Below are 144,179 nucleotides of genomic sequence, written 5' to 3' on the forward strand. Positions count from 1 at the left end.
ACAGTCTGGCACCACATCATTCTACAGAAAAATTAGCAATGATCCCCACTGCAACATGAACTGGAGCTGGCTGGGTATTTGTTAGAGTTTTGGCATGTGTGGGTTGGGGGTTTTTGCTTTTATATAAATTAATTTAGAAATGGAATGCAGAGGTGCCTCTTTTATAGTGGGTCAGGTCAGAAAATGTTGATTTGCAGCTGTTGTGAGGGTTTAGGTGATAATGCTCCTCTTGCTTTTTCTGTAGCAGCCCATTTCTAGACCATGGACGTCTTCGCTAGTTTGAGGAATATATATCAGACACATATAAGTTTGTTTTCTGTATTTCAGACCTCCTTTTTTTCCTCTCCAGGCATCCTTATTGACAGACTAATAAATATTACAGCATCTCTTTCCCGTGGATGAGGAGGGCTGCAACTATCTGTTCAAATGCTCAGAATAATCCATTTTTTCACTGCACATAATAGGGGAGGGGAAGAAAAAGCATCATAAACCACGATGGGCAATCAGGCAGGGGAACAGCATGTACACAAAAGGCTTCGTAGCAGCTCTGGAATTACACCATGCCTGTTTCTGAAAGCTTTATTTGTCATTTCAGGATTTTGTATACCAGAGGATCCAGCTGCAGGCTTGAATCATTGTACTCCCATCAGGGCAGCTCACAGAAATTGTCTAGGAGGTAAATCGTGTACCAGCAGTGCAAGGTATATTGTTTTCCGTACGCCAGGTAAGAATGGGTTTGCTGAAAAAGGGGCGTTTCAAAACAACGTGCCCGTAGTTCTGGAAACGTTGAATCAGGTCTGAGGTTCTTGAGTCAAGAGCAATCTTCTGGTCTTCTCAAGCACCTAAATAATATCTCAGGATGCCACAGGCTCATCTCCCTTCCCAGAGGCAGCGTTGCCTTAGTCCTGTGCTGCAGTTTGGGACCAGACACAGGAAAGCCACACTAGATTTGCAGGCAGGATTTGCATCACTGATGTATTATGGCTGCAAAGCTTGATGCTCTAGGCAAGACCAAAGCAACAGTATTTAATAAAATCACTGCTTTTCCTCAAAAAAAAAAAAGCCCTCTCTTGCCTTTATTGCAGGAAAGTTACCCACTGACACGTGGAGCTTTGAGAGCACAGGGCATCAAGTGGATAAAACAGACAGGGGTAAAGGAGAAACGAGATACGGAATTAAATAATGGATTATAACACTTGTCTCTTGCCGGCAAGAATTTGGAAAATACGAGACAGGAAGGTGCCTAGCACAAGAAATACCATCAAAAAAGGCTCATGCGAGATTTTATTTTTATGAAGACATGCTCAAAAGGAAGACAAGCAAAGCATGGCTCTAAAACAAATATAATTTTTCACACTCAAAAAGATTAGTCTTGCTCAGTAGTCTACAGCTAAGTGGGAAGAGCTGGTTATTAGGTGACACTAGAAAAGAAATAGAACACTGCAGTCTTACAAAAAAAAAAATCGGAGGGATATCAGTTTCATATAAAGACAGAAGATTCTGAGGTCTGAGATGGGAGATTTACATCAAACTCACAGCCTAGTGAAATGTGTAGTTTAAGGCTAGATTGTAAGGGCTGTCAGAGACACAAAGCTGGAAAAGAGCCTGCTGAAAGAGGCCAGTAAGGATTCATCATTGCTGTAGATCACAACTGCAAATCCTGTCCAGAAAACCGCGGTGGACCGAGGAAGCAAATCCCAGCCCCTGGAACCAAGGATGCAGAGCCAGAATTGCAAGACCCAAGAAAAGATTTGCAAAGCCCAGAATATTTGCACAAAGGTTTTTCCATCCAGTGTGGAAGTATGCACGGGCTTCTGCAACTCTGCTGCGTTTACATGAACATGGTGAGGACCCACCGAAACATACCTTGAAAGAAACCCCAAAGGTCCACCCCTGCAGGGAGCAGATGGCCTCGGTACAAAGATGAGGAGGGGAACTGCTCGTGGGGATTTCTCCACAAGCCAAGGCACCCAGCGAGTGAAACGTCAGCGTGAGCATGAAGGTCTCTTATAAATTGAGCACTTCTGTGAGTGGGTAGATAGAGTTTCAATAAAAGGGTTGAAAAGAAATTGTAACCATGCTCATTGCTGAACTCAGCTATCACAGTGGGAAAATAATTTCTATCATAGATAGAAGCAAACTAGATGTCAGAGGAAAACAAAATATTGACGAGTTTGTTTCAAGTAACAAGTTCCTATTCCAAGGCTGAAAACATCTTAAGAGTCAGCGTTTGGCTTCATCTCCCCCAAATTTCAGGATGTCCAGTTTGGAAACCTGCATCTGCACTGCCTGTCCAGGGTCCCTTGCGGGTTAAGGGAGGAGAACAGGCACCTCTGGGATGCAGTTCATCTCAACTAGTTTAGAGATCTAGCTTAGATCTAGCTTAGGAGGAGATGAGTCATATCCTAGAAATGGGTATTTTTCTTCATTGGGTAAAAAGGGAGGCTTTACAACACGGGTATCTACCCATGAGCAGGTTGGTCACCATCATCTGAAAACAGGGTGGGATTCATCTTACCTTATGAATGAAAATTCATATCATAGGACAGGAGCTTGTGGAGAAAAAAAAATAAAGAGAAGCAGACCAAAAGGAGGGGAAAAAAAACCAAATAAGAGCCCAGTTCCCAGTGGTAGGTGAAGGCAATGCAGAAAGTGATAACTCTAAAGTAAAATGAAAAAAAAGACAGAATAAAAAAAAGCCCTAAGCTAATGTTTCTGAAGGAAGCCAGATTCACAGGCCAAGGCTGGCACAGGCCTGCTTATGCTGGGAAAATATATATCGATTTTGGATCATTGTTCTTAGAATCCAAAAATAGCATTATTAAAGATTACAAACCAGTAACCATGTGGTCTCCTGTCTAAAAGTCTATCTGCCAGTCATAGCATAACAACTACGGAAACAACAGATAACAAACCACAGCTTGAGTGTTACGAGTTTAAGTGTTTCAGAGGGAAAAAAAAATATTGTGAAGAAACTCCTCTGAGCTCAAAGCAATTTGGCTCAGTCTGGGATCTCCAGCTTATCTACCTCGTGGGAAGCAATGCCTACAGTCCCAGCCCAGCATACAAATGTATAACGAGGTGTTATTCTGGGTGCTGGGGAGCAATTCCACCCTCCTCATGCCTCCAAAGGGATTACTAGAGGGGACCAGACCTATAAGAGAAACAGGAAACCCTTCATCAGGTTCATCCAGAAAAAGGGAAGATGGCAGCTCTGGTTCTCCAAGCTGCAGAGCGAGGCCAGCTGGGCTCATTGCACCAGGGAGGGGACTGAGGGGGTCAGCACAGGGGCACTTGGGGTGCACAAGAGGAAGAAGGCCAGCGCCGAGCACAACCAAGTCCCATTGAAGTGGTTTTTCAATGCTATGCAAGTCCTTCCTTCCTTTAAGACAGTGAGGCTGAACTGCAGTGTCCCAGAGCAACCCAGTCAGAGCAGTTTTGCAAAAAGTAAGAGTTTGCAGCCACAGACAAGCAGATGATGCCTTTCTTCAGCTGGCAGGAATATTTTTTGATTTATCTCTTACACTAAGATACATTCAAGTCATTACCCCAGCCGGGTAACTGCTGCCCCCTCAGCCACCACCACCTACACATACTGCCTGTGTGAAGAAGCTGTTACCAACACCTGGACATCTCCACCCAACACTGTGGCTGTACCTCCGTGACCAAGCTGCCCAAGGGGACCAGGCTGGTCCCGCAGGGGCCAGTGCTGCTGAGGGGCTGAGCAGTCACTGCCAGAGCTACAGCCCTGTCTGGATGACCGTCAGCTCCTCTGTGTCCAGAGCACTGCAACCTCCAGGGTTTGCTGCAAGCTTGACATTCACGTTCGGAAACTGGGAATTTTTAGTCCTTGGCAAAGGCACAAGAGAGGATGGAGGAGGGAGAGGGGGATGGAGAAGAATTTGATGCTGTTCTGAGCGCAGTGAAAACTAGAGAAAGAAAAGATAATGCTGCAGAGGTAGAAAAGCTGATTTACAGCCGAGCTCGTTTCTAGAGTGGCAGCCACCAACATCTGCTAATGGCAGTAAAAGTCCTCCCACTTTGGCTACATATCAACTCCTGTATAAACTCATCCGAAGGCTGACAGGCATCCTGGATTGGCTGTTTCAGTACATTTTATTGCTTCAGCACTTGCAAAGGGAACGAATTTGTGTCCCCCTGGGGCTAAGAGCCACATGTAACCTGCAGCCTCACCTCTCACCAGGGTTTAAGACCCCCTGCATCCCTGGCTGACCTGCTGATGCTGCCCGAGGTCCCAATCCCAGCACCCACTTTCACAGCAGCTCTGCCAAGCCCCCGCTTCCCTGCCCAGGACAACACCGTGGCAGCCGACCTACCTTTTACCCGACCAGGGGCTCTGTTAGGAGGAGGGCTCCAGCTAACCAAGCCCAGGGCAGGCATCCCCTGGAGCTTGCAGCACCGGCTGAGCCACCCGGGGTGCTTCCAACAGGGCAGGGGAATAGCTATAACTTCTGCTAAAACTCCTCTGCAAAGTACTCAAGATGCTAATGGCTTTTAATTTTCCATGAATTTGCAAAGCAGTATCCTGCAAAGCTGCAGATGATTGTTCATGCTTCCTCACCTAGTCTAACATTTATTATATTTTTCAAACAGACATTAGTATTAATTTAATCTTGATTTTTTTCCTCCCCTGAAGCAGGCTATAATTAAATGTCCTTTTCCCATGATATTTGCTGGGATATAGTGAGGCCAGGGCATTTTTAAATACTCATTCAATATAACTAGCATTTCAATTAGTGTAAGTGCATGAAGTAAACAAAAAAACCCAGCCAAATCACTTGAACTCATACACATGGGACAGTTTGATTTTTTAATTGACTGGAATTTTTTATTTTTTCAAAGAAGTCCAACTGAGTTTCGGAAGTCCTAGCAAAGTATGTGTGTTAAAGCACGCTAAATTTCTTTTCATTTTCTCCACAGAGCTGTAATATATTTTCCTTTCCACAGCCGAAGCTTCATGTTGACACTTCTCTGTGCTGCAGCCCTTACTTGGGAAGATTTTCGTATAGAAAATTTCCTACTGAGCAACACTGTTTCACTGAACAAATCTACTTCTGTTTTGGTCCATCACATCAACGTGCCCGAGCGTGGATTGGCAAAGACATGTGTAATATTTTCAACAGCTTACCATTCCTCTTTAAAAGCAATCACAAAGACATAGGGTATTCTTCTCCTCATTCCTATTTTTCAGGGAATATCTCTAAAAAAAAAAAGCCTCCTTTGGGGGTTCACAGATCCCAGCTATCTACTGAAGAGGTGGTCACTAAAGCAAGAGTCACATCTTGCTGTATATTAGTGCAGCATCTCACACAACAGACCCCTGACCTTGCTTGGGGTGCTGGGCATGAGGAGGCAGTGCTATGCAGCAGCAACAGTCACTGAGCCTTTAATAAGTTGTCTCAAGTTACCATAAGAGAGATTAAGGAAAGGGACATTTACAGTTCTCTGTTAGAGAAAAAAAAAAGCAACAATCATTTTAATCCATCTCTCACAACTGTGGAAGAGGAAGAGCATCATCCCCATGCCATTTCTGTACCGCTGGCGACGGAAGCGGAGGGGCAGAGGGAGAGGATACCAGCCCACACACGGGCTAACAGGGGCTCCTGGAGAAGCAAAGTGGAAGGCTCGACTCTTCCAGCCTGATATAAAGGCACTTGTAACACAGCACACAGAGATGTCCTGCTTTGAGAAAGCTCCCCATGTCCCCGCGAGTACCTGCTGATCTCACAGCTCCGAGGGCAGTGCGTCTTGACCCTTCTGGCCTTGCTTCAGGAGCCACAGGGAGAAACGATGCACTGAAGGTGAAGAGACAGGCTTGGGAAAAAGCGGAATCCAAGCTTTCCCAGCAGAAAGCGGAGGCCTGGGGGCTTGCATGCTAAGAGGGGCACGTCCCCGAAGAGACAGCTCAAAAGCACATGCAGGAGGCTCCCGACATAGCTGCAGCAGCAGCGAGGAACGCTGCGTGCAGATACCTCACCCATGAGTAACCCAACCAGGCTGCAGTAAATTGGGCAGGTCTTTGGGCCCTAATTACCACCAAGACCTGGAGAAACATGGGGACAATGCTTAAGAAGAAACCCGGCATCGGTACCGCTCTCTCTCTTCCCAATAATACTGTTGCAACACCAAAATGAAGCATGATTACAAAAGCCAAGAGTACTTCTAAAAATAAAGGGAATACCAATAAATGCCTACATATGAAATGCAGCATTTTGTCTAACACTACCAACTGAACTAAACGCAGTGCTGCTCGCTCTGCCGTTCCCAGAATAAGCACGGTGCATCTCCAATTGATTTACCCTTATTACTCATTTTGTACCGGGGTTTGCAAATTCCTCTCCCAGCGCAGAACATAATTTTTCTCTGTTGCTGACGGACGGCAGCAGGCTGACTCCAATAAATCCCACTTGGTCAGAATCGAGTATCTACATAATCATTCCTCCTAACGGAGCGGCTGAAACACTGCCGGCATTGCATTAGCGGGAGGCAATTTCAGTAGTCGCATTTATCCTTCCGTTAGCCTCTTCCACAGATCCTAGAGCTTTCCCATTATTTCAGATGCTGGAGATGCTTTCCTCAACTTAGGTGCAGAGCAATCCTTCTCCAGGAAGAGAGGAGATTTGAATGCCATCACCTCTGGGTAGAAAGCCACCTTTAAGAAGGCTCAACCCAGAACCATCGGCTACTCCCGAAGGGAAGTGAGCATCCCGCTGCCCTTTTCCCATTTCAACTGATGGCACTTGGCTTGAGCTGGAACACAACAGACCCCTCGGTCAGGGTAAGATTTATGAGCAATTTAGCAACGTGTTTATTTTCGTGCAGTTGGTTACTACAGTTACTACACCGTGACAAGTGTCTTTAACGTGACACTAGGCTCTCTTCTGAGCCTGGCATTTCCTGCCCACCAAGTCTACCCAGGGGCTCTTATTAATTAATCCCTGGCCACGCTCAATATTTGCTGACAGGAGCCCCGACCAGGGATCTGCACTCCCTTTTCCTGGACACAGAGAACCTCATCTCCCCCTGCCTTTCTTTTTTTGATCAAACTTGCAGCAAGTGGGTACCAGAGATAAACAGTGGAGGAGGAGGAAGACGACAAGTTAAATGCCGAAGCCGACCTGCCTGGCATACTAATGAGGCTCCTCGGTGCGCTGCCACGCTAGCCAGCAGCAAACCATTTCCTCATCCCTCCCTACGGCAGCGGAGAGGCGGCACGGAAGAGCACTGCAGGGAAGGCAAACCTGTTAGCAGTGCCTCTTAGTTAAAGGCAACAGTCTAGAAAGCTCCTCACTGCAGGAGGGGGGCGGCACACCTGGCCCGCTGTGCCCCTCAGTATCCTTGGGAAGGGATATGGGGACTGGAGCCTCCCCCGTGCCCTTCCCAGAGGAGCCCAAACCCAGCTCCCCACCTCCTGAATCGGTTTTGCCTCGAGATCTTGGCGGCCCCCAGGCCTCGATAGGAAACCACATGTTTTTTTCTCAGGGACTTCTTTTACCACCTGGGGCCTCTTGCCTGGACTTTGCCAATTAGAGACAGAGTTGCAGAGACTGCAGAATTGCTCTCATTTTGTATTTCATTCTTTCAGTTAGATTAGTTCAGGGATCAGAAAATGAATGAGCTTAGCTCGAGTCCCACAAGCCTGCTTTTCCTCCAAGCAGCGAAGCACACTGCTCTGCTCACTAGATAAACATTTAATCACTTTCTGCACTCAGCATCCTCCCACCATGCTGGAAGATGGGCTCTTGCCAGGTTCACAGAATCACAGAATCACTAAGGTTGGAAAAGACCTGCAAGATCATCAAGTCCAACCTAAAAAACCAAAAAAACCAAACAAACAACAACAACAAAACCCAACCCACCCAACACCACACAGCACCATGCCCATCAAGCCACATCCCACAATGCCACATCCACACGCTCCTTGAATACCTCCAGGGAGGGTGACTCCACCACCTCCCTGGGCAGCCTGTTCCAATGTTTCACTACTCTCTCAGTAAAGAAATGTTTCCTAATATCCAGCCTGAACCTCAAACAGGCAGAGCCACCACACGCATACATTTATTTCCCATGCAAGTTGTGGCCGACCCGCAAGGACAGACACAAAGAGAGGAAATAGCCTTTTGTAAAAGAGAAATCTTGTAAATAGGATCAGGTTAAACAGGCTCACTGACTTCCAGAGCATCTTCAATGCAACTGTAAAACAAGAACCTACCTGATAACGTACCTATCAGACAATTTATGCCAGGAAACATAGGGGAAGGGAGATTCACTTCCACGTCATACCAGTGCCAAACACCATGGTTTTGAGAGGAGGGCAACAGGAATGATTTCAGTTCTGTAAAGTTCCCCTTTTCATGAGGACAGCAGAAAACTCATACTACTCAGTTTATCCAAGATGAGACTACGATATAGGTGACTTCTCATCTACAAGTACCAGGTTGGAAAGAAGTGGTTGATAATAGTCTTTAACGTAGCAGAAGGAGATGCAATGAGATATACCAAGCTAAAAAAAAAAAAAGATGCTGGGCAAATTAAGGCAGCAAAGGTAACTTACTATTGAAGCAACTTGCTTAGGGACCTTGTGAATTCATCGTTGCTTGAAGTCAAACCTGGGCATCTTTCCAAGACCTACGCTACAGCTCAAGAATAAATTACAGGTGTGACAGAGCTGATGTTCTGGAAGCACAGAGATATGATAAAGGCCGTGGAAACAGTCACATCAAGCAGAAGTCATTACGAATAAATTGGTATTCCTTACCTGATGGGAACTGCTGAAGTGTGTGGGAAAGGGGAGAAAGGGATAATTAGGGCAAGCTCCCACAATTGCCTGCATAGATGGCTTGTCCTCTTGAGATATCGCCTCCCAAAGAAAACAGCACCGTTTGGCTAAGGAGGCTGGATGGGGCCCTTGAGCTAAATATCAACTCTGATGGACTCGAAGGAACCGTCTTACTCTGGTACAAAATGCCAAACACATGCCTCACATGCGCCACCTGCTCCCACCGCCACCCTGCTAACCTGAGCAAATGTGGACTTGCTTTGTGGGAGCCTCTACAATCCTGCTGCCCCCGGCAGAGCTGGGGAGGTCAAGCGGATGTCCAACGCATGGAAATTGCCATGGTACATCAGAAGGCAGCTGCGGCTTTAAAACCCATCCCTAGGGAGACGTGAATGTGGGACAGAGACACTAGAAGACCTAGAGGAGTCCCCAGGGAGCCACAGAATAGCTGCAAGTATGGCCAACCTGCAGGTCTGAACAGGGTCTCGGTGCAGAAGTCATCAGACAGGTTCTGAGATGTTATAGGGCTATTAAAGTCTGAGTGGTGGGATAAGCCACACAAAACATGTCTGTGGGCCCTTCTGTCCTTCAAAACCTGTAAGAATTCATCCCACTTGATAATTTAGCACTAGATGCATGGGTCCTTCATGGCTTCCAACACAGCTTGTGCCTCCCCCTCTAATTATACTCATCTAGACTAGAGAAAACCCCCAAATAAATAATCTGTGATTCATAATTTATTCAAGCAGTTCCCAATCCTTTGCACTAGGTATTGCTTGGGTTGTCATCTGACAAGATTAATCGCTTTTTGGAGCCACTGGGAACACCTTCCCCATCCTTTCCTCCTCAGAGCTTTATTGGCTCTGGCAAAGTACAGGCTGGAGGTGCCACCTGGCACTCCTGGATTGAACACAGGCTGTCGAGAAACAGTTTGTGTAGAAAGACAACAAAACTCAAAGTTTCACAGCAATAAAGAACACGGCACATCTGTCACTCAGCTCTGCTAATGATTAATTCCCTTAGCCGCCTCGTTTCCAGGACTTCATCAAGAGCTAATTTCTAGCCCTACCACACAGCCTGGGCTGAAGCATCCACCTGTCCACCATCTCCTGCAGAAATAAATCCTGTTGGCTCAGGGCTCTGAGCTGCTCCCTGCGCCCGCAGCATAGCCTACACCCCGTGCCTCCTTTCCATCTGCTGAGGACTTGCACCGCTTCTCTCTGGCCCCTTGCTGTTCCTGCCATCGCCCTTCTGCAGCCTCGGCTTTGCCACTGAACAAGAGGTGGATTTTTTAACAGTAAATTTCAGTATCTCCGACTGGCTGGAGCAATCCGGACTTACACCAAGCTTCCCACAGAAAAGACCTTTTTTCCTACAAGGCAGGTAGGAGGGAGCAAAGAAGTAGTGCGAGGACACATCCACGCCCCTTCGTCCTGTAGGGTCTACAGATTCTTCCCAAGCTTCTGCTGTAGGTAATATTTAGGAGAGCAGCACACACGCACTGCCCAGCTTCTAGCCACATACACAGGGCTTCCAAAGGCTTCAGCAAGCATTAATCAAACACTATAGGACACACAGTTTTCACATGCTAATTTACTTAAATGACATGTTACTTTGTCTTCACAACCGAGACACCTAAATAGCTGAACAGAAGTCATAAACTGACTCTCATAGGAATAATTAGTATATGAAAAATAAACCAAGCTGAGCTAGAGCCTTCCAGGCAAGTGGCCCTTGGGGTCTGCCTACAAAACAACTAATTTAGAATCAAAATAGTCGCACGCTGAAGAAATTCGGACAGCGTTCTCCAAAGCTCCAACTATTCTAGGAAAATAACCTGTTGTAAAAGGCTGTTGTGAAGAACGGATCTTGTGATGTGCAGCCAGACCCAGCATGGAAAACAGACTAAAATGTTCATCCATTACTCAGGAATGGTCTTAGAGGTGGGACCATGGCAGAAGTCCCAAGCCCCACCTCCTCCACAGACTGCGACTGTGCTTCCACTACTCCCAACGTAGGTTCAAGGTACCTTTTGCTGATTTCTAGACGCCCATACTAGTCTGTAGCTGGAGCACAGCCCAGCAATCTTGTTGACGTGTATAATATCAAGACATTCTTCTTGTCCTCTCCATCTTTCCTCTGTCCTTTGATTATCCCTGGTTAGGAGTTACCAGAAAAACCTGCTATAAATACCATCATTGCCAAGGAGCAAGTCAACACCAAGGGCAAGACGCTTCTAGCATCGGAGAACTTAGGCTTTCAGAAAGCAATCCCACCCTGACATCCTTCTCCAGAAACTTCTTGCATCCAGCCAAGGACCCATTCCTCCAATCTGCTACTCAAACATGTGGCCTCAGCCTCTGCAATGTTCCTGCAACAGAGCCACACTCACAACCACACACAGCTCCTCAGGTCAGCCACCTTCCCACCAGCATCAACTGTTCATAGGACTGTTCGATACAAGTCAAAAATAACCCTTTGCTACTAGACCACATCTACAACAAACCTCTTGTACAACACCTTATTTGCGTGCACTGCCTAAAATGACATTCTGGGGCCTTTGGTAGCCATGTATCGCAAGGATTAGGAAATACCTTCCCTCCTTAGGTGTGTAATTTCTCCTCTACAACTGTGCAACATTAACTAAGGGTTTTACCTCCCAAACACCCACAGGTTGGCAATCTAAGCCCTAGCTGGACATTATTTTAGGACTTACTTATCCGTAGGAAGGACACGTCCTAACACTTCCCATCTGCAGACATCAATGCTTGCACACTGACATTACTACTCTCTACCCTGAGCTCACGAGTGAGTTAACGTTGACTTAATTCTGGCAGAAATTAACAGAAATTATAGTTTTGCTCCTCCTCCATCAGCAGGTTAATGACTCTCGGCAGTGCTGTGAGTCGCCCCAAGCAACCAGCAGTTGTTTGAAGCCTTTAGTAGGTTCTGAATTTTTAAACAAAGATGTATTCTCCTAAATGTTTACAGGGCATTAAGTAAACATTGAACTTTTTAGTAAAATGTAAAAACATTGAAAATCATCTCAATTACTCAGCTTTCATTTATACAGCACTATGACCTCTCCGTCCCAGGAGGCTGTAGAAACAAGACTGAGTTACTAAATGAAAAAATGCACCTTTACAAGAAAAACAGAGATGACTCCACTGCCTTTTGGCAATCTTCAGATGCAAGAACAGCAACAAAAATGATATAAACCCTCTTCACTTCATTTTACAGATTACTTTTTCTTTTCAGACCAGAGCAAAAGCAAAACATTGCAGAAGGACAGAAAACTGGACCACATCCAGGTTTGAAGGCACTGCCCTCTTGTTGACACATATTACTAGTGAAATCCTTGAGATTAACCAGTTTGATCCAGGAAATGACCATCTCCAGTGGACAAAGTAAAAAGCAAAGAGTTTCATGAATGCAACATAATTCCCTCCTCCAAGTCCTCAAAACAGGTTCCCTGACCAACGAGGAAGCAATTCAGAGGTGCTAGGTGCTCTCTCGAGTCGATAAAGCCTTGCTGAAATCTTGCTGCTTCTCACAGTGTGCTGACGCGTTCCTTCGCTAGCAAGCCACATCTTTCCTCGTCAAGCTTCTGCTTGGCCCTAGACACTAATGAGAAGCTGACAGGTCATCATTTAAAACTGCATTTGCTCTGATGTTATAAAGTTATTTACTATCCACCTGGTCCAATTCTTACTGCAGACTATGGAAAAGCACCTAACAAGGCATGGACTAGGCTCCCTACTATTTGTTTAATGCCCATAGCAGGGGCATCCTCATGCGGGGGACTTGCAGTTTAAAGCATTAATACAAAAATATCTTGGGAAATCCAGCAGAAGTTAGGGAGTCATGAGGAAATTTTATTTACATATATGTATATAAAAATTAAGTTTTCTCTTCTTATTTTAAGATATTTTCTCTGCAGCTTGATTGACGGCTGGCAGAAGAGGACTGAGTGTAGTTCAGATTATGGAGGCCCTAGGCAGCACACATTTGAGGGCAGTGAAGATGCAAGTCAGTTCACAGTTATTTATTATGGATCTGTTTTCTTGACACTGGATTCTGAACCACAAATCTGGAGCCCTGGGCAGATCCCAGTACTCACTGCTAACAATGCACAAAAATAAAACCAGGAGGAAGAGAAGTTATCCATCCATGCCTTTGGCTAAAGGCATTGTTCGTAACAAATGGCTTGACTAGTTTATCTTCCTTGTGTGCATAGCACAGTTCTCTTCTCTTAAATTATTTTTCTGCTGCTAAATCCCACTGTGGTTCTGGGTCACTCATTGAAAGTCAAACCAAGAAGCTGTTTGTGATGGGGCACAGACACAGGGTATTGTTTGCCTCCTGAGTACGGCATGGTGCTGAACGCAGGGCCTCCTGTGATTAATTGCAGAAACTGGAATCTTTATACAAATACTTTTAAAGGAGAATTTGATTAAGCTTAGAAGTTATCTTCTCAGAATATTTGTACCAGTGAGACTTGATCATGCAAGGAGGAGAGAACCAGCCATGCAGCAAAAGGGAATTAGCTTAAGTAGAACATCCAGTTAACTACTTTTCATTTTGGTTTTTTAACAGTTGTTTTGAGGGTTTTTTTTTTTAAGGGAGAACGTTAACAGCACAAGATACTGATCAGAGGTGCAAAGCTACTTTTGGCATCAGAAAAGCTGTCCCTAAAGTTGTACTGGAAAGGCCAAAAATGATAGGAAATACATAAGAATATAATTTTTGGCTTTAGTCAATGACAACAGTTCTACCCTAAGCTGTTTCTTCAAGAAAGATGGGACACAGGGCCCAAAAGAATGGAAGTTGGGTCCAATGAGGTTCCCCCCCCGCCAATGCGGGTACATTTCTAGAGTACTGAAAAGGTACCAAGTCAGAGGGGAGCGTTTGTTATCAGAGGCATATTTCAACAAGCAACTAAATTTGGGACCTGCAGGAGGACATACTTGTTTAGAAGCTCCAGAAGTTTTCAACTCTGTCCCAGATTTCCCACTATATCATCTTGTAGCAGGAAGCAGATTTAATCCTCCTTCACAAGGAAAGAGCACAGGACAGGAGCAAGGACCCTTCCTACAGGAAAGGAGGACAAGCAATTCAGTTATCAATGATGGAGACAAGCCTACATGCCATGCCATGCTGCAGTTTGGGGAAACTCAACATCCATCAGCTACTGAAATTAAACAGAATCCTTCAAGCCAATCTTTCCTATAGCGAACCCACTTCATCTTACATGAGGAAAAAGAAAATATGAGCCAACAGAAAATCCCCAAGCCAACACAGCAGAAATGTCCGGGAATCTGCTGGTGCTCCCATGAATGCCCTTCCCAAACCTCCCCACACCAGCAGCGAGGTCCTGGGCCTGGCACTGGGAGAACGAGCAGTTACTGCATCCCAGTGGCAAGTGCCCCGACTGCTGCAGGCTGTGGTCCAAGGCAGGCAAGGCGACAGGAGCAAGTCAAGGCTTCTTCAAATCAGCTTCTATACCCAGAATAGCACGTGCAAAATCCAGACCAGAGTGCCACAACACAACTACTACTTGGCCAAGGGCATCTCTCCTAGTCTCCCCCTATTCCAAAGCCATTTATCCCACCCCACAGGCAGCACACAGGGCATAGCCATGGACCGGACAGCTCCAGGGAGCCCTCCATTCCCAGTTCTCACCCACACAGCTGTCAGCCAGCAGCTTCATCCTGGTGCAAGCTCAGACTCAAAATCCACAGCCAACATGCTCTTACATGCTCGCAGCACCTCTCTTCATCTTTCATATCAGAGAGCTGCTCGGCCTCTGCAATGTGCTGGCTGGCCAGCTGCAGGCAGCCAGGTGCCCAGAACAGGGGAAGACTACAGATACAATCAGAGGTAGGTATATCACACAGAATCATTAAGGTTGGAAAAGACCTGCAAGATCATCAAGTCCAACCATCAACCCAACACCACCATGCCCACTAAACCATGTCCCACAATGCCTCCTCCACACGTTCCTTGAACACCTCCAGTGATGGTGACTCCACCACCTCCCTGGGCAGCCTGTTCCAGTGCTTCACCACTCTCTCAGTAAAGAAATTTTTCCTAATATCCAGCCTGAACCTCCCCTGGCGCAACTTGAGGCCATTTCCTCTTGTCCTGTCACTTGTCACTTGGGAGAAGAGACCAACACCCACCTCTCTGCAACCCCCTTTCAGGTAGTTGTAGAGAGTGATAAGGTCTCCCCTCAGCCTCCTCTTCTCCAGACTGAACAACCCCAGTTCCCTCAGCCGCTCCTCATAAGACTTGTGCTCCAGACCCCTCACCAGCTTTGTCACCCTTCTCTGGACACGCTCCAGCACCTTAACGTCCTTCTTGTAGTGAGGGGCCCAAAACTGAACACAGTATTTGAGGTGCGGCCTCACCAGCGCCAAGTACAGAGGCATGATCACCTCCCTACTCCTGCTGGCCACACTATTTCTGATACAGGCCAGGATGCTGTTGGCCTTCTTGGCCACCTGGGCACACTGCTGGCTCATCTTCAGCTGGCTGTCAATCAACACCCCCAGGTCCTTTTCTGCCAGGCAGCTTTCCAGTCACTCGTCCCCAAGCCTGTAGCATTGCCTGGGGTTGTTGTGACCCAAGTGCAGGACCCGGCACTTGGCCTTATTGAACCTCATTACAGCTGGCCTCGGCCCATCGATCCAGCCTGTCCAGATCCCTCTGCAGAGCCTTCCTACCCTCCAGCAGATCAACACTCCCGCCCAACCTGGTGTCATCTGCAAACTTGCTGAGGGAGCACTCAATCCCCTCATCCAGATCATCGATAAAGATATTAAACAAGACCGGCCCCAAAACTGAGCCCTGGGGGACTCCGCTTGTGACCGGCCGCCAACTGGATTTAACTCCATTCACTACGACTCTCTGGTGAGTAACTCCTGGAGCACCCCTCCACCAGCAGCTGTGGCCCTGCTGACAGTTAAAATCCCTGTGATTCAACACCACTGCTCTCCTGGAGGAAGAAAACCAGTAAGGGCGGTAAGGGTGGACCCAACTGGCAAACCAGAGCTTGCCCAGTACCCTTGTATACCAAGAAGCAGTGAGCCGGGAAGAATCTTCTGCCATATGGAATTCAGCTCAGTAACCATGGCACCTCCTTCGCATACTTTCAGAGTTTAGGATTAATGGAGATTTGTCCCCAAAACCTGGAAGAATCACCTCATTAAGGTTATGGACAGACTAAGATCCAGCCTCGTTTTTCTCCCATCAACACTGCCTTTAGCTTAACCTGTGGCCCCCAGGCTGCCGTTTACAGGGAACAGGCACAACCACCACCCCTTCTTCCACCTGCCCAAGCAAGCCAAGCTCACTGGGTGCCTTCCTTTCGTTTCCATCTGCTCAGGCAGACCTGTCTTCCAGGGGATGAACCAGGATTGTACACAATACCCCAGAGGAGCTTTTCAACGCATTGGTATGATGGCATCAATGTTTCCTCATCTAGCTGGGAGTACAATGCCCAGCGCTGCAGTGAGGGGTCTAGGTCCTTGCCCCTTCCTCGCATTAAGCCCAGGCAACCATGGCACTAGCATGGTTAATGCCCACCTTCCTAGAGCCCTAGGCTCTGTCTATAATCTGTGATAAGGAGAGAAATAAGCACTTTCAGGATGTAATACATTAGAACAGTTTTCAACATCTAATTTAGAATTAATATAATTACACCCTAGAAAAGCTTATTTCTCTCTAAGGTATTCTGGACAGCGAGCTCAGGCAGTGATATCCATATCCACTGATGAATCCTGCACCTTGTGATTGACTAGACAGGCACAAGTCTTTCTCTGGCAAACCCATTGCTCCCATTCTTCTATTTTATTAATTCACCTAATTCTCCCTTCCATCATGACTTATTCTAAACCTTGAATACACAAGGCAGTATCAAGTAGTCTGCAGCTGCCTAGATCTCCTATTCATCTTTTTCTTTTAGAAATCAGTTCAGTTTTGTCAGTCACATAGTATCTTCCATTTTAAAAGCTTATTCAGGTCTTGCTAAGCCATACAGCTTCATATGCTAGGCGTCAGACAAATTATATCTGCTCCCCCAAAGTGTGCGATTGGGGAAAAGCTCCTCCCAGCTCACATGTGCATGCTTTATTTCCATCATCCCACATACCTTCTCCTGTTCCAAACTACCTTAGAGAAAATTAAGCATCCATCCAGAATCAGAACAAACATCTCTACCTCTCCCTCACCAGCTCCACCTCCAGCTGGAAACAAACAGAAGTCAGCATGACATGTGTCAGTTTTTCCTCATACTCCCATTTCCTGATCTGCCCAGTATAAACACATTGGCTGATGAATGTTTTTCCCCATCTTACACGTCCCTGCCCTTTGCTGCCCTTGTTAGGCTGGGCCTGCAGCCTTCTTCCATGCAAACTTCTCCCCTTTCAGCAGGGGAAACTTCCAGGTGATTTCTCCATCTTTGATAGAAGTTCAGACCTCCTGTATGCTACTGTCCTCACGATCTCCCTTCTTGATGACTTCAGAAACTAGTTCCCTTAATATTTTACAGTAATTCTCTCCCTAGCCCTTCTGCAGCAAAAGCAAACAATTCCTCTACCACTGTCAGGAGGCCCTTCGCTGACTTTTGGGGGGCATTTTTTGTTTTGTTTGTTTTTACATACACACATATACTTTTTGTTTACTGTTTACTAAAAGCAAGACCAGAAATTACATTTGCTTTTATTAGTTCAAAGAAGATTTGTGTGGATAAGCCAGAGCACAGTTTAGAGGGGAATGAGATAATAGGCTTGATACCCAGTTCTTTCTGAAACATCACACTGTATCTTTCAGACTGGAAGTTGGTTTATGAAATAAAATCCATGCTTATACTGTTATTTCAGAAAGCTGATACTTGGGGATTAGATCAAGCAGACAAAGAGCACCAACACTGAACTATTCCATTTCAGTCTGAAGTCCAGCTCATATCACATCCTGCAAGGCAGCTCCTATCCTAAGGGAGAAGTGCTTAGTGCTGCTGTCTTGTTCATACGTCACAGCCTGCAGAGATGGGAAAGGCCTGGAAGACACATGCATGTGTTCTGGAAACTGTTTCCCCATATACACATATTCCCATTCTTAGTTAAGGTCCAAAGCTTAATTAAGGTCAGACCTTAAAGTCTAAACCACAGTAGCTGCTGGAGTGCTAATGCCTTAAGACTTCAACAGTGGAAGTTACCAAATACCAATTTGTTTATGTAGGAAACAGGCTATCAGGAACACCAAATACAGCATTTTAACTCCACTCAGCATTAATTCAACATTACATTCCCATTTACAAATACATACCATTACTAGGTAGAAATGTAGCACCTGTGTTTTTAAAAACAGTAGCATCACGACTACTTTACCTTTGCTTCTGGACTCCTCAGGAGACTCCTCAGGTATGTGTTTGGGCAGAGGAAGCCCCAGTTTCCTCACCTGCTTATACTCCCCGATTGAAAGGAGGGGAAGTTCCTTCTTTTTCACTAGTTTCTCTTTGTTTTACTTTGGGGTTGGGGGGGTACATGGGCAGGAAGGGCTGGTTGGTATCAAAGGTTAAGGGCTGAAAGATCTTATAGTCAAATGACTCCACTAAAAGAGTGGATCACTACCTTACAATACTGGTACTGTATTCTCCACCACCAGGAAAATTACAAAGATGCTTTCCAGTAAGGAAGCACCCTCAACTCTTAAAAATGCTGTCTCCGCTTCCAAAACCCCAAACCCACCTCCCTCCCCACCCCCCTTGCTTTACAATATAAAGGCATGAATAATTCCTGCGCTCCGTACACTACAGCATTGGAAACCACCACAGTATCTTGCACTGCTGGTACCCTACCTGTTGAATGTAACAAGGCAACACAAAGCAGTTTCTCCTAAATGCCCTGTAACGTCTTATTTGTGCTTCTGCATTTAGTGCTTAGTTGCAGCCAGCACGTGAAGACAGAAAATATTACCTTCCTGAAAACCCAGCGCAAAATTTCCTGCCATTTTGAGCATCTGTGATAGCAACACCTACACACTCCTTAGCTTCACGGGTAAGAGTCACCTTTTCCCATGTATTTTAAATGCATTTCTTTCACTGCAGGACAAAGATGACAATCTTGTTAAGTTGTACAACCAAGTGCTAGCCCTTTGCATGCAGCAGACAGCAGTTTTTTCTTCAGGTCCTTATTACAACAGCAATGACACTGTCAATTAGTCTCCATCCATACCCTACAAGCAAGACTCCGTCTCTACCCCACGCAAGACCAGGCAGCATCCCAGTCCCACCGCTTCCCAAACAGGAGCGCTGTCTGGCAACAGGGCTGTCCACTGGCTTAAGGCAATGCCTGTGCCAGCAGGACTGTGGAGGGCACAGCTGCACGGCCAGGGGAAGGAGTATGCCACCCCATCAAAAAAGGAGCAGCGGTCTCTCCAGAGCCACTGGCATGAATGGCAGCAGGCAGCTCCAGCTGGCAGCACCATACTACTGGCTGCTTGAGTTCCCCAAGAGACTGGGACTCTGCCCACTGACTCCAGCAGCAGTTCACCTGCGCTCCAACACCACCTACATGCAGACGATGCAATACAGGAAGGGGCAAGCCCTGGTCGGTTCTCCTGACCAAAATTTGAAAGGTAGGGGATCGATTACATTTCAGAACCACATTTTAACATCAGTAACATTTTACTACATATTTTATTACATCAATGGCTTGAAAAAATTTTATTTGATGTCAGCAAACATTGGAAATCATAGAAAAACAAATTATGTAGAATTTCACAAAGGAATTTACCCCACTATAATTCCTCATACAGTAAAATAATTCAAAATCAAATGTTACTTTTCAGTGGCTAAGCAATTTTATAATGCTATGAACATTCATCACAGTAAGTGTGCTGAATAATAGAAAACAGGCAAAAAAGACATTTAAAATATTACTTACAACAGCATTATTACAACATACTTTCTTTAAAACCCCAACGAGTATTTTATCACTTCAAAAGCTATACAGCATTTCCATTATATTTGCAAACTTAACCTTATACATCTTTTAAAATCTTGAAAAAACTTCTTTTAAGCAATCTATAAGCAGTTAACAAAATTGATAAAATCTACATAATGGAATACTATACACTCCAGTATAAATTTTATTTTAGGAGAATATGAATGTAAACACTCATTATTATACAACATGCATAGACTATACTGACCTTCCATCTTCTGAACTGTAACTTTCACTGCAATTGTGCTTTACTATCAACAGGAAAAGCTGCATTAATCCAGGGAGTGGCAGAAAGTATTTGCTTTAGGGGCATTGCACAAGATCACTAGATTTTGACTTGAAGACAAGCTGGAGCTAATAAAAATAATTTTTCTTTTTTTTGTAAAGAGTAAATATCAGGCCACTCATCGCTGAATGGGCTATGCATAATTTTATACAGATTTGAAAAAACGCATTATCAGAAAAATCTCCTACAATATTTTTGCGCTTCATTGACTTGGAGATTAATGTTCACAAATCCAGTGATCAAGTTAGTGTAATGCACTGTTTGGCTCATATTTGGTGTGCAAGAATACCAACAGCATATTAGCGATTTAGAGAATAAAAACTGAAATTTAAAGTGACAATGAGCATATTTTAATACATAATGTTTCAGATGTATTCGTACAGGAAAGAAAAATGTTTGTCAGGACATTGCTTTAAGATAATAAGAGTTTCACTCTTATATTAACTATTAAAAAAGTGTTCTAGTGGATATTTATGGGGTCTTCCTGGTTGCAAACTTGTAAAAATATATTAAGAATTCATTATCCCCATTGGTATTAAATATATCAAGACACAACCATTGTGGTTGCACTACCAGTTATGGCTACTATGGTCTTAAGCATCTGATTGTACATTGTTGCTATATTGTTAGAAGCACAACTGAGGCATGTATTTTTTTCCCTTGGTTATAAGATTATATTACAAAAATTGATCACTGTTTCAAACCAGTTAACACGAATATTCAAGTAACAAGGTTGTTTTAATGGATAAGCGAAAAAAGAAGTTACCTAGCACTTTACACAACTACATAAAAATTAAATAGAACACATGAAAATTGTTTATGCATATGCAATACACTTTTATATCTTTAAGATTTCTAAAACTAAAACTTAAACTATCATTTTCTTTAACGATACCATATTTTGCACAATAACTTATACTTAGGAGAAATAATTTCCCGTTTTCCACAAAATATATATAATTATGACATTCACATTGATAGTTTAAGAAACAAAATTTAAGTGAATATTCTATCTTATGCAGTTATCTTTGTGGACCCTTCTAAACAGAATGCAACCAGTTGATGTAGCTAATGCTTGACCCATTTAAAAAAGAAAGAGGGTCTTCCCCTAAACAAGACCAAACCATTTAAACTTTCAAAAGCTAAAATGATTTTATCGCATTTAAAAACATAGTTAAAGAGAATGTAAAAAACTAAACGTTTAAAATACAGTGCTATTATATTGTATGTATCAACTACAATAAGATAGCAGTCAACTGAAAGGTAATTAAACAACTTTTTTCTTCCTAATGTCATGAATTATACATGTTTCCCCCTACCCCTTGGGGATGAAGCCAAAACACAACTTTTCTGATCATAAGATGGACAGATTTGAGGGCAAAAACCGATGAAGAGTCCTCACAGGTAACTTAACTCACTAGCAGAAGCCTCTCCTGATGAGTTTCACCAGCTGGGATGGAAGCTCACACAACCCTCTCACACTGGCGAGGACCCCTCTCCATGCACTGGTACCAGCAGGAAGTTTAATACTAGAGTATTTCTAATGAGCAGCATTGCTTTACACCAGAGCTGTCAGCTGAATTCACAGTGCTATTTGCCCATCTTTAAACCTAATTCACACTGGCTAACTAGTGTCCTTTCCCACAAGAGGCTCCCAACTCCAGCTGGCACAGGACTGAAGGAACATCTGCAGGGCTACCATCAGAGCTGCCAATTCACATCAACAGCTGTAGAGACACTGCCACAAACTTGGGACTACAGGTTTCCAACACAGAGGATAGGGAATAGCTCCCTTCCATCCTCCTATGACCTCATAGGATCTCTCTGGAGCTACCAGAATGAAACTGCTCAGAAACAGCTGCAAAGTGGCTGAAACAGGCCCTATTTGGGCTCCACGCTCTAGCTTGCCCTAAGAGATGCCTATCTGCTCCTTCACTGTGTGCTGTTGCTTGATTTCCGATGTTGAATTACTTTCCTCACACAAGGCCCAAGGATGAGACCACCTCAGCAGTACATGAGGCTACCTCAACCTGCCTTTCCTTGGGTTGTGTCTACCCTACAGGAGGTGCAGTCACAGCTGGCTCTGTTAGCCAGCCAGCATTAGCCTACCTTGTTTAGGTACAGGGAACAGAGCCATCACAGCATACAACATGGCACAGCCCAGCAGCTCAAACATCAGCACCAAGTTCAGGGCTGGACTCCCGAGCTACAGCACCGCAGCTGCAGGCCAGGACATGGACTAGCTCATTTCAGGTTGTGTTAAGAGAGACTGGTGCCGTACATTGCTGTGTGCCATCTTGACTTGAACCCTCTGTAGAGGAAAAGAGGTCCTTTTTTCCACCTGCAAAGACACCTGGTGATTTCTTCTAACATCATTAAATTAACCATTTTTAAATGCTTTGTGACTAGTGTTATTTTGCAGCTTTCCACCGGACAAGAAGTAATACTGCTGCTTCTAGCTTCTCTGAACACTGTCTGCTCGGCAGTCAGCAACTACCTTGTTCAAGGTGCAAAGTCCTCATACAGGACTTTCAAGAACAGCTCCAGTTCAAGCCAGCTAGATAGGCCACAGTACAGGTCATCCAAGCAGAGGGCTGGGGATTTGAAAGCTGCATGCACCAAGTATTTGGAAAAGCACCTCTTAGATTTTAAATTGCATATTTTGGTTCAGAACATGAAAGCGATGTGTGATTCAGAAGGGTTAAAATGGCCAATGAAATTAACCCAGTTCTTCTCCATTAAACTTCTGAGACACCAAAACTACCTGAAGGTTGTATTTTGTGCTCCAACCCTCGTCCAGACTTCCAGTGGGAGTAGTTTGGTGTCTTTGGCAAACAGCGCTCTGAAGAGGAATGAGAGACACTGGGACAGAAAGTGACCTATGGTAGCCAAATGTAAAAAGGCACATATTCCAAAAGGAGAGGCACCAGAGAAAGTTGTTTTGACTTAATCCCACAGAGGATCAGGAAAAAGAAAGTTGTGTAGCACTCATTTAACAAGTTACAATGCAAATGCTGAATGCCAGGGGTTAAATAGCATATCAAACAGTTTCAGGTTACGTATTCCCTTTTGCACTAAATAAAAGCCATTAAAATATACAGGAATAAAATGCTCAATTAGGGAGCTTTCTATGAAGCAAGAACACACAAATACAGTGGAAAGAATTGCACAAACCAGAAGTGTAATGAGTTACATTTACAACCTTGGACTGACCAAACCTTAGAAATAACATTTCCTATCACTTTGCATTATTCAAGATTGCTTGTTAACATGCCCTGTCATTTCAGAACAAACCTGACACCACTGGCATGTGCACAGGTCTCTCCTTTATAGAAAGCTCGCTAGTAATAGTGTCATCGTAAGAATACACAGGAAGCGGAGACCACAAGGCCATGCAGCAATACGTGCTTATACCCTACGGACCAAGTATTATAAGAACTCCTAATGTGTAGAGTTACTGTGGGGCTGCTAAGGAGCTCCTTGTTTTGCAGGTTGGTCAAAATTTACAGACAGGTGTTACTGGTTCTAGAAATCCCCATGCTTAAGCAGGACATTGATGAAATGGAGAGCTGAGCTACCTGGGTGCTTTTGAAAGAAAGTAGAGGCAGTATGGAGGAATGAGGGGAGATTAAGGCAGATGTAGCAGAGGACTGGAAGCGTTTGCCTTTTTTTGGTAATAGCTGCTTGTCCACAGATATGATGCAGATGGCTGTCTGAGGTTTGCTAATACCTGATATCCTGGATAACACAGTAGTCAACACAAATTGTTCTAGGCTACAGCACCTTCTCACGAAGCAGATGCATATCTGACATCAAGAACAGAAGTAGCCTGGAGGGAAGGGGGAGGGAGGAGAAAAAGGAGACATTTAGTTTAAAAATGAATACACATAGGCTTTTTTGCATCTCCAAACTTCACCCCAGATCCACGGTACTGAAAGTGACAAAATGGACAACCCTGGCACATGGGAGGAATCGCAGCAGCTTCCCCTGTTCTGAGCCACACTGGGATTTTTTGGGAGTGTAAACATACCAAAATTAAGACTGGAGTTGAAGCTGCTTTATAATCAGCAGTCTCACCTCCCCCCTTCAAAAAAAAAGAAAAAAGGAACTGCGGCCACTTGCTATGAAAACACACTGAAGGGGAAAGCCCAGAGCAGTCAGAGGGCTGACGAACCTTTTACTAGGCTGGTGGCCAAGCAGACAAGGCATGCCAGGGGAGAAAGCACCCAAGGGACTTCAGTATTAGGCCAGCAAAGTCTTCTTGTGGCTACTGCTGACTGAGTCCACCTGACTTGACCAGTCGCCTGTGCAAGTGCTCCCAAGAGCAGGCACCAGCTGTACGGTACTTCGCAGCTCAGGAGGGACCAGGAACCCCCCTCCTAGCCTATGCAGATCACTTATGTGATAATCCCAATGACATTTCACTTTGCCCCCAGAACTGCTCAGACAGGCACCCAGTCAGCACTGTGCTTATGTTACCTCTGAAGGCAGGAGCACCACGTTTATAGCCAGCCTGAGAGGCAATGTCTGATGTGCTCAGAGAGCATGGTGGCCATTAGATGTCCACTATGCAACATCCTCGTGTCCCTTCCTTGGGCATTATTATAAAAAAGCTTCAGGCTTGGTAATTAAAATCCCCTCCATGCTGCCAGCACCTTCCTCCTCCCAGCCATGACACATCAGTTCCTACTGTCCAGAACAGGCTTCATCAAGAACCACAAGCCACAGGGTGCTAGTGTAAGGCACACATGGTATGTCACAGCTGGCAGCTCACTGCTACCCTGCCCAGCTCCTGCCCGCATCAGCCTGCTGTAGGCAGGCTCTGCCCTCATCCCTTACTGTACTGCAGGGCACAGTGAACTGCCCGACTTACAATAGCTGCCTTTTCTCTAGGCTTTGCAACTATTCCCACCAGCTTACTGTTTTGGTCTCCTTTCCACCACTCAGCACTTGCTCAGCCCCAGCCTGGGCACTTTCCAACACTAGTTTGCAGATCACGACTACTGCTCCACCAGTCATTTCATCAGACCTTGCTGTCATGCCTCCACTTTCCCTCCTCCTCCTCTGCTAACTTGTTTGGGATCCTCACTGCTCCAGTATCCACACACTTAGCCACATCAGCACACTCCAGTTCCTGCTGCACCCATTTTATTCCTATCTCAAGTGAGACTCTCCATTTTGACTGTAACTTTCAGGAGCAAGGGTGTATTTGAAGCCAGGAAGAATCTCAGAGGGCTCAGAGAAGAAAAGCTCTGCACTGCCAACAGATACAACTCTACAGGTCACAGGAAAAGGCAGTGACACAAGTCACCTGTCTTTCAAATGGATGGTTATGTACTATTACCATCACTTCCTTGCTGCACCTCTCAATTCTGGAAGAATGGGACAATTTCACTCACACCCTTCTGAAAAGGCAAGTTTTTTGAGTTTGGTTTTGTTCATCTTTCACACCTTTGGACCTAGTCCCCACATATAAGCATCTTTGAATAAAACATTATTAAGATTTGTGAAGCAATGAAATTCTACTGTCTGTCTGAACAGCAACGTACAAGTGAGCCAGCCATAATCAAGGCAACAAAAATACACACTGAGAAGTCTTTAGTCCATTTGAGACCAAAATTTGCTTTACGCTGTTGACTGTGCTTGTGTTTAGAAGATACAGCTTTTGTGCCAAGTTGTCTTATAAAATTAGGCCAAAGGGAGTCCTAGATCAGACATTTTTAACATGCAAACCTCTAGCAGGGTTTTCTTTTGCAAGACTGTGTTAATAATTACATTTTTGTAACTAACTTTCATATTTAGACATTCTACAGTCTCTTAGTTAACTTTAAGCACACATTGTCTTTGGAGAAGTATTAACTGTGAAGCTCCATCAAGGAGAGGCTGTTTCTAGAATTTCTGTCTTCACAGAAACTGCTGTAAAATCAAGGAAACTTTGCCTCTAGCTAATCCCAGAGTGAACAGTTTCACACACTCGCTTTTTTTATAGCTTTCTTCCCTTCCCCCAAGTGAAACCACTCCATCGTCAAAAATGAAAGAGCGAGCTTTGCCTCAGAAGACTGTATGGTCCCACAAAGCCAAAACTAGAACAGCTTGGAGAACTGAGTGCAGGGAAAACATCCAAGTCAGATAAAGACATACGTGGTTTCAGCAGCAAGAGGCATTAAAATGTCCATGTGCTGATGAAATACAGATACTGTCAGAGAGCTGCAAATTAACTGTCCTCTTTCCACTTTCATATATGTCTGGAATTTCCAGTTCCCAAAATCAGTACTGGAATCCGTATAGCCAGAGGAAGTGAAATATGCCTAGATAGAAGATTGTCAAAAATGGCTTTTGCAAAGAGTATATATACACACATCTATTTGAACTGAGCTCAGATTGGGAATTTTATGTGATTTTTAAATTGGATTTACCTCATCTTCCTCTTCGGACATTTTAGTGGAATTATCAGGGGATTTTACAGGCTTCTGGCTATTGGTTCCATTTGTTTCCTCTTTGCCATGCTCTGCCTCCCACTCCTGTAGAACTTCATCTATGTTGAAACGACGTCGATAATTTACAAAAAAGTTTTTCACTTGCACCACAGATTTGTTTCCAATCACATCAGAGATTGCCTGAAAGTCTCGGCCATATTTCCTGATTGCTAAAAGCAACAAAAACAAAAGCAATGTGTTATTTCCACAAATAGCACAAATCAGGCTCAAGTCACAGCACAAGGATCTGAAGCTGAATCTCTGTCAAGGTTTCAAGCCTTTCTCTGATTAATCCAGAAAAAAAAAGTCTAAATCGGGCAAGAGACAGTTAAGACTAGCCCTAGAGAAAAGATGAAAATCAGGTGTAGTAAAGATGGGCAGAGCCAAATCTAGAAGACCTGTGTAAATCTGCCTGTACTACTTGAGAACTTACACAGGCAAAGAGCCTAGCAGTGACTCCTGTAGAGTTTCACTTTCTGAAAGCTTGGACAAGCAGAGATTATTTGCAAACATTCATATGGTGCAATTTATACTGCCCGGGGAGGGGAAGGGGGGGTATGGTTTCCTCGGTCAATTCCATTCTTTGGGCATTAGTACACAGCAATGACAAAATCCTTCATTAGCCACTGAAGAGAAATACAGCTCTGAAATGCAGCAGAGTTTTGATTATCACCAACTGAAGTACAAATAGACTTGCAGTGCCATACCTTGCACAGCAAGAAGCTGCTCATCCGTGGTCCAACGTGCATTAAATTTCTGAACGACCTAGACATCAAAAAATTAGGTAACTTCATTTACATAAGCAACAACTTTCACTTGTACCTGAGCACATAAAAACCTCACAAGAACCCAACAAGGAACTAACTGTTAGTCAAACTATATAATTCCTTTTAGTAGCAACAATGTTTTCAACATTAAGAACTGCGTATGGCATCCATTCAGTTAACTGTGACATAGACTGTGCCTACAGTCATGGTAATACAAAAAGATAGGGAATGGTCTGAGCAGATAACTAAGAGCCACATTCTTCCAAAGCACCTACTTGTTTTTATCGCAGACACTCTCTGTAATCTTGGTCAAATTATTTCCAGTATGAGGTACCAGAGTTGGAAGGAAAAAAGCAAAAGCACCAAGTGCCAAGAGAAAGATGGGCCATTAACATCCTCCCCCTTCATTTCTCAGTATTTAGAGCAAAGCAACTACCTCTTTCACACGGGCATATGGATACAACACTGACAAAACATGATATATCTGGGATACCTGTACTTCTGTTAGAAACTACTTTCACGTGTTAAACACTGCTCTTACTTTCTCCTCACCTCGTATTTCTATCACCCAACAGTGAATATGGTAATGGCCTTGATTCACACTGACAACTAATAGGCCATTGGTCCTAGTTTACTGGCAACGTGAATAGCCCTGGTATGCAAACAGATTAGCATTTATCTCCAAAATAAACAAGGGTCAGAAAATGATCCTACCTCTGGAAGTCTGTATTGTTCTATACCACCTTCAAGTTTTTCTTTGAGTGCGCTGTTTGTCTGTTTGATATTCTGAATCTGAAAAGAAAGTTTCATCCCTTTATACAAGTATTAAAAAAATATCTTTGGACAAGCCTTCTAGCAGCCCCAGCAGGAACCCCACAAGCTCAGCATTCCAGTTTTTCTCACAACCTCCCTTTTCCAAAAAGAAGCTCTGTTATATTGGAATAAAAGAAAGCAGGAGCAGCTGGCACATCAGGAAATCCCATTTAATTTATTCTATCCTGTCTGCAAGTTATTTGGATCAAGAACTACCCCAACTTCCAGGTCTGTATAAAGCCCAGCATAAGAAGAAAGGCCCTGTTCACAGTTAGTAGTGAATTAAACACTGCTAGAGAGCCCTGCTTCTCCTAGAGTGCCAAGAAAAAGGCTTCAGGCCAAAATACCAATTCTATTAAGTTTCATAAGAGCTTGCACCAGATGTCTGCTTTAAAAACACTTAAAATGTTCAGATCTAGGAAACAGACTCATGTAGTAAACCTGTCTTTACTAACAGGTATCTGGAAAAAATTTTTTTAAAAGGCAGATCCATCAGGGAAGCAAAAGGTACACAGGAAAGTTTGTATGATGCCTGCCTAAGAAAGACTAAAAGAAACATATCTCTGTTCCAAAAGTACCCTACGAAAAGGCAAAGGAAACTGCTGCAGATGGAAAACAGATACTGCTGAAACTAATGTCATCTGAGAGAAGTTCATAGTTAAAACGTAAGGAACTCTAAACTGCAAGAAGCACGAAGGAACCTTTGTTGGCACTTAAAATCAGCGCTAGGGACTTTTCCTTGCTTCCCTTTAGGTATAAAGTAGGCTTGTCCTAGAACTAAAACATAAGACACATAAAACACAGAGCTGCATTAGTTTATAGCACAAGGCTAGCAGCTTGTCAATTAAACCACATAATGATGTGCATCATCACTGTCAAGCTACAAATTCCTGCTAACTTTGCAGGCTGTGACAAGCATTACCACCAAAAATAACGGCTATTCTTGAACTATCCCATCCATACCTGTCGTTTGATTGAGACTAATTCCATGTCCAGTTGTCTGAGTACAGTGGTAGCAGCTGTCGCATTGGCGGAAACGGCCTCCACATCTTCTTGGGAAAGGAACATTCCTTTTGGAGGTTTCCTCTTTGCTCTGTTCTTAGCCTGTGTACTGTGCTTCTCCTTCTTCACCTGAGGAACGGTTTCAGCAGGGGGCACCTGGCAAACAGCAGTCATTTTACAAAACTAGATCATCTTTAAAGGTCCCTTCCAACTCAAACCATTTTGTGATTCTATGACTTTTAGCAATCGTCAAAGAATGAAAAAGGTTAGCTTGCAGACAGGAAGGCATTTTTTGCTTTAAGTGGCATGTCATATAAACACCATCTTACACAAATCTCTCCTTTCTTCTAGGCAGCTGACAATGTTTGCAGAGATACTGGTTGTCTTCTCTGCCCATTCACATTTTGGGAGACAGACGCCCAGTTTTCCAGCCATTAAATATTCTGGTTATTTTCAACACTCCAAAACCTCTCTTCTTGCTTTCATCACCAGGCCTGAACACGCCAGTTTAACTGAACACCAGAAGGAAACAAAGTGGAGTTTGGAGACAGGGGAAGAACACAACTAGAGGAGTTTACAGAGACTTGGTTTTCTGTATGTCAGACAGGAGAAGGAATAAACTAAATTTATTTAAAGGATAAGGATAAAGGAGTGAGGTGACTCCAAAGTAATTCTTAGATTGTTACGCAGTTTCTTGGAAGCCAAGTTTTCTTGCATAGCACAAATATATCAACTGTTCAATTAAAGCAATGCAGCTTTGCCCACAAATAAAATTTAACTCTTCTTTTGGAAAAGGGAATATTTCACACACCACTAATTATTTTTATGCCTTCTGTCTAAAGCAAAGAATAAAGCTCACACCTCTAACAGGTAGATTAGCTAGAACGCTATACTACAGATCCTTCAAGAGCACATCTGATTCTCTAATACCAAAACCATTTCTTCCAGAAGTTATTTTCAACAAGCAACTCATACCCAAGATTTATTACCCAGTGGCTGGAGCCTGGCCAAGAACACAGAACAGAAGAAGGGTGGCAGGGAGAGAAAAAGCAGAGAGGGGAGGCCGCACATCTGAAATCCTCTACTTGATCACTGCCAGCTTTAAATACATTGGCTTCACTTAGTGCTATTGTTTCCCTCCTAATTTCCAGCTACACGTAGCTTCTCCACAGTTTGCGGTATTTGGTCATTAGTGAGCATTAAAACGCTCTCATTCAAACCCACACGAGGCTGAGCACAAAGCCCCACATAAGCATGAGGCTCTACCTCCCAAAGACTGGTGGACCCCAGCACAGCTGCCAGCAGATAGAAGCTTGCACCCTCTTCATGGGCTCAACAGCCAGAGCCACATAGAAGAGGTAATGTGGACAATTGCCTGTTCTCAACATTTTTCTTCCCTCCTTTAGTGCAAAGGACTCCATGAGAGACAATGCCTAAGGCAAGCCCAGGTGCAAGAGATAAGTATTGCTGTTGCAAGATGGATACCCTATTTCTTTTTGCAGAAAGGAGTGGGGAGCAGGAGAAACCAGACTGGTTTAGCTATGAACAAGTGAGGTAAGCTCTGCACTCCGCTTCAGAAGTGAGCACTTTGATAACTGGAGCCGGGTAAATTATTCCACATGGATAGGTATTTCAGATTTATTCATATTTCATCTACATACAGAATTTCACAGGATCATGCAGTAATGCCTCACAACAGGTTCAGGCTGTAGGCTGACCAACATGCAATGCCTGCAGTGCAAATATCTCAAGCCTCAACATCGAGAAAAAAGAAAAGTAGTTTCAAATTATTGTGCTTACACAGTTCAAAGGATGTGAAGCTCTTGTGTTGTGGACAACAAGCCGGAGCTCCAGCAGAACCGTTTTTGACAGCTCCAAATGCCTCTAGGCCCCAGTGATATTGCACAGGCTCTGAAAATTTGAACGTCTACCCTATCTTGGAAACTCTTGCTTTCCTGACCACACACATCTCTCTGTAGAATTAAATCAATTTATGAAAACCAGAAAGTCTTAAAACGCAGGGATTTAGCAGTGCTTCTCTGTTTATTTAGATATTGCCACTGCTATCCAGCACACTTCAGTTTTACAAATTCCTTAATACAAACAAGGTTCCCTTCTTTTGACACTGTGAAATCTGAGGAAAAGACCAAGCTAACTCAGGCCATGTAAAAGCAGAGGGTGAAACGGGAGGCATTTCCAGGAACAAGGAAGATGTGGAGAAAGCAGCTCTAGTTCATGACCTCAGTATTATGGAGTCACTATCTGAGGAAACCTGAACAGTTGCACTAACACTGAAAGTACTAAAAAAAGGGAAGATTCCCCCTCCAATGACCCCCAAAAGAGGAAACAGATGAGAGATTTCAGATACTCTGAGAAATCCCAGTATTACTCGACAAGTCATACAGTAACCGACATGTCTCAGAGCTGGAAAAACCATCTCTGTGGGGTTGGGACAGGGAGGTTCTTACGGTAAGAGTCCTGGGCTAGTGGTACATCACAACCCCTGCACGTCCGGCCACGTCATTAAAAAAAGTAACAATCAAGAAAGAACATATCCCCCCTCCTGGATACCTGCTCTCTCTCAAGGCATTTTGAATTAGCCCTAGGCTCAGGTACTGAAAAATCAAATCAAATTAACTCTAAAGAGGCTATGCAGGTTGTCAGCTTCATTTTACCCACCAATACATTCCCTGTCCAGAAAAGCTCCCACAAGGCTGCCCACCATTGCATACACAGCCAGACTGCACATGCTCCATGAGTTCTGGTGATCTCTTTCAGATCAGTTGTACGCTGTGGCCTGTATTATTGTGACAGGGAGGGCAGACAGCCTCCTCCCATACAAGACTTTCTACAAAAATGTCTTGATGGTAGCTATCAGCCATCTGCTCTGGTTTGGCCTTACAAAAGAGGCAGCCAAGTTGACAGAGAACTACCTTTCCCTCTTCTGCAGCAATTTCAGAGCATGCCAGCATGGTAGGGAACGAAACAGTAATAATGGGGAGCTCTCTTACAGATGCAAGCTTTCAAAGAGCTTACGGAGAAATCTAAACTTGAAAATTTATTAAAATAATGGGAAGTGAGATGATAGCATTAATTATTTAAAAGTCACACTGGAGAGCTGCAGTACACAGCTGCAACTTAGCCAAATGAGAACCCTTCCAGTTTGCAGGTTGCTGAGGCTTTTGAGAACTCAGCTTCTTATAAGGGTGAACATGAGTGGCATCCACTCTGCCCCTTAAAAGTCATCAGGGATACCAGTTCCTTCAGTGGAAGCAACAGCTAGGCTTTTCTGGAAAGTCTAAAGAGCACCCTAGCATGGGTGAAGAACAGACTAGAAATCTGTGATTTTTCAGTTATTTCCATTCAAAATAATTTATTAGAGGAATTAATCTCACTGACAATGACTGACAAAGCAGCTGCTCTAGGCCCTTGTTTTTGCCTGTGTGCAATCATGTTTTTAAATAATTCTAGTGTTTTTTTTCTACATATACCCTTTTTTAAAAAAAGTTAAAAACTGAAAGAGAATGACTGTAGGAGAGAAATCAGGCTACGAGAAATCAGGCAAGGGAGCTACTTCAAGGAGAGAAGGCCTTAGAGTAAACATCTTCCTGTAGCACTCACTCACATATACAACCCACACTGCTGCTGAACAGCAAGGCTTTTTTATTTAGTAACAGATAACCAGCAGGTTATACACCTGAAAATAAAGTATCCACCTTCCTGTTAAGTATCACAGACTAAGTTTTCAAAACTGTTGTATTTGTGTGGCTCTATTTTAATCTAGAACTGTATGCCCATTTGAAACAAAGTATTTGAAGTGAGGTGCAAGTACTACACTTTAAGTAGACAAAATATTCTGTGCGTAACAGCAGCTTAGGACCCCTCTGCCAGACAAAGTGAACTGGCCACACAAAAGCTTTCTTGTCTACTGTTCACCACTGTAGTTGCAATCCTGGTGCCACTGACATCCTTAGAACTATTGCTGAGGATTTCAGTTCATCAGGAATTTACCTTAGAATCTAAGGTGTAGATAAACACGCTCTTGCTTAACAATTAAAGGACATATTTCCCTTCTACCAAGGCATCTCAGTGGGGACATAAGTGTTTCTACTCCATCTCCACACAGGTTGATTTAAACCATCACTGAAGGTGGTTCAAGCTAGCACAGCCAACCTTGAATCAAAGAGACTAGAAACATTCAGATAGTACATTATCATGGGATGGTAAAGTCTTAAACTTTCCCAGCTCCATCCATAATAACTTATTTGTCTATGCTTGTCTTGATCTGAGAATAATTCTGAAGACAATTCTTTTCTTGTATGACAACTACACAAAGCACAAATAAAGAAAATTACATACTGTCAGCTTCTACATGAAGTAGCTAGTAAGTGAGCACTTTCATTTGTACAGTAGTAAGAAAAGAATTATACCTCCTTTTTGCTCTCCTTGTTTTGTTCAACTTCAATATCAATAGGGTTATTTCCATTTGCTTCCTCCATTTCATCCTCACTGGAAGACAAAAGCAAACAGTACTGTATTAGCTTGTGAGGCTCTTTTTCTATAAATAGTATGCTAAAAGAAATGTATGGATACAACAGCAAGCCCAACAGCTTTCCTGAGTTTTATTCCCAGAGTGGTTTTTTTTGAGGGGGTTGGGGTGGGGTTTTTTTTGTTTATTTGTTTTTGGTTTAAGTCAAGACATTCTTAGTCATAAAAATACTAGGGACCATGTCCTCTAAAGAAAGACTTTTCAGTTGTGTAGTCAGGCAAAATAAGTCTGCTCAGATGAAGGCAAAATACATGAAATTGATTACACAAGTTATCTTTTAAAGATCATGGGACACTAAGCATTTTAACTTTAAGCAAACCGAGACAAAACCAAAAGACTTATAATTACAGCAAGCAGCTAAAACACAGGTTTTGTACAACTCCTTAACATTTAGCAAAATAGACATGCACAAGATAACTCCCTCAAGAACAAGCCTAAAAAATGTTTGGGTTCCACACACCCCCCCAGTGACAGCCTCACATTTCATTCTCTCCTGGAAAAGAAAGAGAGGTTATCAGTTACTGAATAATAATAAGCATGAAACTGGGGCCATATTGAAAGTGACCTTGGCACACCTGGTCAGTTTGGCTTCATTGGAATTTTAAATCAGACATTAAATAGAATATATTTTCACCATTTCGAATTTTTGTACTGTACACAACTAAAGTTAATTGCACCATTTGGGATGATGCCCAGAAACAGAAGAAATAAGCTGACCTCAAAGTTTTTTGGGTTTTTTTAAAATCAAAAAAGTAAACCTATTTTGTCACATCAAACTTTCTACCCTGGGATGAGGAACTTCAGCTGGTGCAGGTACATCACAGCACCAGTGCAAGGCAGGGCTGTGCAGAGAAACCCCAGGAGAGGCTGTGCTACGCTGCTGGGGTGCTGGAGCCACCCAGGGTGTGTTCACACAGCAGCAGAGGACAACAGGTAGAGCGGGTGCTAGTAAGCATGGCTGCAGTACCAGCACTCACTCACAGCTGTCTCCCTGCTGCAGCAACATCCTGTGCAGACATAGCCTAAGGAGGAACATACTGCCAGGTGGCTTAAGCTAGCATCCATCTCCACAAGAGCAGTTACTTGTACAAGCCATTCCTGCTCTCCCAAGCCACCTGGCTCACCAGCTGATTCAGAAGATAATCAGTTTGTGTGGCCACAATTCCAGGGAATAAACTCACAAGCACCCCCTCCCACAGCTGCATACACAAAGCCCCTTGCATACAACTAAGAACAGCTACTGATACCTGGTCCCATACACACCGGGAGCTATTTTAGTGACAATCTGAGGAGTTGGGGAATTTCCCTGCCTAGCCACAGAAGAGATACAGCAGCATTCAAGTGAGATACCTCAAGACTGCCTCTTCTCTTAACACCATCTCCAAAAGAGCTTCTTTGTGTTCTCACCTAGGTTCAGATTTCAGCCTTTCTGCAAAGGCCAAACCCCCACAGGCTTTGCTGTGCTCATAGCTTGCTCTTCTATTCCAGCAAGTTCCCTAGACATGAGCTAGATGAAAACCCACCCACTCATTTCTGCAGTTTTAGACATTGACCACTATTAACTGAAGAACATTTTTGAAGTTTTGCCAACACCCAATGGCACCGTACAACCTCAAAATCCAGCCATCCCAAACTCACCCAGCTTTGCTTCCATGCCCTGCACGGCTGCACTGACAAATCCTTTGGGGGTGTAAGGGTTTGACTATTTTACGTAATGAAGGGGAAGAAAGGGGGCGGGGGGGAGCAGACAGGAAATCAAACATCAAGCTGATGGCCTGGTGCTTAGCTTGCTGTAGATATACACCAAATTATGCATTTCCAATCCAGCTGCCTTCCTCAAAGGTTACAAAATTACAGCACATGGCAGCCCATACAGTTCTTTCCCAATCACCAGATGGTGCTGCTTTTCCCAGCAAACAGGCATAGGTATTGGAGAGGTGTATTTCCAAATTGCAGTAATTTCATTTATAAGCACAGAACAAAAAAAATAGAGAGGTAGTATTAAAAGATCCTAAAATACATAGTACAAGACAAACACACACCCCTTATAAGAGATTCCCCCCTACCCCCCCCATAAATTAGTAGGAAAATAAAAAAAGCAGGATGGGGAGAAGAAAAAAAAAAATCAAGACAGCCTTTGCAGAGAAAGGAAAAGAACAGAATGGAAAAAGAGACTCAGGTCAGAGAAAGCCAACCAAATACTGGACAAGCTGGCTGGTAGCATTGTCCCTGGCCCTGCCTGTTAAGCAAGCACTGTTGATCCAGCAGAGAGATGGGAGAGGTTGAGTGAGTCATTGATGTAGTACAGTTCAACCCTGGAAACACATTTCTTCCCCTTTCCCAAAGGGGAGCACTGGAGCCAGCAAACAGCTCCCTGGGAAGTGCTAGAGCAGCAACTCCTTTGAGGGAAAAGCTTTTGCAGAATTTTGCCCAATTACTTCAGGAGTCTTCCAAACCCAGGCACACCTCAAGTTTGGTCTGCAAAGACATTAACTGCATTTTAGAGCAGGGTGAGAAGGCACCTGTGTCAAGCAGGTGGAGTTGCTGCTGTTCAGAGGGGTTTCCCCACACACACACCCCTGAGGCCACATTTCTGAGGCCTTGTCAGCTCCAGAACTAGGCAAAGTCACTGAGTGGCAGTTCCAACTGTACAGATACTTCTAGAAATACACACAAGGCCACTGGCTGACCTACCTTGCACGGGTATCCAGGAGGGCGAACTTGCAGGCAAAGCTGCACAAGCAGGAGTCAAGCTCATCTGCTGAAGCTCAGTGGCTAGCAACCTCCCGAACACCACTACCCTCACCCAAATCCTAAAGCACCCAGCACTCCTTGGGACACCTCTGCCAGAGAACTCATTCGAAGTTCCCCTGTGCTACCCTCTTCTCAGTCACTTAAAAACACAGCCTTAACTTCATCTTTCTCAGGGAACAGAGCTTGGCCTGACAGCCTTACACTGGTAACAGTTTTCTAAGTAAAAGGCAGGGGAAGGGGCTGTGAGTGCATATGCACAGGCTGATGAGGGATGCTGCACTGGAGCCTGTTTCCCATCAGGTGCATATACTCACTCTACCGAGCATCACACGGAGGAAATAAAGGCAGATTTCTAGCTCTTTCATTACTTCCTTTTACTGTCCTGCTTATCAGCTTTTCTGCCTCTGCAGACAACAGTGCCAATCAGCTTGTAAACAGTTTTAATTTCATTTTCTCCATCCTCACACAGTAGCAGAGAAAAAGCTTCTAGAGTGATAGGACAGTGACCACTGCACTACAGGGCAATTAGGACTTGCATGGTGTTGAAGAAGGGAGCACACCTAATTGCTGACAGATTCCTTTTGGCTTTAAGCAAAGCAAAACATGCACAGCAGGGAAGAGGGGTGGGGAAAGAAGGTGTGGTACCAGGAAACATTTGGGGGAAAATCCTACATCTAGTTTCTTACAAGCTAACAGGAATCTCTGAGATAGTCTAAAGAAATCAGTGTGCGTCAATATACAGCCTTTCTGCTTGCAAACCTACCTTTCCTCACGTTCCCTTTTTTGTTTACGAGCATGACGGTCCATCACGCTAGTTTTAGTCCTTGTCTTCTTCCAGGAGTAGTAAAATTTCACCAGGCTGGCTATTGATTTGTCAGGAAGCTGTAAATTAAACATGTATCCTTTTATATGTTTATATGTAAAGTATCCCCAGGAGTTCACATACAATCAGTCTGTTTTTGTCAAGGAATATCTCATCTCTCTACATTGGATTCTCTCAAAGGCTCAAGCAAGGCAGTTCTGCAGCCTTTCCAAAAATGATCTATGGGGGTGTGTTTCAGGTTAGTGCCTACTATTTAGAACATCAAAATCTCTAAAGATCATCTCAGCAAGCCTCCACTCAGGTGGACTTAGCTGGTTCCCTTCAGACTAGAGGAACATTGCAAGAGCAAATCCAAAATGGGGCCTTGAAACTGAGATAACCATTTAAAATCCAACACAGGCATGTGTAAGCAACCGCAGGAATTGCTGAATTGCAGGCTACATCCCAAGCATATCTTTGATGTTTGGTTAAAAAGGCTTATTCACACCATTCACATGATGAAGTCTATTCAAAGGTCTCAACAAAAGATGTTTTCAAAAGGTAACACATTACTGTATGGTGAACTGAGGATATAGGAAAACACAACTCAATTTTTTTTTGTCCTCTTACACTAATGTCATTGTCCTGTAGCTATGAATGAAAAGTCTGCCTCCAAAAAGCGTAAAACTATATTAAGACTAATTCTCTACTTCTGAGGTACTCTGCATGGATGTTCTTACACAGCACTTCTACAAGGTAAAAGTCCAGCATTCTTGCTGAATAAAACATGTTTTAGGTAAGTGTCTGATTCAGCTTGGAGGGCAGGACAGGTGAGGAGGAAAACAAAACTGTGAACAAGAGCCAGATCTCTCATTCAGATACTGCAGTTTAAGTCTTCCCTTGAGATAAGCCTGGTTCTCAGACTGCAGGGTGACTTTTGGTCCTAATAATGGGTCACACCAGAACTACCACCCTGGCCCACAGCTGCACAGAGGCATAAATCCATCTGCACTGGCAAAGCACAGGTGCTACGTTGATGTTGTGCTGCCAATCACCATGCAGCAGGCTGGTATGCTGGAATTAAAGAATTCCACAGAACAAACTCAGGGACAAGGCTGTTCGTGACAAACATCCACTTGGCTACAAACACATGCTAAGAGTGCCAAAATATCAGAACCAGCGCCAGTAAATAACATAAGTCACTTTTCATTCTCTGGCTTCAATGATTTTTCCCCTCAGTTCCAAGCTGCACTAATGGGGCAGCATATATAAACTAACAACTAACGTGCTCCCGAGCCATTGATTCTTGTCCCCTGCTAAACACAAAGCTTCATGCCATTTAATTCCTTTCATGCAGGATGGCTTTTCTGGGAGCAACAGTAAAAAAATATCATTACCTAGGGAACAGTGCATGAGCTTGGCATCCCTGTATTGGAATGCACTTCACTCAGGGACAGTCATGCTTCTGCACATAAACTGAGTTGAGAATTTCTTGCTCTGGCATTTAACCAAGCAACAGGAGGGGCTTTATGTTCTCTTTTTTCCCCAGGACATTCCCATCCCCCTTTTTTCCCCCTATTTAAGAACAGAGGAATAAAGAAGAAAACAGCTTCACCCTTCAGGAGTCCACAACTCTCCAGACTGTCTGTATCAGCTGTCCATAGTATGTGCAAGCCCTGTCATCTGACCCAAGGGAGCGGGAGACCCTAGGACTCCAAGAACATTTGGAAACAAATGCCAGTGAAGGAACATTCAAGGAGGACATGAGGAGAATGAGCCTCTTCCTGCCACCCTTTTGAAAAGGGACCTGGCAGTTTTCCTTCATACTTGGGAGGCAAGTCACCTTTCACTTTTCAGCAGGATCAGTAACACAGACCTTCACATGTGCTTTAAAGAGGCTGAACAGACTGCAGTAGCCTAGGGTCACTTCAAAGGATCACAACCAATGTAACCAGGTCCTGCTGGAACACTCAAGAGACACTTTACTGAAGGAGAGCAAAGAACAAAGTCTGTTTCCCACTCAGGTGATGAACCACTTGAAGAAACTCTCAAGATATAATTAATAAAAAATTTTTACATCCCGTCCTCTCCCTCTTTCGAGAGGAAATTGCACACACCTCAGCAGTTCCCCTTCAGGCAGAAACCTACCCTCAAAGTTTTCAATCACAGTTTAAAAAAATATCACTACCAACCGAAAGCAAAGGAGTCAATGCTTGCAATGATGTATAAACCTCCACCACAGCATCTACTGACAGTCCCAAATCACATTAAGCACAGACTTCATAGTCAAATAAAATGAATTCCTAAAAAGCAGGCTGTAAGAAAGGAAATCAGCTTTGCACAGAGATGATCTTTACTCTGTGTGTGGGTGGGCACGTGTGTACAGACCATGCCTGAACTCCAGCTGAGACATAAATACTACCATAGCATGCAGGGGACTGAAAACTGTAATTTCCAACCAAAAAAATTGCACAGTCAAAGTTTATCCTGAACCAGTAAAGCACTTCAAGAAAACACTTCTACAGAAACTCTGGAAACAATGTTGTTTCTTTCTATTCGCGGTAATATTTTTCCTCTAACGTCCCCTTTGGCCTGTTTTCTCCCAAGCGCATCAGACAGGAGTGCAGCACAATCAGCACTGAAGACAACAGTCCAATCTCCTGTTCTGCTTTTCCATTCCTCTGACACCACTTACCATCTGCTGGATCCTGTGAAAGGTTTTCCCATGGAAACTGAAGGCCTGTTCAAACAAGACCTTGTCTTCCACTGTCCACTCATCTGGGAACGGAGTAAAGTTTGGCAGATCTGCTAAAGACTTCTCGATGTTGTGCTTGTGCCAAAACAGCATCCCAAGGGCCTAGAAATAACAAGGACAGCAAGGGGACAATTGTAATCAGAAGAAACATTGTAGTATGCATGCAAAGGGAGAGCTACAGCATTTTTCTGAGGCAACACATTAGACAATTTTAATTCTCAGCTACATCAGACAATTTTATGTGTGCAAGAAACCTGGAATCTGACCCGCACCCTGCTAGGTTTTGAAGACCAGATTGAACTTTATCCAAACCACACAGGTAGTAATGTAATAAGAGAGTAGCAACAGAAAGGGGGGAGAAGAAAAATTGAAGAAATTACTCCAACTTTACTGATCACAGTATGCACAGGAAAGCTAAGTAAAGACTTTGGAAGACTACCTATAAAACAGGCTGAACTAAAGGAAACTTCTTGCCAGTGCTAAACTCCTATCATTCCCTACACAATTAGGAGGACTGTTTAGTTGACTGGGGGTTTTTATCATTGTTTAGGGGGCTCTTTGAGGGTGAGGGGGGAAAAGGGGAAGAGGATGAGGGAAGAACTGGAAGAAGGAGAGGCACAGAGCATCCACAACCTTGACTTGCTGCTAAGATGTCCCTGGCCCGAAGGAGGAACAAATCTCACTCATTTTGGGGGCTGCTCATTTGTTCCCTTCAGAGATGCCTTGTTTCACTGTTGCAGTCTCCGGTTCTCAGTTCCACAGACAAAGTGCATGTGCTGCACTTCACCACCTGCAAACCGTCCTCCTCCTGCCATCTGAGACACTTGCTGACAGCCACCCCTCTCCCAGGGGTGCGCAGCCCCTGTGCATTATGACACATCACTACATCTGGCATGCCAGTGACCCACCACAAGTCATTTTGGGAAGGCCTGACTCTGCAGAGCTAGAAAACAGCCTTTCGCAATGGCTGTAAAGTGAAAACAATCCCTAACACGCTGAGTAAAACATCAGAGTAACCTGCTCATCATATGCAAACTCAGCTCAGGTTTCGCAGCCACAGTTACCGTCGTCTAGTAGTTTCACCCTGGCCACTCAGAGCTACAAAATCTCTCCAAATTCGGGGTTTCCCCATTATGCTTTGCTATGCAAAAAGCAGTTCCTTTATGGGATCTTGCTCCCCTGAGATTCTGCAGAGAGTATGCATATAAATACCAGTGTTATTCAAGATCTTGTCCTGACCCTACTAGCTTCTCAGTGCTGCCCAGGCACCCTCTCCCTCCCTTCTGCCACCATGCAGAACAAGTAGTCTTAGTTGCAGCACAGTCACTCGAGATGTCACAGGAGCCACACAGCCACTTATCTCCATCCACTCCAGCAAGCATAGGGCCAAAGAAACTATTTTGCAGTCACAAAGGACCAAGTTTCCTCTCCCCTGCCATCCCTCTCAGCTTCAGATATGAGCTGTACAAAATATCCCTGTGAGAAAGCAAGGGAAATACAAGGAGGGAGACATTTTGGGAGGGCAGGGTAGTGTTAAATACCACTAAGGTGCTAGCGAAGGCTGAGGGAACAGCTGCTTACACAAAGCAAGAGTTAAACAAAGAGGTTTTCCTTATAGGCCTGTTTAACAGGACAGCAGTATTCCTCCTCCACTCCATGCTGCCCTAGGAGAGCTCAGCACTCATACACAGGTTGAGTACACAGCTTTTTTAGCTTTGTTTATCCCAGGGCGTCTGACACAGGTTGGCAGGAGAGCACAGCTCACAGCCAGATTTGCTGTAGTGCTCCCAAAAGCCTGTGACTGCTGTGGCTCAGCCCACCTACCACAATTTGCCAACACCAGCTGAAGCAGACTTGCACTACTAGAGCTCACTCACCTGATGGAGCCTGCCCTTCGCCTGCCCTCAAGCTGGCAAGGCTGCAGGGACTCCCACCAGCACAGCCCTGATCCTCCAGCCATCATCCCACAGCAGCAAAGCCAACAATGGGATGCTCGGCCACAGGCAAGGGTAGAGAAAGGACAGAGATATGGGAGCTGCATACAGTACAGATGTGGCCAGCTGGACAGGAAAGCCGCTGAGTAGAGAAGTGCCAGCGCACATCCCAGATGCCCTGCCAGACAGCTCACCACTCCCTTCAACAAACTGGCATGTCTTAGTCTGCAAAGGTAGGTTTTGGGCGGTGGGCACAGATGGAAGAACGGGAATCTCTGTGCAATGACTGTCAGCCAAGCCACCTGCACACGGGTCCAAAAAGACCAGCTGTCGTCGGGATGCACGTGTGGGAAAGGGCTGCCTCAGCCAGCAAAGCCCAGAGACAGTGGCCAAACGCTAAAGCGAGCTCCGATTGGCTTCCAGGTAGTCCGTATTAGCTTGTCCACATTACCCAGCCAACAGCAACTCTGATAATACCTGCTGAAGAGTGTCCCTTGGGGACACAACAAATCATCCTGATTTGAAAGCCTTGACACTTGTCCCTATAATACAAAATGAATGCGTGCCTTCCAAAGCAATAGAGGATAGATCCTCTCCAGTTATTTCCTGGAAGTGCCTAGCGCAGCTGTCTAGGAAATCCCAAAGGACCTGGGAAACATGTTTAACTCCAGAGTATTATGTGAGAGTGCTAGGGAAGGAATGAGAAAGTTTTTAGGAGGGACATTTTTACAAGTTGCTCAGCCACTTTACATCATGGTGTGGTGAGTCCCGTAACTTTACTTCTGTACAAAGGAGGGGAGAAAAATGGGGAGAAAGACTTCAAGGAAGGAGCGGGAAGTCTGTATTTCCAATGTTAAAATGAATGCAAATCTCTGTTAGCCAAATTTAAGATTTTCAAAAGACAAGAATTCAGAGTTTATTTTTAAAAAATCACAAGCTTCATTTTGAAGAGTCATCTGGATCAGTCTATACTCTCCAAACAACACTTCTCCACTAAAATAATGAAACCCGTTTTTACTACCCTGAGACCATGTGTTTTGGCAAATATTACCCACAATATCCAATACTAGGATATACCCATCTCAACTGAAGTAAGCTACCATCCTTATTTTCATTTAAGTTTGCAGCCTTTTGGTGCCTTTGTGTTCCTTTTATTGCTGTTTCCTGCTCTTAGAAGCTAGAATTCAAGTCTGATCATTCCTGGTTTTGCTGGAAATTTTGCTGGCTATTGCAACTTCAATGTTCTTGTTCCACAAGAAGTCTTTTTGAATATGAGTATCAACCACTGAAAGTCTGACTCAAAGATGACAGCAGAGTCATTTAAATAGAAACCCTTGCCCATCCAAATCATTGGTGTCTATGCTCACGGCCTTTCCCTGAACAATTTCATAAACCTTCAAGTTTTCATAGAATCCCTTTGTAGAGACAGAACATAATTTGCCAATACAGTAAGTCATGAGATTCCCTACCTTCCCTTTCTGGAAAGTATCAGTGCGTAAGGAAACTCCACAGAATTAAGAAAAGCTTCCCAGGCACAGCTCTACTCATCTCCCCAGATGAGTGTTGAAATCGATGTTAGTTAACACAGGAAAGATTAGTACACAATCCTAGACCACATGGAGTAAAGGAGAGGTCTGTTCCTCAGACCAGGATTTCCATCCCTAAACTAAAGGCACTGGCTAACCTCAGGGACAGCTGCTGAAGTCATTCAGTGCTACTGCACCGACATCTGAGGTGCTCATCTATGAAATGCAAAATGATTTGCAGCACAGTTTTAAAGGTAAGTAACAGTGGATATTGGTTTGCCTCAGAAAAGCATATGATGGTTCAATAGTTCATTAATAACTGCCAAGACCTCCATGATGCAGAGATGGAGCAGTCAAGTGGAAACTGCAATGCAATCAGACAGCTGTCCAAAGACAAGCCAATCTTTTTAAAGTTGTTTAGGGGTTCTGAAAGTGTTCAAGAGGTAATCACCACAGGAAGCATACTACTCATGGTCCAACTCCATTAGAAATTACAATGGTTTTGTTTTTCTTCTTTTGACTCTTGATGTAAAACTAGGGGTGAACTCCATATCCCCAGTGCACAGGTTACTATTAGGAACAGTCAATTTTAGAAGTAGGAGAGGAAAAAAACACAGACAGTACAGAAGGGAAGAAGCAGTTCTAGGCAGTCACTTTAAGTCATGTTTTAATACCTGCTGAAAAAGATTATTTTAAAGTAAAGTACTCAAAGGGTTGTTACCTGCTCCATATTGTATCCGTGCTTCTCTTTAGCAATGGCAATATATTCATCCACTGAAAAACAAAGAGAAGGCATAAAAGCATTTCACAGAATGATCTCATCTCATCTCCTCTTCCCTTCCCCTTTCCAGTCTAAAACCCAGTCCTGCAGCGCTGACTTCAGTCATGGTCACTGCATCCTCCACAGATAACTCTCATGAATAGCTGCTGTTTCCAACAATTCAGGAAAGGAAGGAAACAAAAGAAAAACAAGTCAAAACCAGACAAACTACTACATATTTTCCTTAACAAGCCTAAATGATGCATGATACCCAATCCAGTTCCAGTACTTCTGAAACATAGCATATAATATTTCAGAACCTATTCACCAAAACTATAGACATTACTGTCTCAGTTACTTTTTGGAGGGGTTTGTTTGTCAGTTGGTTTTTTTAATCCCCCAAGGCAGTTTTCTTAAGAACAAAAATCCCCAGACACAATCCATACATTCCAATACTGCCAGACCCCTAGTGTTGCACAACCACTGCAGATATCTTGGCAAATTTTTCAGCCCTTTTGCCTCAGCAATTTTTATCTTGGACCAAACCCCACCTCTATGTATTATTAGGTCCCTACGAGCTTTTAACCTTTACAATGTGAAGATGCCCTGAGGAGTTATATTTTGTATAGATGGGACTAAAACCCAAATGTCTCTTTCAGTACGAGTGACTGAGCTTACATCATATCCAACGGCACCCATTTGAGAGGGCCGGAACAATGTCAGTACCAGTGGTGGTGTTCTGAAGTCTGTGCCCTTGTGCTTGGTCATTATTAAACACACTGTAATGATAATAATGTCCTTAGAAAAAAAATACAAGCTAAAAGGCGAGACTCCTACTTCACCTAATGAAGTGGAAGATGCTGGAAGCATTGGTTATCTGTAGGATCCCCAACATGCTAGTACCCTGAAAGGCTTAGAACTGGTACACACAGCCAGAATTCTCATTATTCTACAAGTTTTGGACTTCAAGACAAGTCATTTAGCAATGAACTCTAAAATCATTCCTCCTTCCTTCTCTGCAGATACCCAGAGACAGATGCAAGCAAATTCCTGTGCTTAGCACCTGACTCATGGAGAGCATGCACAGCACTTCTGGAAGGAAATGGTTCTGTGCACATTGCAGCTAAGGAAGCCACATTTCCAACAGTTTGGGCCTCATGCTCATGATTAACTTCAGCTCTCAAATGTGCTTCTCCCACGTTTTCTGTCTTTATGGACTCTTGCATGGAGTCTCTGGTCTCTAATAGCACAGCATTTCTTAAAGCCTTTCCTTCAAGCTGACACTCCTCAATTCTTCCTTCAGCTGAGCAAACTAAGCAATGAACTCAAAAGGTACTGGGAAAACAGAAAGAATAGATCAGAAAATGCACAGCAGGAGAGCACCAGCCTCTTATTTTCAGCTTGTCATCAATACAAAGAAATTAAATCTAGATACTTAAAGTAGACATCCCTTCTTACTAGACAATATGACATGTGATATCAATGCCAGCCCTTCATTTCAGAAGGAGATGCATTAAGTTAATTTTCACAAAAAGGTGTTGCAAAAGAGGGCTTTGTTAAGTGCCATGGAAAAGTCCATGATAATATTAATACAGCCATATATCGTGGCAGGAGAAGAGCATGCAGTAAATACAGGCACAGTTCCATGTTAGCAAGGACACTCCATGAGGTTCTTGCTCCTCCAAGCTCCCACCTGCACACAACAGGGACTCCCAAGGGGCTGACAAACCTGTTTGTTGGACCATGTTCTTGATACATTCAGTAAAAGTTTTATTAGCCCTTTGGAGAGAGGTGTAGCCATAACCTCATTTGCACCCCTGCAGGACAAAAGCATCTGCCACTCCAAGTCAATAAATTGTTTTTAAGGACCATACCTGGATGGTTATGGTCTAAGGACCATAACCAGGATGAAAACTATCCCTTCTTGCAAACAACCTTTTCTTGCACAAGGCAAACATAATACAATAGTTGCACAGACAGCGGAGGTGACTGGGACAGTGATAGAAACTTCTTAGGCTGAAATTGCTGCATTGCCTAATAGAACATCCTGAGGGTTATCAAAGGGTAGGAACCTTGGAAGTCAGCTTTGCCATGGGGGAAAAAAAAAACCTTGCAAAACCATACCTCAAGAGGAGAACATGATCCAGTAGGACCACACAGAGGAAATGGGGACAGAGAAGGGAACTGCCTCCTCCTTACACACCATCCTTTCCCTCCACATGCCAAGCAGGGCAGGGAACATCAGTAGAATGTGGGCAGAAGAGCAACTTCAGATGCTTCCAGACTTTAACACCACACCAAAAAACAAAGGGTGCCAGGAAACCCTAAGTGCAGCATTTCCCTGTACTTCAACTAAATGCTCTCTGCTTCCTCAGGATAGGCATTGCACATGCAGCGTTATATATTTTGTCTAAGGGGGAGGTGAAGGAAGGGGGAGGGAAAGGAGTTGAATTCTCTGAAGTCCAAGGCTGATTTAAGCTCTTGAATGCTAAGTACTGCTGCATTAACTAGCTTGTTTTCGCTGTGGAAAGATCTACAGTTCCTGATTTGACTTCAGCGTCTTATTGTTTAATATATACAGAGAAGAGATGAGGTCGTTCTCCTTTCCAGCGTATTACCTTTCTTATGCGAGATGCTATAAGCAACAAAAACATACTTCCTCCCCCTTGCTCCCCACTCCCCAAAAAAAGTCATACAGCATTTTCTCTCCTAACTGAACAAGAACATTAGCAAGGTCTGTCCATATCAATAGGATTTCTTTTGAATCAAGTCAATACACCAGAGAGCCAAACAGAAGACTATGAGTGATCGGACACCATGAAAGGCAGGATGTTTTTCTTGTCACAGTGGGGTTACACTTCATTGTTACAGTGGAGGAAGAGAAAAGAAAAATAAGAAAAAGGCAATAAGGCAGTAAACTGACCACGAGCACACAGGAATATTCCTTCTACACGCTAAAAGAGTGTTTGTGGATCAAGGAAGGACAAGGAGTACACCATTGTACTCTACTCTTGGCTTGTTCCCTGCCTGCTTACTGACAATCTAGCCCATTCTGCTTGTCATTTCTTGGCTTATTGCAGGTTCACTCACTTTGATGCTTGCACCATCTGAGAGGTATGACAGTCCCTTGAGCAATCCTTCTGATTGCTCTTTCTTTACCATTCCCCTCCGTATGAAGTGAGCAAGAAAGAGCACGGCACCAGCTGAGTCACAGGATCCCTTTAGTCTCCCATACCAGTAGAGCCTGGAATTGCCACAAGCTTAATGCTTCACATGCCACACCAGATAAATAAGTGCCCTCTTCCATCTCTGCCTTCCCCACGCACCTCTAGCGGGTCCAGGGCAGCAGGCATACGAAATTCTGCTCCACTGCATTTCACTGGCATTCAGTCACGCTTAACATGTAACCCAGCAATCTGTTTAGACAGAGTTCAGAGCCAGAGGAGCCTGGGGCAGAGCCCTGCTTACACCAGAAGAGACAGTTTGCCAGCTACTTTCCAGAAGAGGATAAGCAAGAGCAGCAAAGCAATCCCATCCCATTTCCCCCAGCATAAACTACACCACCACACACTCTTTCTACCAGCATAACTTTTCCCCAAACAGGGCAGACAAGAGCATCCTCCCCTCCCATCCAACTCATTTCTCTATGCCGGAAAGATATTTCAGCACAAACCAGGCCAAAAAGACAACGATACTTGAATAGAGACAGTCGTGTGACACAGGAGATGCATTGCTCCTGTGAAGGCTCTTGTTGCTACTAGAAACCAGATGGGAGGAGGGACAGAGAAGAGAATCATAAACTAATATTTCTTTACCTATTTGGCTACATTTCTTCTCCAGCATGCATTTTAGCTGTGTGGGGGATGAGTAGGACACCCCTGTCTGCCCCACACCCAAAAATGGAGTGAGCACTGCCCCAAAGAGCCCCTTCCTGACTGCCAGTCATGCTCAGGAAGGCAGAAGTAGCACAAAAGGTAGAGACTCAAAGGCAACAGAGCCCCACATACACATTGTCATCAGCAAAGAGGAGCACAGAGTGTTCAGATGCTAGAAAACACCTCTCCCTAATACAAGAAGTGAGGTCTACAATAAGCTGACCAAAGGACCCCGGATGTAACACTAACACAGCCAAAGAGACAAGGGAAATTAAAGGGAGTGGAAAAAGAAGCAGAAAAAGATGCTTCCCCCACCGCCATCTAGAGAGGAGAGTTTCTGACCAAAATGGTGCTGTCAACCCCCTGAATTTTGTGGTCTTGTTTCCAGCCATCTTTCTCATACACCCTTTTCTTCTGCTAACCATCTTCCTAAAAGAATTCCTCACTAGAGGCAAAAGGGGACCCTCTTGGCTGACAGAGGGAAGGAGAGACAAGAGCAAACAACTGCATTGCTGATTTTCAGTCCCGCATCCTAGAACAGTGAATTGAGAGATGTAAAAACAGGAGCATTAATTTCAGCGGGGTAGGAGAACTCCGAGAAGAGAAATGCCTGAAAGCAATGACTCCCCTCATCACCATTTGATCAGATTAAACGATCTCTCCAAGTGGGTCTTCCCAGAGAATTTCTCCCCCCTACCCAAATTGCTTCTTAATGACCCCACAAGCATCGCATCACGTTTAGTAGACTCAGTGACCCCAAGGAAGGTTTGCAGCAGAAGCAAGTGTGCTAAAGCCTATAGAAAGCAACAGGAATGCAGAGGTAGAGCTGTTGCTGCAACCTCAGTTCACCCCTATTACTGGGGTACTGCAGGAGCTCTGAACACTTTGCATATTACGTGATGCAATACCCTGACAGAACGGGGTGAAATGAGGACAAAAGCAGCAGCCTTCACAGCCTCGGTAATGTGCTTCACAGGGTTTGATCAATGCTGGAATCTATGAGGAATTCTGGATGTTGCTGTATAGCTCCCCCTCCCCTCCATCTCCCTTGAGAACAGGAAGAAAAAAAGTAAAGACCCAGAATAAATCAATGTTACATAAAAGAAAATAAGGAGCATGGAGTAGACACATACATGTGAAATTCTTCCAAATTTCAAAACACAATTATGACAGTACGCAAACAACTAAGCACAGTTTTTGCCTTGGCTATAAAAATGAGCAGCTGCATTGCTGTCCCGCCACCCTCGCAGCATCGGTGGAACAATCCTGCCACCTCGTGGTCCCAGCACAGAAGAGGAAGCCGCAAAAAGGACAAGAGTTTGGACAAGTGCCTCACTAAAGCCAGCTGCAACAGGAGGCAGGGGGGAGCAGGCAGAGATCAAAGCGAGGTGGTTTGACCACGTTTTCTGGGCAGAATCACTTAAAAGAAAATTAAACCCGCCTATTTAAAAGGGTCTTCTGCCTTGGAAAAAGCTATTTCCTCTTCTTGGCAAGATGTGATGTGTGTCACAGGCAGGAGAGGAGCGGAGAGCCAGAGCACAGCCATGTTTTGTGCCTGCTGCTGCACCCACCTGGGCAGGCATACAACTTCCTTTAACAGTGTTTCTACAAACAGAGAGCACTAGTTACACAGACAAAGGCTACTTAAGAATTACTTCATGCAGCTGAAGGCACAAGAAGATTTAAGCCTCAACTCCATTGCATCCACAGCAGGTGAGGGAAAAGTCTGGATGCAACTGCAAGGCAAAAGAAAACCAACCTTAGCTGGAGAAGTTTACCTGAATAGGAGCAAGAGAAAATACCCCACAGCAGGGCAGGGTACCTTGAGTAACATGACTCCACAGTATCTCTCAACCTCCCACTCACTTACCTCCCTGTAGCTCACATTTTACTTGTATATCATCTCTTGTCCACATACCAAGGACCATAGGGTGTCATTGCATTAGAAGTCTCCCTTGACAGCAGTGCCAGATTAAGCACCCCTAGCCTCCAGCCACCTTTTCCCGCTTGGGAGCGGAAACATTTGCCTGGACCCCCAGGGAACCAGACTGGGAAACTGTTCCACCTGAAAAACAACCAACCCTCTCCTGCTGCGTTAGCTCCCTCACCCAAGTGGCAGTGAAGCCATACAAGCACTGAGTGAGTGGTGGTCGTTGAAAGTATGGAGATGCTCTCACCTACCAGGAGGGACAGTCTCAAACTCTTCTGTCACCAGCCCTAGCTACACAGGCTGCCCACCACCAAAGCTGCATGCTATTCATAAAACAAGTAGTTTTACACTTTTTATATGGTTGCATACCATATAAAAATCACTTTGCTGAGAGGTTACACAAGCCTGAGAAGAGATGAGCCCTCCTAGTTCCAGGGAGGGATGAGACTGGCTCAGCCAAAAGCACAACTCATTCCTCACCCCAGCACAGCACAGCAGCAGGGATGAGCAGGTGGGCAGGAACAGGCATGGCTATGTCAACTAACAATGGTGAAGAAAGAGTTGCTCATGGAACCACACCTGGAGCCAGGAAGCTGCAGCCTCAGAGAGCAGAAAAAGAATAAAATGGAGTGCCTCATTGCTGTGAGATTTATCCTTTTAAAAGCTCTGATACCCACCAAAAGCTTCTTTTCTCACACAGAGGCAACCACCCAAGCAGTGCACACTAAAAAGCTAACAAAGAAACACACCTATTTCCCTTTTTTTACTTTCAATGCTGCTCTTTAGCACAGCCTATATCTCAGGGCAAGTCCAAAGTTGAAGCTCCAGTGATGGTTAAAGACCTGACTCATCTGCCTTTAGATTTTGCTATGCCAGCAAGAAAGCTGTACTGCAGACACAGGTGTACTGACAAACCTAACATAGTTTTTGTAGCTTGCCAAAACTATTTTAAACTGTTTACCAAGAAAGGCCTTTTGCTAGCATACATGTGTTTCTTTTAAAGCTTTTACCAACGTGGGCTCTTTTCTAAAGTTGTACCCTCAGCTGACACTATCACATCAAGAAAAGGCTCAACACACTGTGTATATATGTGGGGTGGTATATTAATGAGAATTGCCGTAAGAAAAGCCAGCCGGCTGATGCTCTCTTGCTTCTTTCTCTCTGATGCTGCTGCTGTTCTCCCTTGGAAAGGCCATGTGGTTGCCCATTTAAGGATATCCATGGAGGACCCATTGGACTGCTTCTTACATGCCCATCACATTTACCCTTCAGCCAGAAATTTGCTCTGCCATAGCAATGAACACCACTTTACTAGAGGAGCGGCACAGCTTTCAGTATCTACAGAGCCCTGGGTACCACAAGCCCATATCTCCGTGGTAGAGAAGGGAACAAGGGAGATCTGACAGGGCAGTGTAGCAAAGAGGAAACACTACTTCTGGAACCCAGGCACAGAATACGCAGAGCCACATCAGATCACCTGGGGACCTAATCTGTGACCATAGGATCTGAGCATGACTGGATCATTCAGCTGTGCAAAGCTGACCCTAAATCAGACACAGGCACTGGACTATATTAAATGTAATTAGCTACAGCACTTGATATGGGGTCTGAAGCCCATGTACAAATATAAAACCAGTACACAGTAGCTTCTGGCAGGGAGGGAATACTTGTTCCCACATATGACCTTCCAAGACAGACAGGAAGTTACAGACAGGATAAATGCATAGAGCACCTGCCTGAACAACAAAGGGAGTTTACAGCAGAACAGCTCTTTACATTATTCAGCACAGTGCTCTCAATTCAGTCTGAGGAGCCCTAAAGCCAGATTTATTTTGCTGTCAAACCATGTCTTGAGTTAACTCTACTGAGAGGTTATAGCCTCAGATTATATACTTCAACTACAGGCAGCAACATGCCCAAGCAATGCAAGCAGCAACAGCAATACAGTTGTGACAAGGGGTAGAATATTAAAAAAATTATTTGATCAGATAGTTCACTGCAGAAGATGGTAACTTGGATCATAAGAAACCTCCCTCGTGCAGATTTTCTTACAGAGATTATTTTTTGCACTCCTTGAGAATGCCTGATCCAACGCATTCTTTCCAAAAGCCAGACTCACTAATTTGAAAAAATACAGTTTGACACACACTGATGACAGAGTCAGTATGGGAGACCTCAGTTTCAGACTACAAGCAGTCTGATACAAGGCTTTAGTACTCTACCTAGGAACATTCTCAGCTCTTCATCCAAGTCATGCTATATATGCTGAAATTCTTGGTCTGCAAAACAGTCAGCGTGGAGTACCATAAAGCTTGGCCAAGCAACCTACTGTCAATCAACTTCAGAAGCCACCAAGGAATATCCAGACTCAAAGCCCTCTGAAGAGGGCGAAACCTTCGACAAGGTCCATTTTCCACCCTCCACAAGGTTTTGAAAGCTCCTGTCTAAAACTAGAACTGTTATATTCCCCATTGTAGTAGGAATGCAAACTAATAAAAGCACTGATACAGAGTCAAGCTTTCTAAACAGCATGGGTAACTCCACTACCCCACGACACAGGGTCTTTGTGCAGCATGAGGGCACACACACAAGGGGTGTGTGGGAGCAGAATGGCCATCAGGTTAAATTACAGCTCATTATTATTGTCGCTGATAAAGCGTATGACAAGAGAGTAGAAGCCATGCTGACCCCCTTTATAATGGATACAAAAGCAAAAGAAATGATCAATTTGTCCCCTAGCTACCTCCTTGAAGGATGCCACTTGGGCAGAAAGGAAGTATCTGGCAAGCCAGCAGGCAGGAAAAGGAAGGAGTGAGTGGAGTCACACAGAGGAGCTGCCCTCAGCAAACATGCTGAGAGCCAGGAGCTGCTCACAAGGGGGAGAGAACCTCCAGGGATAATTGCCCACATCCAGCTCCTCAGCAGCTGGAACAGGGGAACCCCGTGATCCTGAATGGTAAGCGGTCAGGTCACAAAAGCACCACTTATGATCTTACTTATTTTTTACAGCTGCCCCCCCCACCCACTTCCAAGCTCAGCTATATAAGTAACATAAGAGTCTCAGCAGCCCAGGTGGTCTCTGCACTCACGAACAAGTTGCACGAAACTTGCTTCTAGCAAAATCAAATGAAGAATGATAGAGACTAAGTGAAGGCAGCCTGATGTCAGAAGGGAACTAATCCTTCAGTTGTATTTTCTGAAGTATTACTGAGTTGATTTTGTTCCTTCTACATCTATGGTTAAAAACCTATTTTCAGATATTTGAGGCTGGCCCCTCCTGAGAAGGCAAGGGCCTTCCCCCAGCTCCACTACTGCACCTGGGTGCTAAGAATGAAAAATTGGGTCTCAAACTTGTTTTGAAAGACTCTGTTTTCCTCACTTTCACATTAGCTGCATGTGAGCAAGTTAGTGGGAAGCAGAACAATGGAGACAAGACAAAACACTTCCAATGCACAGAGTGCTGCACAACCTAAAGGGAACAGCTTATCTTGAGAGTGGTCATGGCTCTGTCCCCCAACTGTCTGCCCCATCCCTCTCCTGAAAGTTCCTATTCCTGCTTCCTGCAAGAACAATACGGCTGCTTGATTAAGCAGCTGCTTCATCACTTAAAAAGGCAGGCCATGAACTAAGGCAACATAAACAAGCATCTACTGCAGGTTAAGGTGCAGTGGTTCATGAAATTCCTGGTATCTTACCCAACACAACATGAGAACCTGGGCAATAAACAGAGGTTTAGGTGAAAAGCCCTTTCTCCACTGGAGATCAGAAGCTACCTATGGGAAAAACTCATACGGATTGCCCTACTGTAGGCAGGCCAGCCTTCGGAAGACACTAACTCTCAATATATCCATTCTTGCACTTGTTTACTTCCTACAGGTCTGAAATCAGAGAGATACAAAGAAATGTTTTTGAACCCTCCAAGAAGTCCATGCAGAAAGACAGCAAGCTTAAACAGTCAGATCTTGGACAACATAAGCTTTATAGTAGCCTCTAAACCAAAGTATTAGTGTTATGTTGACAGACATTAAGGTATTCAAAAATACATAAATTAAGCCAATTTAGAAAAAGTCAAGTTACAGACCCACACAGCACATGCTGAAAGATGGATTACATACAGGCCCTCATCCTTCAAGACTGATCCTAAGAGCACAAAAGCCTATGATAAACCGTCACTAACTAGATTCTGGAGTATCAGTGGTAGGGGGTCACGGCTTTTAGCCAGAATTTAGAAGCCCAGTCCTTATTGAGAAGTTATCATGTATTACTGCTAATTCTTGCAGTGCTACTACACTACTATAATACAAATCTGCACGAGAAGCACATGATCAGGAAAGTAACCTAATACAGAGTTCGGAAAAAATAACTAGTGGGAGTGGTTCCTAATTAGAGCAAATAATGCCACAGCAAACACATTATGGTGAGGGAAGCTCTGGCACATGTCCTTGAGAAAGCCTAGCTGGTCTGCCTCCTGCACTAGCACATCTGTAAAGATCACACTCAGCAACATATGACCTCACCACAGCAAGCTGTTATGACCATGACCTCTTCGAGCATTCCTTAGTGGAGGACATAGCCCACAAGAACTCCTCCCTGCCTGCACAGAGCTCCCATCACATCCCTATAAACATGTAAAAGTTGGTGCATTTGCTGACTAACCTTGCTCTAAGGAAATAAATAAATAAAAAAGTTACCTTCTAGTTCCCTGATCCTTCTTATTTTTCCCTCACAGCTACAGTAAGAGACTAAGAAGTCAGGAAAAAAGGCCTAGTCCTCTGAAATGCCTTAAGCCTGCCATTCCCACCAAGACCAGCAAGACTGGAGTGCACTCAGCCTGTCCCAGGGCTGAGTCCAAGCAGCACAATGTAGCTGCAGCCTGCTGGTTCTTGTCATACTGGTCCTACAACTCACACAACGCCTATCAGGCTGGCTAAGACTGCTCCAAAACGTGTTTCAGATCAAGGCTCACTGTCAGGGTAACTCTTAACACTGCTATCATCACTCCATTACATCCATGGCATCTTCTCTCTAAACTTCTCTTAGGAAAAAAGCTGCTTCCTAGCACCAGCACTAGTTCAATCCCTGCAGCAGCAACAGTAGTGGTAGCCAGCATTTTCAAACTGGGTCATCTCGACATGTTTGGAGAAGGCCTGTTTCACACTGCAGTAAAAAGGAGGAACAAACAGGTGGCAGGAGAGAACAAGGCACATGAAGAAACTGGTGACTGCCGTGTCGTCCCTCAGCCCCCCCCCCCCCCCAAGAATACAGCAGCAAAAACTCCTCCAGGATAACACAGCTACCTTAGATAAGACATCCTTTTTGTTTGTGTTACCTTGGGTGAAATCCATCCCAAACACACACCCTAGTCCTTTCAAACTTAACTGCTTTCCTGGCTCCAATACAAACCACTGCTGTGAAAGGGTTAAAACCTCATCTTAATTTAAATATGCATTCAGGATCCAGAAATATCAACCTGCAGCAGTAATGATGAAAGAGCTGCTCTGAGATTTCCACACAGCATTGCAACAGCAACTAGCACAGCAGATGACAAAGGGGAAACTGCAGCTAAGTTTGAGGCAACTCAGCCATTTCTGGGATACACCCATAGCCTTTGAAGCCTGGTATCTTCTTTTTGCCGTTCGCATTATTGCTACTATAAGCATCAAAAGTTGCCTCAGCTAAAATGAAATCTGCATCCATTCACCTTCATATTTTGAGCATTTTCTGAAGTGCAGCAACTGCAGCTGCCAGGAGAAGTGGCCATGACTGTATTATTTCTACAGCTAAACTCAAGCAGAATCTTAAATTAAACACCAGTTCTCTCATTTCTGAATTCATGGAGTTGTATTCTTCAACTACTGTATTTGCATCCAAGCTTCACAGCTGCCAGGTTCAATGCATAATATGAGATTTGGATTAGGGATAAACATAAACCCAATTCTGCTTTTCCATTAATCCTTTTTGCTGTCACTGGGACAGCCAACAAACTGGTATTTCTAGGGAAGGAGCACATACAAACAACAAAGTCATAAGTAGGTTTTTTGCTATCTTCACTTGAGTGACAAAAGGTAAGCACCTAGCTTCAGGCAAGAATTATAACCCCTGAAGTCCACCCCTCAGACTTGGAATTCTTGGCTCCACCGGGCAGCTATTTAAGGCTAACACTTTTCCTACTACCAAAAAACCCCACCTCAACAAAAAACCTCAGACACAAACAAGCAGGAAAACCCCAAACAAGAAAAGCACAATACATACACTCCATCTTTCAAGACCTCCCACAGCACTTAGCCAGCCACAAAAAAGTATAAGCTCGGCTAAGAGTTCAACAATACTTTTCTCTCCAGTGGCAAAGTCTAAGCAGCTCCCACTCTCCCATACCTGATCAAGGTGGCTGCACTCTCACTGAGCACCAACACAACCTTTCATGGGGTTATTATAAACCGGGTCACAGAAACGATAGGGGTTGGAGGGCAGAAGGGACCCAAAAAACCAAACCACAATTCCAGCTGTTTCAAGGATCCTGCTTATAGCATGATGGAGAGGAGGGATTTTAAAAGCAGCTTTGCTGATGCTGAATGCACACCAGAGTACATCCTCTCCCTCGCTGCTACTGCCCAGGGCAGGGACGCCTGCGCACCAGGAAGGGGGTGGCTCCTGGGTACCTCTGAAGCATTAATCTCTTCCATTTTAAATGCATCCTGTTAAATAGGGGCTTCATTTTCTAAAAGGGAGATTTTTAAATCAACACTTTCCCCAGTCTACCCCATCCCATTTGTGGTTTTCTACACACATTTATTTATTGCTAAGGCACCCTACACCACAAGGAAAATGAGAACTGATGACAATAGTTGATGTCGACAAGTCGTACGTCCACAGAATTCACAGGCCAAAATCAGTGAGCCAAGGGGGAAAGAATATGTCCAAGCAGAAGCCCTTCTTAAAACAGCTATGGCTCAGCTACCCAGTGAAAACAGACCTGCCACACAAAGCATGATTAGACACACTCAGCAACTTGGGAAGACAAACATTTTCCTGTCCTCTGGCAGTTACTTTAAGTCAGAAAATTCAGACAAAGGTGATTTCCAAGCTTGTTTAACATCCCCTTTAAACGAGAAACTGAAGAATAATCATAGCCTATTCTATGCAAAGATTACCCCTTGAACTACAGCTGGAGACAAACCCTAACAACTTAAACCTGCAACCAGCCCTCAGAAATTTTGGGATTTACCTCACCTTCGCAACAGAGGACAACTACCAAAACTCACTCTCACCCAAAGAAGGCTGTTGACACACTAATGACCAGGACACACTTACAGACTTGGTTGGGACATAGGCTTTTGAGATCCTGAATGCCAACTCATAGCGTCTTAGGGTGGAGTACTGCTGCTCCATGCTCCCAAACCGTTACCCAGCCTGTAGCACAGTTAACTAAACCTTGCCCATCCAGACACCATGGGGTTAATATCCTTAGTAACCATAGCAACCAGCACTTCTTCCTCCATCAGAGCCTCAGCTGGCACATTGCTGCCTTCCCAGCATCAGGTTTTGCAGCACATTTAGGGACCCCCTCCCTTTTCCCCCAGCCACAGGATTTGGCCAAGCACACCAAGAGGATGTTGGAGCACTCACTGCTTCACTTAATTCTGGCACTCCTCTGTCCCCATGTCCCCTGGGCACTTCTACCTCCCCTCAGTAGGGTGAAGGAGGCTGTCTAAATTCTCTTCAAGTGCACCAAGGCAGGCATAATGTAAAGCAGGGAGCCAGCTGCAGCCTTGAAGGAAGAGATGCCACAGGCTAAGGGAGGGAGGGACTGATGAGCATCCAAAATTGGCAGGCCGATCAACTATCGGGTCAAACAGAAGCAGCACAGCAAGACTAGGGGGCTCAGCTGCCATCCACAACCCACTGTCCTAGGGGCTTTAGGGACAGGGCCTGCCTCTTCAATGACACCCCATAAACCCAACGGAGAGACCCACCAAGACATCAGTGAGAAACCAAAACTCTCAACTAGCAGCACACATACTCTGTCAGAAAGAGAGCAGAAAAATTACTTTCAAACCAGAGCTTATCACTAGCAAAACAATACATCTTTCTCCTCTTGCAGTTCACCTTTGAACTGCAGATACATAAAAACCCAATCATCACATCCTATCCTCCCGCCTGGTTTCCATCCCTTGCTCCTGGGCAGCTGCAGCATGCCAGCACTTGCTCATTTCTAAACCAACCCAGTGTCATTTTTATGGTTCCACCCATTGGCATACTTGGCAGAGAGAGACACTGCTGTTTTATTAATAGCCTCATGCTGGCCTAGCTCTATCCTGTGCAAGATTTCCACAGCATCATTACAATGCATTTTTCACTATTTCTCCCCTCCCTCCCCACCTGCCACTCAAGGAGAGCAGATGCCTGTCTTCCACCTAGCTGTTCCTACTCCTCAATGTCACCTTGCTCAAGACCTCACTCCTCCTCCTCTCTCCCGGTCTCCTTCCCCGCCCTCCTTGACAGCGTCCCAGCACAGCCAGAACAGTTGCCCTCCGTGGCACCAAATCCTCAGAGAGCCTGTCAGGAGTCTCATTTTGAGAGCAGGCTCTTTGTAAGAGGTGTGACACCAGCCACAGCACATGGGGTATTTGGAGCAGAGCTGGAAGGGGAGCACAGTTATTTTAAGTCCAAATGTTCAGTTACTGCACAATAATTCTTTCTTTCTTCTTCAAAAGAGACAGGACAAACTTCTAGATTTTTGCTAACTGTGTGAACTAGTCACTAATAGTGGCAACTGCTATGCCAGTGACCCCTCAAAGGCAGAAGTCTGGCAGTAGATACGGAACATGCTGGCAGCATTCCACTTTGGTATTAATACACACAAGGCAGCAAGTGGTTTGTACCCAGGATTAATGGTTAACAAGACACAAGATAAAAAATTGATCGATGTGCCAACACACACTTTTGTTTGTTTTAACCTTTTCTACCATATCCATCATTTCGTGGCATCCAGGCAAAAGGCTTCTCCAATGTGATTAAAACATTGCTCCAGCATATAGGGTGCATAGGACCCAAAGAAGCTTTAACTAATTGTATGAGCCTGGAGCATCAGGTATGCAGATATCCACCAGGTCTTGGCTGACACACTGGTCTTTCCAGGACTCATTTCAGCAGCTCACAGAGGACTCTCCCACAAACTCCGCCAGTTTGGCCAGCCTTCTGCCAAACCCATTGGTGTGTGTTGCTCTGAGCATTGTCACAGATCTGCTCACAGTGTTTTGTAGCACAGATTCACCTTTAACAGAGGTGGCTTCCAAGAGTTTCACTGATTGCACAGAACTGTCCTGCTTACGAGAGCTACCAGTTCACTCTCATCTGACAGCTGATGTGTGCTGCACTAAATTCCATCTTCACATTGAGCCCCAGCCACAGAAACAGAGTCCTGTGACTTTTAAAGACTTCACCAGAAGAACAGGCACAGGATGGATTAAAGGCTTTGGAGTACAAATGAAAGTAACTAGACACAGGTACCAACATGCTGCTGACTGGAAGGATTTGTTCACCCACACTTCAACCTGAACAGCAATATTAAGAATGTATGTGCTAGCTAGGATTCATAGTACTTGCAGCCCAAGGGGCTACACCAACCTCCTGGAGACCACAGCTCCTTCCACTTGCCTTTTCACACTGCCAATGATTCCTCCCACCAAGAGTAACACACACGTCACAAAAACCTATGGTTTAAAAAAAGGCATCAAGAAATAAAAGAATCCATCACTTCCCTGGATAAATTCCAATAGTCAGTCACAAAAAAAACCCCACACACTCAGGCATTTCATTCCAGTCCACATGGACTTATTTTGTAGCCATTTATTTGTATTATGCACGTCTCTTACTATGTCAAAATTTCCCTTTGAGAAAATAATTGACAAGAGTCCCCTTTCAGTCTCTTTTCAGTAAGCTAAACAGACGGAGTTTGCTTCGTCCTCAGTTTCTAAAACGTTTCAGTAGCTCCCATCTCCATTCTTTCCTCAGTTTTTCAACACTAAAGCCACTATTCTGAGGTTCATTTTCTTGAATGCTGCCGGGTGCAGAGGCAGCAAACCGTTCCAGCGTCTACCTCACTCTCTTTACACCCACATAATCCATTGGGTCAAGCAGGACACCAGGACGCTTTGTCAGATTACCTGCCCACCGTGTCCCCAAAATTGGTCTCCAAGCCATTTCCTTCCAAACATCAGCCTTGATGCAGAAGATAAGGCCAGAGTGTTCAGTCCTGAGATTCATAACCCTGCAGTTGGGTCATTAAGAGCCCATTGCATTGGCATCAATTCAAGTTAGAAAAGACCCAAAGCACTCTACAAGACTATCGGTAGGATTCATTTTATTTACCATCCTGTCAGGCTATGGCTCATCCTCAATTTCTTTCCACAGCAATTCTGTATCAATTCCCATATCACTGATGGAAATGTTGATCATCACCAGTCCTCTTAACATCCCCACAGACCCCATTTAATTAGGATTCACTATCAACAATGCCAAGACCTGTCAGTGAACTTGAGACCTCCTGTGAACTGAAGAGACCTCCTGTCCCCTGATGTTCTTTCTTCATAAACCATAAAACAGAACAGAGAACTCCACTCGTAATACATTTAGTAAGTGCTCTACAGCCATTGCAGAGCACTGGTGTTTTGGAGGAGGTTCCCATCTTTTGAAAGGAAGGGGAATTGAATGAGACTCATGCAGTAGCAAATCAATGCCTAACAGCTGGCTGAATACATTAGAGCTATAAAGTTATTTCTACTGATCAATCCATTTCTAGTCTCAAAAAGAACAAAAGCAGCCACCTTCAGCAGGATTTGTTTTTCACAGTTCATTTTTAAGTAACTCCTGTCTCTACCTGGCATAACTGATACCTTTCGGTAGCGGCAGCTCAAACTGACACAAGACAAAGCAGTGACCAACCAGCCCACTCGCAAGATCCCCTCAGCCATCTCTCCCAATGCTCCTTTGTTTTTTTTTTACTACTACTACATGCTAAATTTCACAACTCCATCCCTCTATACCAATTAGGTGCCTGGGAGATATTTTGTGTGTCACGTATGGCACAAGAGCATCGTACCTCTCTCCCCCAAACACCATATGAAGTCTTTATTTTCTGTACCTTTTTTGGAAGGTGAAATCATTCATGAGCCTACACTCTTACTAAAATTTCGAGTCTTTTGAGAAATTTCTTGCCTTCTTATATTCATATTGTTTTTCCCAACCTTTTTATTGTACCAGCAAGTCAACTGCCACCTAGTTTTTATTTATCAATGTCATACTACATTTTAAAATACCTCTTAGGTTCATGACATCATCTTAGCAGATATTATATCCTTTTTATGCTCTGTAATATCCTTGCATATTTTTGTACCAATTGTCACAGATTATTTTACTCATTTCCACATATCTTCACTCCTTTTCCTCCTCCATTCTCTCTTCCCTCTCCAGGAAACCTGTTTCCTATCAGGCAGGAGTTAAATGTTCCAAAGCTGAGCTGAGATTCAAAAGACTCTCAGACTTGAGAAGCAGCTACAGAAATCCTCTGTCACAGACAACCCATGAACATTCCTTTTGGTGGAGGCAACAGTTTCTTGCTCTCATACCTTTTTAGATGTTTCTAGCTGTAGACAACTGTCAAATATATCCCTCCTCACCAGTCTTATTCAGTTCAGCATCCAATAGCTAGCAGGGAGCAGACAAGACACCACTGGTAGGAGAGAAGGCAGACATGATTGCTGCAAAGCCCTTTTTATCTGTAGATCGCAGTACCTTCATCTTTCTGTAATTTAAGGGGCAACTTGCTCAGTGGAACAAATGCCCCAGGGCAGAGCCCAGCCCTTTCATGACAGAGCCAGTTTGTGCACAATCTCTGCTGCCTTAATTTGCAAACGCCACTGCATCCTTGCAAGTGTGTTGTGATGCATCTTAGCCCTTGGGTCAAGGGGAAAACCAGGTTCAACTTAATAGTGCCACCACAAACAACTGCAGAGGAACAGGAAGGCAAGGCTCTTATTCTTGGTCCCAGAATCAGAAAGGAGGAAAAAAGGTAAGAGCACAAAGTCAAAAATAGCTCCTTTCAGCTCCCTACCCAAAAAGCACTTAGGTTTAGTTACTGCATTCAAAATGCAGCCCTTTAATCAAGGAGTCCTACTTATTCATGAGAACTGTAGCTAGACAAACCTTTCAAACACTAGTTCTGCCATCTGGCAGCAGCACTGAGACTTGTTCCCAGACACACACAGAGCACTGCTAATTGCCCTCACGTGGAATTCCAAGGCACTGCAATTGTTCTGGCATTTAAACCTCCATGGGTTCCAGATGCGGATTTTATTTGTGTCTTTGTGGGGAAAAGGTACTACTAATTACCATATATTTCCCCCCAAAATACTTTCATTTTGCTCTCCCCAGTTATTTGTCATCTTCTACAGCACCAGCAGCAAAAAAGCAGATCATGTAGGCCCATGGATAAGTATCTTAAAGAATTCATACCAAGGAAGAAAGTGTGTCACATTACTCCTTCTTTCCCTGCCTCCATAGATTTGACGCTGTAAGCAGCTGCCCAGTGGGGAACAAAGCTCTTCTGGGAGATTGCTTTGTAGGCTTTTCTTTTTTCAAATTAATTTCAAATCATAATGGAAAGGTCACAGACATAACCTCTGTACTGAAAGTTGCAACTTTGCATTCTTGAAGTGATACATGTAAGGGAAGGGGGGAATAAAAGTATTTTAAGAGACTTACATTTTGCTTCAGACAGATTCTGGTTAGGTGACCAGACCAGCATGCCAAGATTCTCTCTCTCCTGACTTCGCCTTGCAAGTTTGGCTTAAGAGAAAAACAGATACAAACCAAGTTACAGAGAAAGTAATTTCATATGCAAAATGGATACAAAAGTGACTTATGACACATCTGCAGCTTTTAATCAAGATACAAAACCCATCCGCAGAGTTAAAACCCCATCCTCCCATTCAGACCTGAGGCTTTTCCTTGTTTCTTCAATGCATCTCCCCCTATATAACATGACAGATACCGCACACTCACTCTTTCATGCAGTACACTAAGAAGCATACGTTAGATCTAAATTAAAAGTTAATTAATGTTTCTCTTCCAGCATACTTGATTATTTTTCTTCCAGCCATCATTAAATGAAAAAGGGAGGAGCTAGGCTCAGGCAGCAGGCTCCAAGCCCTTGACATCATGAGACCGTACTGTGCAGCCAGATTAACACTTCAGGGTAGACACATGCATGAACCTCCCAGATTTCACTTCTGAGCCCCTCCTCCGCTGCCCCAGCAGCCCTTCTATGCCTCCATCCCCCATACAGACAGGAATGCCCACGAAGGTGACACTGAATCCCCCAGGTCAGAATCAGGTCCTCTGCTCAGCCACTCAAGAGAAATTCTTGTGCATTCACACCCACACTGCATACACACACCCACACTCAGAAAGCAAGTCTGTTTTTAACCAACTTAACACCTGGCTGGCACAAGAGCTCTGAAAGTCTCAAGTGAAGAACCACAGCTGCACAGAGTTTGAAAGAGCAACCTCAAGCTAAGGTACATTTCAACAGCAAGTTCTTGTGAATCTGCTGTTTTTCAGTCACAAGAAGTCAAAAGAGGAGGAGGACAAGAAGAGAAAGAAACTTGCTCTGTTGAGTCACCACACACACAGCCAGCTCAACTACCCACCCTGGCCAAGAGAAACTTGAAGGTCTTGTTATGAACGAGTGCCTATGGTACTACTTCCACTACAAAACGTCACATAACGCTGGTTTTATGCGGTATTTCAACACAATGCTACTTTCTCTGTGCTGTGCAATTAGACATATAAACCACCATTTCATGATGCATTAAACAGGTCAGAAAAGATCTAGTAACACTAAAGATGCAATGCCAGGACACTGTCTCGTGGCACAGGGTATGAAATCAGAACATTATCTGCTCACGTCTCCACTGCAGCAGCAGAAAGAGGCCTGCCAGCATCCAGCTCCTGCTCATCTGAACACATCAGAAAGTTTAGTAATTACAATTCTATGAACACTCATGGTTCAACTACTGGTTTTAACCTGAAATCTGCTCAGCTAAGAACAGTCAGGGTTTAGATGACAAAAATATTTTAACATTAAATTTAAAGCACAAATAGCATGTATTAAAAATAACGAGTTGCCAGCAACATATTTACATTGAACTAACAATTTTTTTCATGACAAATACCGTGATTATCTTTCACACAGTTTGTTTGTTTTTTTTTTTTTAAATAAGATTGGCAACTGCACATACAAGATATTTTGTGCACCATGCATGTTCAATACTTCCTACACTAGGCAGAAAAACACGAGTGAGAAGAGACAACAGCCTCTGGTGGCAAGAGATGGGGGGGTGGAGACCAGGTCTATACACAGAACATGAAGGATGTCTGAATTTAAAATTACAATACTGAATTTAAAATTACAACTTCACAAAAGTCTTGAAACATTAGGGATTAAATTTTACTTCCTCCCTCATTTCAAGTCTAGGTCAGGAATGCAAAGAAAGAGGCAACCTTAAGCCTCCCCTTCATCAAATTGTGCTCCTCACCCTCGCTATCCAGGATGGTCTGTCCTACTACTGTCTAGCATAGGGTTCAAAGCACAGAAAGAAAAAATATTCAGTCAGGTCTCCAGGAAGTTAAACACTTTCCACCCAAATCCCAACGCACCCCTAATAACCCACCGCAGTTCAGGAGCCTGATGCCCAGATTCTGCCAGAGAGGCTTACCACTAGGCAAAATTGTCAGCCTTGGCTTTACCACAGTCTCAGTCTCTGAACTGGCGAAACCCACCTAACTCGGGAAAAGGGTAAAGTTTTCTCCTAGCTTAGCAGGCTGAACCTCCTCCCTGGCACATCAGGCACATGTCCCAGCCCAGCTGTCCCTTTCAGGAGCAGAGAGCCACTAGCTCAGCTCACCCTCAGTGAGGTGGGTGAAGTTTCACCTCCCACAGTTAAAACCCCAAGTTACGTGTGTGGCATTGCAGAGGTAGTGCCACAGCCTTCCTGGCTGTGAACCGCAGTGAGCCATGGGAAGTGACAACCAGTGCAGGGAGATACTATGGAACCTCATGGCATTCAAGGGGGGTTTGTGAAATGCATTCCTCGTCCTCCATCACAGCTTCCCCCACAGGGACCCTTTGCAAAGGGAGTGCCTTGGGTTAAGAGCTACCTCCTTCCAGTCTCACATCCGCTCCCCATGAGCCAGGGTAAACCACTCCCTGGGCCTCACACCCAGAACAAGAACCCCCTGCAGATGCCAGGCTTCACGCAATCCTCAGGACCCCCTTCTGCCCAGTTCCTACAGCCCAGCTTCTTCCCCTCTGCCTCCCTCCAGCCTCTCAGTAGCAACAACGAGCCAACTTACACTGCACTTGTAAACAGGCAGCACCTCCAGTATTCCCACAACATCTCTCCCACCCTGCCTCTCCACCCAAGCCCTCACCTGCCCACCCTCAGCCCTTGTTCCTCAGAGGTAGAGGCCAGTACAAGGCACACAGTAGGGTTAAGTTAAAACTTATGTTTCTCTGAAACTTATGTTTCTCTGAAAAGGACAGAAGTACCTAAATGCCAACACACATAGAAGGGGGGGGATGTGTTCCTCAAACATCCACAGGACTCCCTCCCTAATATCAGAGGTGACTTTGCCTACCACCCAGCTCCTTCACCTTCCAGCACCACATCCCTCCCATCACCCCTTCAAGCCCACAGCCATCCCCCACACACGAGGCAGACACAACAGGCATTCTTCCGAGTCCAGTGTTGACCCCATCATAAATACACGCAGCACAAGTATTCTTGCTATGTGATGTAGCAAGGAAGAGCTTAAGAGCTTGCTCAGAATTTGGAAGCACATTGAAAATGGTTATTTCAGAGCAACAGCCACAAGAGGAGAGGAAGTGGCTTATAGCAGAGTGGTTATTGCATCCCTTTCCTGCATCTTTCCAAGCACAGCTGCAAGGCCCACCAACATGGGGGAATTCCTTCCCCTGTCCCCTGCTTCTGGACAAAGGATACCAGGGTGAATTCAAACACTCTACACTTCATTAACAAAGCTAAAAAGCTAATTCAACTTAATCCCTTACATACTTCATATAAAAATAGCCATGTAAGGAGGGCAACGTTACTCTTTTTTAGGGGAACAGATCAATTTAGGACCAATGGGGTTTGCTTGTTTAAGCAACTGCAGTTAAACCAGTGCAACCTGTGTTTAGAGAAGCTGTATATTGGCAGACAAGTTCATCTGACATTTCAGTTAATCCTGCACTTTCATCTAGGCTACCCACTAGGTATTTGTAAAGTCTCTGACATAGCCATTAGCTCCCTATCACAGCTGTTGTGGGAGCAAACACTTGTAATCACTTTCCCACCACTGGCTCTCCCATTTGTCCTAAGTCTGGGAAGAATCATGGATGCTTCCTCCAACCCCAAGAGAAGAACTTCTACTATAAGCAGCACCCCCTAAACTTTGTTCCACTGCCAGAATTCACTGGGGATGCAAGCTCCCAATGTCTTTACCCAAGAAGAGATGTGCAGCCCCAACCAGGCAGAGAATCACGTTGCTTTTTCCACAGCAGTTCCCATCCCTCTCTCTTCCCTTATCCCCCAAACGTACTCCTACCCCATGGACCATATGCTGAAACACAGGAGGGAACAGATCCAAGTTAAAACTCACTCTGTGAAGAAAAGGTTACTTTTAAAGTTGGTCCTATTTACAGGTCTAGTTTACTGCATAAGCCCAAACAGTTCAACTGCTACACAGGAGGAGATGAGGCAAGGCAGAATATCCATAAGCCAACAGTAGCCTAAAAATAAGTTGTGGGGGCTTATTTTCTTTCCCCTCCCTGGAACTGTGAGGGCACATCTCAACACCAGCATGCAGTTGACCACACAGTGTGTAGGAATATATTGATTTGCACAGCAGAGAGACACCACCACCATTGGAGTTCCTGTCACTTCTGCCTGTAGGCTGAGGCTCTCCATCCTCGGGGGCTCCCTGGGCTGCCCCTGCTAAGGCACCACCCAGCACATGCAAGAGCACCACGTTGCAAGGACATGAAACCCCGACCCACAGCAGCAACAGCTCTTCCCCAGCTTTTGGAAAGCTGTTGCAAGACTGCCCCACAGAAAAACAAGAGAGATTTCGACCAGCAGCAGCAGCCAGTTCAGACTCCAAGAGGCATTAGGCTGATTTTAAAAAAAAAAATCTTGACTGAGTCTTTAAGCATGTCTTTCCCCTGCCGTGAAGATTACTACACAGGCGACAGCAGGACAGCCTCACTCCCAAGCATCTGTCTGTCCAACTTTCACTTGCATACAGAAAGATGTCAGTCCTGCTCTCCCACTACCACCCACAAAGTTTAAAGCCTCAGGGGTAAATCCACCTTAGACCCCATACCTGAGTGATCCCAGCTCACACAGGAGAAGGAGAACAAAGAGTAAAGTGGGAGCAAAGATTTTGTCAATACAAAAAAAAGAAAAACACAACCAAACCAACACTCTTAAAACCCACTCCCTTCCTCCCAGAACTACACTCCTCTGCTGCATTTACTCCAAATCAGAGAACAGAGGGTCAACCTTGCCAGGACCCTCTGCAGAAACAAAGGAGAAAAGTGGAACTTGCAAGTTCCTTGCAAGGAACTTCTTAAAGGACACCAAGCCCTAAATACTCTTGTGAGTCCTCTGATGTGTCTATTACCTTAAATCCTGGGTCTGGACCCCCTCCCTACACCAAGAAATAAGCATGTATCTCCTTGCATCTGAGGGGCTCTTCTGCAGATACTGTAACTTCATATTTTCTCTTAGGCAAACCAAAGTTGTACTGGTGCTGGAATCAGGACTGTATGAATAAGCAGAGTTTGTCATCATGAATACATTTGTGTTGACATGAAACCACAGATCTTTGTTCAGGTTCTCTCCAGAACATTGTGAGAGAGCCAAAACATGCGCACATGCCCTGCAGGCTCCTCAGACACCACATTTGACAGAGTTGCTGCAAATGAACAAAGCAGAGCTAAAAGCAACAAGTGTGCTTCTCTCCCCAACTCTACCAGGGTGCTGTGAAGTCAGAATACCTGACAGGGAAAGGGAAATGGGCACATCTCCAAACAGAAACTACCAAGGGCCACTGTACCACACACATGAAGTCAGTCCTGCAAGTCAGAGAGTACCTTCCCACTCCTTTTGACCCCTCCCCAATTTCAAGTTAGCCATGGAGCAGCTGGCATTCATACAGAACGAAGGCTGTACCTGCCAGTAATACCACTCCCTTCATCCCACCTGAATCTCCTTTTGGCAAGATGAACTAAGGGCCTCTGAAGAGTTGCATCAAAAGGCCAAAGGGTGAAGCCTGCACTTCACAGCTTGAATCCATCCAACACCTCACCAATCCTGAAGGGAGAGGAGGTCCTGCTCAGCCAGCATTGCTCTGCTCTCCTGACACATGCTCCCTGCCTCTCCCCCTCATCCTGTGTTGACTCTGGCATTTATCCCTCCAAGCCAAGCACATTTGCTAAAAGTAACCTGGCAAAATAGAAAGCAAACAGCATTTTCCCCAGATATTAAATCAAATCAGCTGGCTACAAGATGAGACAAACAGCCAAGCCAGTGCACAGGGAGCAGCAGGCCCACATGGACAGGGGCCTCTCTGCCTTCACGCTGCAGAGCTGCACCACAATGTGATGATTCAGCAGCACCATGGCAAAAGAGAGGGAGGGAGGCTGTTTCCCCTTCCACCAGCACCAACACCTACTTGGCAAACCAAAGCAGGGAATCTACCTGAGCTTAAAAAAAAGTAATCCAACAAAAAAGCAATTAGCTTTAACCCCTACCAATTCCTAGTTTTCTACCACACATCCCAAGAGACAAGAAAGGGGAATGAGGAAGCAGGGACAGGCAGGACACCTCCCTCAATCACAGCACCAGTTTAGGCTGTCTTAAGGACTGCTGGTGCAATGACAGAGTACATGAAGAGCAGATAGGAAGGCAGTGGAGCCCACCAGCGAGTGGGGGCTCGGTGCTGAGCAGCTCCAGCCTGACGCATCCCATTTGATTTTTCTTCTCCAAGTTAGAAAAGAAACATGCCAGAATAAACTGAGTGGGAGCCGAGGCCTCTCAAAGAGCCACCAATCACCCTGTCATCTATTATTTTGCTGCTGTGCAAGTCAGCCATGCCAGCTCCCACTTGCGTTCCTGCACCTGAGGGAGCTGCTCCATCTCTCAGCTCTCTCAAGTATGCTGCATGTTCGAGCTGCAGCTATGAGCCATTCAAGAGTGCTTTGCACTTTGCTTTTGGCACCTGTGCTGACCCCTTGGAGAGATGATCCTCATCTCCTGCAGATGCCAAGACACACTTGGCTCCCAGCTCCATCCTGCCCAAGTTGGGGTGAAGCTTTGCCAGAAGGCCTCCAGCATTCTTCCTTCTCCATAACCCTTTCAATAGTCTCTGATGTGAGTTTTTGCTGTTGCTGTTTGCACAAGGCATTTCAGAACTATTGAAGCCCTCTGAGGTTCAAAGCAAAACACACTAGCATATGACTATGCACCACATGCCATGAAGAGTGGGAAACTGGTGCTAGTCAGTTCCTCCGTTATTTAGAAACGGCAAAAGGCAACTCAGAAAAGCATGTCCACTGTCAGGTGCTCGATACTGATACACACTTCTGTACCTTCTCTTGAAGGCAAACATGGGCAAATCAAAGTTTACAAAGCAATTGCCATAGAAGTACAGGCAACAGGTAAGGAAAGATTTCCAGATCTAAACAACATATTTCATGAAGTTATTAAAAGTTTACACAACAACTGAAATCTCCAAGGTACAGGATGGCAAGATTCCCACCTACAGAGGCTACTGCATTACTAGCAGCACTTATCAATCCCCCATAACTAACTCATTTTTAAAACACATATTGCAGGTTTAAAAAGAAAGACCAAGAAACATCTCTTCCTTTTAATATGTAACCCTCAGTATCATATATAAAACATGCATTGTATAATCCCCAAAGGTGAATAGATGTTTTTATTACTTGGGGAAGAGCTGGAGCTGACATAATAACAACTTAGCTGTTGAACACTGCTTAAAGCAGTTTTGGACCAAGTCTAAATGTATTTACTTCTAATGAAGTGAGATTAAACAAGTGCTTCCATTTCCAACCCTGCATTTTCTTCATCAATGCAGACCTTATATTTATTGCATAGGGTAAAATCCCCTGTTTACAGTACCTATGATGCCTGTTAAACAAAGACAAGGGAGGCACTGGCTCCCATAGTTTAAAAAACTCGCTCTCACTGGTTCATTGATATTACTCAAGCTCACAGTGTAATTATAAATGCACAACTGCGATACAACAACAAAATACCTACGTGGCACAAGAGAATTCAAACAAAATAGTCAGAAAAGCTTTTTCCACCTTCCTTCCCCACTGCTGGCACTGGCGTCTCACCAGCAGCTCAAAGACGTTTGAAGAACTTTGCTGCCCACCTCCACTTCCTTCTGCATGTGACTTCTCCCTGAGTCAGCAGATAATGCTTCTGATCCCCCTTCATTCATGTTTTCTGAGGACTGCCTAGATATAGTAGCTGATACCTCATAGAAATACCATCTTTGTACACACTATAGCAGCATTAAACGCAGCAGAACATTTTTAGACTAGAATCCTGCAAGTTGAGGAACGTTTTTTAATTAAAAACTTATAAATTAAGCAGTGGTTAGCTCTTCCTATACATGACTACACCCGGCTTGCACTATAATCTATATGCAAATAAAGTTCTGAGGGCATTTTTGTATCCGCCTAGGGAAACAAAGGTGACTATTTGGGTTTCTATACAGAGCAACAGCACTGGAAATGCAGGCTGAAGGGCCTTATTGCCTCAGAATAACTGTAGGTGCTGTGCTACAAAAACCCACGGTATCACACATTACAACAGTGAGAAAAATATTGCTTTAAAAATTACCCAGTTAAAGATTAATCATCCAGCAATGATTACAAAGGTCACTTTGCAGTGGTAAAAATTATTACTATTAGAAGAACTGGAAGGGAAAATGAAAAAAGCTTGGATAGCAATACAGTCTCCTCTTCTTTAAAGTAATCGAGTTCAAGTCATACTAAGTCTGAACTTCACATCTTTGTATGTTTTTATTTTAAACTTTTTAAGAACATACCTGATTCAAGATGCCTTTCCAGTTTAAGAGCTAGCAGTAAAGCAGAAGCTGTGGCCTACATTTTGCCCACAGCCCAGGCCAGACTGAACAATGAAGCCAGAACAGATGTTGAGGCCTCGCCTTGATTTTTTTTCCTGAATAATAGGAGTCCACTCATTCTTTCCTGCAAGCAGGTGGCACCAATGTACAGCCATAGATGAGGTCTGAATAACTATACAAGTAAACAGCCTTTCAATACACACGCTAAGTGCGTAAAATTATTTTCTCTACACGCGTGCAATTCCAATCCGAGTTCTGCAGCGAGTTCTGCATACACAAGCCCTGCAACCCATACAGGAGCAGGAAATACATTAACATAGCATCAGAAGCATGAATATACCCACACACACTCAGTATTGAGAAGCACACCTCTGCTAATCACAACAGGCTTTTGTCTAGACATGGCTGGGGTTTGTTTAAAAAGGAAGTATAAAATTAAGAGGAGAAAATGCACATTTGTTTAAGATTTTACCATAGATCTCTTGCAAGCCTTTTTAAGAATATATAAATTTGCACCATCCACTTTTTTTAAGGGAGGAGGGCTAGTAACTATACTATAGCAATCCTGAATGCACAACCAAAAAGTGGGCAACCAGAACAAAGCAAAAGCCTGCAGCGCACATGTCAGGTTGGAGCTACAGGCTCACCTGCCCTCCCAACAGCATTTTTCCCCCCCTCAACACCACCAAGAGCATCCCTGCCCTGCCAGTCAGCAGCAACAAAAGAAAGCAGCACATGTGGGGCCTCATGGGCCCTAGACACCCTATGGCTACCAGCCCACAAACCCATGGCTGCACGCTGGGCCCCACATCCTGCCACCAACCCTGGGAACCCCTGCACACTCACAACCCTGTAGAAAAAACATCAATGCAGGACCCTCCAGAGCCACACAGTGAACCATTTTAAAGTTTGTTAAAAATAGGTAAATGCATGCACACAATTAGTTCTGAGAGCCAAGCTACAAGCTAAACCAAGCTACAATGAGCCAACTACTGTTAGTTCCTGTTCAATCTCCCTGAACACTGCCCCAACAAGAAGGTATTTCCTTCCTTCTACACTATTTCCCTTCCACTTCCATTTAGGTGACCAAGAAGTCACACAGGCATGCCTACATGTATGCAAGATCCACGTACAGAATTTAATACAAAGAAAAGGAGGAACAATGGCATAGCACAGTTCCCTTAAGTGCCAGGTCTCGTGCTGCCAACAAGTATCTAGGCACTGCCAAATCTATTTGAAACCGAACAGTCTACTGATGAGGAAGCAAAGATAAGGCAAACATCTTCCTCTCTTTCCATCATAGATCTTGATTCCGCTGCCTCCCCTGTTCCTTGACAATCAGCAACTCCTACATGCACAGCTCCACATTCATGTGGTCTCCCATTTCTTTATTAAGCCAGCCCTCACCTCTTCCCAACCATTGAATGGGGTCCTATGTTCTGTTCCCTTACGCCCAGCAAGAGCAGCTGTTTGGGCCCAGTCCTGCCCATTATTCACAGGCAGCACTTAGGAATAACGAGACCAGGACCAGCAGAGAGACTTCCTGAGCCTGGCACTGTATCTGCATCATTGGATTTAATGGCCCTTCATGGGAGGAGGAATAAAAAAAAGTCCATCAAATCATCTAATCCTTTTTTGAACCCATTTGTAATTTTGGCATCTACAACATCCTGTGGCAGAGTGCTACAATTTAATTATATGTTTGTTGTCTGAAGGAGAACAAAGAAAGCCCATGCACACACTCCCTTCTCAGCTCTGAAGCTGCTACCCAGTCATTTCAATTTGGTGGCCCCATTTCCTGCCTTAAGAGAAGCAGAGAATAACTGCGCCCTGTTCACGACCTCCATGTCTCTTGCTGTTTTACAGACCCTCTACCACGCTCCTCTCAATCATCTGTTTTCCAAGCTAGACAGTCTGGGCTTTTCTGCTTCTCCCTCGTCCAGAGATGGGAAAGAAGAACAATTCTGTACTTTATCTAGTTATCTTACAGCTCTGAGAAACATGTATGCATGGGGGAGGGATGGAAACAAGGCACAACCAGATCTGTACGCAGTGTTCGAGAAGAGGGTACACCACAGGATTTATAAAACATGCCATAATGAGGTTCTGTTTTGTTCTCAGATGCTTTCATAACAGCTTTTAACAATACACTTGCCTTTTCACTATTACCATTGAGTTGATAGAAAAACCACTATGACTCCCAAGATCTCTATCTGGAAAGGCAACAGCTAATTTAGAGACCACTACCATACACATACAGTTAAGGACTGTTCCACCCTACCCTACCCCTCTCCCCGAACATTACTTAGCCCACAACAACAAGTGTCACCTGTCATTTTTACAGCCATGCTGTCACAAGACTGAACAGGTTGCCCATTCCACCCATTCAGGCAATATCCACACTCCCCCTGCCACCCCCTCCCCCCATTCACACACTGACAAAAGGACAATCCAGCTGTTACTAGTAAAAATAAAAAGCGAGAAACAAAAATAACAAGATATGTAATTTGACATGGAGAATACACAAGTGTCACTTTATTCGGAGAGTGAGAAGTGCACAATGGCTCCTCTCCAACCCCAGGCTCCAGGACACCTCTGACTTCCCAAGGCTTTTTCCCCCCAGGAGACATGACATAAGGAGCAAGAAGCCAACAGAGAATTTTCTCAGACCTTGCGGCTCCCCCTACTCCCCAGCTCCAGCCACCCTTTCCCATTCCCCAGCAGCCCTTGGGGAATGAGGAGAGGAACAGATAACGGGGAAGAGGGACCAGTGCTTTTGCCTCTGCTCAGAAAAGACACTCCTACCACCCTGGCTTTAGAAAGCACTGAACCTCCTTACTCATAGAGCAGACCTGGTTTCCCCTGCAAAGCTTCAAACTTGGCCTTCATAGGCCTGCACAAGCACTGGCAACCCAAACAAGCAGCATTTTACTCATCTTGCCCACATACTAAGGACCAGCTGGCCTGTTTCTATTGCCCACTGCAAGAAGAAAAACAAACAAAGAAAAAACCCTCAGTCTCAGTATTTGAAAAGCAGAGAGATTACTTTTTGATATTTTTAGCAACACCTCTTCCCTTCCCACCCATCCAAAGTTCACATGACAGCATCCTTTTGAGATTGCTTACGCTGATTAGTGGCAGTAACAAGTGCCTAGAAAGCACCAGTGATATAAAAATGTAGATTCTTGGTTAACATAAAGTAACTGGTTTATTTTTTCCACCACACTTCAAAAACCCTTGCCAAAAGATAGTCAGGAAGAGATATGACTAACTAGAACCTGGTCTCCAAAGAGTATGGGATGTAGGCACTTTTCCTTCTCCTCCTTAACCTACATCGCAGGAGTTCAGGGGGAAAAAAATTACAACCAGCTGTGCTCTATAGCTTATGAACTAAAGCTGTGAGCCGAATGTGTTACTGCTTGGCAAGACAGTACTGTGAAGGGCATGCAGATAGGACACACCAGTGTCTCCATTCAGACAAGAGTCAACTCAAAAGGTCAAATGAGAGAGAAATTCCATGTTAATGTACTCTTGCAGTACCAAATCATTTTACACAGTAGAATGAATCAATCAGCAACAGCTAAGCACAGGTAGCTCTCAAAGACAGTAAAGATTTCTCACATTATTCTTCTTTAAAACCTAGGTCAAACATCAACACTTTTCAAGGCCATAAGCAGACAAGCCCATCACATACAGTGGCAGACACACATCTTCCAAACCCAGCTGGCTGCTGTGGAAAGGCTGGACATCCAGGAAGGTACCACCACTGCACCTTCCTGCTGGAAGTAGTGTCCTCCCCAAGAGCAGCAGAATCAGGCCCTGCCAGCACACCCAGGAGAGGCCTCACCTCTGTGCTGAAGTCACCTAAACTAACCCAGCCACTTCTACTGGACGCTGGTTTTGTAGAGGTTACACGAGCAGCCTGGCTGACAGAGCAGCAGAGATAGCAACCCGAAAAGGGGACACAGCTTCTTCTCTTGACACAGACATCTCCAGAAGCAGACACCTGTGCTCAGGCCAACGTGAGCATACAAGAAGCTTATATATCAAATCCCACCCAGCACTGAGTCATGCACCGATGTGGTGTGCAACTGCAATCAACAGGCTGTGAGCATGCCCAGTTTAACCCACACAAATCCGACTTTTAAACGTCTGCAACAGTTGCATATCCTCCTCTCACCCCCATCCATGACAGTCTTCCAGGTCCTTATCCTCACAGCACCCCTACCAGCAGATAAGAGCTTTTATCAACACACATACACACAAGTGCTGAGTGCCAGGCTCACAGGAGTGGAGCCAGGCTTCCCGGGTCCTGTGTTTCAGAGCCCCAACTGTGGGTCATCATCCTCATCATCCCACTCTCAGAAATGCTGAAATCAAATAGGAGCCCATAACTAACACATTTGTAATATTTCAAATCAGATCTTGAAAACTCAGTCTGCTTCCAGCTCTCCTTGGAGCTGACCGTTGTATTCATTAGCTCAGAAGCTCCCCAAGGCACTGACAGTCCCCCTCCTTCTGTCTGAACGGGGCCTGGCTCAACAGGGTGCTATAAGGATAATATTCATACCCAGAAACACGAAGTCAGATTTAACATGCCCTTGAAATGCAGGCACCTCCTGGATCACATTTTTCTGACAGATTTCACAAGTCAGTTTGTTTTTTCCGATTTTTGCCAAACTTGGAGGCACAGTAAGGACTATATTTAAAATGTAGCTAACAATCATGGCCAATCTTAAAATTTTGTTTTTAACATTCAACTTTTAGTAAAAGACTATCCAAAACAAGTTATCTGGTTCCTCTCCTTCTCCCGCCTTCAAAAGAATCTCAGAACTAGTTTGTCTTGCATCTGCATTAATAATTTCAGAGCAAGAAAGCAATATGATAACTATGAGAGAGGCTAAATGCTTAATGCATCATTGCTCCACACCAAGCACTGCCTTACACTCATTCTGAACTGCTGGTCTGCCCATACTCCCACTTTACACTGAACGTAACTGATTCTAAAAGGTGTCAAGTAACAGCGAACCAAACCTTGGAAAGACAGGCTCTCAGCAATAAGCAGCAGCAAGTACACTTGCAGCCAGAGGAATAAAACAGGGGCACAGCCCTGCAAAGATGTTGGATTTTCCTTAGCTGCCTCTGCTTTGGGATTATGAACACTCCTTCTACAGTGCTGGCATTTGCATACCACAGCATATTTATAAAGAAATCAATCGGGACACAAGCACGAAGGTGAACACAGAAGAGGCCCGTAGTGCTTGGGGCACCCCACAGAAAAGCACACGGCTTTCTGCTCTGCTTAGATGCTTCAGGGAAAAGCAAACCAGTTACGACCTATCCACGTCTAAAGCACAATCCCTTTCCCCACCTCATTTAACAAAGAGGACAGAAGTTTGCAGGCACAAGGCCTTACAAGCTCTCTAAAACGCAACCACCACGTGGTGAGCGAAAGGAGCAGAGCTCACACAAAGAGCCGAGAGGCAGCAGCAGACAGAGGGGAGAGGGCTGGGAAAGTCTCAGCAGCCAGGAGACAGGGGACTAGGAGACCAAGCCTTATCCTCCAGCCATTGCCACAAGCAAGCGAGCACAAAGGGGATGGTGAGGCTAAGCAGATAAGGAGAAGCCAGCCGAATGCCAGCCTGGCAGCGTAGATAAATGGAGGAGCCAAGACCCTGCTGGAAGGAGAAGAGTGCAGTTTGGTAGAGAGCTGAGGGAGGAACCCGGCTTGACGCTGCCTTGGGAGGGGAAGGAGGAGACGCTTCCCAGCAAGGCGGAGGAAGGCGGTTTGCACAGGACTTACCTGCCCTGTAGCACGTCCCTCGTACCGCACACACTGCAGCACAGTCCTCTTCTCACACTCAGATACACAGCTACAAAATTAACTTAAATTTTACTGTGTTCAGGGCCATTAGTCTTTCCAATCTGAGGACCGAGATCCTATTCAGCACTTAAACGCCTCTTTATTGAGGCCGAAAATTCTTCCATTTTCTCCAATTTAAAAAGAGGGGGGGGGGAAAAATCCCTTTTAGACATAATTCATGCTCAGGGCAAAACATCCCCTCTCTCCCTTCCTTCCAAAACCCATAATCATAGTGAAAGCAGCCAGAGTGTCCCTGACTGTGTTAAGAACCCAGAGGTCTCGTTTTCCCTTCCCACAAATTATATAATGGAAAAAAATGCAGTGGCCAGGCCCTGGCAGCTGTTTGATAGGAATACAGCTGTGCCTCCTCACACATCAATTATGCTGCCCTGCACTGCACTGGACAAATTCAAAATGTAGCTGCCAAGCTCATTTTCTTTACCCAGTGATCACTGGATAACTCCTTAAAAGCAAGGAGTGGCTCTCTGCAGGGCACCATATTGCGCCCCAGCCATGTAAGGAGGCATTAAGCAATCGTCCCTGTCCTCGTACATCCAGTGCCACCGCTCTGGCCCACCATCTCCACACTATCACCTGAGCATCAGTGACCCAATGCAGAATCTTGTTCTGCCACCAGGTCACTTCAAATCCAAAACCCAGCTCCCCAGCTTGTAGAAAAGTGCTTAATGGGGCTTACACACATCCATGCTGCAGGGGGAAAAAAAAAAAAAAAAGAGCAGTAACAAGAGCAAGGCAGCAAGGGAAACAAAACACACAGGGACATAAAGAGGACAGAGAGTCTCAGGGGAGGGACAGTATTTAGAAGAGCCAAGTTATCAGAGACTGAGAAGATAAACCATGCTATTGCTACTGGGCCTTCAAAGGAAAAAGTCTGTGCAGAGCATCTTGGAGAACACAACAGCCTTACAGGTGCATAGGTGGGCTGGAGCAGAGACAAGTTGAAACACATTGGCACCAGAGGGGAAAGCAGACTGTCAAAGAAAACTACAAGGCAAGACAGGCCAGGGAATCCACACCATTTACCTGTAGCGAGGGGCTCTGCCAAGCATTGAGATACTTGCATTGTCCTTAGCAGAAAAGCTGCATGTCCTCTTCATTTCTCTCCTGGCCTGCACTTTCTCAGTACAATTTATTGCATTTACTGAAAGACGACCATTTTCCCTGACATCTGGATTTTCATAGGCTGCTATTTCATTAAAAGTTTCTTACCTTAAAGGATAGACTACAAGACAGGTACCATGAAACAGGGACTAACAACCACCATTTTCAGTGCAGCTGAGCTCTAATCTGCAACTGGGAGCTGTAGGTACTGCTGCAACACTGATTTCACCCTGCACATTTGAAAGTCTTGAGTCTTCTGCTCTGTGCCACCACTCAAATACAAATTGCTACAAGTCCAGTTATATCTATGTTGAAGGGAAAGAATGAGTGTCAAAATAATTCAGGGTAAGTTGACTCCACGGACTTCTGTCTTCTACTCCTCCTACCCCAGAAAATCCCTCAGTCTTACCTCCTCCTCCTTGCATGCACACAGGCCCTGGGCAAAAGCTTTGCACACAATAAACCAATACTTGTTAGCACAGCCAGGGACACTGCCAAGAGCCTCAGCTCCCTTTAAGGCATGCTCCAATTAGTCCAACTTTCTAATGATAAAACTATTTGTAGTCAGATATTCATGATGCTGGGAGTGATTCTTAGTTTAAATCTGTTCATTAACACCTAGCCTGAACGTACAACAGCAAAGGAGGAAGAGTTCAGTGTCCGTAAAAGATACCAAGCTCCAGTTAAACAATAAAATAAAAACAACACAAACTCAAGTGTAAACCAGCTTCACTGAACAAGACTACTGACGCTCTTTTCCTATTGCAGATTTCTGCAGCATGCACTTACCATGCAGAGCAACAAGAACATCTTATTCTACTTGTTCCTAATATCCCACCCGAGCAATGCCCACAGAAGGCCCTGGCTGTCTGTACTGGGCCCAAATGCAAGCAAGACTCCAACCTCACTCTTGTCAACATGTCCTACATCTCCACTTGCAGAGCCCTGTGTGAGGGAATCCAGCTGCAGCACTGTGACATGCTCACCCTCCCACACCTCCGCAGACAGCTCTCCACTATCCTGCAACACCTGTGGGACCTTCCCACAGAAGCAGTCACAACATGTGCCACTGCATAAGACAGAAGCAGCAGGGAAGTGGGACTATCTGAAGCCCCAGACAAACCCCATCTTCAAAAACCATCATTCAGCAGGAATATGGCCCAGACTTTCTCAACTAGATCTTTCCACCCAGGAATTTTTTTTCTGGTATATCCAGCACAAACTACAAACACCAGCTCTTCTGCTCCAGTAAGGCCTGAACACTAGCAATGCTTGCAAGACCTTGGCACAAGGCAGGGAGACAGAAACATCCCTGGTGAGTCCCAAGAAATTTGGGATTTTTGCTTCCTCAAGATCATGATTATCACAGTACCAGCATTGTGTCCTGGCTGGTAAGCCACATGCTAGATCAACTCACATGGCCTCCAGCAACACAGTCCTAACAACATCAGTCTTGGACCTGCAGCCACCTTTTGCACGATACTTCAGACTGCCAAGCTGCTGACTGAGTGGCTTTACTTGTTTCTGTGCCCCCACAGAGAAAGGAAGAAGGAAGCTGCTTATAAAACTCCTTAAAAAGACTGGTTTCTCATAGCAGTGTTCCAGATCCATTGCCAGCTGTTCCAGGCTTGCAGAACATGACGATCCCATTGCATCTGGTACTGTCCTGAACCAGAGGACATCGATTTACATGCGGGAGAGTTTAGATGCCTGTTTCTGCTGAGTTTGGTCTAAACTTGCTAACAGTCCCCTCCAAAAGCCTCCATTTTCCCCCTCTCACAAAATACAACAGTTCAGCCACAAGTACAAACAGGTTCATCAAAAGACATTATCAGTCCAAGAGCAGTTCGATGACAAGTCCCAAAGCCCTGGCACATAACCCCACAACCTCAGCACCTCCTTATGCAACTGCCCAGGCAGTATGTAGAAGAGTCACAGACCAGCACAGCTGCTGGGAGAGCAGGTTTTAAGTTATTCCTACATGAGAAAAAGAAGTAATAATTAAGCAATGCCTAACAGATGCCTGGGCTCCATCTATTTGAGAATCCTTGCACCTTTGACTACAGCAATACACCAAGAAAACAGCACTCCCTCTATGCAGTTTGTTGAAATATCTGTGCTATCTCCAGTAGAGAACTCTGCGGCAATTTCTAGGAAAGATGACACCAGAGCACCAGTTTCCACATCACTGGCTTACTGCCCTTGGATAGTTCTTTTTGTGCAGAGTCAGTAAGTCTGGAAAACTTGTTTCCATCTGATGCTGGTTGGTGATGCAACCTCCCTCCCCCACATCCTAATCGAGAGCAAAGCCCTTCTGAAGATCCCACCCAGCGGTCTACAGGAACAGAATAACTACAGCTTTTTCTTCTAAGCCCCACTTTGCCAGGGTGACACTACTGGAAAGCTAAAGCTTTCACAATGAGTTTCTAGGTTGCTTCTCGATTCCCAAAACTGAAGGTCACATGCCAGCAGGCTCAGCTAGCGCCCTGCAGTAACGCTTCATGTAAGGCAAGGGCACCATGCCTTTGCTCTACTGCACCACCTGCAAGAATTTCCCCTGTAGGAATCACAGAATCACACAGAATCACTAAGGTTGGAAAAGACTTGTAAGATCATCAAGTCCAACCACCAACCCAACACCACCATGCCCACTAAACCATGTCCCGAAATGCCACGTCTACACGTTTTTTTGAACGCCTCCAGTGATGGTGACTCCACCACCTCCCTGGGCAGCCTGTTCCAATGTCTGACCACTCTCTCAGTAAAGAAAGTTTTTCCTAATATCCAGCCTAAACCTCCCCTGGCAGGAGGAGCAGGGAAGAGACAAAAGGGACAAGAAACATACCAGGCTATAGTATGCAGAAACAAAATGTAAACATCTGTCTCTTTCAGCCATCTCCTGACAGAAGGATACTGCAGAGTAGATTCCCCCCACAAGCTGTATGCATACTTGCTCAGTGGCAGTTGTTGTTCCCTCGTCAAGTTTAGGATTGGTCACATCCAACTTTACCCTGTGACGCTGGCACCTTCCTGAACAGAGGTTTCAATTCAAATGTATAGGCCAAGGACATGCTACCAACACTGCTAGGAAAGCAGATTTTTCTGCTTTCAGAAGCTCTTCCTCTGCTGTTCCTATAGAACCATCAATTTTGGCCACTAGAAACCACACCACAAAAGAAAATTCTTTTTTTTTTATAGAAGCAGCAATTATCATCCCTGGGTTTGCCATTTAGCTATAGTAACAATCTCTTCCCTGGCTCCCTTGGCTCTTCTGTAGAAAACTCACTTGAAACCACCACACAACCCTACCACTTCTGCCATTGTTCAAAAAACATGGTTACTTTCCCTTGTTCCTCACATTTCTTTGTTCCTGTGATTTCAAGGCCATCTACAATAGTACCATTCTCAGCACTGCCACTAAAAATAACACTTGTGAATTACAAAGGGAACTTCCCCAGCTACCTAAATCCTTGGTGGAACAAGGCACATGCACAGAGGACAGAGGGAAAGGTCCGTGCCATGCCCTGTGTTCTCACGGGTTAGACACTGTCCTGTCTCATTACATCCTCACGTAAAGATGATCAGGCTTGTTCACCTCATGCATCACCCAGAGGTGATATTTTGAAACACAGGGAGTGAAAACTAGTTCTCTTTCTACCTGCCCTTTCCCAGAAGTTTTCAAATAAGTCAGCTGTAGGAACTTGGAACTTCATTTGCTCATCTACGAATAACACACACATCATGCCTAATTGAGTTAGCCCAAAAATTTCGATCAGGTATACTTTCAAATAAAGCTCTTTAATGCAAGATACATTTATCGCCATTCAGAAGTGAAACTAGAACATCACAGCACGCTACAGTAATAAGTGTTGCTGCCAGTTGGTGTATCTTTAAAATGAGACAAAGGAGGGAGGAAAAAAGTGTCAGAAATAGGAAGTATCAATATTGTTAATTCAAACAGAAGGTTATATATCCTGCAGGCTCTGAAATTGTACATAAATAAAGACCTAGTGTCATAATGCAAACAAAGAAACAAGTACAACATCCCAGTCTACATAAGCGTCCTTCATTGTGACATAGAAACAGCAAGGACAAAAATCTGGTTCCACATTATCACTAATTAAATTCATATATACCGATTTTATTTTTTTTAAATTAAGCAAACATATTTGAATTCATTAGTGACAGAAAACATTCTGAATAACTTAAGTGCAGCAGTCATCTCCATTTGAAGCTTTTCACTTTTAATCCTAAATATATGGGATGGACTCAATGATCTTACAGGTCTTTTCCAACCATAGTGATTCTGTGATATCACAAGAATATCTCTTCTGATTTTTCCATGCTGGACTTGGGGAGGGGAAAGTGGATTCTGAGAACTAAGGACTTACTCTTTGTGCTGTCAAGTCCTCATGTCTAGTACATCACACCCCCATGACCTTTCCATAGAGATTAAGTGTTGTTTCATGTACTGAATCTTGCCCTAGAGAACTATCTGGCCTTCATGAAACAACGCTATCATCCATGAACCAGTCCCAGGTACCGTTTACTTCTAGTTATGAGGATCTGTGTTAGTCTGACCTTCTGACTTTGAACCCAGAGTTCACAAGACACCCATAAAACCACTTCATTCATTCATTAAAACAAACAAAAAACCCGAGGGAATTATTTTCTTCTCATAGACGTAAAAGATCTGTTCCTTGGAATGGGACCCCCTGCATTTCATTACAGATTCTTGCAGACCTTACCCTCCTAAGTTGCTCTGCAGCCAGAAGCCTCATGTTTTCTCCTCTGAAGCACTGTTACAACAAAGGCTTAGATCGTCTGCTAGAATGCTTATGCACTGAAGTTCTGAAGTAAAAGCTATATGAAAATGGATTTATTTCTGACTACCAGAGAAAGTGACTGAATGTGGAATAGGGATGCTACGTGGGAAGCCACGTTTTGTTCCCTGGAGCAGAAGCAAGTCATTTTACCTCAGTGACTCTATTTCCTCCTGCCTCCAACTTGCAACAATACTCAGCACTTGCAGACATACATGCAGAGGGCTAGAAAGTCTAAAGACCATTATCAGGACAGTGTTCCAGGCTCCATGGCAAAAAGAATTGCTGCACATGTGTGAGCCAGGCAGAGATAGACCTTGGGAGAATTTTTGCCACAGTGCACTTCAAAGTGAGAAGACCACAGAAAGTCAATTCAAGTTACCTCCTGGAAGAAACAGTGGACATAGGAGGCTTCCATCCATCACATCCAAAGAATTAATCTCCCAGTATTAAATAGCTTACCAACACAGACAGATCACCATGCTTGCTGAAGAATAACTTCCACAGCAGACTGAACTACAAAAGTGCCCCTTTTGAGGAAGAAAAAAAAGTGGAGTAGCAGGAGAGCTACTGTGCTCTGCAGTCACACCCTCAATTATTTCATAACTTTTCCAGGGTAGACACCAACAGCACTTGCACATCCAGTTCCAGTGCTAATGTGAACAGACACCAGTGTCAGGCCAGTTACCTGGGCAAGTCTCCTGGTAGCTGTGTCCCTTTTGCTTGAGACACAGGCCTTTCCATGGACCTAGATACCACAGATCTCCATAAAGTGGTTCCTGGCCTGAGGGGGCAAAGCAGGAGCAGAAACCATTCACTCCAGCAGGACAAAAGGAAGGTGTCCTTGGGTTCACAGCCTCAGAGTGATGTCTAGTAGGATACAAGGTGCCTTGCCTACCTAGGAAAGTCTGCAGCTTCCCAAATATCATTTAAGGTTTCACAAAACCCCTTTCTAAATAGGAAACCCCATTGGGAAGGAGAAGAAAGGAAGGGGAAAGCAAGCTATTCACAACTGACTGGAGCTCCTCTGTAAGGGTTATTACAGCCTTAACTACAGCAGATTAAATTCACACCCTAGCTCAGCTCATATAGGAAGAACTTTTTAGTTTAGACAGAAAGTAAGCCAGAACCCTATGTCTCTGCAGATCTGTAGCCAGAGATGTGCTACACAGCTTAAGCTTTACTTAAAACAAACTACTAAATGAACGTAGCAGGAAGATGATACCCATATACCTGAGCTATCAAAAGGAGTTTCTGAAGTTCTTGTATCCAGGAATCTCACTGCAGAGTACAGTTAACCTACCTATAGCTGCTACCCTAAGCAGGTACAGTCATGACATAATCCAAATCTCTGCACAGATATGGAAGATGAGAGCAAGTTAAACTGAGCAGTTATTTTCAGTGAAAAAGTAGTCATACCACACTATGTCCACTCCTGTAGTGGAAGAAGGCTGCTCCGTGGTTATACGGGTATGATTGAGTCAATTCAGCAACAGAACTTCACCAGGAAACTGAAATCCTCTGTGTCCATCTGGTGTGCTCCTCCTCAGAGGCTGCTGAATTAAGTCTTTTTTCCTACAGTCAGGTTAAGACAGACAGCAACCTTCAGGCTGAGTCCAAGGATGCTCTGACATTCTGCAGTGTCTTCACATACAGTACCTTTGTAGGGAATATTGCCAAAACACAACAGAAGGGCAAGGCAGGACCAACCCCACTCTCCCTCAAATCCCACGTATTTCTCCATAATGAAACTTGATAGGCTATGTGCTGAGAGGATGTCTAGCCCTAGCTCAGGACAACTGATGCCAATAAAAAAGAATTTTAACTCTGGCTGGTAAAATGTTGGATGGAAAAAAATCAGACTGAACCACCCAGTTATTTACAGAACTGCAGACTTCCTGTTTTGATGCAAGTCAGCAAGATCTGGAAAACCCAGGAACAAAAAGCAGTAGTTAAGAAGGATAAGTTAGTTACAGAGATGCTAATGATCTATCTCTGTCAGACTTCAGAACAGAGGAAACTGCATCTATGCCTATCCTTTTCTAGTAGTATTTCAGAGAAGGAATAAATTAGTGAACCAGGAAGAAAAGCAAGATACTATCCATAAGAAAGGAGACTATCTATGCCTTTGCAGTTTCAAATACAAGTCTTCTCCCCTACTTCCCCAGTCCATCCTTCTTCATGTGCCACATCAGTTTATTCTAAACAGGCGCTGCAACAGCAGGTACTGAATACAGAGCCTTTAGGAGGCAGGCGTGCAGAAGTAAGTGATTCTAAAAAGTTCAGGACAGCAAGTCTCACCTCCACACCAGGTGAACTGCCTGAAAAAGATCACTGGAGACAGCTATTAAAACAAAAAGCTAAACAAACGAGGACAAGACATTTAGGTTCTTCTAGAAATCTTGTTGTTCTTATCATAAAAGCTCCCAGAATATTAAAAGAGATTTTAATACATTGCTAAGCTTTAATCAAGTCTCTTGCCAATTTACAATTTTGGAGAATCACAGGTGATAGCATAAGACAATACCGTGGATTAAAACTAGATACATAAAAATAAGAGAGAGAGGAGGGGAAAAAACCCCACAATTCTTTCACATCATAAATTGGGAAAGAGAAGATAAATGGCAACACAAGGCCCAGCCTACAGTCCTCTGACCCAAAGGGACATGTTCCACTGACCTAGCTGCGCTCTGGTTCATGGCATTTATGCTCTGAAGTTCATGGATTCACTCCACAGCAGTTAACTACAAAACCATCCCCAGAGCATTCCTGGTATTTATCCTGCTACATTGGCAGAGCTGTGCTTTGTACAACTATAGCAAACCACCTCCCAGCAAGTTCTCCTGGTAGAAGGGTGGGGTTTGCTGGCCACACAGCACCTACATTAGAGATTTCTGCCTGCCAGCAGCTGACCCACACCTCTATCTCAAAGATGAACTAACAGCATATCCTGCCATCAGAAGCCTGCACACAGCCAATAATTCCAAGTTTATTTTTAAAGCTGTGATTGATAAAGCCACAAGGAAAGTGCTTGCAAACTAGTGACAGAGCAACCCTGCAAGCCCTCGATCAGAGCCAGTCAGTGTACTTAAGAACGGGCCTCAAGGACTGCTCTCAAAATACCAGCAACATCACTCTCTGCTCCGCTACAAGCGGCTCTACAGCAGAACATGGTGCTGCACACCTCTTTCTTCCAAGCCCCTGGACCAACTACTGAGAAAGATCATTTGCTTAAATGCATAAAACGTCACAGAGCTGAGATGACACAAGCAGCAGGCAACCAGGCTTCCAGCAACTGCTCCTGAACCCGGGATCTCCATCCAGGATCCCTTACACATACTGCATGGAGCAGGGACCAAGCCAGCACCATGCACTTCAGACTTACTGCTTAGGCCACCAGAGAGTTCACACGCTGATAATTCAAAAGCAAGTTTCCACAAATAATTAGCAGGGATTTTTGTCACTAGATGTATGGATGATTTATATTAGCGTGATAGACATATCATGCAAACAAGTCCTATGATAACCAAGGTACAGCTACAGACTAATTTGTCTGAGACATGAAATGCTCTGCATAGCTGGTAATACAGCTTAAGGAAATACATTTTCAAGACACTTGCGCGCACACTAGCAAGCAAGTTGCCGAGCCAGTATTTGTTTCATTCTTCTCTCTGCAAGCCATTCCCACAAATTGCTGATTAGGACAACGGCTGTTAGGCTGCTAGATCCAGGAGAAGCTCTTCTAGCTACTCAGACCTCTTACCCTCTTCTCTGTTCACCTGCATACTCATCTGTCATAACACACATGTCAAACTACAGCAAGGCATACTTGGTCATAGCCTTGGACCAGCTTCTGCTTGTCCATATCATGACAGCATCTCTTCTCGGTAAAGCAGGTCACCAGGAGGCCTTGAACCCTGAGAGGGGCCTCCTTAAATTATGCCTCTGCATGAGAGTAACAAGAGCCTATTCCCCTCAGGGTGCCCTAAGGCTCCGTTATAACTGAGCCTACAAAGATAATTTCACCATCCAATAGACCGTGGTTTTCACAGACCACAGCAGACACACTTAGGACCTGCTTTTACTATCTCCCTTCCAAGAGCCGACTGAACATGAGTTCTGTTAAGATTTCCAAACAACCAGCACTCACATGTTGTACAGGCGCACCTTGCACAGAGCAGGCTAGAACAAACCTGAGCTCCACTACCAAGGACTTCTGATGGCTGCGGCAGGCACTCAGCACCCTCTGGCTACCTTGCATGTGGCTGAGTGACAAATGCTGTGGTGTCTCCCTAGACCAGCTGTCCTCTCATCGCTTAGCTGGGGATAGTGCTGGAGTCGTCATTTAATAAAGATTTGGAATTCATTTCCTGTTTTACACCATTGTGGGGAAAAATCAGCTTAGCTCAGAGGCACGAGACAACAGCGCGACTGATGCAGAGGGTGTTTATCTAGGCAGGCAGCTAGAGAGAAGTCCAGGAGAACTGAACATGCTTCTATTAGCATCACTTGGCATTCACTTCTCCAGCTTTCACAGTAGATGAGGCCTTTGAGGGTGGGAAATTCTGGGCTTCAGGCACCTGCTTGAATCCAGCATGCCAGAACACACTGCCTCAAGAGCTTCTGTGAGGGGGAGATACAAGATGTCAGAGAAGGTAGGGATTTTCAGGGGATAGGTCTCCAGATTCTCAGAAACCCTCTGGTGAAACAGTCACACAAAAAAAGCATGGAAGAGAAACTGGCAAGAAACACACTCCAAACCCTTTGTTTAAGGGGGGAGAGGGTTTCTCCTGAGCTAATGAAATCCCCTCGCCCAGGGCTGTGGCTACTCCACCACGCCAGGTTTCACCCACAGAAGTGACATTCCAGAAACAAGGACAACACCAAAGCAGTCAGAGCAGAGGACTCCCCAACTCCAGTGGTCCCTGGGAGCAGTTTTTCTTGCATGAGCAAGCAAGAGAGGCAGCATCATGAACTAGAAGTTAAGGTAACCCAGAGAAATATGCCCTTACATGCGCAGCACTGACAGTGTAGAAAGCCTTCCAGTCCCTCATCACTCCATTACAGGCAGAGGGAAGGAATTAAAACTTTGAGACACGTCAACACTGCTCATAAGGCACAGCACAGGTCTGGCACAACAGAGTCTAACCCCAACACTCATTTATTGTCTACATATTTCTCTTCCTTCCAAGCAGCCTGAAAGGGAAATGTGTAAATTTAGCTTTTGCCTTCCCTGCTAGAGACATCTCTCCCTACCCCCACAGTGCACAAATGCAGACTCCTCCCTGAGATGGACAGGCAAGCCAAGCACTGGCTGCACCTGCTTTACTTTGCAGTAAAGCTAGAGCAAGCACACTGTCTCCTCAAGGAATTCACACTGGAATAGTTAATGCACCTTAGTTACCCTGCAGCCAGAAACACTTTTGACTTTTGGAAGACAGACTACAAAGGAAAATTTCTTCCTGTTTTACCTTCAGAACATGAATCAGTCTGCTGTGGTCAGACCAGACTTCAGATGCATCAATTCTGTTAATAAGACAGACCACAAACACTGACACCTCCTCTCCCCATCTTAACTGTCACCAAATCAGACAGGGGGGATTCCAGCCCTGCCTCACAAAGCACTAGCTCTGCTCAGGCTGCTGGCTTCTTCTCTAATGTCTCCAGATACATGCACGCTTGTCCACTCCACTCTCATTCCCATACTGAACACAGGCAGATTTAACGTAAAACAGAGAAAGCTAAAAGGTTCAGCTTTCTGCCCAAGGTCACACTGGAAGTCAAGCAATGAGTTTCCTATGGTGAAACACCTGTCACAGTCTACGCCAAGTGGAAATGATTCTCACATGTCAAGATTTTAGGTGACTTTGCTTAATGAAACAAGCTCTTTTTAGAGTCTTCTCCCCTCCACCACCTCTTGCCTTCAGATGTCAGTGTTGTTTGCTGCAGGGCAAAGTAACCTAAACCAAGCTTACCTCCCCTTATTAGAAGAAGTCTTGCCTGTTTCCCAATTTGAAAAATCAAATGGAGGATGCTTTTTCAGAACAAAGTTTTAAGCCACTGGGCCAAAAGGGGGAGGAAAGGTAAGAAATATCACCACATTATCTGCATACCAAGCTGGCTCACCTCCCAACTGGTTTCTCATTCATTCAAATCCAGCCTCCATTGTGCAAAGAAAGAGAGATGACCCAACTGGGGGCTAACAGAGTAAGAAACACAAGAACTCGATGAAGGCTTAGCTATGGAGAACACACATGCAGGGCAGAGGTGGTAATTACTCATTTTAGTACCTGGATTAACTGTGCCCTGGAAGTCCTGCCCTAAACAGGAACAGTGGCCACTTTCCCCGTGGCACATAAATGTCCCAAGCTCCTCTATCTGGAGGGAATTAAGTACTAAAAGCCATGAAAGTTGCAGGCAATAGTGTTAATTTTTCCCAATCCCAGCACAAGCTTGTACTCTTACAGTCCAAATGACTGAAGGAGGGAAACAAGTTATTTTTCTTCCCCTGCCACTGCCCACCTTCTCTTGTTACGACACATCTAAACCCTGGAAGGAACCTATCAGCCACCTTCACAAGCCACCTCCAGCACCCAGATATGCCCCAGAGAGCCCTTCTGAGGCTAGTGTCAAATCCCAGCATCCTACGTGCTCTTTCCCCCATCACTGCCAATTAGTCAGACATCCACACAGAAGGGCCATTTTTGGTGTGCTGACAGCTTCCCCTGTCCAATTCATTCCAGGTTCTGTCCACGATCATTACTTCATTCCCTCACTCGCGTCACTAATGCTCTAGCTGTGCTTGGCCACAACCAAAGACTATTTATTTATGGCTATTTGGAGGCAGTATTCCCACCACTTCCCCTCAATGCTAGCCCATACTCCTAACTCCACTCAATTGTAGTTGCATGGAGATAGTTCACTACAATGCAAGTTAAATAGCCACTTAAACATCTGCTTTGACAAGATGATCTTTGTCACCCTACAGTTGTGTGACAGACACATCTGTGAAACAACAGGGTGTAACTGTACTGTGATCCAAGTATGATGGGAATCTCACGCCTGTCTAACAACAGCACCAGCACAAAGTGCCTGCTCTTACTGAACAAGGTCCTGGACACACCTGGCCAAATTCAGGCCCAAAGTAACCACCTGCTGCAGCAAGGACACCCCAACAGCAGAGGGGAGGGTCCTGCTCTGAACACACAGCACAGTAGTAGTGCACGAGTGACTGCAATATCGCTTGTTTTTCAGAGGGGGGAGGTTGAGCTGTTGCATGGTGCAAGGAACAGGAATTGGCATGACCCAGGAGATTTGAGTTAAGTAAGGCCTGTGCCAGCCTCAGAGAGGTCTAGGAATGCAGACAGTAACAGTATTTCCACCTCTGAAAGAGATATTGTGCTTTGTGCAGCTCAGGGATGAAACAAGGATTCTGAAAAGAAGGGACGTTAGAGGTAGAAAGAGAGAAATCCATAAGGGCCCCTTGACCCAAACAAATATTTAGCCAAGAACTTACACAGAGTAGAAACACAGAGATGGAAGAATGAGACCTGTACTGTAAAACCCAAGCCCAAACAGAAGTAACAAAACTTGAGAAGATCGACTCAGAGGTGAATTCAGACTCCAGACCCTGCAAAGCACATGTCTTGCAATTTTACTCAGCTGAATATTGTGCCAAGAGCGAGCCCGCACAGTGACTTACAGTGTTTTGCTCTTCCCACATCTGGCTCAGGCACGCTCCCCAGAGCCAGCAGTTCATTTGGCTTACTCGCACTTCCATCAGCCTGCTACAGTCCAGCAGAAGGTAATCACACACGAGGTCCCCATGCCCCGAAGGCAGTACAAAGGGATGCTGCCTGGCTTCAAAGGACAGGCAGGACAAGCAACAGGAGAGTAAAATATACTGACAGGATGGTTGAAACACTCACTTGCAAATCCCCCTACACCTTTATCACAGGTTCTGGCAAGCAAGTCATTAGCTCCATGGTGACCAAGCTTCACCAAGCCCAGCACAGCAGGACCAAATAAACAGTATGCTGTGGTGACAGCACATTTTGCTGATGGTCACTGGAAATCACAAGTGACAGAGCAACAACAGCAAGTGCCGAACACAACTTGCATCCCCACTATGTAAGTCCTCAACTTCCATGCTTCCACATAAACTGCTTTTGGGTAAGGTAGAACAAAAGTCACAGCAAAGAAGAGCTTCACCTGAATGGCCTGAGCAGCTGCAGGGCTAGCAGAGGGCACATGAACAGAGAAAGCCACAGCTCTCATTCCCTGGGAGGAGAGAAAGGAAGGACAGGCCTGCTCCAGCTCTCCCATCACCAGGTAAGCTGCATATTTGCCCAGGTTGCCAGAGGTTACCCAGCCATGTACGTAAACCCTTAACACAGACAAAAACAGCTGCTGTAGGCAGAAGCAGCAGCTCAGCTCAATGTGGATGTGTCAGGTCTTCAGATACAGCAGCCTTTGGCTAGTAAGATACTGTCATGAATGTAGCCTCCCTTCCACCACCACCCCACCACTCTGGTTGACGCCTGATCTCAGGAATTCAATTCAAGACCATATTCTCCAAAGTGTAGGAAGGGTAGATTTGCACTCCCCTGAACTGGCAACTATATGTTTAACGTAACAAATGATAAAACAGCAGAAAGAATAGCCAAATATCTTTAGAAGACAACACTAACAGCATGAGATTTTTTTTTTAATTAAGATTTTCCCCGCTACCACTTTTCAGCCCTTCTTGGTTGGTTCTCTTCCTATTCCCCCCTCCCATCTAAGGCAGTTAGCTTCCAGCTCTGCTGACCTCACAAGTCCTCGTATCACTCTTGCATCTTCACCGATTTTCTCTCCTAACGGTTGCCCTCCAAGACTATAGAGTCTTGCCAAAATGCAGAAGATAAAACACATTCTTGTTGTCAAGTCAGCTTGTCCTTTTAACATATGGCACACAGAGTTTTGTTTCATCTTAAACTCAAAGCAACAAAGTTTAGCAGCCAGCTCTTATTATAGTATTACAGAAGTTGAAATTTTAGGCTCATTAGAAAGTAGTGTATTTAAAATTCTATATAGATTCAAGAACACTGGAAGCTACTTTAAAAAAAGGCAATAGAAAAACACAAATTTCATACAGCCTGGAAGGTTTTAAGCTTTCTAATAACATAACACGGCCTTTAAGTTAACATTTCATTTCAAACCACTTTAAAAATACATGATTGCTCTGTGATTGTTCTGCTCCCATGGACATTTTCGTTGGAAAAAGTAAAGTCAGGATACATATGTTCTCTAGTCAGTGCTCACTTATTCCCTAAAAAAAAGGTAGAAAACCCAAGGGCATCAAAAGATGTTTCTAATTACTTTTACACTACTGATGAGAAGCAGATACTTACTCCCTGCTACATAATCCCCACGTGCCAGGTACTGTATAAATCACCATGACATTCTCTTCCAAACTTGCTTAAAACAAGCTTTTGTATTTTGACCATGCTCTCTACCAAGCCTGTACAACAGTTATTAACCAGAGAGAAAATGACACATAATAGAATGGTTCTGTTGAAATTCACTACAACTGTCATTCCTAAAACTTCCAGGTACTTTCTGAAAACATCCCCCCTCTCCATTCCCATCAGACACAGAGACTGACAAGATACACCACTGCTAAGGAAACTTCACAGGTAAGCCTCACCCAGGTCTTGACAATAGTTTCACTTAGTCAGGAAAGAGAATTTTAGTTATAATGATTATGCCCAGAAAGATATGGGAAGATGGATTTCTGTTGAAGGCAGTATCCCGTATCAAATCCATTTCCACCTAGAGAACAGCTACTTAGAACATTTTGTTCAAACTGAAAAATTTCCAGCCCTTTGATTACAAAGGCAACCTGCCAAGTGAGAGTATAAAATTAGCACATTAGTGCAGTAGTGTCTTCCTTAGTCTGAAGAAAGCTTCAGTGCCTCAACTGCATGCCACAGTTTTACAGGGGTAAACCTGAGCTAAGACTAACTACATTCATTCTTTCCTACTCCAGAGGCTCAGAATCACTTGAACAGCAGTGAAATACAGATATCAAGCCAAATTATGTCTACTGATGAAAGAGCAAGAACCGAATAGCAATGAGTGCGAAGGCAACCCTATTACACAAGGAGAACCCCACTGCAACAGCCAACAAACATCACAGTAAGCAAGCAGCACCCAACCATTTTATCCCTGCCTGCTGCAGGGCATATTGCAGCACAGGTGTTTCCCACTGTGGCTTGCAAGCGCCAAGTCAATTTTTCAAACCCTGGTTGTAACCACTGCTCACATTAGAAATGTAAGTTATTTTTAAAATGCATCATCAAAAAAAGGTTAAATACAACCATTTTCCTTTTACTCTCATGTTTGATAAACATTTCAGCAGGCATCTATCCAACTTAAGCAAGCTCTGGATGTGCACCTGCTTCAAGCTTTGTCCCAGCTCTGCCAGCATGAATTAAATCTGCTGCCTTTATTTACATAGGCACTATATAGTCACTGGAAAGGCTTCTCCTACCCATCTCTTTCAGAGACCCCATCACATCTCCTCCTACCCCCTCCCCAGCAGACATTGAAATAATTTTGCAAGCAATGCTACTGCACCCAGTAGTTTCCTTCTCTTGAGCTGAAACAAAAGGACACACTGCTGCTCAGGAGGTATTGCCCTGGGCAACGCAGCAGCCTCTGCGGAGCGAGCGATAACCAGACAGGGCAGCATTCCCCCGAACTGAGCTGGAGACGGTTGGTTTCAAGAGGAGACCACTGTTTGCTTCCAGAGCCTTTTTGCAAGGGCTCAGGTAAGAGGACATGAAAACAGTCCCCTTCCCAGCAAGTTTCAGAGCCTTAAGGACTGCTTCCGAGCCTAATTCCCCCAACACCTCATTTATTTGTTTTTATGACTTCTAAAAACATTCTTATTAGGGGTTTAAGAAGTTCTGACTTTATTTCTCCCCCATCCTCTAAAATAACTTCAGCAAGATGGGTACAATAAAAGACATCAATCTGCCTAATGTAACTACTCTCACACATGCTTTGAAGAACTTAAACATTTATAAAGGTCCTCTCCATGTACATCCATCCTTTCAAACCAGTAGCAGCCAGTCTTGGATTGTCAGGCAAAACCAGTGCTGCTCATCTCTGCTCCTGGAGCAGCACATAGATGTTCCTCAGTCACTAGCTGCACCAGAGCAAACTGCAACACCTCCCAGCTCCACCACCTTTGCTTCTGCTCCAATAGAAAAAGTCATTTTTCACCCAAATCCACAAATATACCCCTAGACCCTTGCCAATTTTCAGACTGTTGGCAGGACAGCTGGATTTGTGCCTGCCCTGTTTGCACCAAAGACAGCATCTGACCTACACGTGGAGGACAGCTTGCTGTTTCACCTGGAATTGCCCAAGAAAAGAAACAAAAAGGAACTGATCCCATGCACTCACACTCCCAAGCAAATCTAGGGGTGGGAACCATCTTAAGAACCAAATCAAGAGGACTAAAAAACCACCCAAAATACAGAATGAGCTAGAGCACAATGCAGCGGTTTCCCAGAGAGCAGACCCACTCCTCAGAGCCAGTATGCACAGGAGGAAACAATTTGCCAAGCAACTCAAACCTTGGGCTGAAAGCCAGAAGACAGCTCTGAAAAAATCTTCCCTCTGCCACCAAGTTCCCACCAACAAGCCTCTCCCCCAAGTTATTCTATACTTGTACAAAGCCTAACAGAAGAGAGGCCATGAGAACTTCAGATGAGATCCAGCTATACCCTCCCAGATCCCCTCAGCATCACCCAACTCAGCACACCCTATGACGAGCCTGAGGCTGAGTCTACAGCAAAAAGAGAAGAGGAAAAGCTTTTCAGAGCACTTGCCTGTCCTCACTGCATCACAACTCACCGCTTGCAGATTTGAGTCAGCCAGCAACCCCGAGGTTTGCTTTATTCACAAAACAGGAGAGGAGACCTCCCCTCCCTCCTCTCTGAACTTGTAGGATAGGCTTCAGAGCTACTCTCAGCAACTCAGCCTCAGTGCCCAGCAGGCAGGGGCCAGCTGAAGGCTCCAGCCAAGTGCTCAGCACATCCCCAGGGCAGCCCTGGCTGCAGGAGGGATCAGCTTTCTCACAAACCTGTTTGCTCACAGCAGCAACAGTTCAGGAGAAGAGTGACACTACTGGCCAAAGAGACAGATGCTCTACCAGGCTAAAGTGGGGGAAAGCATTTGCTCCTACAAGAGCAAGCAGTGCCTTGAGGCTTCCACAGGAGAAGCTGAGGCAGAAATTCTTCAGCGATGCAAAAAAGCCTTGAGAAAGTAGCCTGAAAAGGCAAAAACATCACTGCTATTTAAATGCTTGAAAAGCAAGTAGATGCCTTATCCAGAGAGGCATGCAAGTTGTAAAATAGGTTAAGGGGGCAGAGTTCTGCTACATCTTCCCCTCTTTTAGAGCAAAATTATAACAAAGTAAAAATCATGACCACTTTCTTCCAGCCTGAGAGGGAACTTAGGAAAACAACTACAACGTAGCTCCGCCACAGAGCAGATATCTCTCCTGGAGGGACAAAGTACAGGGAAAGAGGGCTCGGGAGCATAGAAATCCAAGCAGGGCTCGGTTACTAAAAGGGTGGACAGACAGAATCTAAAAGTTGTACACAAATTATAATGGAAGTGGGAGAACCATAAACAGCAACTTGGGAAACAGAAAAAAAAAGGCTGAGGCATCTTAAAGGAAAGCAATCTTTTCTTATAAGAGTTGACTACAAAAACATTTGGGGCAAACCAAGCAAGCAGTTTTTCCCCCCAGAAGTAGGTAATTTCTGGAAGGACAAGCAAGGACAACTGCAGTTTCTTAGGGTGGTCACAGGGGAAAGGGACAGCAGTGAGCCAGGGTGCAAAGAGAAAACTACTTCAAAGCAGTTGCTGGGGGAGGTTAAATTAGGTAAGAGTGTACTTTGCTAAGAAAAAGAGCAGGTGGTAATTGGGAGCATCTCTATAAATGGCCTTATTCCAACAGCAATGACAGTTACTGCACAGCAAATGTTTATAAAATAAAAAAGATCCATTTAAACCAGAGGCCAGAGCATAACCAATTACTGCTGTGATACAGGACGCCAACAGCTGCAGAGACAAAGGCATGCTGGAGCTCAGCCCTCAAGAAGCACACAGGGCCCACTGCCACCTTAAACTTTGGGTCTACAGTTCCCTTCGGGCCCCTGTAATTTGCCACACATCCTTTGTCAGGCATCAATGACAAAAATAACATGAGGGAACGAACAGGCTGCCCTTATTTCTTGAACAAGAAGTGCCAAAACACGAGCTTGGGACAAAGCAACTTATCAACAAGAGATTGCCCAAGTTAAAAGGTATACACCAGCTCATCCAGCATATACCAGCATCTACGCTAACAGTGTGAAAAAGCAGTGTAGGTTTTGAAGGGGTTTACCTTGACTTAGTCATAATTTTACTTTTTTTACAGCCAGAGTTTAGAAGTGATCTTGCAATATTTTAAGCCTGTGACCTTTGTTTAGAGCATGTCACTTTTAGCAGTATCTATTTTAATGCAGGCTACAACTTTTAGACTGTATGAGCAACGCAACAGTTTTGCATTGGATGACACGTGGCTTTACTTCGCAGAAAAGGTTGTGTCAAAGCCTACCTGGCGAAACTCCCGCTCACCCAGCCACCACATACTCATTATTCTGATGCCCAAGAGGGGTTTCCCCCAAGGCTGGCTGGTGTCAGGGGGGGCCTGGGGCCTTTTGGGGCTGGTTTCATTCTGCCAGCCTGAAGACAAAGACCCAGAATTTGGCGTGAGCCAAGTTGTCTTCTCCCACGAAAGAGGTAGAATATCAGAACAGGGCGGGGGGGTGGGTTGTTGTTAAGACTACTTAATCCACACATTGAGCTGGGTCTGCCTAGCAACAAGTTGGAGTTTTAAACTTGTATCATCCGACTTGTGTTCCCATGGCTACTGTCATGAACAGTGCAGTGGCAGCTGCACAAATCAGCACAAGGGTCCCAGGAGGGACATCTTTAAGATTCCCAGACAGAAAACAATACCAAGAAAGTACCAACGCTCCACCTGGTACACCTGGCTGCCTTTACAGCCCTTTACTTCCCCCAAAAGCACCCAGAGCAGCCCCCTCCTAGGGATGGGGAGATGTCAGCAGAGGGACCAGACGTGCACACTGGTATCTACAGATCATTTGCACTGTTTAGCACAAAAAAAGCTTGGATTACAGATGCAGCACTTTTAGCTTCTTACACAGCTGTTAGCAACCTAAACACAGAACTATATACAACTCCAGCCAATAGCACCTGCTACATGGGGCAGCTAGCTCTCAACATGAAGTGGGGAGTAGGTGAAAGATCCTTCCCCATTCACACATGGCCAAGACTCAAATCAATGTTATTGATGAGAACAGAGGGATGAGTTTAGACCCCCAAAGAAGGTGGGAAGTCAGAGGGAAGAGAAAACACTCCACACTTCAATACAAGCCCCAAGTAAAGAGTTGCTTCAAAAGCAATGCTGTTATGTAAACCAGATTTTCCCAGCCCTGTCACTTCATTTCCTCAAGAGGGGAGGCCATTTCCTACTGAGGAGGAGTTTTTCTTAGTCTTTATCCATCCCCGGTCTCCCTGTGGAACTAGAATCTCTCTGTGCCCTTTCCAGCAACTCTCACCAGGGAACAGTTAAGAGGGGAGGGCAGGCATCATGCTCCTGCATGCAAGCCTTGTTTACACATATTCCTTAGGGATTTCTGAACCTAGAAGCCACAACTATGATTACACACTTGTTGCATTATGCTTTCATACTACGGTTATAAAGCCTAGAAGGACACCAATTCAAGGTCACGTACACTAACAATTATTTTCAATACCCAACTTTCAAATCAGTCTCTATATGAACTAATTCCCAACTTGATAAGACATCTAGTCATCTAAAAGTACATGCACATGCTACCATGACAGGCTATCACAGATACCTACAGACAGCAGAACTGAAAAGATGTGATGGACAGCCACGTGGTTAGACTCCTCTAATTAGACAGCTACACTTCGAAAACAAGCCGTAGGCGCTTTCAGATTGTTATTTGTGAAATCCATCCAGGTGAAGAGCACAGAGATAAGGGAGGTGGCAAGAAAGATGAAATCACTTTAAGGACAGAAACTCACAACCTTATCCTCCTGCCCCTAATGGGGCAGGGGAATATTTTTCTAGAGATATACCTAGTTACACACATACGGAGTCCATACGAGACCCTGCTGATGTCCCCTAGAGGTACCTGCACAATAGAAGGACAGGGCTGAAGGGGGAAACATAGACTAGAATTTCCTCCCAAGAGGGGATTTTTGCAATTTTATCACACTGCTGCAGCCTCCTCCCCCCAGAGAGGCAACATTTACCAATACTTCCTTTATGAAGTTCAAAGAGCAAGCTGCTGCATAGAGCTGAATTTTTGAAGATACTTGGAAAGGTAGGTTAAACACACTTGTTTAGTCTCAAAACCTTACAGGAGAAGCAAAGAAAATTTATTTAGTTTGACCTACAATACTTAAAAGCAGTCACATCACAATCTGTTGCATTTCAAAACAAACAGTGAGAGGAGCACAAAAGCAGCCCAATTCTAGAATATGCTGGAGAAACTTTCACTGCCTTCACTAAGGTTGAGCACATCCTCTTGCACTTTCGAAAAGCACAAAGAAGTCAAAACTTTCATATGGAACTATAAATTAAAAGCTTGTAAAGTTTAAAGAAAGAGACACCTAATCTAACATTCCTTACAAAAGCATTTTTTAAGACCAAGTTTAGTTTACAAATCAACTTTGTATTTTCAAGAACTGAATTTCAAACTGTTCTTTCAAGTTTCAACACTTAAGAACATGGGATTGCTCATCTTGTTATACCGTCAATCAAAGCCTCCAAAGACAAGGTCATCCCGTGTAGAAAGGCACAGACTTCCTAGGAAGGGAGCACACTCTTTCTAACTACCCCGAAGTTTTCTTTTTGATCTGGTCTCTATACTCTGTTGGCCACTAGTCACCATGTCTCAATCTTACCTTACACTTGGAATGGGTAAGGCAAGCCTTGGCCATGACCATAAATTGTTAGTTACACCTGAGGGAAGCAGGGACTAGTGTCAACCACAAGTTTCCGAGGAGCCAGTTACTTCAGATTTACCTGCCTGGCACACACTAAAAAAAAATGTATATTAAAGTTACAATGCAGTTAAAAAATACATACGGACGTCCAACAAAGCATTGTCATTTATACTGCTCTGAAGGTATGTGACAGAACTAGAGCCCACTATAAGCCGCATTATACAGTGCACCTTGATCACAGAGGCAAAGATTTCCGAGCTAATTATAATGACTAATCACAGGGAGCTCTAAGCCTTCACTTGGCCAAGTCACAGACCTAACTAGGGCTGAAAACAAGAGTTTTAAGAGCAACTCATTAAGCAGCAGGAACCAGCTATGAAGAACAAAGCATTCACTCTACCTAGTATTAATTCCAGTCCAGCCATTAATACATTTGTCAGTACATGAGACAGCTATTACCTCCACATACAAACACTGCATATGCCAGGCAGGGAAGGAAGCCACAGGCTTTGGCTGCACGGAGACTTGTTTGTTTACTAGAGCATTCAGGTTTGAGAAGGATGTTCTCGGTACTAGTTGAATAACGAGAAAGCTCCAAAGCCATGCCTTGGAATAAGGTGGAGCGGGAGCTCTGCTCACCACCAGCAGCCTCTGTACCCCTTCACAGGACAAATGAACAGATCAGGTGAAAGCTAACTACTGAGCCACGCAGGCTTAAAAATAGTCTCCCTCGGGTAAGCAGCCCAGAGGTAAGAAAGGTATGGCACCAAATCAACAGCTGTGCTCCTGAGGTGCCAGAGATATGGATAATAAAGTCTCCAACTTGAGCACTACTCTTCTTTTTCTCCAAGATGGATTTAAAAAACAGAGGATAAGCTGAAGTGGCAGCATCTACAAGTCAGCTTCATTCTCCTAACGTAGGTGTCGTGGGACTGCACCCTCTCCTGCCACGGTGACTGGACCAGCAGTACATACTGGTGACGGAACAAGACAAGACTGAGATCCACCCACGCACCAGCGGAGTTCCCGCACAGTAAGGAGGCAGCAGGAGTCATCTCCCCCTTCCCCAGGGCTGCTGGGGACCAGCCTGACCTTGAGAACCTCCTTCACTTGTACTTAAATGCCTATGGCATTGAGACAGCCAAAAAAACAAGGTTTTGGCAACAGCTTTTGGTGGAGCACCTGATGAGGAACTTCTCATCTGCTCAGCAGTACAGCACATACAGAAAGGCTGTGACTTGTGGAAGAAGGAGGGCAAGACAAACGTAGCCCACGAGAGAGTAAGGGGCTGAGCAACAACTAGGAGGAAAAGCTCCTCTTCTCCCACCCAAAAGTTTAACAGAAAATCCACAGTACTTAAATCTTCCACCACCTAATTGGGAAAACACACTTTTGTTGTCTGGGTTTCCTCAGACAACAGTGAAAGGACTGAGTCGCGCCTCGTTTATCAGGATACTAGGCAGCCTCTGTCAGGCCAAATGCATTGGGCATTAGTACGTTATGGTTTGGTATTTCTGATTAGATCAAACATCCTCATAACTCTCCCTTCTTTTCCAAAGAGAATGTTACACTAAAGGAGTCCCTGCCTGTTGTTGTTAAGGCAAAGTCATTTGAGGAGATGAGATAGCTTTCCAGGATACCAGTATTTCCAGTTTCAGCAGCTTGGTTTTGACTTTTCCACTTGCTTAGATGGAGATCCCAAGTCTCACCTGAAGAGCACGCTTTTTTCCCCACCCCCTTTCTGATGAGTCCCTTCACCTAAACACCATTTTCTCTTACAGTCATTGGGCACTCAGACTATTTGCAAACTATCAGGACTGTTCCGAGCAGGACTATTTGCAAACAAAGAAACAGAACAAGCTGGCTGGGAGTTGCACTTGCCAAGTGCAAGTCATAAGGGGGCTTCTAACAACCTCTTGTTAAAGGGTTACAGTCCCTATTGTGTAGACCAACAGGTGCTTCTGCTGAGAACCCGCAAAGTAGTGAAGACACACCCTAATGAAATCTGGCCTTTACAACCACCAGAGAAATACAGCTATTTTAAGGGAATCAGTCACCCAGGGTCTGCCCCATTATTACACTTTCACCTTTATTCCTAAATAGACAAAGGGTGGGCACATTTTGACAGCTAGAGTTTGATAGATGGATGTACTAGCTTGGTCCCCTAGGATACGGCCACGCCACCACTTCCCTATCAAGCATTCCAGATCAGAGACAGCAGAGACTATATATACTAATTTAGGTGGTTTTTTTCTACCCTTCTTAGACACAACTACACTGACCAAGTTTCTGACTACATTGAAAAGAGCTGTTGGTTTCTTCCTCCCCCCCCTTCATTTTTGGTGACACTGAAACAACACAGTCTTGATCATGAAAGAAGGCCAGGGAATATCAAGTGTTTGTGCAGGAGCACACAGCTAAGAGTGTGGACCAGAGAAGGAGCGCCTCAACAATTAGTGACTTTCTGGCAGTGACCACCTTCCGGTAGGCTTTTCTGCACCTAGAGGTGAAAGCACTACAGAGTATTTCCTTTCACCGTTTTTACTTTAACTGTTACAGTACAACAACAAAAATTGGGAAGAGAGCAGCATTACAAACAAGGGATTGAAGTCTCCCAACTGACACACATCCCAACTTTAGATCTCTACAACAAGACATTACTGAGTCACACCAGCTTTTGCTCATCTGTTTCCACTGGAAATAGCCCTGGAAGCTGCTTTCCAAAGATGACCAACACAACTGATGTCCAAAGGTACAAAATGTGGCTTGTATTTTTACTGTCATCGCAACGAATGAGGGAATCTAAAGTTGTAGTGCTATGAAACAGAAAGAAAAGCTCATCTGCCTTCAATATATTTCAAAACTGGAGACAGACTGTTCTCTTCTGGGAGTTACTTAACACTCCTCAAAATTATGGAAGCTTTAATCTTTACTTAAATTCACTGGCTGTATTAAAGTGCTCACTGATGTTTTCCTCCTATTTTCAATGTTCCAATAGCATAAATTAATAAGCAACAAGTAAAATAGTCAAGTACAATATCAGTGCTTCCCCATATGAAAGATTTTTATTTAGCTTTAGCATACACAATGTTTCCTTCCACTGATTTTTTCCATTAACAGGACATGTGGGTTTCGTTTGTAGGGATTAAAAGAACTGTAACAGTTTTCCCTCTTCAAAACCTTCAGTGTCTCAGAAAACTCACAAGAAATGCTGACCTACCGATACCAGCCTTTGTTTAACATACAGATTTTTCAGCTGGCAAATATTTGACTCTGAGCTCTAAGAAGAGAGGAAATAGGAGAGACAATAGCAATTTTCCACATCACATCTGTGAAATCAAGGCCAAACAGTGAAACACAGCTGAAGTGCAAGTTTTACCGATTCTAGTGAACTCTGGCATGGGATTTGCAGCCCAAAAAGTTTTGCCAGTTCTTCTCCCTAGTTGAATCAGCTTGTTTAATAAATACGTTGCCTCTGCAAAAGCCTTGCCTTTACTGTACAACTAGTCTTATTATACAAACAATAATAGAAGTGTAAGCACTATACCAATAATAATAGAGGTTTTGAGTGAATAAGAGAAGTGGGATCCATGCAGTGAGAACTTACTTTCCCAAAGTAAGGGGCGATTGGGATAGGCAAGAAAGATAGCAACGTTAATTTTGGCAAAGAACCTCTAGGCTCTGCCAGCACATGGAATAGGCCTTGCCACCGTAAAGAGATTTACAAAAGGAGCTGTGAGTAAGGACCACCTCCTACAGAGGATTCCAGCCACGAGCATTTTTACACTCAAAGAATCACATCAGGCCCGTCTTTGGCCACTGCCACAGCAAGCTTTGGCCACAAGGAGAATTAAAACTTGCACCGAGATATTTTAATCCAGATGAGAACTTGTTATTTTCTGGTTCTAAGGATTAAACAAAACCAAAGAAGCACAACCCCTAACCTTTTTCCTCATACTCTGCTCAAACAAGGGAGAGACAAGCACTCTCTATCCTCCTCCATGCTGACTGAAAGGTGCTGAGGTCCCTTCCCTCCTTAAACCTAGGCAACCATTGAGGAGACACTTTCTTCACCTTCAGGCCATACCATTCAGTACTTTTTTTGCTCTTCTCTAGCTATTTAATTCATGAAACCCAGACCAACATCCCACCACTGCCTTGCTCTACCTCTCTTTTCTCCCATAGTCTCACAGATAAGGATTTCAGAAAAGCTTTCCTGATTTTATCACTCTTTGCTAGAGCTCGCATGTGGCTGAGAAGTGAAACAAAATTAAATGCTTTCTCTGCCCCTATGCATGGGGACAGAGGAACACCCACGTAAGAATGCTGATGTAAGAATCAGCAGTTACAGATATACCTCAGCCAAACCTGAGGTATAATTGAAGTTAAAAAACCACAAGGCCTAATCTGTGTCATTTTCCCCTCAGATACAGCTAGAGCAGCATGATCCCTCCGCATTTTACCAGCCAGCTTAATCTGAAGGTGAAAACCTCTGCAACACGACACCAACCTTCCAGCTTTAGGATCCTTTGGTCAACTAGTCCCTAAAATTTCTAGTGAGAAACAGACACAGCATGTGTGCACTCTGATAACACTATTCCATTGATTTAACTTTGAAATTACCAGTGCGACAGGACAACTTAACAGTTTCAGTCACAAGGTCTTAGTACAGTATGTTAGGCTTATTTAGGGTTTTCTTTCTTAAACAGGGAAACAAAAGAGGCATCACAAATAAACACAACGTGGCTATTTAGCCTTTAGGACCAAGAAGAGATCATAAAATTCAGGGAACAACGTTGCATTGCAAAATTATTCCTGAGTAATTCCACAAGACAGGAGACAAACTCTTCAATACACAAGCAGACGAAAGTTCACCTCGAACTTGTTAACTAAAAAGTATACTTTAAAAAAAAAGAAAAAAGAAAAAATAGACCAGTAAAGGAGGATCTGATGCCCATTCAGGTCATCAGAAGACTGATCATTTACTTCGGGTGAATCCACTAAGAGCTTGCTATATTACACTGTGTAGTCAAACAAGAGTGCCTGCTGATGCTGTGTTAGGGCATACATTACTGAGAAAAAAATTTGTTTCTCCACATCACACACTTCCCCCTCCCTTCCACTCCACACAACACAGAAAGCAGTAACCTTTGTATAGGTCACTGTACATCTATAAGTTAAAACCAGAACAATGTGTAACTGACCACATAATAGGGAGGAAGGGGCACATAGTATTTTTCCCCCCTCCATCTATTATGTTAGAGAAATAAATTGCACAAAAGAGTGTAATTCACAGGGGTGACTGAAAAGCCCAAGTATTGTTGTGATACCTGGCTAATAGCCAGCATGATGTGCGTTGTGTGGTACTGAAACATTGCATTTGACCTACAGATTGAAAAACAGCGTTAACTGCTGCCTAACTAACAGCTCCCTCTCCCTCCCTCCCCCCCACTTTTTCTCCTCCTCCTTCCCCCCCTTCCTCCTCCCAGTCAACCAAGAAATGGAGTTTCCATGTGCCAAGACCTTGTATCTTATTTTGTCAAGAAAATGAAGGGGGGAAGGAGTGGGGAAAAATGATTCTGTAAATAAATACAAGTAATATTGAACTTACGAAAAAAATCCTCTTTGCCCCTCCCCCCCCCAAGACCTTAGCAGTTAAGAACAAACATATGTATTTAATAATAAAAAAAGGCATCCAACATATCAGTGCACAATTTGAGGACGATCCACGAGAAACCTTCTTCCTGAATCCACACAATAGTAACTCTCAGGATTATTCAATAAGGAAACACCGCGGCTTTCCACACCATTCTTTTTGTTTTAAGACAAGAGGTGCGGAGGATTCAATTAAGTTTGGGCTGGGCAAAGCGACAACTCCAAACGCTAGATTTCCAGACAGGAGGAGGGTTTTCGCTAGCTTCAACCTCCACTTACAAAAGAACAATACAAAAAAAAAAAAAATGCTTACATTTCAAACTAAGGAGGTCAACAGCCTGTCTTTCTATACACGGAGATACATCAGTACTAACGTGCTTCCAGCACCTGCCTTTCAGCACAGCCCCAATTCCTTTGTTTGCTCAAAATTTGCTTCCATACCACTTTAAATTAGCTTACAAAGAACCACAGCAGAATAGCTGGAATGTGAGAATGTGAAACATTTTTTTCGGAGGGGGGAGGCGAGCAGCTTCTCAGGAGGAGAGAAAATTAAAATACAGACCCAAGTCGCTTCTAAATACCTTCGAAAAAATTGTATTTACAACTTGATACCTTCTAGTTCCACCCCTACCACCGAGCCCACAGACACAGGAGTCCGGGCGGGGGGGGGGGGGGGGGGGGGGGGGAGGGAGGGAGAAAGAAAGAAAAAAAAAAAAACCACCCAACTGCCATCTCCTACCTCCTCCAGCCCTGCCAGCTTCCCTGTTCCTCCCTGCCTGCAAAGCGCCCTCTGGAAAGCATCGAGACTTCTTTTATCAACCGTGTGTGTTGGGGGGGGGGGGGGGAAGGGGGAGTCCTTCTTCTTAATCTGGGTGTTTGGGACTGGTATTAGAAGGGATTATTTTTGGACCCCCTCGACGAGCGGAGCCGAGGTGGGGGGGGGGGGATATCCCCCCGGGGCTCCGCTCATCGGGGGGGGGTCCAAAGCAATGGATATGGGGGGGGGGGGGGGAAGTCGACCCCCCAAAAAAAATGATGAAGACTTACCAGGGTCGAAATCGGGGACCACCGCCTGGTACTGCGGCCCGACCCTCATACCGCCGCCAGCTGAGGGAGGCAGAGGGAGAAGCGTTACCCGCGTGGGCCCGCCCGGCCCCTAGCACCCCCCAGTTACCACACACCGCCACCCCCTTGCTTCTCACCGTGCTCCTCATCGCTGGAGGACCCCGAGCTACCCTCCTCCCAGGAGTTGCCGCTGCTGTTGCCGTTGGGGGCGGTGGATAAACTTTTGCTACCGCCGTTGTTGTTATTATTCGCGCCGGCGGCGTTGTGGTTCCTGCCCCGCCGTTTCCCCGAGACCTCCGGGCCCTTCTCGATCATGGCTGGCATTTAGGGGAGGAAGGTGGGGGGGTGGGTGTGTGAAGAAGGGAAGGGGGGGGAGCAGAGTTTAAAAACTGCCGGGGGGGGGTGCTGGGGGAGGCGCCGAGGGCGGGCGGGAGCCGGGGCGGGCCGGTGCGCGGCGGCGGCGGCGCTGCTACATCCCCCAGCACGATCGCCCCGAACTTTGAGGCTCATCCCAGCCCTGCGCTGGGACTCCGTTCAACCTGCGCTGCTGCCTGCGACCGGCCCCGCCTCTCCCCGCTCCCGCCCCTTTCCATTGGCTAAACCTACATTTTGGGAGGCCAGCCCGCCTGCCTATTGGACGGGGTTTCCTGTCCATCGTGGCGGCCCGGCGCTTCCGTTTGCTGAGTTAGGTGGAGGCGTATCGCCGGGCCGTACGTGTGAGGGCTCCGCGATCTCTCCGCCCCACGATACCTCTCCTCCGAGGGCTGCGCCGGAGCGGAGGGGGGGAGAGGCGGGTTCGCACGCCCCCCGCCGGAGTGGCACTCCCCGGCCCGGCCCGGCCCGCGGAGGGGACGGCAGCGGGGTCCACCGCCCCGCTGTGAACTCAACCCTCGGAGGAGGGTGGCGAGGGACTACTTTCCTTCCCCCCCCCCGCGGCGGAGGGTTACGGCGTGGTTTGAATGGGATTCTATACAAAGCCCCTGTTGCCCGGAGGCCGTAGTTGGGGGATGCGGCGCTGGCCAGGGCTGGGGTCGGTTGGCGGAGGGGCTCTGCGCCCGACCCAGCTGGGGCGGCCCCCGCCGGCAGGGACGGCTGCTCCGCGGGGGGGAGGGAAGAGTCCTCCGAGGGGTTAGGGTAGCCCGGCGGCGGGAGCGCCCTGAGGAGAGCGAGGGGGCGGCGCTGAGGGTACAGGACAGCGTCAGGGGCGGGGGAGGTTCACCCTTCCCGGGAGCGGAGCCCTGAGGGAATGAGAGCAGCCATCCGGGAACCGCACCACAGGGACGGGGCCCCCGGGCCGCAGCCCGAAGCGGGATCAGGCCCCGTCAGCAGCGTGCTGCTGGCTTCCCCTCGGAGGCAGAGCCACCCGCCGGGCTGCCTCACGCGGTCACAAGGAGTCGTTGAAGCCCTCGCCACACGCTGCTGCAGTGATCTCCCCGAGCTCCTCTCGAGTAACTCCTGAGCCTCCCCTTCCCCTCGAGGGGCTCTTCGCCAAGTCAAGATCCGCGCTTTGGGCCCGGCATAAGCAAGCGACCCCACACCCCAAATTTCCACGGCTCACGCCTTGCCAGTGAGGCCCGCGAGGCGCCTGGCTCCCCAGGCGACCTCGGCGGCGTGGCTGGGGGGCTTGGGCCGCGGGGGAGCCCCTTCAGCCTGGGGAGGCCGGACACGGCACAGAAACCCTCCCCACATGGCTGCCGTCGTGAGAGCGGGCTGTCGGAGCCGGGGACTGCATCTTCCTACGCGTCTGTGCCTTCCCCCAGTCTAATCCGGGAGCGTGCGTGCTGCCCTACCGTCAGCCTCCAACGGCAGCGCTCCCAAAAACTGGGAAGGAGCCTGGGCGAGGGAGGGAGACAAAAGGGGAAGCGAGACCACTTTTCCTTTCCTTGTCGCCCGGGGCTCCTGTCAGCGAACCCTGTACGCTTCAGGGGAGGAACTGGGGGGGGGGGGACGGGGACGGGGGTCCAGACCCGGTCCTGACAAAAATGGGCAACAAAAGTATACAAACTGCTCGGTTTTATTTGTGACTTGAACTGTACAGCAGGGTGAGGGAAAACAATACATAATCATGGAAAGCAGCTTGTGGGGCGTGTCTTCTATTTTCATTCAAATCAACTTCTGTAGCAAGTTTTTTTTTTTATTGGCCCGTGCAATTAAAAGTGCAATTTGACTAGCAGCGGTTATCTCATATCAGACAAACTGTCCCCAGCCACTCCCCTCTTCCCTCTGCCATTTTAATCCAAGAGAATTTGCACAGGGGGAGGGGGAAAAGAGCTGCTGAGGGAGAGCTACGGTCTCTACTGCTGGGCTTACCGTTCCTTTTCTACATTGTGCTTAAGATTTTCGAAATGATTTTACTTCTAGGTAGTAGTTTGGAAAGGGTCCTCCTTAATTTTCATGCACTATTTGCTCCGTTAAAATTAGAGGAAGAAATACCTTTTGGTTGGGTTCTTTCAATCTAGTGACCTCTTTTCAATATTTACTTTCCCCTCTATAGTCACTATATGTGTTGTGTGTGTATACTGACAGATGCATAATCAGTTTCCTTCATGTACACATCATGCATGTACCTGTGAATATTTATCCACCACAGTTACTTATTTACAGCACACAAAAAAAGTTTATTTACACTACATAAAAATAACTTTTTCTAGCTCACAAAACTGAATTTGATGATGGCAACTCTTGACCCCATACTCTTTAAAAATACCAGTTCTAAATCAGGGGAATAATTAGCAATGCTCTTAAACCCCAGCACTCACAGCCCACAAATATTTCCTGGTGCAAAGTGTTTTAGTTCTTTAGTGCCGAATACATTTTCATGACAGATAGGAATACAAATATGGCAGAGTGTTCATTATCCTTCTCTGTACGCCAATGTTTCTACTCCAGAAATGCAAGGGCAGGAAGGGAACACCTGATTTTTTGTTTAAAAATAAGCTTGAGTGAACTTCGAAAGGTTTTTCACTCTGCTTTGCAGGTCCCAGCCCTGAAAAAAAAGAAAAGCTCACCCAAGAATGAGACTGAAGCACACCTGAGTATTCAACTTGAACTTGAACCCGAGACCACAGATGTGCTTACACAGAGACAAATAGGGGCCTAATTTTTGTTGTCCTTCACTTCCTCTCCCTCCCTCCCTCCTCCTCTCTTCATACCCGCTCAGGCCCCAGGATTAAAATCTAAGTCAATCATCTATAACACAATTGCACTCTTTTAAACTGTTGAAACGACATTTACTGACAGCACTTCACAACTGTTCGCCTTTCCTAAAGCTGTGGCCTCGGCCCTATTGCTCCTGGGAGCGGAGTCGAGCAGCACCGTCCCATCCCGCAGGAGCGGGCTGGAGGAGCAGCGCATCCCCTGCAGCCCCACCTCTGCTTGCCAGCGCCGTGACAGATGCCACCCGTGCCGAAGCCATCCCCTGGGACAGCAGGCCACCCTCTGCCACTCTCACCCGCTCACCAGGCCGCTCCTTGTCCCCGGCAGAAGATGAGGAGATGCCCAGGAGCAGCAGCGGATCCTCTCCCTTGGGTGCCAAGGGGTGGGTGTGAGCACTGTGCACGTGTCTGTCCCCAGAGCAGGAAGTCTCGGGGCTGTCACAGCCAGTTTGCACCTGTCACAGCTGTTGTCCCAGGCCAACAACACCCTCTTCATCCCAGCAGGGCTGCTTTTCTTTTTTTCAAACTTTTCTATAGAAACTCATGAGCCATGAACATAACATCTCCGATGCTGATGGAGCTTTTTGTTTCCAACTATTGAGAAAATCTTTTGTGTTTGTTTTTGCTTCCTTAACCGTGGCGTTGGGTTTCTTTCTGCTTAGGCTTAAAGCCTGATGTTTTGAGAGTGTCCCAACACAGTGCTACAGATTTTGGTGTTGTTCTTGAAGCAAACTTTGAAAAATTCTTTTCTGGCCATAAAGAAAACTCTTCACAGAGTGTAGGCGAGTGTGTACACAGAGACTGTACACAAAATACAGAATTGTATTTTATTTTTCAGCAGCAACAGTGAATGCACTTTTTGCAGCCTCTGACTACTGCAAATGCTAAAAGAGCAACAGAACTCCTCTGGCTCACACCACTTGCTCTGGAGATACCCGATGTTAAAACTTCTTTAAGTTCTGCAAGATGGGACAGATGAGGAGGAAACCCCATGAGCACTGAGAGAGACTCTGGTGGACACGGGGTCTTGTTTACCTGGATCAATACTTCATTTAAATACATTTGGCCGTGATCCTACACGTGACTGTGCACACCCGTATGTCCTGCCAAGGCTCATCAAGCTGTGTGTAGCATCAGGAGGAGTTTCATATATAATCTGTAGCAGACTGAGTCACATAAAGCATGGATGATGTTTTTTTCTAGCCCCTGAGCTTGACTGCAACTTCTGGACATTACTGTAATGTAATGGTTAACCTGTTCAGCTATTTAGATATCAGAGCAAAAGGGTGGGAAAAAAAGTCTTTTCCTTATAAAGACGGTGCCACTGTTGTGTGTTTGCTGCAGCCTAACAGGTTGGACCAGGCAGGACTGTCTTTTTAAATAATTTCTTGAAATTTGGTTATCTTTGTCAGGGGAAAAGCACCTCTCCTTGCCAACTTTTAACTGAAAACTTTTTATTGTTATTAACCCTGTCAGTCCCACAAGTAAAATACAGATGAAATAGAAACACAGCTGGGGAGCCCAACAACTGAGCAGCCTTCATTCCCCAGACGAAAAGTGAAGTGTCTTCTTCCTCTTTCTTGGACTCCTCCCTGCCCAGGTGAGGGTTTCGTGCCTTTCACCAGGACAGCAATGCTCGCCGCACACCCCTGGGGCTGCCAGTTCTTGCAACAAAGGGTTACAAGGGCTAAAACCCTTCCCGTTTGCCCGAGTTGTAAAAAACAGCTCTCACCTCCTGTGTATTGTATTTTCCTTGAAAACAGACACACTAAAAATGCTTACCCCAGTGAGAATGTGCCTGTGTGTTTACACGAATGTGTGTATATATATATGTATGTATGTATATACACACACATATATTTGGTTACTAGTAGTAGAAGGGACAATTAATCACGCTCTAGACTGGTTGTTTTTAATACTGAAAGGCTATTAATCAGGAAAATGTTACCCTTTGAACAAGATGTTTATACAGTCAACACTATGGGGTTTTTTTTCCCCTGGTGCTAAGATGCCTGCTAAAGCAAAGTGGAAATCAGGTTTATAATCTCTTTCTTACATTAGAAATTTGTTCTCCACGTTTGGCAACAATTTTGTCTGGATTTTGGAAGGAATGTACAGGAGTTGATGCCTGGCTCTCTTTGGTTTTAAGGGGACATTGGTGTTCAAAAACCCAAATCTCTGGAAGCATTTCAATGCCTAAAGACCTAAACAGACATCATGTGCAAATTTCAAAAACACCTCCTTCTGCTGAAAAAATCCCAAGGGGCATCTAATTCCATTTTAGTGTAACTAAAAGACCTTAAAAGTCTGTCCTTAAATCTCCTGCTTGCCTTCGGAAATTTGTCCTTGGAGCTTTTCAGCCTGAAAGCTGCTTTTAGAGAAGGAATAATATGGCAAATTTTAATCCAAACTTTTATTTCCCACTGGAGATAATGGCTCATATCCTGTAGTGAGTGGGAGGCCAGCGGAAAAAGTATGGGGAAGGCCATGGTAGGAGTGCGAGGGTGCACAGAGGCAGATGGGGCTGGATCAGCTGAGGGAGGCAAGAGAAGGGCTGCTGGCAGCTGCGGGGTGAGCATGGCAGAGCCAGGGGAGCTGCAGCAGCAGAGGAAACCCTGTCCTGGCCTGGAGCGGGACTCCTGGCTCGCCCAGAGGGGAGGCACTAGGAGCTGGCCTTGAGAGGAAGGAGATGATGGGATAGAAATCCTGCACAGGCAGAGGCTGGTGATGCCAGGGAGAGCGGTGGGACAAACACACGATGTCTTGGCACTGGCAGAGTTGCAGAGAACACCTCATCTGCCCCAGCGAAGCGTGAATGCAGATCCCAGTGGGTTTGTTTCAGCATCCGCACTAGGAGCTATGGGAATCTGAGCTTGTGAATCTGAGGGGAACAGGAGTCACCCATCTGTACATGCTACTGTCAGCATCCCCTTAGCAGGGATTCGGCTCCTGGGGCATATGGCCTTCCTCTCCACCCCTGCAGGACTCCCCTCTCTCCTTTTCCTCATGGGCGCTTCTCTCAGCTAATTAAATTTAAGGCTGTTGAGGAGCCTTGTTCCCCCTCAGTTGCCCCACCTCCCCAGCCAGTGGGACTCCGGAGCGGGGGCACCCCCGGGCAGGCAGCACCCAGAGCGGACAGACCCTCTCTGCCCCCCACCCTGCACCCCTGAGCAGCCCTGAAGAAGAGCTCAGGAGGAGAAAGTGGGAAGGGACAGCAGTGAGAAGGGGTTGGACAGGAGCTAGGCTCTGGCGTTTTTAACCCCTCTGTAGCTGGTGCCTTCTCACAGAAACCAAGCCTCGTATGAGGCGCGACAGGCACCTTTCCCTTCCTGAGGAGGAGGCACATAGCAAAATCAGAGTAGAAAGCCTCAGATAGGTGGTGGGTTTGCTCCACTCAGTTCTGTGTTTAAGTAGAAAATCTCCGTATCGGAAGAGAAACACAAGGTGCAGAAAGATTCATCACTCCTTAAAAAAACAAATGGGGAAAAAAGAGTTCCTTTTCTGGAGCCACTTCATCGTAGGGATGGTTGCAGCTAGCACAGCACTTACCTGGGAAGATGACACTCTCTTTTAATAAACTTCTTTCATTTCACTTCTCTCCATCATGACCACCTCAGGAGCGGGGCAGCCAGCGTGCAACGCTGAAGTCTGTGAGGGAAGATGGAGTTGCAGGGGACAGCTGTCATCGTTTTCAGGGTGACCGGGAGTCCAATAACTTAATTTTTGTCACAGGAGATTTCAAACAAGAAATGTACACGATCTCTTTGGGGAGCTCTTTGTCACAAGACCTAATGGGACAAAGATCGGATGCCGTACGTTAAGAGATCCAGGGGTTTAACAGTAAAGAGAGAGAGAGGTGTCCCACCTTTGCCACCTAGCAGGCAGCACCCTGCCTGCACCCTCCCACAGAGGCACGCTGGTGTCCGAGGCTCCAAGGGAAACCTTGCAGCAAAGTCCCTCAGCCAGGCGGTCTCCTGCCTCCCTGGGGATCCTCTTCACTTGCCTTGCTGCTATTGTGGTAATCCCAGCAACGGGGAAGAGATATCCAGCTGAGAGGCAGCTGCTTGCTCCTGAAATCCTACCAAAAAATCCCCAGCTTGACTTTCTGCCAACGCAGCCCCCTTTACTCCACCATTCAGCCCAATCTCTTCCCATGACATAGGATGATCTCAGGGAAATTCAGCCAGGGGTATCCTACAGGGCCTCTGACCACTGGCATTCCCACGGGAAAGGGAATTACTAGAAATTCATCAGAAATTACCCTCAAAACACGTAGTCGTAGGTCCAAGCAAACTTTCTTAAGAGAGTAAAAATGTATAGGTTGGTATGCCCATACACGCATGTGGGAGTGGAAAAAATCCTCTTATTCACATCCTTCTGACGAACATGGGGATCACTCTGCTGAAATCCCTGGAAATTCCCTTTGTTGTAAAACCAGTACAAGAAGGCTCAGGCCCAGTGTTTCTGTGAACACACCCCTAAGGCATAGCACAACTCATCAGGACTCTAGTGCCAACCTTTGATTTTACACTCTCTGTTCCATTCATTCCAAATATAATCTGGAAATCTCAAATGCTAGCGATCTCAAGGGGAGGAGAGAGAAATCAAAGTTAGTTCCTATTTGTCTAAAGAAAACCTGCCACACATGAAAACCTGGAAAAGAAAAAAATCAATGAAACCTCAATTTGGTGTCAAGTAAGGGATTAATCACCAACTAAAAGAAACAATGTTACAAAAATGCCATGACCTAGTACCTCTTAAAATCACAATTAAAAAAAAGAGCTGCATTCCTATCTGCCCTGGGCTTTTCCCTCATTAAACACTAAATACACCAGATACAGATGCATTTCCCCTATCCTCCCCATCAGCACTGAGCACACGGGATGGATGGTGTTTCTCAACAGACAACTTGTTGGTACCCTCTCACCACTGGGATTCATCTGAGGACACCAGAAACCTTGCACCAAACTCTCAGTCATCAGACCAAATCTTTATACTGTGGTCTTCCTCTTCTGAGTTACATCGGTGTAAATCTAGAGTTTACACTGATCTGAACCTGCTTAGAGGCACTGGAAGGCTCTGGTTTAATATCAAGCACAGGCATCTGCTTCCTGCTGTTTCTGTGCCTGTGGTATCAATAGTGATTTTGAAAATTATTATTTCTGTACAGGCTATAATGACTTAGAAGGAACAGTTACAGCTTGTTGTGCAAATGTGAAAAATACTCGCTTTTTTAAACGTGGATTTTTCATACGACAAGAACTAATGGCCCTTTCAGAGCAGTTATGGTCTATCTTGTCAATTTGGTTTCTATTCATGCATGCTAAGTGAATTTTTATAGTCGAACTAGGAGTCCTTAAAAATGGGCCTTATACTGGAAATGCAGATGTGACTTACTGTGAGTTGTGCTGGGAGAGCATCCCTGCCCCTGGGGAGCCAGAGCCAGTAAATCAGAATTCCCTTTCTCCGTGCACATAACATGACTCGCAGGCACTCTTTCATCTGCACTGAGAGGCAGGAAGAAGAGGCAGAATTAGCCCCTCATTACAATAATGTTTCTCACACTTTCTCCAGCTACTCTCTGCAGGCATTAGTAGAGGGGCCCCGGCTGTCAGAAATGCTGAACACCTACCTCTCCAGTGAAAAGAAATCAGAAAGCAAGGTGCTCAGCAGCTCTGAAAATCAGACCCACAGAGCTTTAAACAAAGGCTTTTATACTATTAAAAAAAAAAAAAAGAGAGAGACAAACTCACCTTAACTTCACTCTTTACTGTGAAATCTTTGTCGTGAAAGAAAATTGTACATTTTCCAGACTATCTGATTTCTCTTACAGCTTCCCCACTATAAACTGTACTGCATACATACTCACATCAATACGTTTACCTGCCTGCTTCACAGCTGGAAAGAAAATGAAGCTGTCTCAATCATCTTCATATTCAGCAACAGAGAAAACTGACTCTTTTCCCATTCAGCACCAATTAAAATGTGAAATGTGGATAATCTGACCTCCACTAAATATTCCAGTCACCTACATTGCCCAGAGCGGATACACCTCCATACTCAGTGGCAACCTGGACCTTTTCTAAGACTGGAAAGAGAATAGTGGCTATTACTAATCTTATTACTTATTTATTTAAAATTTCGTAGCCATGCCTCCCTTCATCTCTTGGCTCCTAACCCAAAACCTGTGTAATGAGCAACATCACAGGACCTGACCCTCAGCGGGCAGGACAGCTCCACCAAAATGAATGCATTTATATTGATTTACGGCAGCTGAGGATCTACCGCAGCACATCCAGGGAATACCTACCTTTCCAGAAAATAGATACACCTCTGACAATGTCTTCCCAAGGTATTTCTCACAGATCCCATGCTGTAGTGGAGTAGCAGCCATGCCCACCCCAGCTTCTCCTCCTGTCTCCATTGCTGCACCGAGTGCCTAACCACCTTGCTGTCATCATAGAGGCTCTTGTCTGAAAAGGCATGGAGCCAAACCTGGCACAAACTGATCAGATATGTACAAAGGAAAATCTTGACAGCATCTGTGAATAGAGTTTAAGAGAAAGGAACAAAATAATACCACATATGTTAACAGATTGAAATGGTAGCTATGGTGACCACGGGCAGACAAAGAACAAACCATTTTGACTGAATTCAGTCAATTCTTTCTGACAACAAACTGTAAGTATAAAGCAAACTTTTTAAAATCCCTAATGAAATCATTATAACAAATCCATTCGGCTCTGTTTGGCTTGTTTGCCTTTTAAATTTCAGTTGCAGCTATTACATTAAACCTATTAATCATTGATGTAGTCAAATACTTCCCACTGACTAAAAATGGGGATTTTCTCACTGTAAAAAAAACTGGTTTTCCTTGTTTGCATTTTCAAAAAAAAAAAGTCAAGGAATAGTTATTGTAAAATGACAAGCATTCATAATTCAGAGCATTTTCTTGTGCATGAGAGTGTCTGGGTTTTGTAGAATAAAGGCTTGTTTATAAAAGTTGGATTACTTTCCCTATCCTGATATGCAGCATAGCTATGAAAAATTACTGTCCTGTTTATTGTGTATTACAGTGTCAAACGTCTCGGAGTCTCTTTCCTCCAGTGTGCCAACCATTTTTTTCAGCCCTATGGAGGAGCTGACGCTCGGCGCTCTCCCATCGAGGGCTGGCCAGTTGTGCCTAGGGAAACTGAGCTGAGGACAATGCGGGAGAGCACAGAGCTGAGCTATCAAGGGACAGTAAAGCTGCCTACTGAGAACCAGTGCTGGAAATACGCAGGCAGGAGACGAGGAGAGTTACTCCAGTGCCAGCACAGCATAAGGCTGCTCAAAGTGATGTGGAGCTGCTTGCTTGCTTGCAAACTCCCACCCCAAGAGACTTGAAGGGGCTGGAGGAGGCTCCCCAGCGAATGTCACAATGGAGACTCCGACATAGCGCCTGCTGTGGAGTATGTATCCCAGGCGCACCCTGACGGACACCCCACTGCCTGCGGCCGCCCGGATTTAGCCTGGAGACTTCTTCAGTACAACCAAAATGAATGATGCTGCCCCTGCACCCCCTCCCTCCACCCAGCCAGACTCGCTGGGTATAGTTTCAGAGCACAACACAAAATCTTACTTCTAACCTGTAGAAAACCTGCTGCCATCTCCCCGACTGAGTGCTTAATATTTAACTCAGTGTGTTCAGTGCCTTCTGCAGACTGTAAAATTCATAACAATATAGATTTGCAATGTAGTAGTGCTTTTGACGCTCCAGGAGCAGTAACTTCAAATCTCTGTAGTGCACGGACACTTTCAACTCTGCTTTTCGCATTTTCATCTGCTGAAGTTCATCGATCTTTAAAGAACAAAACAAAACAAAAAAGCAAACTAGCACAGAAGTGCCCACCATTCAAACGCTGCTTTCTTTACCTGTCTGCTGACTGAGGCTCTGGCTTAGCCTTCTGTAAATTGAATTAAGTTGCCGGCTATGCCATCACTGCCTGTGTGACGAGGGGCACTTCACCAGCTGGCTCTGTTCTTCCGTTCCCTGTATGCTAAAACAGGACCAGCTTTAAGGCCTTTCACTTCTGCCTGGCGCGGCCCTTCCCTGTATTCTCCACCCACTCAACTTTGCTTTCACTCTTGCCAGTGCAGAGGGCAGGCCCTTTAGGACTCTTCCTCACTCCATGTAGGTACCCCAAGAGTAGAACTGAGTGCGGGTGAGCACGTGTGCTCCCTGTCTTTTGTGAAGGCAACGCCAGAGGAATGAGCATTCAGTCCCGCACAGCCTCACCTGCTCAAGCTGTTTGCTTTAGCTTTGGCTCGAGTGCAGCAGGAGCACATGGAGGGTGGGCAAGAGGGGAAAAAAATAGCACTTTTTCTTTCGGTATTGCCTGGAAACAGTAAAGAAATGGTTACTTTGATTTTACGTGCAGTAAACCCTCACTAGATGGCTCCTTACAGCAAGTAAATACATTCCCCACAGAAAGAACACTGATGTGGCATAATCTGTGAGAGCAGAGATAGCGTGATGCTAACTGGGCTTTATCGCTGGCTGAGCATTTTGCATGGAAAAGCAGTATGTAACGTGGCTGTGGGTGGGTAAGCAAGTGAGCATTTACATGAATTACGAATGACACCGCTCCGCAAGTACTGAACTGTGAGTCAGATGGGCACGGGCGTCTCAGGCACATCAAAAATGCCACTTGCCCTTTTCTGTAGGTTTTTAAGTTAATGCGTTTCACATTCAACTTTCTAATTCAGAAAGCAGAAGCGGGCTGCAGTCAGGGGTACCAGCAAGGTACAGCCAAGGCAGTAGATGGTATTAAGGCTGAAACCCCAAATGTCATGCAATCACTCCTAAACAAAGAAGCGACACTCACTTCTGAAATGTCCCCCCTTACCATCACAAGAACACGTTATTTATAATGTGTGTATTCGCAGGATGTTCTGGGCAGAAGAACAGAAAAAATGAGCTGTCATCTGCAGTTAACCTCTCATTCATACATCACTGTGTGCACTCGGTGGTTCAAGGTTATGCAAGTTGATTGTACCCTCATTAACAAGCAGCGTTAATTGGTGTCTATCCCACATTGAGATAAACATGTATATTGTGTGTTAAAAGTACTGCAGGCTGTGAAGGAGCTGTACGATATACAAATGTATATGGGCCCTGCGTAGGGAACTACAGGGAGAGATTGCAGTGTAAAATGCTAGGTCTGATTTAAATCCACAAGCGATTTCAATGAGGGCAGCCCACGTCCCTGCAAGACGGCCTGGTGCTGACTCGAGGGCTGGGTGACTTCTGCTGGCAGAGCTCTGCTGCCATCCCTCCTGCTCCCCACGCCGGCTCTTGCAGTAGCCCTGAGCGCTCTGCCTACAGCCCACCTTTCAAGGTGGATCAGCAGTAATTTTAGTTTCCCTTAAACCCTGCTCAGGAGTCACCGGAACATGAGCTAGGTCTGCTCCTGGTCTCCCTGTCAGCTGCCCTAATGGCTTTATCCAGCCTCTTCCCTCTCGCTTTCCCCTCTGCCCACGTGCTGGTGCAGTGCTAACTCGGGATGAGCTCAAGTACACGGATCTGCCAGCCTCACCTCTCCTGGTGAGTGACAGAAAGCAAGGTCTGAAACAGTGGCAAACTTGCACATCGTGAAGAGGCCGTTTATTTTTTTCCCAAGAGCTGCTGAAAATCAGCACAGATAAATACCCTGAGCCAGGTCATAATCAACACACAACATTGGTGCAAATACACAGATTAGAGAATTACAGCAATTACATTAAATAACTGACTGGTAAAATTTCATTATAAATGCTCAAAAGAAGAGAGTCGCATGTCTCATAAACAAGCACAAGCCATGTCAGACCAGTGCAAGAATTTACTAATAAAGTAATATTTGATCATCTAACTAATGGAGCTGTTATCACCCCATAACAACTTGGGGCTTAGAGCTTTTAGACTGTTAAACATTTTCTCTCATGGTTTAACAAAAAGTAGCACCCAACAGACTTTTCTCTTCCTAGTAGCGTCTTGTCTCCTTGAAATGTGATTGTTTACTTCAGGCCTTGAAGGCTGGATGAAGAGAGGCGGTTGTTTGCTTTAAATTATACACACAAATTTTATTGTTGTTGCTTCTGCCACTAACAAGCTATTTAATAAATGCCAAAGTGGCAAAGCTTACCAGTTGCAAAAGTGAAAGGGTCAAACCAGTGAATCCAGAAATAATACTGAGATTTTCTCTCTTTTCATGCAACAGGCATGCGTTAAAGTGCTTCCAAATTTCATAGCAACCAGGAGGAGCAGCTCATGAGTCAACCCAAAGAGGAAATATGTCATCGCCCAGTGAGTCTTCGAGATATGCAAAACCATCCATGTGTTTACGGCATCCAGGGAGGAATTTTTCTAATATTGGTTGTAGTCAGCAGTTTATTGCCATAGTCCTGGGTGTGGGCAAGTATCTCGGTGACTAGGACTGCGATTGCCCCCGACACCGCTGAGCGTTTCACACCATGGCTCTCATGCTCCTCCTTTTCAAAACAGGAAACAGACGAGACGTCTTTTATTGATAGCTGCTGGAAAGACCCAACTAAGTCCTCATGGTTGTACCTTGAGTATTAGCGTTCCTCTCCATGCTGTCATGCTCGCTGCACCAAGGAAAGGGTAGGGCTCTTATCTCGGCTTTCTGGAGTTGCAGCCCTTCTGCAACTGAAGAAAAACAAACGGAAAGAAAAAAATAATCAGCTTCATACGTTTTCTTGCCTGTGTAAATTATGCATCACACTCACTATAGGAAAAAGGAAGACGCAGATTTGGAAAGCAGTTGTGGTTTCCATTTTTCTTACAATCATTCAAGTGTTACAGCTGTATACACAGGGGACTTTCTTTTTTTCATGCAGCTTTACACCAAAATAAAGGCCTCAGTTGTTCTAGTTGGTGATTAGGCTCAATGTTATGCCTCTGGGAATGGGAAGCATGGGGACTCAGAGGAACAGAAAACTTAATGAGTTCTTTATCTAAAGAAGGGAAAATTTTTCAAAATGTTTTCCAGAGCTTACAGGAGGGATTTGGAGGCTTTTCCCTCTTTGGGAAGATGCAGCTCTTCCAGGTGAAAAAATTGTAACTCTTGTCTGTTGAGCAGCAGCCCCTCAGCAAAGGTTTCCTTGCCCTCCGAGTCCGCGGCTGAGCTGCGATGCACATATTCTCTCACTGGCTAAAATGAAGTCATCTACCCTTTTACTAGATCTTTTTACTAATATGGCTCTTACTGGCATGTCTCCCTGCAGGACTTGGGATGTACAGTGGGATCACTCAGAAATCAATCTTCAGCTGCACAACAAGCTCCAGGAAGACAAGGAATACAGCCAGTGAATTTGTATGCACTCACCTTCGAGTGGAGCTTGCAAATGGCCCATGAACCAGGCTTAGGAGGCCCCTATTTGGACAGGTTCCTGTAGCCAGGGCTGACCCAAGAATATCAGAGCTCAAAATGGAAACTGATACACCATGGGCCGAAGGGCCAGGGACCCTGCCCAACAGGAGCAAATGGAAAATATTGTTCTCTGGAAATATCTTTGGGTGTTGTTGGGTTTTTTTGTTGTTTTTTTAAAAATTTGAATATTTTATGTAATGGGGTAAATAAAAATGAAACTCACTTTCCGAATTCCCTACAGAGCAACTGGGCAGCTGGCAGAGCATCAGAGAGACTGGTCAGCGACTCCCCACTGTCACCCTGAGGCAGAGCCTCCTGGTGCTGCTGGGTCTGCGACAGCTACCCAAGGAAAACAGCGCAGAGGCCACAAACCCAGCGCTGGAGCCGTGGGCCAGCCCCAGCTCCAAAGCAGCTCAGCTAACAGCATCCCCTGCATCCTGGGACCCTGCTCCAGCGCTGACGCATCATGTTTGGTAGGGTGACCCTTGGGAACGTGTTGAAGATGACCCTACTGCCAACTCTGTCTACACTAGGAGGTAAAGGCATGGCGGTAAAAGCTACCCGCTACCTTATTTTTATCCCAGTTCAGGTGTCCCTAAATGAGTGAGCTGTGCCTGGTGCTTCCAAGTGCACTCAAGCCTGCACATAAAAGAGACAAAATAATAATGTTGCACAATGCTGAGAATAGAAGAAGTGGTCACCCAGTGTACCTGGGCTGCTAAGAAAGCTCTTTCAATTAAATGAAACACAGAGCACAAGAAAAATGCACACATCATACATGATAGTGTCTCCCGGGCTGCCTTATACCAAGATGAAAAAGAAAAAATTACCCATGCAAAGCCCACATCATCTATAATCTGCAACACATTTGGACAGATGGAGGCCAGCCTTAACCCAAACCATGTGTGTTTGGCTTTAAAACCAGCATTATCGGGGCTCAGCCAGCCTGTGTGCCATCTCGCTTCTCCCGGATTCAGCACTTCTCTCATGGATTCAGCGTTTCTCTCCATGTTCACAGCTGAATCGCTCTCGCATCAGCAGCATCACCGTGGGCAGCGTTCCCTCCCTGGGGCGGGCAAGCAGCGAGACCTCCAAACTAGCTCTGCTTGAGCCAGCAGTGGTGCAGGATCTCTTCCAGGATGCCCTGTCAGACTTCTGCAGGGCCTTATGCAACTTTTTTTTTTAATCCCAAATTAAAACTTAAGCTTCAAAGGCATAGATCTAGGGGAGTCTCTTCATGCGGATACTGTATTTCCTGGAACAGATCCTTTAATTTTGTGGTGAGCTGGAGTTGAAGACATTTGTATTCAAATCCTTATTGAGGCTCTAATGCTCTTTAGTATTGGATATAGGGATTTTAGACTGGAAATGGCACTCTTGACTTTACTATCACCCCAAACAGACAATCAAAATTTAAGCTGTTATTTCTTTTCCAGCCTTCTTATGCTGTTCCCAACACTCCCCCAGAAATTATAAGTATTCTGCTGCATCTACTCTACTAATAAAATTTATTCGGTGCTGTGTTTTTCCCCCCATTTTCTTCTCAAGTCTTACACCATCAAATAAAAGAAAGGTTTTCATTTGTAAAGTGATTATCAGCAGCTCAGGTTTTACTTACCATTCTTTGACTAGGCTACAGGGATGCTAGATGGGTAGAAATGTAACATAATAGCATATACTGTGGTACAACCTCCAAGCATCATTTTGTATGGGATATCCCACAGTAGCCCTATCCTTTTAGGGTTTTTTTATCCTTGCTGATGATAACAGTAGTGCTTCTAATAATTTTGCTGGGTGTTAAAAATAGACATGATCTAGTTGATGTTCATGTCACTCATGCCAGCTCACCTTAAAGTTTGCAATCCTGTCTGAACACAACAGGACTTTGTAATCAAAATGAGCCCTTGTAGAACAGCCCTCATTTAGGGATCTCTTGGGGCTTTACAAGCTCGCATTTTGCTGTTGTGTGCCAGCTAACAACCACAGAGATGTACATCACTGGGCTGTTACAGAGGCAAGGGCAGAAGGGACCTGCAGGTTCTAGTCCAGGCACAAGACCACATCCCTCTAAAAATGCACCGACTGAAACTTCCTTCAAAGGATCGAATGCATTTCAGTTCTCAACTATACACAAAAGACAAGCTGAATATGCACAAATGATTTGTTTGAATCTCAGTTTATTCCCAAATTTGCTTATCTTTTTTTGCTGGTGGCTTTAGGAACAGCAGCTTTTGGAAGCTATCCAGCAAAGGATTTGTTCTCAAGTGTACCTTCTGCACAGGTGTGCCTTTGGTGTCCACAGGCTGCCATGCACCTCCTCTGCTCTCAAGTGTGCAGGTTTTTTCCCCAAAATGTTCACACCTGAGCTGGGATGCATGGGCAGAGCCTCCCACTCACAAATACTTAATTCCCAGGCCTGTGGCCGGGGAGAGTTTTGTTTCAGAGGCTGGTATTGCCCTTGGCCTTGAAAAAAACCCAAACCTACATTAAGGATCAGCTGGAAATTTGCTGTATGTTCCCTCTGCAGAAAACAGGCACTCCAGAAAATTGGGGAGAGGGAGGAAAATCAAATGTCATTTCCAAAAGGCAACAGACAACAGCCATTTACTTGGTCTCACATTCCCTCATCTAAAAACAATAACAAACACCCCCAAATAAATAAAACAGACAAGCCTGTTCAATGCTTTTAGATCTGGGGAATACTGCAAAAAAATAGTTAGGAATATTTTTTCATATTCTCAGCGTGTGGATGTGTATTGAATTTGCATGGCAAGGTTGTGGTAGTGGTGGGGGCTACAGGGGTGGCTTCTGTCAGAAGCTGCTAGAAGCTCCCGCCATGTCCGATAGAGCCAATGCCAGCCGACTCCAAGACGGACCCGCCACTGGCCAAGGCTGAGCCCATCAGCGACGGTGGTAGTGCCTGTGGGATAACAGATTTAAGAAGGGGGGAAAAAGTTTCTGTGACACAGCAACTGCAGCTGGAGAGAGGAGTGAGAATATGTGAGAGAAAGAACTCTGCAGACACCAAGGTCAGTGCAGAAGGAGGGGGAGGAGGTGCTCCAGGCACTGGAGCAGAGATTCCCCTGCAGCCCCTGGAGAAGACCATGGTGAGGCAGGCTGTGCCCCTGCAGCACATGGAGGTCCATGGTGGAGCAGATATCCACATGCAGTCCATGGAGGACCCCACACCAGAGCAGGTGGATGCACCCAAAGGAGGCTGTGATCCTGTGGGAAGCCCACACTGGAGCAGGCTCCTGGCAGGACCTGTGGACCCGTGGGGAGAGGAGCCCACGCTGGAGCAGGTTTGCTGGCAGGACTTGTGACCCCGTGGGGGACCCACGCTGGAGCAATCTGTTCCTGAAGGACTGCACCCCGTGGAAGGGACCCATGCTGGAGCAGTTTGTGAAGAACTGCAGCCCGTGGGAAGGACTCATGTTGGAGAAGTTCCTGGAGGTCTGTCTCCTGTGGGAGGGACCCCACGCTGGAGCAGGGGAAGGGTGTGAGGAGTCCACCCCTGAGGAGGAAGGAGAGGCAGAGACAACATGTGATGAACTGACCACAACCCCCATTCCCCATCCCCCTGTGCCGCTGAGGGGGAGGAGGTAGAGAATTTGGGAGTAAAGTTGAGCCCGGGAAGAAGGGAGGGGTGGGGGGAAGGTGTTTTTAAGATTTGGTTTTATTTCTCATTATCCTACTCTGATTTGATTGGTAATAAATTAAACTAATTTCCCCAAGCTGAGTCTGTTTTGCCTGTGATGGTAATTGGTGAGTGATCTCTCCCTGCCCTTATCTCAACCCACGAGCCTTTCATTATATTTTGTATCCCCTGTGCAGCTGAGGAGGGGAGTGATAGAGCAGCTTTGGTGGGCACCTGGTGTCCCTTTGGTAGCAGCTTTCCATGAGCATTCCTGCTAACCAGCTTGCCAGAGAATGATCTTTGAGCAGCAAATTTTAAAAGGAGCTCTAGAAAATATTCCCCAGAAGACAATTTGGAGTAATTAATAATTAAAAAAACCCACAATGGACACCTGATTTAGGAGCTCTGCTCATCCTTTCAGCAGCTAGAAATATAACACTTCATCTGCTTGTCCAGACAGGACAAATGTGTGTAACTCACAGTCAACCACTGTGTAAGTTATCATTCACCAATATCATGTACTGAAAGTCAGGGTTTGCTTGCAGAGAAGTCATAAGTGAGAAAGAGCGTGTGTGGGTCGGGGGGTTCCCTCGAGTAAATTATTTACTATGAATTACTTACGCAACCCTAGATTTTAATTGATATTTTTTCCCTTGATGTGCTCCATATAAAGGAAATGTTAGCATTAACCAAAGCTAATCCTTGGCGCAGTTGGGAAGGGGATTATTTTGCCAATGATTACTTTCTTTAAACATGGAATTGTGATCAAAGCAATATGGTTCTGATTTTTCCCTCTATTTTTAGCTTTGTAGTATGGTTCTTCTTAATAGTAAGTTACTGCTATAAGCATGCTGTGAATTTCCAATATAGCAAAGCTTTAGTAATTTGCAGCCATAATTGTTCCTGCTTCAGTCTCCAATTCAATTTGATGTGGAATTCCCATCTCCCAACACAAAGCTTAACTCGACAGTATCTGTGTGAGACAGACTATGAAACTAGTCTGGTATAATGGACTTCATTAAGGGATAGGCAAATTATTTTCATCTGTAATCTATTTTAAATTGAAAAAAGGGCTTTTGAATAAATATTTTTTCTTCAAAAGTTATTAATTTCTGTGGGAAAAGGGGGATGGTTGTTGTTGCACATTTTTTCTGTTGTTTTTATAAAAGATTTGAAAATTATTTTCTGGTTGAATTATTTCTTTGGTTGAAATAACAGATATTTAAGCCAGGAATGGAAACAGCATCTTTTTATTTTACTGACGAGTCAAACAGTGCTAGGAGCTTTCACATTTTTGCCTGCCCAGCTGTAACCTCTTCTGATGCGAAAAGCTGCTCCTGGGCTGACACAACGAGCATCACCCACCTCCAGACCCTGGTGGCCATTTGTCTACCTGCGTGCAGATTTGGTAGCCTCAAACCATTTTTTAGTCAAGCCTCAAAGTAGCGAGCTATGTGATTCTAGCACAGATATCTGGTTTTAAGAGGCAGCCCGCATTGGCACAAGACCCATTAACCCTAATCTGAACTGCATACACGCACAGACTAATAACAGGTTGGTGGAGAGTCTTATTCAAGCCCTGCACAAGAGAGTAAATTACTCCCTTGATGAATAAAAACCATTACTTAGTATTTAGCATCATAGCAAGAAGCCTCTTCGGCCTGTTCCTAACAGAGATGTTACAGTTAATTTAGTGTAAAATTATCACCTGCTGTACAATAAAACAACAAACTGCAGTCAAATAATCTCTTAATAAATGAAAATGTGTAATAAACTGTGTCAGCACCACAGAGACTTGGCAAGGCTGAATACCCTAAAGGTACCAAACCAAACAAATTCACGATACAATATATGGCCTGTGTCATTTCTGGTTCTTATCAGAGATGATTCATCTGGGAATCCTTGGCACCGAGTTTTACCTCTAAAGGCCAGGCAGTTATTACAATGATACAATTTCTGCCACATTAATTAAATATAATGCCTGTAAACCCCTTTATAGGGGTCTATAAATTCATTGTAAACATATGCTGTAGATGAGCATATGTAATCTACAAAATGTAATAAACATTCAGTCAACTTCCTCTCCGTGGCAGAGCAGGGAGAGAGGTCAAACGATCACCGTGCCAAAAAACCCACAAACACCCAAAGGTAAGCCTAACGTTGCTTCTGCCACGCATTAAATATATATAAGTGTGTGTGTGTGTATATATACACACAGACAGAAACCCAGGTCTCTGTCAGAGAGGAAAAGGCAGAGGGAGCACAGGCACAGGGTGGGCGAGCTGGCTGCAGCAGGCAGAAGGACAAGCGGCTGCTCTCGCTGCCTGCAGGCTGCCGGCTCCAACCTTGATGTATGTGGACAGTAAAGGCACCCCAAGTCACTGCAGTTCAGCACAGTTCTGCTGCTGGCATCTTCTGACTGCAGGAGAGCAGCAGATATGTTAGGTGTTGCTAAAAATCTATCTTGCACTAACTTGCTGGGGATTCAAATGCTCCCCTACCCCGTATAAAGAAAAAGAAGAGGGGAAAAACAGAAGGGAAAATAAAGCCAAGTGAAAAAGAGTTGGGTAACACTTTTTGCAGTCAGCCAGACCCAGACTTTGAGTAGCTTGTCTGAGGTCCAGGCTGAGTAGAAATAACACTTTCTCACATTACGTGAGAAAGTTAAGGAGGAGCTTCGCCAGCCCCATGCTGCCCTGGGAAGAGGAAGGCAGGGTGCTCAGCGGGCAGGAGCAGCAGAGGTGCTGCTTGCCCAGAAGTCCCTCCCATCCTTTTGGAAACCACAGAGACCTTCAGGCTTTGCCTTTCTGGTGAGGCACTGGAATAAACTGCCCAGGGAAGCGATGGAGTCACCATCCCTGGAGGTGTTCAAGGAACATGTGGACGTGGCACTGCAGGACATGGTTTAATGGGCATGGTGGTGTTTGTTGGTTGATGGTTGGACTTGATGATCTTACAGGTCTTTTCCAACCTTAGTGATTCTGTGATTCTGTGATTCTGCGTGCCCTGACCCCATGCTGGCTGCTTTAGCAAGCGCCAGGAGCTTGGTGCCCCTCAGCTGCAGAGGTGAGAGGCTGCTTGCTGACGTGTGGAGCAAGTTGTCTTCTCCTGGAGGTCACCCAGGGCACGTTTCCAGAGCCAGTGACTCCCAGCCTCTGTTCCTGGAGAGAGCCTGAGGGAGGTCTGCAGCACAGGCCATTCACACTTTCATGCTGTACTTGTTCTTGTTTTGTTTCACATAGTTCACAAGGCAAGAGCAAAGGACAGCTGGTGACAGCTGAAAATGATGTAGGGTCAGGGCAGGACACAGCAGAATGCAGTTACCTAGCAGAAATTTTAGATATGAATCACCATTGGGAGCCTTTTTTTCCCCCAGAAACACTACTCAAATTGTGAAAAACTGAAAAATGACTTTTGTTTGTGTGCAATGTCTCCTATACAGGTGTTTCTGATCCCATGCCCACTAACAGAGCAAACCCCATGCCTTGTAATAGAGTCCAACTAGAATAATGGCTTCACTGGGGACAAATTGAGAGCTGACTGGCACCCCATGCCAGCCCACCGAAGGACTGCATGTGGTGCAGGTCAGCACTGAATTCAGTCCTGCTAGTCCCTTTGTAATGCAACCCTCGCTGGTACAAACGACTCTGGTCCATCAATATTTCCAACCTCATTCCGCTACCATGGGCAGCAGGAATGACCCTTCCACTCTACCCGCTCACACCTATCTTCCAAACTGTCGCTGGTGTCTGTACACAGGGAATTGTGCCCCAAAACTGCCTAGGTCCCCACCTCTCCATGGTGCCTTCTGCAGAAGAGCTATGGAGCAATTTCTCTAGGGCTTTCAGGATGGGGAAGGAGGCTGTGCTGATGCATAAATTTGGCCGGGTGGCTGGAGGCAAAACAACACTATTCCAGCCCCTACCTCCAGCAAGATGGCCGGCATCTCTTTGTACATCCAAGTTCCTGGCTAGCAGGTTGACATGACACCACGGGAGCCCCATAAGAGGTTTGGGTGCTGCTACAGGGGTTGGTGCAGCTGCTGCATGGGTGTGAGCCAGGAAGAAGGTCCAGGAGCCCATGGGGTAGCCACATCAACTGCCCTATAGCTCTCACGGGGAACATATCACATGAGGCAGCAGTAAAGGTGGAACAAGTCCCTCAGATCGCTGATACCCCCCTCCCCACTGTTAAACTGAAGGGGCCCTCCGGTGGGTGGCTGTTTTCCAAAGACAGGACCACCCAGCCCATGGCAGATGCTGGGCTTGTGGGCTGTTAGGGCCTCCATGAGTGGGGCTGGGGGCATCAGTTTACTCGTGTCACACCGCTATGATGGCAAAGCACACATCCAACACAGCTCGCCCCTGTATTCTCTCTAAAAGGCTGAGACCAATCATTTAAAAACAGGAAATTAAAATGACAACTGGAGGAGACATCACCACCGCCTAGCTCCCTCCTTGGGAAACTCTCTTCCCGTATAAACATCCTCTATCATTAACCTTTCTGGACAACATCCTCCCCGAGCAGCAAGAGCAGAGCCTTTTCTTCAAATTGAGTTAAGATGAGCAAAAGATAAATACAGCATTTTTCCTCAATTGCATCAAACATTTGTAACAGACGGGATTATCAGGACATGCCAGCACCTTCTGGTAGCAGGAAGGGGCTGTGCAGCAGTGGGGCTGGAGGCTCCCAACCTCTGCCCTGCCCGGGGGTCTCAGCTTCGCCGGGGCGGGCAGCCCTGGCCTGCCTCTGCCACGGGGCCTGCTGGCATCCAGGCTGGCCTCAGGGGCAAATTGAAGCATGAGATGCTTTGCCCTTTAAGTCTGTGCTGAGGTTTTCCTCACTTTTAAGAATGCTTTTAATCAAAATGGTGAAAGATTCACTGTTTTGAGCAGTTTAGCAGCTGTGCCTCACAGCGCAGCCCGTGTCCTGCCATACTGCCCCATGGCTGCGCATGCTTGCGAAGGTAACAACAAAAATAAAAATAAGCAGTGCAGTGAAAATATTTTTTTTCCCCCTTATAAGGCCAGGAAGAGTCTATCTATCCATTGTTATTCATCCAGTGTTTGAGAGGGATCCTGCCCAGCCAGCCGTTTGGGGCAGGCAGGCTGCCGGCCACCGGTTCTCGGAGCCAGAGCAAAGAAACGGGCCCAAGTCACCTCCAGCAGGTTTCACTCGGAGCGACGCTGTCTGAAGGAGTGGAAAAAGGGCACTGGATAGTCAAAGGGTGAACATAATAGTTCAGGCTTTAGGGAAACACTCTCCAACACCGAGACGGGCCGGGCCGAGGGCAGCGGTGAGGCCACTGCAGCAGCGGTGGGCTCTGCCCCCGCTCCCATGCCAGCGCGGCAGCTGGGCCCGGGCGGGTGATTCCTGTAGCTTCTTCATATGTTTTGCATTGCTGGGTGCTTTTCGTCTTCAGGTCTCCTCTCCCAAACGCGTGTGTGATAACCGAGCTTTCCATAAGCATCGCGCTCCCGGGAAAAGTCAGAGAACAACCCAAGCGTAACTTCACAGTTCAAACCCACAATGTGCAGAAAAGGACTTGGAAGTGTGTTTTGGCTTTTACAAATTATTTTCCTTCTAAAGATAGGGTGGGAAGAGTAAAGTAAATCTGTTTTACAATGATTCTTGACCAGAAAACCGGAGAGGTATTTGGGCGCCCGGGAGGGGACCCTGACACCCCACGAGTGGCTGTGCTCTTCGCTTGGCTGCACAGATTTGCATAGGGGAGATATCTATAGCTGCTTCTCCTCTGGCAGATGAAAACCAACAAGTCTATTGTCTGTGTCTGACACAAAGTAGAAGTTGCCAATAACGGGATGTTATAGAAAACCTTGTCGCTTCAGAGGCAGGCTGAGCCTGGCTCAGTTGGATACCTCTAGCCAAGGGCAGCTGATATGACACTGGGATCCAGCCACCGAGACACCACGCTAATCAAAAGGACATCATAGCAGCGAGACTATTGATCCCGCTCTCTTTGTTGTCCCCAACTGATGTCTGACAGGAAGCGCTGCCTGCGAACCCATCCACCACCACACAGGAAACAAAAACGTTAAAAGTGAAGCCAACACGGAGAGCCGAGGGCGAGACTGCTGCCCGTCACCGCTGCCTGCTCACACCCGTGGGCAGAGGAGGTCGGGGACCCACTGGCTCGTCACGCTAATCGCAGGCTCAGTCCGTATGGGCAGCAGGGCTATATGTACATCCCCACATCCTTCCACTCCTCTGCATCTGCCTGCTGGCTGCTAAAACAGTTAAACTGCCCAACCCCGTATGGTTTCAGTTTATCACGTATCACATACAGCCCTCTTGGTACACGCCCTCTCTGATGATGTTCACTTTCCTCACGTCACCTTATAAAAAAAAACCTAATTCAGCTGGGTGAGGGAGTTCGATACTTTTTCTGGGGTTTGGGTTTTTTTTCTTCTTTTTTTCACCAGGCAATCACTTTGGCCTCCTATACTTGGAGGGAGAGAAGGGAGGGGATCAGTGTGGTCCAGAGTCTTGAACTCCTGTTCAAGGCAGAACAGGAGGGACTGTAGTTTTCTTATTCCATCCTAGAAGGGCCACACTGTCTGTAAGGCCAGTGACTGTACCATTTGACTGTATGATCTTACTCTGTCAGTGAAAGGGACGGACCACCGCATGCACTTGTGTTCTTGCTGCTACCACCAGGGTGTCCACCGAGTCTTCCCTTCCAAACAAGATCTCTAGCCTCAGCATATCCCTTTCTTTGTATTATGAAAATGGCTATTAATATGAGTATTATTGCTACTGGCACTTCAGTTTGATGGGAAATTAAATACCTAGTTTGGTACTGAACCACGGTGTTAAGGTGTTTAATTAAAATTAATTAAAATTGAATAAAAATAGAAGAAAAGTTTGAAACAAAGTGTTGTTTGAAATTTTCAGAAAAGCAGGAGACTGTTCAGTTTTAATTTTCCTTAGCTTTCAGCCATTTCAATGTCATTGAATTTTTGCATTTTTTGTGGAAGAAACCCAGCCACTCCAGTTATGAGCTGTAAAACTAAGAAAAATAAACAAGAAAAGTTTCACTTAGCCTTTATCTACTGCCAAATCAGACTGTGCCTTTTGCCTGAAGCACAGTTGTATTACATCAGAAATGCCCATGTAAGAAGGATTTTCTCATAACACCCATGGCCGTTGCCATCACTTATGTCTTCAGACAGGACTCACTTCGCTCGTTCAGTGTCACCTTGCTTTCTGCTTTGCTCCGTCCTGGATTTTTTTCTCCCCCCATCAAAGGCAAAACCCTCTTTGCACAGTGGTGTACATTTTGCATCAAGGGCAAGAAAACAGCATCACTTTGCTGGGGGTTAGCTGCAAAGGCACGGGCACGCCCCCATCCCTGCCACCCTGCCGGGGACAAACACAGCCCAGGAGCAATCCCCCTTGGCTGCCGGCGTCCTGCCCAGGGCTCTAGTGTACGTAGGACCACACCGTACTCATATCCCTGACTTCACAGCTCATAGCGTGCCTTCCCCCTTTTCTGAAACACCCGCTGAAGCACAAGTGCAGAAGGGTGATACTGGCAGCTCTTTTGGAGTCACTCCTGATTTACGCCACCACTACAGCTGATTCAGAGATTTCTGTAGGAAGGGTACTTTACTCCTGGTTGCATTTAGGCCAGCAAGACTGCTTGGGTGGTGCCAAAGAGCAGGATTTGGGCCTGTATTATGGTGTCATTATTTTGATAATGACTTCCGCTTAACAGACATCTTTTTCCTCTCTGCTGAGTGCAAGCCTCACACTGAACCAAAAGCTATCCAGAAGTGCATTAAAATGCAAAACTATTTATACTTCACAGAAGGATCCTTTCCATGAGCATCTTTGATAGGCTACATGGATAGTTCTCATTCTATTTTACCAAAGACCCTGAGAAAAGGGGGATGTGTTTCAGGTGATGTGAAAGCTGTTAAATGTTTTCACCAGGTCTGTCAAAAATTCACATACATAAAATGAAGTTTCAAAATAAAAGAAACACACACACTTAAGAACCACCCTACAATCCAGTTCCCAGGCTACTCAGTGCTGTTTTGCACGCACCCAGCCATCAGGTACGGACACAGCCTCTACTGTTCAGCCAACAACTTTTTCTTGAATCAGATCTGAGTTTCCTCTGCCGTATTGCTGTACAAACTGGACAAGAACAGCAACAGAGACCTCTATGCATGATACACCCATATAACCAGCATTATAGAGGGTGGGTATTGCAGAAAGAAACCCAAAAGCGGGAGAGACCTATGTGCACCCTGGTCTTACCTCTGCTCAAAGGCAGAGATGGTCCCACCACAGCCACATCCAAAGGGTCACCCTTGGCACCATGGTTTGGGCTTCTCCCTGGATTGAGTTTCTTTCCCAGCTTCTGCTTGTGTCACAGATGCACCCAGGGGCTCAGCATCCTGAGCACTGCATGCCAGCATAGCTCAACAGTGGTGGTTCCAAAAGGGATGTGAAAAAGTTTATCGCTCAGTAACTGAAACTGAGCTCTCACAGCTAGGAGATGGAGCAGAGGAGGCTGCTGTGGCGGTTTATCTTCCTTGGGGTACAGCTCACGAGGGAGAGCACCCTGCCCCACCATGCTGCTTTCTGAGCCCTATGCCTGGCGTCAGGGCTGCAGACCCAGGCACAGCCACTGCCCATACCCAGCACTGTAAGGGAGGCCCCCGGGGCAGTCCTGGGAAAGCAAAACAGCTCCATGGACAAGCCGGGCTTACATGTGCACAGCATGTATGTAACCCAACAGCAGTGTAACCAACAGAGAAACAGCAAAACAGTTGCCCCGGGGTTGCTCCAGAGAGAGAAGGGGAGCTGAACTCACTTTTACCCTGTGTAGTAGGGAAAAGAAAATCCAATTGCAGTCTCTCTGCAGTAGATGGCTTTACAGTTTGCTTCTGTTCCTTTGCTCTTTTTCCATTCCTTATGGACCTTGGTCCTTTTTCTTGCTTTGACTGTCCAGGTTTTCCTTTCAGTGTAACAAAGTGCACAGCTATCCCGAAACCAATTTCTGCTCTCCTGGAAAAGGTGAAGAATAAAAGTGTCTGGGTTTCTCCCGGGAGAGGAAAAACATAAAAGCACTGATTTTCCTCCCTCAGTTCATCTCTCCTCTCTACTTTCCACAAATTCCCATTTCCCTTAACCCTAATTTTCAGCTGAAAAAGTCCCTCAAAATAACTGATCCTCCTACCCTCCCCATCTCCCTCCCACCTCCCGTTTCCCCATCCCTGCTCCTCTCATGCTTCAGGTTTCTTGCCTTTCATCTGGTTTCTCTCCAGCAGCTGCTGTCTCCATACACACAGCTCTCCCTTCCTTCCCAGCCTCTCTTCTCCATTCACCCTATCATCATTCTTCCACTCATGCTAATTAGGCCCTCAGCAAACATCTTCTTTGCCTCCCTTCCCCTGTGCTCCCTCTCCATGCCTTTCTAACCCCCCGCCCTGGCATTTTTCCTTCTGGAGTTGCCTTTAATACCCTCCTGAGGGTATATAAAGAGGCCACCCAGCACTTCCAGAGGTCTGCATGGGCTCTGGGAACCCATGTGAGAACACCCTCGCTCAGAAAGCTGACGCATCCCCAGCCCCACTGTACGTGCGTGTCTGCCACCCTGTGCAGCTCAGCATCAGTGAGAAGCCACCACAACTACGATCGCCCCAACCGGGGCACACCAGTTAAGAGAAATAGGTCAAATCATTACCAGCAGGTCAGCCCGCCAGCACCAGCTCTGCAAGCGCAGCGTGCTGGCCGCTTTCCTCCCCCAGCATCCCCAGCTCCGCATGCAAATTCCTGCGCCACAGTCCCAAATCACGACTATCCGGGGTCGGACACACACAGCCAGACTGCACCCAAAATGCTGGCTGCCGGGAAGGGTCACCAAGGCATGCACAGCTCTCCCTGTGGAGAGGAACAGAGCTGCACAGGAGCATTTTATGTCAGAGCTGCTATTCATGCCACTTGCCCTCAAGGACACATGTCATAGCAGCGGGGTAACTTATAAACAGAGTCTTGCTCTGCATCCCAAGTGTCCAAACAGCTCAGGTCATCAACAAATTGTATGATTCAGATGCCAAAACCCCGGTATCTGGGATGGCTCTAGTCAAGAAGGGAGGAGAGGAGGGCTTGTGGCTCCTGAGGAGCCCAGCCCGTTGCTGGGAGAGGAGATGGAGGGAGAGATCAGAGGGTTTTGCTCTGTACTCCTACACTTACGTATGCTTTCGCCAAAGTTGGGCTGGAATAAAGTTTCCCCTCCCAAAAAATGCCTTTGAGCTGCTTGCCTGAGGGGTATTTGTCCCAGCATGGGATTCCCCAGGCAAAGGTTTCTGCAAACAAAATGCTTGCAAAGCAAATTGGTCCAGCTCGGTATATTTTGTTTCAACATCACTGTCATATTTCCTCCTGATCATCACTGTTTGTCTGTACCATCAGGGCAACCAAAGCCCCATGACTGGGCTAGATCCTGGCTGCACCAAACATGGAAAGATGAACTCTCTGGCGCAAGGGCAATCATCTAGACAATTAGCTCGCTTTTTAAAATCATTTGGAACAAGAAAAGTAGATTTTTTTAAACTTTGAAGACATCGAGACATCATTTATCTGCCAGTAGCAGGAGTTCTCCAGTTGGGTTACTCATACATGTGATCCACCTGAGGATGTAGGAGGCGAACACGGGCACTTATAGCAAAGCTGTTTTTGGCCAGCACTGCCTGTAACACCCAGGCTTTGCCTCTTTCCAGGGTACCCATAAAGGCTATAGGGGATAACCGGTACATCTCTTACAGGAGGTAACTGAGGAACTGGGGGTCGAGACATGTAAATGCATGGTCAGCTCCACCAAAATGACACCCAAAGCACAGTTTTGCTGAGAATAGCCCCAGCAGACCCACACCTTCAGAAACTCACTGCTGCGAGCACCAGGCTGCATAGACATTTTGGAGGATTTGCCCCAGCTCACCACAGCCCCTTCTCAAACCGCGAGGAGCCCACGTGGAGCCAGTGGGACCAAGGACCGGAGAAGGGCTCTGCTGCGCATATATGAGATCTGGCACAGGGACGCTACTGTCCCTCCCCAGCCCTGTGGGGCCTGACCGAGGCCAACGAGCCACCACAGATGCATCGCTGTGCTGCAGCTCTCCCTGCTTGGAGGAACAACCGCTTGGTATGTGTTTGACCCCACATGAACTTCTCCCTCCCGCCCCTGCCAACTGCAAATGCGTCACTGAGGGACATTGCCAGACCCAACCCCGGTGAGAAGTTGGGTGCTTTTTATTGCAAAATCAATGAAAATTAGGCAGTTTGCACATGAAGCTGTCTCAAAAAGTATTTTGACAGGGATGAAGTTATTCACATTTTTTGCATCACTAAATCTAAAGGATTTTATTTTAAATTTTACAAAAGTTTCAGTTGATTTCTCTCTCTCCCCCTTCGATTTACAATCTGTATTAGCAAATGCCACAATGCAGCAGCAGTGCTGTAAGCTCCCAAACAGCCTCCTCATTAACCTCGCGGCACAGGCAGGCAAATGAATACTAGAGGACTCCTCTGCTTTTCATGTCACCTCCCAATCTCTGCTCCCCCAGACATAGCTTCTCCTCAGCCTGCTGAGCAAACACAGACCATCTCCACTCCCCCAAATATCGCCCTTCCATATGCAGTGGGGATAAACCCACCAGGCTCAGGCTGTGCCCACTTACCTGCCTCTGGGTTTACAGAGGTTGAGGACCATCCCAGCTCCTCCCCAGGTCAGGGTCAGTGGTCCATCCTACAGCAGAGATTTGCCTGGGCTGGGTTACCTGAGCACATTGGCAGTGCCCTGGGGTCTGTGTCCCTGCCCACCTAAAACAGTTCTTTCACCAGGATTCGCCAGCTGCAGGGCGGAACAAGCATGCCCATCTCCAGCCATGGCTTCACCCTCACCCTTGGCAGATGTGAACACCAGCAGGTCACCCACAGTGCAAAATTGGTCCTGGTCAGGTGCAAGCACAGGGAGACTGAATCACACTGAGCGCTATGTTTAGCTGGGTGCTACGTGCCAGGGCCATACCAGCTGTGGGAAGATGGGTAATGTTCAATGAACCATGCAGCTGGAGCAGCCCTGACAAACACTATCTGATCTTGCATCAAGCCAGCTGATACAGTTTACTTGTCAGAATGTTTTAAGCCCATTTGGACATGCAGTGGAAGCTCATAGCGTACCAAGGCTCTGCAGCGAGCGGGTTATGACAGCAGCGATCCAGTCTCCAGGAACAGGTATTCACTGCACCAGCAAACCAAGCTCATGGTTCTTCTCTCATCCAGCTCCTGATGTTGAAGTTGAACAAACCTGCATCATGGCACAAAGCAAAAAGCAGCAGCACATTTTAACTGTGTTTATCAACAAACAGTAGCAACAGCCCCAGCCAGACAAACGGGAGAATTTTAAGGCAGCGACTGGCTTCAGACAGGATTAAACAGCACATATTCTGGAGATGAGGTACTGATGCAAGAGGAAGCGATAGGAACAAGACCAGCAGTGCTTTCCTCTTAACAGCAGTCATTCATCCAAGAAAGTTAACTAAGTAAAGTTTTTCCGGAAAACAGAACAAGATTTGTCCCTGCAATTATGAAAAAAAAAAAGTCTTCATTCAAAAAGCGTTGTTTCTAAATTGTCCGTTGAGCGTCAGCAGTTTCCCTGGCCACTCTTTCCAGGAAAACCTTTAGAAATATTGAGGGGGAGGAAGGGGGGATGACAGGAGACAGCTGTTCAAGGATGCCTGCAAGTTAATAAAAAAATGAAAAAAAAAAACCAGTGTGGAGTGCTGTTCTGTGACAAAAATTTGATCATCTGATTTTCTAAGGATTGCACACTACTTTTTTGCTTTATTGATTTAAGAAATTTGGGCATATTTCCATTTGGGCATATTTCCAGGCAGCTGTAGTGTAGTTTTACACACCCTCTCCCTGAGCCAGGCCTGAACTTCCCCCACTCTGACATGGAAATTGCTCTTGGGGAGACGCAGGAGAGGTGCAGCTTTCCCTCCCATCCCCATAGCCAACGGTGGGCAAGGAGCTGGTAGCACATTTAGGGCTGCGAGGGCCATAGCTGACCTGGAGCAGGTATCGCCTGGGAGGGTCTCAAGGCTGGAAGCTCTGAAGCTCAGGTCAGCAATGCAAGAACCAGGCATAGAGAGGAGATTCATCCCAGTCCTGGTGAAACAAGGACAACTCCTGGCTCCCGCAACACCAGCCCTGCAATGGAGGTGAACTTTTAAAAGTGCTTGTTTTCTTTGCTGCACCCTAAAAAGAAAAAAATCATTTAATGTGTATTGCCTGCTTTTAAAACACTTGCTCCCTGCTGTGCTTTGCCAAGTGCTGCCTGAGCCCTGACACCACTTGGAGTAGAGGAACAGGACAGACATGTGGAGTTAGAGTCACCACTGTCAACTCACAACCGACATGGGCTTCCCATTCCATCAGCAGGCAACAGCAGGCACTGAACACAAAAGCAGGCCTTTTAAATCAAACTCCCAAAACCTGACAGGCTGTACCCTGGTTCAGGAGGGGAACACTGAGGAAGCAGGTTTCCCCCCTCTGAGCCTGGACAGAGGGTGGATACCCCATGCCAGCTTAGATAAAGCACCTCTCAGCCTGGTGGCTTTCTCCTTGCCCTCTGTGCTGCTCCACAAAGGAGCTGCGCATATTTGTAACCAGAGGATCCCCACAGCTCCACATGCTGCCAACCCCTCACACCTCCTGGCCGTGGGAGCCCACCTGGGCTGCTAACGTGGCCCTGCAGCCCCTGGGGACAGCTCTGTCCCAAGGGGCTGCTGAGGAGGACAGATGCCCAAATGCTCCCCAAGTTACACTGGCAACCCCATGGAGGTAGGAATGGGAGAGTGAGGAGTCAAGGCTGGAGATAGAAACGTGCTTGGGGAAAGGATCAGGCTTCCCACGGTGGGTCTGATTCATTGCATCCCCTCTAGCTCTCCACATGGCTGGTGCGAACTCAGCCTGGACCAGGCTTCTAGAAGGGAAGCCAAAGTTTGCTCCTCGTTCATCCCCTTCAGCACCTGCACACCCATCATTTGCCACCAATACGCTACACACCAAACCCACACTGAAAAAAAAAAAAAATCACCCCTTGTGTTGTCTTCCTCTGCCACCCGCAGGCTTTGAGCATCCAACAACCACAGGGCTGTGGGCATGGTGGGCACTCACTGCACCTTCTGCTGCCCACATTCCTCCACCTACCCTTTCCCTACGGCTTCTGGGCTGAGGACTATCCTGCCCTGCCCAGCACCTCCAATACTAAACGTTAGCAGACAATAAAAAAATAATGCCCCCCCCCGCCACTGGCAGACACCTGTCATAGGCTTTGGTTTGTGGAGGCAGGGAAATGCATTTTCAGGGGCTTTTTATGCCTTTGTGAGCTTCTACCACAAAAAGAAAAGGGGGATTCAAGCGCCCTATCTCCTCAATCAGCAGTAAAATGTTACATACCTATGAAGCTGAACCTGGGATTATAAAGTAAGACTAAGTTGAAATTTAGTACTTTTGCCTTAGTTCGAGAGGTTGCATTTTCAGTGGAACCTTAATTACTTCTTCCAGCTGTAGGTCTTAAATAAGCCTGTCTGTCAAAAGCTCACAGGTTGGGTTGAAGTGGAAACTTCTGCATTGCCAAATTTGGAGCAGATGAAATTAAAGAAAAATAAACCACAGAAGAAAAACAGAATTACATAATGACTGAACTGGAATTAATATTGCTTTCTTACCAGCCTTCTGGAAGGAGTCACTGAGTCCCACACGCCTGTGCCCAAGGTGTTGGGCAGGAGGAGAGGAGAGCTCCTCCAGTGTTAATGCGGTGAAGACCATCTACTAAAAGTTGAAGAAAACCTAGAATAACTGAACTCAAACTTCACTAGGTAGTACAGCTTCAGTACAGTTGCATTTTGTCATCTCCGAAGGCCAGTTTTCCTGCAAGAGAATATCAAAGTCAGCAATTCACCTTTTTTTTGTTGATGTGCCACCTTGCAGCAGGTTCCATGTTAAATTTAACGGATGCAATTTCCAGCAGGACAGGCGGCTGTTGTGGTGTGTCGCCTCCCCCACAGGGAGCCCTTAGCCCTGGCTGTGGCTACGCTGCAAACTGGCTTGAGGCAGAGCCAGGGCCACCCTGGGCTCGAGAGGTCACCAAGAGCTGTGGAGGGAGGTAGGGTCCCATGGGCCCCCCAGCACCACTCACACTGCACCACAGCCTTCCCTGGGGACAGTGGTCATCCCAGCATGGACAGCCTACGGCAGCGGCTTTGACAGAACAGCAAGAATGCCAAAGCCAAGAGTCACTGTTGGAGTATTAGAGCCTACTGCCGAAGCACATCCCCCTGAAATTTGTACGGAGAGTTGGCCTTAAACCCCAAAACCACATTTGGAGCAAATCAAGACTCCCTCTGGTCATCTTCCTTCTCACTTTTTCCCTGTGGACAAGGGACGTGTTGCTCAGCCACCATAGCAGTTGGGACATGAAGCATTTGGGACAGAACTTGGCCCTGGGAGAAGAGGACCCTCTGCAGAGGAAGAGGCAGGGGAGGGAGCACCTGCGGCAGAGGTGGGGAGGCCCTGCCCACAGGAGGGATCAGCTTGCAGCCAACAAGCCATATGTGAAGGTGTGTGCACTTCATAGCCATACCGCACAGCTGCTGGCCAGCTGCCACAGCCGCTTACCAAGTCTGCCCTTGCTGTTGGCAAAGCCCAGGGCTTTTCTTTGATGAAGGCATCCCATCACCCTCACCTCTCCGCCCAGCTAGCCCTGCGCATCCCCAATTTTCCACCCCACAGTTGGGCTGGTCACCTGGCTGGAGCATCCCCCACCTCCATCCCCCTCTGGGCCCACTCCTGCAGGTTTTGTTGTGCCTGATCATGTAACAGAGCACAGATTATCAGCTAACCTCCATGCCCTTCAAAAGCAAAAAGAAAAAAAAAAACGTAAACTCAGTTTTTTACAGCTTTCCAAGTCCCTGGCAGAAGCCACACCGCATCACAGGCGTTCTCAAAACCGAGTGGTGTGATGTTGTAACAAACCTTACCCCCCCAGACCAGGGAAGGAAGCCAACCCTCTCTTTTATATTGAGTAAAATACCATTCCCCAGACCTGATTAAAACAAAATGCCCCCTGCACCCACCTACCCCCCACCCCGGGGGAGGACAAGAGAACAGGCAACTCATGACAGGCGCTGTCACCTCCTGCTACACTGGATGGTGCTCAAAGCACAGAGCAATCGTCTCCAGGGAAGAAAAAGCTGTGCCCAGAGCAGGCTCCTCTACTCGCAGCAGGATCACGTACTGGTGTGTGTCGTCTCTCCCCACCCCCCGCATTTTCTTTGCCATTTCACAAGTCCTCAGTGATACTTTGGGCTTCCCCCCCTCCTTTTCGGTGACATTCATTGACTGTCAAGTTCTTTCCTGTCTCTGCACCGACTGGCGAGCCTCACACCAGGTGGGTTAGCAGCAACATGGGAGGTGCTCTCACCCCAACACTGGGGCCCCGCTCAGGGATGAGCCGAGCCCTTTGCTCAGGCCCACGGTCGCCCATGGCCATCGCATCCATGTGTGCAGGTTGTGGCATTTCCTCGCCGCTGGCTCCCTTTCCCATGCCAGATTGCATTGCCCTCTAGTGGAGTAGAATTTATAAAAAGTCATCAGCCAGCAGTGACAATGGCTGGGGAAATTGAAAAAAAAGAAGAAAAAGTCCAAACCAAGCCAAGCGGCTCCTAACCAAGCTCCTCCCATGTGCGAGGAGCCGCTCTCTGAAGACAGCAAGGTCCAACAGGCTGCAACCCCAGTGCTCCCAACATTGAGCCACGGGGGGTATCAGAGCCCCCCAGCACAGGGAGCTGCTGGCCATGCAATAAGAAATACCACAGCCAAGGGCTTGCCCCTCTGTGCTGCTCAGCCCCGTGAAAAGTAAAGCAGGCTTTAGAGAGCTGATGAGCGCAGTTTGCAGCCATCCCACAAGACAAGGCCAGGGCCTTTTACACACCATCTGGTTCCCCTTTGCACCCAGGGCTGAAGCCTGTGTTATCCGCAGGCTGCTGTGTTTTGTACAAACAAGCAACAAGAGATGCTTTCAAGAGATGTCTCTCTACTCAGGAGGGAAGAATTTAAGCGAACGGTTACCAACCTCTAAAATGCAGGCACTTTTGAGAGGGAAACACCCCAACTATTCAACAAAAGTGGCAGGTTAGGAATGAAGCAATCGCTGTGAGCTGCTCCAGCCTGCCAGTGGGCTAATTGCATTGCTCCTGCACTGGCATCCGATAAGAAAAATGAGATCAAACATCCTCATTTACAACAAGATTTCAAAGCATCTTGCAGGAGCCATGAACTATCACGACAGCAGCCCGTCACTTCTGAAGGAAAGGCAGCACAGCTGGGAGCCGCTGGCCTTACCAGTGACAAACAGGGCACCCTACACCCCAAGGCTGGGGCCAAGCCCTTAAGCCACAGTTCAGTCCCAAGACACAGGCACCCCCCCCAAAGCTCAGGGGAGGTTGGAGCAGCCCCTTTGCCCAGTAGTGGTTTCAGGGTGAACCCCTACCAGCTCCCACACAGCAGAGCCATGGGAGAAGCTTCAAGGGGAGCCACAAAAACCCAGGAGACATGGCCAACTGCTACAAAAGCTGCCCACCTTCCCAAGGGGTTGATTTTCTTTGGCAACCTGACTCCAAATCCAGTAAGGAAGGATCAGTGCAAGACCTGGTATGTTTGTTGCAATAACTCTGAGGGCTTTGGCACAGCAGGTCGGGCCAACATCAACTGCACCGGCAGAAGCCAGACTCTTGATGGGGTTTGGTGGAAAACCAGCACAAATCAGAAGAGAATTGGGCTTTCATGCCACTCCACCACCTAAAAAACAGTTAAAGTGAAAAGAAACATGGCTATTTTTGCCTTACAGATCAGCACAGACCAGCCTCACCCTGTGCTCTCTGGTGGGTCTCACCCACCCCAAGATGCCACCGGCTGCACTGGGAGCTTGAGGCCACACTGGGTTGGGGCATTGTCCTGCTTCACCTTGGAGAGATGGTCCCAAGCGCAGTGCTTTGGGCCCTTTGCAGGCATCCCCCTAGGTGCTCTTCAGCAACTTCTGTTTAAAGTGTCTGTTGCTTTGTGGTTTGGAGGCTGGACAGCTGCCACTGCATGTCTGCACTGCAGAGTCATCCAGGGTGAGCATTTGCTGAGGGGAAGCTCATCTGGGCTCAGATGGAGCCTCCCTGGCTCTTGCAGGACATGCCCAGAGCAGCACCAAACCATCTAAGATGGGGCAGGAAAGGAAGGGAAAAGGAGGTCAGTGCACAGGAGGTGCTCCTTCCTCCAAGTCTGGGTCAGTGGATAACAGCCCAGCTGTCCCTGCTGAGGAAAGAGCTGCAGAGGCAAACAGCACTCTTTTTTCCCCCCAGTATTTCTGCTCATGTTGCTCTGCCAACAATGAGCATTTCCATAATTTCTCCCTAGTACCTGTGCCTGCTCACCTGGTTCACAAAGCTAAACAAGCTTTACTCAGCCAACACATAGGTGCAGGAATACGTTATAAGCCATCTGTAGTATGTCTTATTGAGCTAATCCTTCTTTTTATTTCAAAGGGGAGCAGACGTTGTGCAGGCCACTGGACTGAAGTCCACAACGCTTACTTAGCACTGCCTTCTGCCAGGCAGCGGGATACAGCTGATCCTGCAACCTTTGGGGAGGGTGTACTACCAGACTCTACAGCATGTTTCACATGCCCCCCAGACATGGGCCCATTAGGCAGATCCTAATCTTTTCCACTCTTCTTCCAATTTTACTCCTATCCCTTTGTCACACACCCACCCAGGTCCTCCCAGTCATCAGCCAACAAACACTCACAGGGCAATGGCTTGTTTCAAACATCTCCCCACTTCTGACAGCTCCCTTGCTGTGTTGGGAACTGAACGTCAGTCCTTTAGCTGGCCCAGGACAACTCTTCCTTTTTGGGAATGTCATCGCAACCCATTGTCAAGAACTGAAGGAAAAGAAGCAGCATTTGACCGTCTGGTACCTCATTCACTATTGCTCCTTGACAGATGCCGTGCCCCTCTGGGGACAGCCACGCACATGGCAAGTCCATTACTAGCACAGTCCAGCCGGCTGGACTAGCACATCTGCTCCTGCTGAACAAGGGAGGAGGCAGAGCCCTTCTCATCCCCCAGGAAAGTCCACCCATGGGAGGAACAGCACCAACCTCTCCCCAGCAGCAGCCCCATCCTCCCCTGGCCCTCTCTCCCCCCAACTCCTTCTCCCACTCCAGCCCAAAGCTGCTGTGCTCTGCGTGCTCCTCCACTCCCCGGGGCAGAGCCCATTGAAAAATAAGTATATTTTCCAACACATGCTAGTAATAAAGAATAAATAATCCCTGATTTGTTCAGCCATTCTACTAGTGCCAAATGGGGACAGCATTTACCTTCAAATGTCCTGAGACACAGCATCCTGAGGGCAAGACTTTTAAGAGGTCCTGAATAGACAGAGAAGGAATTCAGCAGACTGACACTATTTGGGACACTGAATCTAAATTTGGAATCAAGCAGTCGCCTTCCTGTTAGCCCTTAGCCATCCGCTTTCCCAGAAGTAGCTGCCTGTGTTTCCAAGACATTTGGCAACTTTTCTATCTCTCGCTCAACTCATGACAACTTAAATCAGCTGCTGTAAAAGATCTTTGAATGAAAGGAAAAGGCTATAGAAAGATAGACTACCCCTTCGATAACATTACAGGGGACATAATCATCATTCACCAACCTCACAGATTAAGAAGAAAAATTATTTTAGTTACAAGTTCATTTTGTTCAATGAAAAAGTTTCAAACTATTTTGTCATTATTACTAATGACAAATTCCATATGCATTCAACTAGTGCCAAGTTAGGTCTTCTAAACCATCAATAGAGCCTCATTTCATCTGATCATTAGTTACAAAATTAGTTCTTTGGGAATACTGTCTCCTTGGAGAATCAGAGAATTTGAGAAAGTTTCCCTCCAGGGAATCGCTGGTTTAGTATTC

At 45.7% G+C, this 144,179-nt stretch overlaps 1 protein-coding gene across 1 annotated transcript; it reads right to left on the reverse strand.

The window, feature by feature from the left end:
• Nucleotides 1-19,529: 19,529 nt before the first annotated feature.
• RCOR1 (REST corepressor 1) lies at nt 19,530-106,240 on the reverse strand. The gene is made up of 12 exons (XM_059819301.1): nt 106,054-106,240; nt 105,899-105,958; nt 62,798-62,881; nt 44,192-44,244; nt 39,951-40,112; nt 37,217-37,335; nt 33,581-33,659; nt 29,112-29,306; nt 28,050-28,127; nt 27,276-27,333; nt 26,509-26,738; nt 19,530-23,921 (listed from the first exon to the last, which is right to left on the reverse strand). The coding sequence occupies exons 1-12, from the start codon at nt 106,238-106,240 to the stop codon at nt 23,880-23,882; spliced, it is 1,347 nt and encodes a 448-aa protein (XP_059675284.1). The 3' UTR covers nt 19,530-23,879.
• Nucleotides 106,241-144,179: the final 37,939 nt, after the last annotated feature.

This window comes from Gavia stellata, chromosome 7 (genome assembly GCF_030936135.1).
Source record: "Gavia stellata isolate bGavSte3 chromosome 7, bGavSte3.hap2, whole genome shotgun sequence".
In the NCBI taxonomy this organism is placed as follows: domain Eukaryota; kingdom Metazoa; phylum Chordata; class Aves; order Gaviiformes; family Gaviidae; genus Gavia; species Gavia stellata.

Excerpts from the sequence above, each read along its gene's own strand:
- RCOR1 (XM_059819301.1), bottom strand. The coding sequence starts at position 106,240 with ATGCCAGCCATGATCGAGAAGGGCCCGGAGGTCTCGGGGAAACGGCGG. Across the intron at positions 33,660-37,216 it reads AAAAGGGAACGTGAGGAAAG|TGAGGATGAAATGGAGGAAG; the intron begins GTAGGTTTGCAA and ends TTTGTCTTCCAG. Across the intron at positions 29,307-33,580 it reads ACAAGGAGAGCAAAAAGGAG|GTGCCCCCTGCTGAAACCGT; the intron begins GTATAATTCTTT and ends GCTGTTTGCCAG.